The 144,179-nt window shown below is 43.4% G+C and overlaps 1 protein-coding gene across 1 annotated transcript; it reads right to left on the reverse strand.

The window, feature by feature from the left end:
* Window positions 1–82,479: 82,479 nt before the first annotated feature.
* Window positions 82,480–85,324, reverse strand: LOC123426496 (protein XRI1-like). The gene is made up of 9 exons (XM_045110337.1): window positions 85,016–85,324; window positions 84,342–84,394; window positions 84,134–84,250; window positions 83,911–84,047; window positions 83,752–83,821; window positions 83,551–83,653; window positions 83,415–83,467; window positions 83,049–83,129; window positions 82,480–82,968 (listed from the first exon to the last, which is right to left on the reverse strand). The coding sequence occupies exons 1-9, from the start codon at window positions 85,084–85,086 to the stop codon at window positions 82,715–82,717; spliced, it is 939 nt and encodes a 312-aa protein (XP_044966272.1). The 5' UTR covers window positions 85,087–85,324; the 3' UTR covers window positions 82,480–82,714.
* Window positions 85,325–144,179: the final 58,855 nt, after the last annotated feature.

Consider the following 144,179-nt stretch of genomic DNA (forward strand, 5'->3'; position numbering starts at 1 on the left):
CGCTCAACCCTCCACCGCCGTAGATGGGACGCGCTGCCGCCGCCGTGCCAGATTCATGTGTGCGCCCCTTCCCCGCCGTCCCCTGGCCCGCGCTACCTGGTCGTTGTCCCGCCGTCACCGTAGGGCGCCGTCGTGGCATTGACCAGCCTGTGCCGTGCCCCGATGGGATCGTGAGGGATGCGATCGGGTGGGCCAATCTTTGTCTCGGGCCACATCGGCCCTCGCATCCCAGCGGGGCGTGGCCTCCCTCGCCCACCGGCTCAGTTGGATGCAGGGAGCGACGGCCCGATTCCTAGTTCGCCCATCCACCTTGTCCCTCTTGGGCCTCCTACACGGGTCAGCCTGCTCAGGCCCGTGGTGAACACCCTCCTCTAAATCCCGGACATGTGCACATGTTAGTAATGATGTCCATGCACACGTTTGGCCCAACAGCAGATTCGGCCCATAGTCATTTTTTTAGTCGGGCGAATTTGTCTATTTATCCTAGGAATTACATAATTGCATAAAAAACCCTAATATTGCATTGCTCATAATTATTTAACCGTGCACCTTATTAAAATGGTTTATATATGTAAAATGATCAGAATTTTTTGTAGATTAATAACATCTCACTTTCACACATGTTTAAAAATGTTTAACTTGTTGTTTGTAAAAAAATTTGCGTTAATGTATTATTAAAATGGTTTGTCTCATAATTAGTTGACTGTAACTCCGGTTAAAATGATCCACATATGTAACTTGTCTAGAAAATTGTGTACAATAACATGGTGGCAGTTATTTTGCTGCTTAAAAATTCTAAAATTATGTATAGTCAGAAGAGTACCGAAATCTTAATTTGCACATGGGGACTTTCCAGAATTCTTATTCGTTGTTCCTGCCTCATTTAAACTTGCCTAGAATTTAATGTGGTTCCATAATATCTCTTTGCATCCATGCTTTAACATGTTGTGTCTGGCATTTGCCTGCTTTTGCATCCATGTCATATTATCTTGTGATGATCATATCTTTTGGACCGTAACTCCATTTTAGATGATCTATATATGTAAATCGACTAGAATAACGTGTAGAATCACATGGTACACTTTATTTTGCTGTTTAATAAATATAAAATATGTTTAGTTCAGATCTGGACCAATTTCGAAATTCAGATATGGGTCGTTTCGGGAATGTTATATGTTCTTTCCGGCCTCATTTAAAATGCCTAGGAGAAGCTTGTATTTACAAGAAAGTGAGTGGGAGCTTTGTAGCGTTTCTAATATTATATGTGGATGACATATTGCTGATTGGAAAGAGTGTGAAGTTTTTGGAGAGCGTAAAGGATTACTTGAACAAAAGTTTTTCAATGAAAGACCTAGGAGAAGCTGCTTACATATTAGGCATTAAGATCTATAGAAATAGATCGATGCGCCTAATAGGACTTTAACAAAGCACATACCTTGATAAAGTTTTGAAGAAGTTCAAAATGGAACAATCCAAGAAGGGGTTCTTGCCTGTGTTACAAGGTATAAAGTTGAGTAAGACTCAGTGTCCAGTAACTGGAGAAGATAGAGAAAAGATGAGTGTCGTCCCCTATGCTTCAGCCATAGGGTCTATCATGTATGCAATCATGTGCACAAGACCGGATGTCAGCCTGGCCATAACTATGGCAGGCAGGTTTCAAAGTGATCCAGAAGTGGAACACTGGGCGGCGGTCAAGAATATTCCGAAGTACCTGAAAAGGACTAAGGAAATGTTTCTTGTTTACGAGGGTGACAAAGAGCTCGCCGTAAAGTGTTACGTGGATGCAAGCTTTGACACTGATCTGGGTGACTCTAAGTCACAAACCGGATACGTATATGTTCTTAATGAGGGTGCAGTAAGCTGGTCTAGTTCCAAGCAAAGCGTCGTAGCTGATTCTACATGCGAAGCGGAGTACATAGCAGCCTCGGAGGCGACTAAGGAGGGTGTGTGGATGAAGTAGTTCATGACATATCTTGAAGTTGTGTCGAGCGCTCTAAATCCAATAACTCTGTTCTATGACAACACTGGTGCCATTGCTCTGCCCAAGGAACCAAGGTTTCACAAGAGGACCAGACACATCAAACGACTATGTCGAAGGAGAGGACGTAAATATTTGCAAAGTGCACACGGATATGAATGTTGCAGATCCGCTGACTAAACCTCTACCACGAGCGAAGCATGAACAACACCAGAACTGTATGGGTGTTAGATTCATTACATTGTAAATCACATGAAGATGTGAGACTAGATTATTGACTCTAGTGCAAGTGGGAGACTGTTGGAAATATGCCCTAGAGGCAATAATAAAATAGTTATTATTATATTTCATGTTTCAAGATAAACGTTTATTATCCATGCTATAAATGTACTGAATGGAAACATAAATGCATGTGTGGATATATAGACAAAACTATGTCCCTAGTGAGTCTCTAGTTGACAAGCCTGTTGATCAAGGGTGGTTAAGGTTTCCTAGCCATAGACAATTGTTGTCACTTGATGACGGGATCACATCATCAGGAGAATGATGTGATGGACAAGACCCAAACTATGAATGTAGCATATGATCGTGTCATTTTGTTGCTATTGTTTTCTACATGTCAAGTATTCATTCCTATGACCATGAGATCATGTAACTCACTAACACCGGAGGAATGCCTTGTGTGTATCAAACGTCGCAACGTTACTGGGTGACTATAAAGGTTCTCTATGGGTATCTCCGAAGGTGTCTGATGAGTTAGCATGGATCAAGACTGGGATTTGTCACTCCGTGTGACGGAGAGGTATCTCGGGGCCCACTTAGTAATACAACATCACATATAAGCCTTGCAAGCAATATGACTAAAGAGTTAGTCATGGTATCTTGTTTACAAAACGGGTAAAGAGACTTGCTGATAACGAGGTTGAGATAGGTATAGAGATACAAACGATCAAATCTCGGGCAAGTAACATACCGAAGGACAAAGGGAATGGTATACGGGATTATGTGAATCCTTGGCATAGAGGTTCAACCGATGAGATCTTCGTAGAATATGTAGGATCCAATATGGACATCCAGGTCCCGCTATTGGATATTGATCAGGGAGTGTCTCAGGTCATGTCTGCATAGTGCTCGAACCCGCGCGGTCTGCACACTTAAGGTTCGGTGACGTTTCGGTATAGGTGAGTTATAGGTGCTGGTGACCGAAGTTTTTTTTGGAGTCCCGGATGAGATCCCGGACGTCATGAGGGTTTTTGGAATGGTCCGGAAACGAAGATTGATATATAGGAAGTTCGTATTTGGATTTTGGAAGAATTTCGAGCATTGCTGGTAGTGTACCGGGAGTGACTAATGGGGACGGGGGGCCCACCACTCTCCAAGAGGGCCACATGGACTTGATGGTGTCCCAATAGCTCTTAGTGGGCTTTCTAGTCAACCAAAGAAAGCCCATGAGGTAAAAGTGGAAAAAACCAAAAGAGGTGGACAACTTGGGAAGGAGTCCTACTCCAAGTAGGATTGGAGGAGGACTCCTCCTCCCTAGCATCGGCTGATCCCAAGGAGGTTCTACTTGGTGCTCAAGGCTAGTCTCTCCTTCCTCCTATATATACTAGAGGTTATAGGGTTTTTGAGAAATAGTTTCAGCCACGTGCAACCCTCTCCTCTAGTTCGTAGTTCTTCCTCTAGATCGGATTTCTGCGGTGCTTAGGCGAAGCCCTACAGGAATAGATCACCACCACCGACGATGCGCCATCACGCTACCGAAGAACTCATCTTCTTCCCCGTCTCTCTTGCAGGATCAAGAAGGCGGAGATTGTCATCGAGCTGTACGTGTGCTGAACGCGGAGGTGCCGTCCATTCGGTACTAAATCGGGACGGATCGTGGGACGACGGTGATTTGAATCATGAAGACTTTCCACTACATCAACCGCGTTTCTTAATGCTTCCCACTTAGCGATCTACAAGGGTATGTAGATCCGATCTCCCTCTCGTAGATGATCATCACCATGATAGGTCTTCGTGTGCGTAGGAAAATTTTTGTTTCCCATGCAACGTTACCCAACAATGAGGTGGCGGCAAGGGACGGGATTCGTTCGGATCCAGGTCGGGCGAGTGCGGGAGATGAGGGGAGCCAGCCGCTAGGGGAGGGGTGATCGGTGAAGGGTGAGGGAGTGAGGGCAGTGGGGTGGCTGGTTGGGGTTGGGGGCTGGATTTTATACCCCGTGGTGGGGTGGGCCGATTTGGACCAGTTAGGCCGGCTCCTAGTAGGTGGGGAGGCTGGCCGGCCTCTTGGCCACGTGGGGCGAGGCCGAGGGGGAGTTTTTTGCTTTTTATTTTACATTTTATTTACACTGCTTTCCTTTAAAAAAAGAAAAACTATGTTTTGTAATTATTGGGATTAGGAATTCGTTTTATAAAGATATGGAAGCCCGCCCAATATTATTATTGTAATATTAGACAGAGCCACAAAAAGTACATTTAATTAAAGTGGTATGAAACTTGTAATAATTTAAAAGGCATTTAAATTATTAATTGGGCCTCTACTTTAATTAATTTAGGCATTAAAACACTTTATAAAAATGTTGGTTTCTCCACCATAATTATTTGTGGATTATTTGCATCGTGAGGAATATTTTTGTTTTTATGTTTGAAGAATTAATTTATTTGACTTTATTTTAAATTTGAAATTGGCTTTAATTTTATCACATGGGAATTTGGCTTAGTCAACTTGATGACATGGAAAATTAGGGTGAGGTTATTGTAGTATAACTACAGGGATTACTGTAGCATAATCTGTTGATGTCACAATGTGCCACCTCTAATATTCAAACAAACATTTGTTTTGTGCACTCATACCGCTCATGTAGCGACGGGGCGGTCGTTATCTTCCATGCTAAGTGAGTTATTCTTAAGATGGTCATTTATTCGCCATCATGGCACGAGAGACGCTGGAACAAAGGATGCCCAGTCGAGCAAAAATCAAAATAAATTAAACAAAACTCCTTGGGACAGTTGATATGTTGGAGGGCACCATGAATTCAGCTAGCCATGGTTTGTGTATGGAAGGAGGATAGGAGTAAACTTTATAATTCTATTTGGGAACCGTCAATAATGAGTTTAGCATGGAACATATTAAAAAGCTTTGTCATAACATTGACGGGAAAATTGCACCACTCAAAATTACATTTTTCAAGTATGTTCTAAAACTTGAGATCTCACACCTCTACAAAACAATGGTTCCCTCTGCGAAGGGCCTTTCTATTTACTTTTATGTTGTTCCTGAGTCATCATCTTCTTAATAAAAGCACCAAACCTTGGTTCATTGCTTAACTCATATCGACTCCCCCAAGCTTAACTCATAATACCGTATCAACTCCCCCAAGCTCAAATCATTGCATGTCATTTTTATGCATTCATTCCAGTTAATATTTAATGTGAGCATAACTCGATCTCTTCTATCCTGAATTATAACATTTAATCGCTGCTTGAATCTCGGAGGTTCTCTACATTTAGTTTTGCGGTATCAGAAAGGGCTGGCAAAATAGCATATCATCATATTATATCGTGATTGTTTTAACAAATTGTTAGGATATGAGATATCTTATTATTGCTTACTAGTTGGTTATGTATTACCATGAGTGAATATGATGTTTAATTATTATCATGGATATATTTATTTGTTATTTATGCTGAAAACCTGAACACTAGCTAAGCATATATATGGCAACGAGAACAAAATAGTTTGTAAAAGTTTTCTTTATTACTTTCAATTTCTCAACTGAACTTATTAAGGACAAGGAATGATTTAAGCTTCGGGAGTTTATATGTTTCCAATGCATCTACTTTCCGAAACACGTTTGCTCTTGTTTTGGACTCTAACTTGCATGATTTGATGAAACTAACCCAGACTGACACTGTTTTCAGCACAACTACCTTGGTGTTATTTTTGCGCAGAAATGGAAGTTCTTGGAATTGGATGAAACTTTTTGTGAATTTTTCTCAGAATTATAAGGAATTATGAAGCAAAGATCCACCAGAGGGTGTTCCCCTGTGGCCCACGAGGGAACAGGGTACATCCACCCCCTAGGTCACGCCCTGATGTGTTGTGAGGACAACGAGGCTCCTCCAGCCATATTTCTCGTCCTATATATTCACATATTCGGAGAAAAATCAAAGAGAGTTTTCCATTGTGATCTATGAGACAGAGCCGCCGCCACCTCTTGTTCTTCCTCACGAGGGCTGATCTGGAGTCTGTTTTGGGCTCCGGAGAGGGGGACTCATCGCCGTCATTATCACCAACCCTTCTTCATCAACAATTTCATGATGCTCACCACTAGGAGTGAGTAATTCCTTTGTAGGATCTCCGTTCGGTGATGGGGTTTGGATGATGTTGATCATGTATTTGAGTTAACTTGATAGGGCTTGATCCCTAGTATCCATTATGTTCTGAGATTGATGTTGTTATGACTTTGGTATGCTTAATGATTGTCACTAGGGCCCGGATTCCACGATTTCAGACCTAAACTTATTATTTTCTCATTGAATATGAAAAGTTCTTAGATCTTATCTTGCAAGTTGTATGCACCTATTACGTGTCTTGATCCGCATATCCCAAGGTGAGAATAATTGGGATTCTTTTCGGTGATTGTCGTAGTTTGAGGAGTCCATGTATTCACTATAAGTTAATACTTTGTTCTTGTTCTCTATTAAAAGGAGGCCTTAATATCCCTTAGCTTCCAATATAACCCCGCTGCCATGGGAGGGTAGGACAAAATATGCCATGCAATTTCTATCGCAAGCACATATGACTATATACGAAATACATGGGTACATGTAACATCCCAAAATTTTGGAATGTTAATACAATTATTAGATTGATTGTTTGTTTGTTTGAGTGATTGAAACTTGAGTGAAGTTTGAAACTTTTTAAACTTTTGAATGAAAGGGAATAAAATCACTTTCCCCTTTTTCGTGTGAATTCAAATTCCTCCGTTTAAAATCCGTGAGAGGAGATAACATGACTTCTTCAACTATAAAGAATTTGAATCATGGTGGCACTAGAAATTCTTTCGGTAGTTGATTCGAATTTATTTTGGCACAAGATTTCACCCACTAAAATTCTTCCTAACAGTATGCTTGCCAAGCAAGAAAGAGAGGAGGTAACATGACACCCCAAAATAAATAAAAAGTCAGAAGAAAAATAGTGCTAGAAATTTTAAAGACAAAATTTGGATTTTATTGGATTCTCAAAAAAAAATTATGAAGTTTTTATTTTAAAAAAAATAAAATATCCACGTGGTGGGAAATATTTTTCTGAGCAATTTGGTATATAATACCTATTTATTTGAAAAAGGATTAATTTCCTTTTCAGGAATTTCTTTCCTGTTTTTAATAAATATGAAACTAGCTTTTATTGGGAAAATTATCTAGGCCATATTAGGAAAACAGTCTAGCCCATAACTCCACCTTCTTATTCCTCACGTCATTCCTTTCCCTCGCCATGGCAGACACCTTCCAAGAACCTTCCTCTCCGGGATTCATGAGATCCCTTGCCTCCCCGCACTCCCCATTGCCCCTATAAGAACCCCCACACCCTCCTCGTTCCATTCCCCTAGTTAACTCGCCCTCCCCTCACCTCTAGCTCGCCAGCACCATCTGCCTGAGCCCCTGCCAGGACCGAACGAGAGGCCCTGGAGGCAGCCCCCCCCCCATTGCCAGGAAGCCCCCAGTGCCCGTGGAACCCCCGCCGTCACCTCCCCATTCACATGTCGCGCCTCCCCATCGCCGCCTCCTCCTACCTCCTCGCCCCTGCAGGCCCACGCCAGCCCCCGCCATTCCTGGAGGAACCTGACGAACACGCTAGGAGCCCCTCGACGCCAAGCAGACCTCCATCCCCCCTGGAAAAAAATGACCGCGTCAAGGCTCCTCTGCCGGTTCCACCTCTCCCCCATCTGTTTCCCTCGTCGGAGCACCCCCCCCCCCCCACCTCGCCGCCCCATCACCTGCCGTCGCCGGAGCTCCCCGTAGCAGGTAAGCTCTTCCTCTTTCTCTCTATTTTTCTTTCCACCATTAGATCTTATATCAACGGTGTAGATTATATTTAACTTACCCCTTTGGTCTAGTCAGAAAATAGGTTTTTCTGTTAGTTAGATTATAAAAACCGAAAGGGTTTTTCTTATATAGCGGACGACCTTTAGATAAGCCTAAATCGTGCACACCATCACCCCATCAGGATCTGCCACAACACCCCTTTTTTTCTTTTCTGTTTTTAATCCGTGAAACAGATTAGAACCTATTTTTAGATTGATTATTACTTTTAATCTATAACTCCAATTGAGGTGATTCTTTTTCCATTGGATCAAAAATTTCATGTAGTTTCTGTAGATATATAATTTGTCCATGTTTGAAAATATAAAATTTGAATTTAAACAGATTTGATTTAAATCTTGTTTTGCTTATATCTCGAGTTTAAAAATAGATTTTTAATTGATTCTTTTTGCTACTGATTATTTATCAGTAGGTTTAATTTCAAAAAAATTAGGGTATTTTATCTTGGGGTATTCAACAAAACAGATTTTGTTTATTTTTCCTCTCACATGTTATAGCTATTTGTGTTTGTTGTGTTATTTTGATTACTTGTTATTGTGATGCTTATTGTGTGGTTTTTGATTCGTTAGATTATCCGAAGTGCGAAGCTTGTTATCTAGACGCGCTCGAGTTCGACAATCCTCAACAAGGCAAGTCACGTTGAACATGTTTCTACCAATGTTTTATATGCATTGTAGTTCTACCTCCTTCACCCAATTGCATGCAAAGTAGGTACTTGGAAATTTGGATCTTGATTTAGTATCATGTGATAGGCACCCATCACCTTGTTACTTTGGTCGGGAGGTTATTTTACTATAGTCCTAGTAGACGGGGTTTGGCTGAGTGTTTATCATGAGTGTTGTGAGAACTTAATAATCAAGACCTGAAGACTCCAAGACCTGCAAGACCTCAGAACGAATTATACCTCTGGGTGAAGGACGATTCTGATGGGCTCCCTGGGAAAAAATCCAGCGGAGGACCCGGGATGCATGGAGAAGCGCCATGACATCTTGCAGAAAGCTACACCCAGGCACAAAGAGATGGATGGATACTTCAAGACCCAAGGCTTACCTGCACAACCACAAGTCATTATGGGCTCTGGCTTGGTTGGACAACATGGTGACTCTGGACAGGCGGTGCTACGAGATGTAGAAGAATGGTAGGTTTGGATGGGCACCGTCAGAGGCTCAGAGGAACCCGTTGAAAGACCATGTTTTGATCATCCGGTTCTCAAACATCCTGAAGTGCGAGGACTCCAACGGAGGCGATCAAATCTTGTGGGGAACGTGTGCAAAACTCTGCAGAGTACTCAAACCTAATCAATTAGCCATGTCCACGGTCATGGACAACTTGAGCCGAAGGAACTGAAACTATCAGGAATTCTCAACACCATTAAATCTTATTGATGTGGGTAATATTGATAACTTGGGTATGAGAACTGGTTGGTGGAACCATCTCATTAACAACCAACAATGTAGTAAAAAAACTTAAACTACACCCCCACCTGCCATATATGCATATAGTATAGATGATATTTTTACCCTTGTCTTTTGTGACTTGCCGGCATATTCAATATGCTGACCTACACGACTGCAACGTCTTATGTTGCAGATACATTTCTTCGACGAGTAAGAGTACGATTCAGGGTTACGGTCTGCACTCAACTTGTCGTTGGTGTTTATTGGGACTCCACTCCCTTGACTGTTTCCGCTGAGATTTTAACGTATATATAAGTTTTACGTTATTTACATGTGATTGCACTTTGATATATACATTGATGTACTGTGTGTGCCAGCATACTGATCCAGGGATGGCACAGATAGACAGAGGCTTGACTCATTTTGAGTCGGGTCGCTACAGATATGGTATCAGAGCACATGTTGACTGTAGGGCGTGACCCTAGAAACTGGAAATCCCTTAGGAAAGGATCTCTCAAAAAAATTATTTTCAAGAACATCCTTTACTTCTCATCTCTTCCGATTTCATCGAATGTTCTCTCTCACCTCAAATAGTTAGACAATACATTTTCCCCTTTGACCACATGAAGGATCAACTGAGTCCCACTTCAAAGTAAAGAGAATTTCACAATGCATTTGAAGAATTGAAGTTGCACCAATTGAAGACTCTCAAGACTCGAAGAATTCGAAGACCCTGAAGCATTCGAATATTTATATGGCCATTAGAACTCCAGACCCATGTTATATACCCACGTTAGAAACGATAATTTGTGAGCCGTCATTTGTGTGTGTTTTCCGACAGCCACAAATAAAACCTATTCTAAAAACATTGTTTGTATTGTGTGTATCTCCCTCTTTTCCTCTCTCTCTCTTACCCATCTCATCCCCAAAACCTCAACCCTACCAGATGGAGTATGAACCTAGACTTGTAATCTCTGGACCAATGACCCAGCTGGAGGTTGATATACGGATTCTAAACATGGAGAACCCCTTCGGGAGCAATTTGAGTTCAAGGAAATATGAAGTGGCACACGCTCTTCAGTACTTTACCCAAGGTGCTGCTATTTGGTGGAAAATGCATCATGCCATACAACGATTTAGTGGAGCAGAAACTTGGGACAAATTCAAGAAGACTCTGTTAAGATCCCGTCTCATTCAGAAGAGCTATGATAATACGATGAAGAAGCCTTGTGCATGCAAGATTTGTGGAGAAATAGGACACACCCAGGAATAACACAATGATGGATGCCCTCATTGTGAAGAAAAGCACTCATCAGAGGAATGCCCAACTAGTCAGGTGACTTGTTTCTTGTGTGAAGGAACCACCCACTACCAGCCCAGTATTACATTTACCCCAAGGTGCAACAAGTTGTCAAGCAGCAGAAAGAAGCAATGAAGGAAACACTCAAGAAGAAGATTTTAGAAGAACTTGTGATGAAGGAAAACATAGAAGACCCTGATGGACAAGGCCTAACCAGGTTTTTCTCCAATGCATGTTACTCATGCTGAGAAGAAGGACATTTCTCAAAGGATTGCACGAAGGAAAGCCATAAATATCTGGGAAACTTCCCAACAAAAAAAGTAGAGTTTGATCCACATGAAATGGAAGTACTCGCCAGAACGAAGCGGTCCGGAAAGAAGAGAAAGTACCCTCGGAAAAGCCAAATCTCTGCAGATAAAGACCTCAGTCATATCAGATGTTTCAAGTGTATGGAATTTAGCCAGTACAAAAATATGTGCCCAAAAAGGAAGCAGGAAAACCAAGGAGTAATAGCAAACTACAAGAAGCCCCGAGACTTGTCGGAACTCATTTCTTTTCATTGCAAGGAAGCGGGACATTATGCTAGTAATTGTCCATAGGGAAAGAAATTTAAAAGGGAGTATTTAATATTTGACAATGGCAATAAGTGTATCCTGAAGCACTCTTGTTTTTCATGAGATTATGGAGTTGAGTTTTTGTAAAAGAAATCTCTGAGATTGTAATAACTCATGAATCAATAAAATTTATTGGGTCATGATTGCCTATGTTGAACTGTATGCGTTGTTTCTCTATGAACAAAGATCTCTCGACATTTATGAGGATATGTGAAAATATGGTCTATGCAGGCATGAGTATATTTCATTTTAAGTGTGGTAGTAATTGGTAAACCCACATGATCCAATGAGTAGGAATGGACCATGCATACCAAGGAGACACATACATTCCTCTGAGTACCCATTTTCTAACACCTACAGATGACAACCCTCTACGAGTCCTTCCTTAAGGGTCCAGAAACGATCATGACCCTGGCTAGTGATCATGATTACCCAAAAATCCAGAAGGACATGATGAAGCACATTCATCTTGAAGGAGATGCAGTCTACAAGGGCTACCCATTCATGGAAAGTGGAGTGGAACTTTGGTATGTGGAAGTACACCTCCACAATGTGAAAGGAGTTTGTCCAAAGACTATGGGGCAATACTTTTTCATTTCACGTGTACCACGAGCAACCTTCTTTGATTCTCTTCATGAACCTCCCATGGAAGCCATACGTCACATTGGAGAATTACTTGAAGCAAGACTCCGTCATACCCAGGAATACCTGAGTGAAGTGCATGCGGAGATGATGGATATGAAGCTCATGGCCACCATGATAAAGCAAAAGATGGATGATTTCAAGGAGCACCACGAAAAGTTCCAGTTGGACTAAAGTATCTCCAAGGGAGACAAATGATTAAAGTTGGCAGAAATGCTTGACCATACCGAACAATGTGGATGGCAGCATTTGTAATGAAGTACTTTTGAATTGGAGTTTTGAGATAAAATTAAGGATGTAATAAAGGATTGAATATGAAATGGATATGATTTATGGATGAACCAATACTTTTAATGGTAAACACACCAATGGAAAAAAAAGTATCCCACAGAGTGGAGTGTGTACCAAAAATAAGTCTGGGGATTATTATTATATGATGGTTACCCCAAGAGTATGACGGAATGAAACACTATAGGATTTAAAGGCGGAGTAATTCCAAGTATGAGTTAAAGTGGGCCAGCAACCCACAAACCCCGGGACTAATAAGGATCAAGCACTACCTTTATGAAGAAATAAACTTGGAAGAAGCTATGATGGATTGGCAAACGTTTTCTTAGGAGCATGCGTAAAACCTAAGAGTGGTAAAGAATACGATAGATGTTTTGTTCATCTTGCAGAACCAATGGATTCGTACCAACTTTGTTCGTGTACAAGAGAAATTCCGCAATGCTTGTGAGGACGCCCAAGTGTTATAATACGAGATTCACTAAGCCTTATACAAGGTAATGATTTCAGTGCGACATGGCTTCGCCACCATGACGACTTACTATTATCATTCTCTTGCTATTCGGAATGGTAAATCTGAGAGACTTACCCATAGTGAGATACGACGTTCTTTGAAGTTTTTGTTTAAGCCTTAGAATGGTATGATGAAGACCCATGTACATGGCACTTGTTGTCATGCGTAGGAAATTTTACGGTGAGGATGAAACCAAGACTCCTCTCTCTCTGCAGGATAAACACAAATGGTAGACCACCCTAAGAATCATCGATAGGTTATTTAGAATTGATCACGAGACTGTCAGTTAAGGAGACTCAGTGACGGAAGAAGCTTATATCAACAGAAGAACCCTCGATTTTGATGGAAATGTTATGAATGTAATGGAAGAGCATCACCAAAGGAGTTAGTATGAAGAATGTGAGGAGTCATATGCCAAGACCCCAGAGCATTGCTAAAATTTTGAGGGACAGGTAACTCCCATTGTAAGTGTGGTAGTATCCCACTTTGCAGGAGATTGGATTTGTTAGAAGACCCCCAAACCCTAACCTTTCTTTCTAGCCTCTTCAAATCTCGAGGACAAGTTTCATTTTAAGTGTGGTAGGTTTGTAACATCCCAAATTTTGGAATGTTAATACAATTATTAGATTGATTGTTTGTTTGTTTGAGTGATTGAAACTTGAGTGAAGTTTGAAACTTCTTAAACTTTTGAATCAGAGGGAATAAAATGACTTTCCCCTTTTTCCTCTGAATTCAAATTCCTCCGTTTAAAATCCGTGGGAGAAGATAACATGACTTCTTCAACTATAAAGAATTTGAATCATGGTGGCACTAGAAATTATTTCGTTAGTTCATTCAAATTTATTTTGGCACAAGATTTCACCCACTAAAATTCTTCCTAACAGTATGCTATCCAAGCAAGAAAGAGAGGAGGTAACATGACACCCCAAAATAAATAAAAAGTCAGAAGAAAAATAGTGCCAAAAATTTTGAAGACAAAATTTTGATTTTATTGGATTCTCAAAAAATAAATTTTTATGAAGTTTTTATTTTTTGAAAAATAAAATATCCACGTGGTGGGAAATATTTTTCTGAGCATTTTGGTATATAATACCTATTTATTTGAAAAAGGATTAATTTCCTTTTCGGGAATTTCTTTCCTGTTTTTAATAAATAGGAAACCAGCTTTTATTAGGAAAACTATCTGCGCCATATTAGGAAAACTATCTGGCCCATAACTCCACTTTCTTCTTCCTCATGTCATTCCTTTCCCTTGCCATGGCAGACACCTTCCAGGAACCTTCCTCTTCGGGATTCGCGAGATCCCTTGCCTCCCCGCACTCCCCATCGCCCCTATAAGAACCCCCACACCCTCCTCGTTCCATTCCCCTAGTTAACTCGCCCTCCCCTCGCCTCTAGCTCGCCAGCACCATGTCGCCTTAGCCCCTGCCAGGACCGAACCAGAGGGCCTGGAGGCAGCCCCCCCATCGCCAGGAAGCCCCCAGAGCCCCTGGAACCCCCGACGTCCCCTCCCCATTCACCTGCCACGCCTCCCCACCGTCGCCTCCTCCCACCACCTCGCCCCTGCAGGCCCGCGCCATCCCCCGCCGTTCTTGCAGGAACCTGACGAACACGCCAGGAGCCCCTCGACGCCAAGCAGAACTCCGTCGCCCCCTGGAAAAAAACTACCCTGCCGACACTCCTCCGCTGGTTCCACCTGTCCCCCATCAGTTCCCTCGCCGGAGCACCCACCACCTCGTCGCCCCATCACCTGTCGTTGCTGGAGCTCCCTGTAGCAGGTAAGCTCTTCCTCTTTCTCTCTATTTTTCTTTCCACCATTAGATCTTATATCAACAGTGTAGATTAGATTTAACTTACCCCTTTGGTCTAGTCAGAAAACTGGTTTTTTCTGTTAGTTAGATTATAAAAACTAAAAGGGTTTTTCTGATATAGTGACCGACCTTTAGATAAGCCTAAATCGTGCACACCATCACCCAATCAGGATCTGCCACATCACCCCTTTGTTTTTTTCTTTTCTGTTTTTAATTCCTGAAACAGATTCGAACCTATTTTTTGATTGATTATAACTTTCAATCTATAACTCCAATTGAGATGATTCTTTTTTACATTGGATCAAAAATTTCATGTAGTTTCTGTAGATATATAATTTGTCCATGTTTGGAAATATAAAATTTGAATTTAAACAGATTTGGTTTAAATCTTGTTATGCTTATATTTGGAGTTTAAAAATCGATTTTTAATTGGTTCTTTTTGCTACTGATCACTAGTGATCTTATTTATCAGTAGGTTTAATTTCAGAATTTTTAGGGTATTTTTATATAGGGGTTTTCAACAAAACAGATTCTGTTTTGGTTCACGAAAGACAATTTTTCTTCTCACATGTTATACCTATTTGTGTTTTTTGTACTATTTTGATTACTTGTTATTGTGATGCTTATTGTGTGGTTTGAGCTTCGTTACATTATCCTAAGTGCGAAGCTTGTTATCTAGACGCGCTCGAGTTCGACAATCCTCAACAAGGCAAGTCACGTTGAACATGTTTCTACCTATGTTTTATATGCATTGTAGTTCTACCTCCTTCACCCAATTGCATGGAAAGTAGGTACTTGGAAATTTGGATCTTTATGTAGTATCATGTGATAGGCACCCATCACCTTGTTACTTTGGCCGGGAGGTTATTTTGCTATGCTCCTAGTAGACAGGGTTTGGTTGAGAGTTTATCATGAGTGTTGTGAGAACTTAATAATCAAGACTTGAAGACTCCAAGACCTGCAAGACCTCAAAAAGAATTATACCTTTGGGTGAAGGACGGTTCTGATGGGCTCCCTGGGAAAAAATCAGCGGAGGACCCGGGATGCATGGAGAAGCACCATGACATCTTGTGGAAAGCTTCACTCAGGCACAAAGAGATGGATGGATACTTCAAGACCCAAGGCTTACCTGCACAGCCACAAGTCATTATGGGCTATGGCTTGGTTGGACAACGTGGTGACTCTAGACAGGCGGTGCTACGAGATGTGCAAGAAAGGTAGGATTGGATGGGCACCATCAGAGGCTCAGAGGAACCCATTGAAAGACCATGTTTTGATCATCTGGTTCTCAAACATCCTGAAGTGCGAGGACTCCAACGGAGGTGATCAAATCTTGTGGGGGATGTGTGCAAAACTCTGCAGAGTACTCAAACCTAATTGATTAGATGTGTCCACGGTCATGGACAACTTGAGCCGAAGGAACTGAAACTATCAGGGATTCTCAACACCATTAAATCTTATTGATGTGGGTAATATTAATAACTTGGGTATGAGAACTGGTTGCTAGAACCGTCTCATTAACAACCAACAATGTAGTAATATTTTGCTTTTTACCCTCTCTCTTGTTGTAGGAAAAATTTGCTTTATGCAAAAAAAACTTAAACTACAGCCCCACCTGCCATATATGCATATAGTATAGATGATATTTTTACCCCTCTCTTTTGTGACTTGCCAGCATATTCAATATGTTGACCTACACGGCTGCAACGTCTTATGTTGCAGATACATTTCTTCGACGAGTAAGAGTACGATTCAGGATTACGGTCTGCACTCAACTTGTCGTTGGTGTTTATTGGGACTCCACTCCCTTGACTATTTCCGCTGAGATTTTAAGGTATATATCAGTTTTACGTTATTTACATGTGATTGCACTTTGATATATACATTGATGTACTATGTGTGCCAGCATACTAATCCAGGGATGTCACAGATACACAGAGGCTTGACTCATTTTGAGTCGGGTCGCTACAGTACATTATATTGATGAATTGAAGCTAGTTTCATGTCGCTCTAGTGTGTAACTGTTACATGATTGGTGCCATCAATATCTTTCCATCACTCCACCATGGCCTACGCTTTACATATACTGAATATTGCTAGTTACTCTTACCATTGCTGTTGTTACTATCATTATTGTCACAAAGTTGTCGTTGTCACGGTTACTGATACTACTATTATTTGTTGTGGTACTAAACCTTCGCTACAGAGAGTGTCCCAGGTGCGGTTGAATTGACAAGTCAGCTATCAAGGCCGACACATATTCTTTGGCTCCCCTTGTGTCGAATCAATAAATTATGGTGAAATACTACCCGTGAAGACTGTCGCGATCCCCTATACTAGTGGGTTATCAACGTATGGTAGCGGAGAAGCAAACCATGGCTACACGCACGTATGAGGCCGGGATGGCTGCCATGCGTGTCGACCCCTAGATCTTGGAGGAGCACCTCACCATCAAGGACACTGTAGACGCCTCATGCGCGGCACCACCATGCGGTTGGATGCTTTAAACAACAACTCGTGGTGTTTTCTTGAGGGCTCTATTGGTGCCTTCGGCGAAGACTACGAGTTGTTTAGTCAGTATGCCTATGCTTTGCTCAGCTCGAGAGTCGGCAGGTTTGTGCTTGGACAAGCTCAAGACAGTCACCACTACGAGTAGGGCACCCATGATGTGGAGGCATGTCCCTCTTCCAAGCCCATCATTATCGATATCTCCGACCACGAGGAATACCTTATTTTTTCGCTTAATTACTAATGACCTATGTTTAGCTAGCTACGCGTCTTAAGCATGTTTGGTTTACCGGCTGCATGTCCTGCTCGTGCCTTTCCATAAGAAATTCTAGTGAAATATCCAATGTAATGCTACTATGTATGTTCAATTCTGCAATGTAATGCTCAGTGAACTGTTTGGTTCATTTCTTGTGGTGATCATCTGCAATGTGATGTTCGATTACTGTTGGTATAATTTTTTATTTTTTATGCATGTGAGAAGTAAATCAAATGTGGATGTACTAAATACATGTGAAACATACAATTGTTATATTTTATAGTTCTTAGCGCGCTTGGTTTTTCCATGTGGCTCGAATTAATATGTTGGATCTGCAATGCATTTATTTTTCATTAACATATTTTACTGATAGCACGCCGAATATCACTTATAACGTGATCACTATTTATCTTAAATATGTTACATGGGGAAATAATGGGAGACACTCAAGTTTACCATCGAGATTTTCACATTCATGGTGCTTTGCCTAATAGCACATTATTTTGCAATTGCAAAACCATTCTAATATTTAGATTTATAATGATTTGGTCTTGCACATGTAGGTCCTCTTGTAGGAGGTTTAGACCCACTCTTTAAATCATTTTGCATGTGGATGATATGCCTCCAACGTATCAATAATTATTAATTGTTCCATGCTATAATATTATCAATCTGGGATACTTTTTAGGCTTTTATTTGTTGATTCATATTATTTTTAGCACTAACCTATTAATCTAGTGCCAAGTGTCAGTTGTTGTTTTCTACATGTTTTTGGCTTTTCAAGTTTACAATACCATACGGAGTCCAAATACCACGAAACTTTTTGATGTTTTTTTCTAAACCAAAAGAACACCTGGAATCTTCAGGAAAAGATCGAAGGCCTCACGAGGGACCCACAAGCCAACAGAGCACCCCCAGGGGGTGGTCACACTAAGTTAACTTGTGGGCCCCCTCAGATCCCACGGCCTTCTTATCTAGCTTGTAAATTCTCATATATTCCAAAAACCCTAGGGGAACTCCCAAAACACTTTTTCCGTCGCCGCAAGTATCTATTCCGTCGTGTGCCCATCTGGATCCCTATTCAGGTGCCCTTCCGGAGGGGGGATCAATCACGGAGGGCCTCTACATCAACCTTGTTGCCCCGAGAGTGATGTGTGAGTAGTCTACAACAGACCTATGGGTCCATATATAGTATCTAGATGTCTCCCTCTCTCACTCTGTTTTATTTAATACAAAGTTCATCGCATCTTCGCGATGATCTATTCGATGTAATCACTTTCTGTGGTGCGTATGTTGGTATCCGATGAATTGTGGGTTTATGTTTAGATTACTCATCATAAAGATTTGAGTCTTCTGTGATATACTATTTGATTCTTATTTGCATGATTATTATTGCTTCATCAATATCCCTGATCTATTGATTTCGTTTGGCCAACTAGATTGATCTATCCTTAGTGAGAGGGATGCATTGTAGTGGGTTCAATCTTGCGGTGCTCAATCCCAGTGATAGAAAGGGACAATACACGTGTTTGTATTGATTCCACTAAGGATAAAACGATGGGGTTACTTCATATTAATTGGATTTTCTTTGTCTACATCATGTCATTGTTATCCAGGCATTACTCTGTTTTAATTAATACTCTAGATGCATGCTGGATAGCGGTCGATGGGTGGAGTAATAGTAGTAGATGCAGGCAGGAGTCAGACTACTTGCTTATGGATGTGATACCTATATACACATAACCATTGTCGTGCATAAATATTACATAACTATGTGCTTTTCTATCAATTGCCCAACATTAATTTGTTAACCCACCGTATGCCTTCTTCGAGAGAGATGCCACTAGAGAACAATATGGCATGTCGTATCTATTCACATATAAATTTACAAACACTACTATTTCCTTGTTCCCTTTATTTATTTTTCAATTTATATTTGTCCAACTATCGTCTACACTACTTATCCATTTTCAGGTAGCGACTTGAAGGGGATTGACAACCCTCTTGCCCACGTTGGGTGCAATTGTTTGCTCTTTTGTGTGTAGGCACTAAGTACAAGAGTTGTGTGCTCCTCCTATTGGTTCGATAACCGTGATTCTCACTGATGGAAATACTTATCTATATTTTGCTTCATCATCCCCTCCTCTTTGGGAAAAAAAACCCAACGCAGATCACAAGTATCAAGAAGGATTTGTGGCGTCGTTGTTGTGGAGTATCACCAACTTACTATCAAGTACCTTCTTACAAATTGCCATTCACTTGTTCTACTTTTTATTTGTTGTTATATTTTTGTTGATATAAAAATCAAAAATACAAAAATATTTACCTTGGCTAGTTTACTTGTTTGTCTGCTTTAATTGCTAGGTTACTTCTCCTCCTTGTTACTTTGATTGCTCGGTCACCATGTCTCAAGACACCACTAAGTTGTGTGACATCTCGAATACTAGTAACAATGATTTTAGTAATCCTGAACTACCCACCACTAGTGTGGAGTTTTATGATATAAATGATGCATTGCTGAATCTTGTGATGAAAGAATAATTTTTGAAAGTCCTAATGAGGATCCCGCTGCTAATCTCAATGCCTTTGTTGAATTATGTGATATGCAAAAGAAAAAGAGCATGGATAATGATGTGGCCAAATTAAAACTATCTCTTTTTTTCTTTACGAGATAAATCTAAACCTTGGTTCTCATATTTACCGAGTAATAGTATTGGAACATGGGACAAATGAAAAGATGCTTTTATTACCAAGTATTTTCCTCCTGCTAAAAGCATCTCCCTTAGATATAAAATTATGAATTTTAAGCAACATGATAAAGAACATGTCACACAAGCTTGGGAGAGGATGAAATTGATGATTAAAAATTTCCCTACTCATGGTTTGAACTTATGGATGATTATCCAAAATGTCTATGCTAGACTAAATGTTGTGTCTAGAAATCTTCTAGATTCTGCCGCAGGTGGTACCTTCATGGAGGTGACATTAGGAGAGGCCACCAAACTTCTGGACTACATTATGACAAACTATTCTCAATGGAATGCCGAAAGAAATCTAACTGGTAAGAAGGTAAATTATATTGAGGAAATTGCTACTTTGAGTGAGAAAGTGGATCATCTTATTCATTTTGTTGCTAGTAAAAATGCTCATGTTGATCCTAATGACATGCCCTTGTCTACTTTGATTGAGAAAAAATGATAATGCTATTGATGTGAACTTTATCTCGTTAAACAACTTTAATAACAATGTTTATAGATGCAAATTCAACACTAGACCGTACCCGTGTAATTCCTCTAATAATTATGGTAATTCTTATGGGAATTATTCTTCAAATAATAATGGGCTATCCTATGATATTGAGAACACAATTAAGGAATTCATTAGTTCTCAAAAGATTTTTAATACTATGGTAGAAGGAAGTTGCATAAAGTTGATGATTTGCTTAGGACATGCTTATAATTGCTCTTGATGTGGAAACTCTTAAAAACAAGAAAATGGCACCAAAGCATGATATCAATGAGTCCATTAAATACATTCTAATATGTATTAATGAGAGTAAGGAGGGGGCCGCAAGGTTGAGAGGCAAACCAGAATTCTTGGAAAAGGCTCTTCCACCCGGTTTCTATTGTAATCATGATCAAGATCTTAAAATGATTGGTACTTATCACATTGAATTTTTGTTTAGTAATCTGAATATAGATAATGAAGGTATTGGAGATGAGTCAAGTTTAGCTAGAAGGCATCTCAATTGCTTGGAGGGTGATGATTATAATGATAAAATTGAAAAAGTGGGTTTGGAGAGGTCACAACTTTAAATAGTGATGTTCCACTATCTTGGATCACAATGACTGTATTTACGAAAGTTGACCTTTATTAGGATGTATTTCCTTGATGCAATCCATTATTATCTCACCTAAAGCTTATGTAATGACTAAGATGCGGTCCTTTCCGATTTGGGGAACGCGGCCCCGAATTGGAAAGAAGTGCATCTAAGCGTTTCACAAACATGGTAACATAGCACATACATAATATCAATAGAATGACAATAAGGGATTCAATTGCCATCACATAAATATATCAGAGTTACGTCACGCATCCAAACAAGGTAGTTCCGCTACGGACTACAAAACTAGGGAAATAACTATGCTACCCTGCATGCTTGCCCATGATCACGACCACGCCTCAGTCTTCTGGATAGTTCACGTACAAGCGGTCATTCTCCTCATCGTACTGCCACGCCAGCTGCGTGCCGTCGGGATCACCTGTCTCGGGGGTACCTGAACCTGTTGGTGGTGTGAAGGAATCTGTGAGCCACGGGGACTCAGCAATCTATGACCTCGGTGCCAGAACTAGTCAAGTTATTAGGTTGGAACGGTGGAGTGTTTAGGTTGCAGCATGCTAAGCCTTATATGGTGGCTAACTTACGTAGAACATGTATGAAGGTGGTCTATTCTAGCGATCGATGATAGTTGATCACTAAGTGATCCTGAACACCTACCTACGTCAATCATAACCCCACCGTGTTCCCAATCGCAGAGAGATCTTCAAAGGGGACAGTCACGGTTACGCACAGAGTTGGCAATTTTATTATCTTATGTTTAAGTTATCTATTACTGGATGTTAACATTTATTCCAAGTTGCCACATAACCGCGGGCACGGCTTTCCAAAAGATTAAAACCCTGCAGGGGTGCTCCAACTAGTCCATCACAAACGTACATGGGCCGCAAAGTAATCCTCTATCACGAATCTCGTCATCTCGTCGGATTCCTTAGAGGAAAACCTCAACTCTGGGGAGAACCAAAGCTTCACCGGGATTCCTATACGCAAGATATATCGCTAAGGTAAGACAAGACTAGCAGGACCACCCGTCGTGTCGACGACACTAATAAGAGCCGCGTATCTCGGTCTCAGGACACGACGGATGAGCTAGACGTCGGGATGGCTAAACCTCTAGGTGACCAGTGGTGCCCCGGACATCGCTCAGGTGGGACCAACACTCATGAGGAGCACTGGCCTAGGTTGTTGATTAAATTCCTCGGGGTAGCTATTCCCTATGCAGATTATTATTAAGTGATTAGCAGATTAAAACCAATGTTGGGTCCTGCCGGACAAGTCTTAACAGTACAAGATTTATCAAGGGGGTCCCCATAACAACCCCGAACGTGTTAGGAGCGATCAATATGGAATCAAACACAGGTAGCCGGTAACCAAGGCGGCAATAACGGAACAAAGCACCCGGCAAAAAGGCTAGGCCTTCCGTTATTTACCAGGTATATAGGTGCATTAATTAAATAACAGAATTAAGATAATGATATCAAACTCATGTTATCACATGAGACAAAGCACCTGCATCTAGCAACGCTAACATTAGTAGCTGAGCAAAGCCTACTTAGCCATTCAAGATTTGCTAGGAAGGGATAAGTGTTTGGGTTTTATGGCAATTCAGGAGGAAATTATTTCAGTGGTAGGAAGCGAGCATATGACAAGGAAACGTAATCTAGCATAACAAGTCTAGACATGGAATCAAGGTCATATCATCTTGCCCGTGATATCCTCAGCCTGGAACTGCTCTTGTTCGTCCTGCATGTACTCTCCCGAATCCACGTACTCGTTCTCCGATCCCGGTGCTACCCAACATAAGGATAACATACAATGAACAACAGCACCTCAAGATGCAACAAGCACATGATGCATGAGATGAATATGAACATGCATCACTATTTCTATCACTAGTAGAAGCATGAGAAGTAAATACATGTTCCTGGACATAAATGCATTCTAATCTATCTTGACATGCATGAGAATGACATGATCAGATGCGTCTTGTGAAAACGATGCAAAACCATATAAGGAACATTACAAATAGAGCTACGGATCAACGGGAAACAACGAAACAACATATGAAGCCCTACGTGTCAAATTCATCACCACACACTCCAATGGCTCAACTCTGGTATTTCCAGGTAGCCAAGACATAAACCAAACCAACATGGATGGGGTGGAGCAAAGAAGAACACCACACCATCATCTATGCACTCACAAACATCAAAACACCAAAACTACACAATCTGCCATAAACTGCATCATAGCACTTTGTGAGCTACATGCAAAGCACCTACAGCCACCTAAACATGCCAAATAAGATATGTGGATGTAGCTATCCAAGAGTACTACAATCACGAGAAAAACTATCACACCAAGGAGTTAAACACAGAAAGTTACACAGCTATAACTTGCCCAAAAATATCAGATTTCAAGGACTTGGTGAAAATTCCAGATTCTCACTATCTATTTATGCTTTGAAGCATTTTGACAGCAGCCAAAACAATATCTACAGGACTCCAAATGGAATGAAATTTTACAGGGAGATAGAAAAACACATAAGATTCAACTTTCCAGTTGAAAGCTAAGGCTGAATCACAACACATTGACCTGCACAAGCTCATCAACAGGAGAAGAAAATATAAACAGATTCTCAGACTTAGTGAAAATCTCTAATCTGGAATTTCAGCCACATGCCTATTTTGATTGGACACAACTTGCACATATGACTTCCTAAGCATGAAACAAAAGCAACAAGTGGTAGAGGGGGTCACCCTCTAATGCCACAACAAGGAATCAACCTATTGAGGACATCACAACTCATGGAACCAAGCTCTAAACAAAGAACAAATCTGAAATATGTCATCTCCAGAAAATGTTCCAAAGGAAAAAAATGACTTCACCAATGGATTCCTTGGATGATTCTACCCCAAAAGCATATATAATAACTATGCACTTTCTTGGAACAAGTGGGGACAAACTAGGAAAGAAAAACTACATAGAATCATATGTAGTGAATAGTGCTACATCACATGTGCAAAATCACTAGAGCAAAACCTACACAAGCTCTTGCACATGACCACAACATAAATGGGGTACATGTGGGGTAGACCTCATGCCTATGTGCCTTGGCACATCAACACACCATCACTAGCAACAGGCACAACACAACACATCACCTACACATGAAATAGAGGACACCACCTAGTTGACACCATATATACTACCCCTACTATATAAGCAAGATCATGGGAATATCAAGGTTACCATGACTTGGGCATGTGTGTGGCACACACACACATGCACACACACACACACAAGGTATGTGGGGAGGGGGTAAACCCATCCACACACACACCACACTCATGAGATCACAAGCACAAACCACACCCTACAATAAATCTCATAAGATGCACCTACACATGAAATTCTAGTGCATCACACACAACAAATAATATGCTTGCAATCCTACAAGTATACAAAACAACCTACACATGAAATTCTACCAAGTATATCTACACACACATGCAAGTGCACCATCATGGATTCACAAAGCTAGCAAAAGAAATACATCACTCTCTTGCTGGTTTTGACAGGAGGGAAAAAATACACTCTCATGCGCAAAGCACACCACAAAGCTACAATAATCAGGGGCTGCAAGATGTTAAAACAACAAAGGAAAAATAACAGAGACAAAGAAAAATAAAAGGGGTATGTACTGGGTTCGAACCCGAGACCTACTGGTACTGCCCACAGATGCAAACCACTCTGCTAGTGGCCTGATGCTCGTCAAAACAGATCAGCCTAGCAGGGTAAGTTGTACTGCTGCGCTACACTACTGTGCTGAAAGAAATAAAACCAAAAGGGTGCCAAGGGGGGATCAAACACGCGACCTCCTATTGGCAACAACAGCACGCTACCACTACGCTATGATACGGGAGTCTGACAGAGGGGAGGTAACCCTCAAGGTAACCTACTGCAAGCCCCTGTTCTGCCAATAGAGAAACACCGGCGATAGGGAGGCCGCCGTGCTGCCCTGCTGCTACTGCTGCACCACGATGGGATACACCCCTCCTGCTACTGCTCGACTACTACGCCGTGCTAGCCTACACCCTGTCGGGCTACTACACGAGCACACACCCAAGCACACAGCAACACACATCAACACGCGAGATCTACTCCCTGACAGAGAACTCCGGCGAGCCCTAGTCGATCCAGTCAAGGAGAAGGAGGGAGGAAGGAAGGGGGCAAGGCTCCTCACCTATGGAAGGAAGAGGGGAATCCGTACGGTGGAGGAGGCCGGCTGGAGAGGAGGTAGACGCGCTGGAGGAGACCCTGCTGCAGAGCCAACGTAGTGGAAGGATTTCACCAGACCAGAGGCGTTGAAGACGAGCTAGCCGTCGACGTGGATGTTCCCCGGTCTCACCAAGGTCGGGAATGGGGCGCGGGCTGCTCTCCCGAGCCCGTGGACATGGAGGCGACGCCGGACGTCGACGGGAGCGGGGGTAGACACCGGCGATGCTTCTCTCTCTCTCTCTCTCTCTCTCTCTGCTGCAACTACAGAGACTTACCGGGAGGGGAGAAGAGAGATGGGGAATGGAGAGAGGTGGCGGCGCGGATGGGAAGAGAGGCACGGACGCCCAAGTTATAAAGGGGGTCCTCGACATCTGTGCCTCACGGAGGCAGTGCGCTCTCTCTGCTGGTCCTGACGAAAAGGAGGCACAGGGGTGTAGACGGTGTCTGAAGGTGGAGGGAGGTCGTGGAGCTGGGCTTAGCGCGCGCGGAAGGAAGGAGTGGGCCGCCAGGGAGGGAGAGATCCCACCTAAGGCGCCACTTAAGAGAAAAAAAAACCTAGGGCTTTTTCTATTTATAGGAAAAGCTAGAGAAGAAATAAAACAAAGCAAAATCTACTGGGGATAAAATCAAACAAAAATACCCCCTAGTCATGGAAAAATATGACCTATTTGAATAAAGTGGAAAATAAATGTTTGGGGCAAATAAATATTTACAAAACATGAATTGTTGCACTATTTTGTGAATATTTGCACCACTTTCACACCTATTTAAAACATCAATTGCACTTCACAAATTCACCACAAACAAGAGCTAAAATAGGGACACTTTTAAAACAGAGAAGAGGTAAAAAAATATGGGCTTGAGATAAATAGGAGGGAGATAGTTTTCAAACCTTATGCCACCACAAGCACTATTCCTATATCACATGCAAACTACTAGAGTTGCACCACACCACACACAAGATCACACATCACCTCATATGACCACAAGCAACAACACATGACACATGGCATGATATGGAATGCATGCATGCAGGGAAGAATTAGACAAGGTGACACATGAAATCACATGCATTGATAGATCTCAAGACAATGACAAGTTGGACCCACATGGGAAGGTTCCAAAAAGGGACAGTTACACACTTGGGGCATTACAAACTCTCCCACACTACAAAAAAGATCTCGCCCCGAGATCTACGCCTGAAAGAACTCCGGAAATTCAGAACGGAGGTGATCCTCGCGTTCCCAAGTAGCCTCTTTATCGGAATTGTGTGACCGTTGCACTTTGAGAAATTTGACAGACTTGTTGCGGGTCTTACGCTCAGTCGCCTCGAGAACCGCAACTGGATGCTCACGATAACATAGGTCAGGCTGAAGGTCAATGTCTGGAAGATGAACAGTGTGCTCGGGGGTCTTGAAGCACCTCCGGAGCTGAGAAACATGGAACACATCATGCACATTTGCAAAGTTTGATGGGAGCTCAAGCCGGTACGCAAGGTCGCCTCTCTTGCCAACCACTCTGAACAGACCAACGAAACAAGGTGCAAGCTTGCCTTTGATGCCAAAGCGCTGCATACCCTTCATAGGCAACACCTTGAGATAAACGAAGTCATCAAGCTCATAAGACATGTCATGGTGCTTGCTATCATAATAGCTCTTCTGACGGGACTGAGCTGCTATGAGGTTGTCGCGAATGACCCGACACATCTCCTCAGCTTCTTTTATGAAATCATTCCCAAGGATCTGATGCTCGCCGGTCTCGGACGAGTTGAGCGGGGTACGACACTTCCTTTCATAGAGAATTTCAAACGGAGCCTTGCCAGAACTAGCTTGATAACTTTTGTTATACGAGAACTCCGCAAAAGGCAGACAATCCTCACACTTCATGCCAAAAGAGATAACACAAGCTCTCAGCATAGCCTCAAGAACTTGATTGACTCGCTCCACTTGACCACTAGTCTGAGGATGAAAAGTTGTCCTGAAGCGGATCTTCGTACCCATTACACACTGAAAAGAGTCCCAGAACTTGGAAGTGAAGATACTTCCGCGATCCGAAGATATCATCATAGGCACGCCGTGCAAAGACACAATCCTGGAGGTGTACAACTTTGCAAGCTGAGCTGCGGAAATGGATTCCTTGACTGGAAGAAAATGAGCCACTTTACTCAACTTGTCAATGACGACGAAGATGGCATCATTACCCTTCTTGGACTTCGGAAACCCAGTGACGAAATCCATCTCAATGTGATCGAACTTCCACTCGGGAATGGGCAAAGGATGCAAAAGACCTGTTGGACGTTGATGCTCTGCTTTCATCCTTCGACATACATCACATTCATTTACGAACTGAGCAATCTGACGCTTCATACGAGTCCACCAGAAGGTTTGTTTCAAGTCCTGGTACATCTTGGAACTTCCAGGATGAATAGAGAGCATAGAGTTTTGAGCTTCTTCCATGATTATCTTTCTGAGATCACCTTTCGGGACGACAAGCCGATCCTCAAAGAACAACGTGTCTCTGGCATCAACAGTGAAGCACTTATACTTGGGAAGACTCTTTGCCACGCCAATCTTGACTTTCTTCACCATTGCATCAAGAAGCTGTGTTGCTCGGACCTGATCTTCCAAGGTAGGAGAGATCTGAAGGTTTGCAAGAAATCCCTGAGGTACTAACTGAAGGTTGAGCTTCCTGAAAGACTCACAAAGACCAGGCTGGAGAGGTTGCAGAATAAGACTGTTGCAGTACGCCTTCCTGCTCAAGGCATCTGCCACGACAGTAGCTTTGCCTGGCGTGTACTCAACACTCGGATTAAAATCTTGGAGCATTTCCACCCAACGTGTTTGCCGAAGATTCAGGTTAGGCTGAGTTAAGATGTACTTGAGACTTTTGTGATCGGTGAAAACTTCAACCTTTCGTTCCAACAAGAGGTGTCTCCAAGTCATCGGAGCATGTATCACAGCTGCTAGCTCAATATCATGCACAGGATAGTTCTTCTCCGCTGGCTTCAACTGTCTGGAGGTATAAGCAACCACTTTCTTCTCTTGCATCAGAACTGCACCAAGACCCTGGAGAGAAGCGTCGCAGAACACCTGGTAAGACTTGGAATCATCAAGAGGAACCAAGACTGGAGTGGAGGTGAGCTTCTCTTTGAGTGTGTAGAAGGCCAACTCACACTGTGGAGACCAAGCATATTTCACACCTTTCTAAAGAAGACTTGAGAGCGGCTTGGCGATCTTGGAGAAGTTCTCAACGAACCTTCTGCAATAGCCTGCAAGCCCGAGAAAGCTTCGAAGCTGCTTCACATTCTGCAGAGGCTCCCATTCAACAATGGCCTGAACCTTGGACGGATCAACTTTGATGCCCTCGGCAAAGATAATGTGCCCAAGATAGATGACTTCTTTCAGCCAGAACTCACACTTGGAAAACTTGGCATACAACTTGTACTCTCTCAGTTTATCAAGCACCAATCTGAGATGTTCTTCATGTTCTTCCTCAGTTTCAGAAAAGACCAGAATGTCGTCGAGATAGAGCAAGACAAAGTCATTCTTGAACGGAGAGAATATGTAGTTCATCAATCGACAGAATGTCGGAGGAGCATTAGATAGACCAAAAGACATGACCGTATACTCATACGAGCCAAAACTAGTCATGAAGGTAGTCTTCGGAATATCTTCTTCGCGAATGCGAATTTGATAATAGCCCATTCTGAGATTGAGCTTGGAGAAGACCTTAGCACCTTTAAACTGTTCGAACAACTCAGTTATGTTCGGAAGTGGATATTTGTTCCTGATTGTCTTCTTGTTCAATGGGTGGTAATCGACACACAGTCGGTCCGTGCCATCCTTCTTCTTGACAAACAGAACTCCACAGCCCTAGAGAGACGAGCTCGGTTTGATCAGACCCAAACGCTCCTGCTCATCGAGTTGCCTCTTAAGTTCCTTCAACTCTTCTGGACCCAATTTGTACGGCCGTTTGCACACCGGCTCGGTACCTGGCTCAAGCTCAATGACAAATTCAACTTCTCGATGCGGAGGCATGCCTGGCAGCTCTTCTGGAAACACATCTTCATATTCGCAGACCACTGGGACTTGCGAAATAGGATTAATCTCACACTTTTCATTCAAAGAGAACAAACAGATTGTATCATCACGCGCCGCGAATATAATCACGTCCTCCGAAGAGTGTGTAAGCTTCACTTCTTTAGCTTCACAATCAATCGATGCCTTGTTCATGGCCAGCCAGTCCATACCAAGGATCAAGTCAATGTCGGTCTTGCCCAAGACATATGATGAAGCCAGAAAAGACTAACTGCCCAACTTGACAGAAACATCGGGAGCACAAGTACTAGCATGCATGAACTTGCCTGGAGAAACTACTGACAACGGACTAGGAAGCTCTTCAACAGGAACATTATGCTTGGATGCAAATGGAATGGAGAGGAACGAATGCGAAGCACCAGAATCAAATAACACTTTAGCAGGAATATCATTGACGAGGAGGTTACCCATGATCACATCTGACGAGTTTTCTGCCTCAGCCGCATTCACCATGTTGACTCAAGCTGATCTGGTGTTGAAGTTGACAAGAGCATTACTTGGAGGTTTGCCTGGAGGAGGAGGCGGCAGACAGAGCTGAGAAGTACACTTGTTGGCATAATGACCCTTCTGACCACACTTGTGACAAGTAACCTGTGCTGGCTGCCGGTACTGAGTCTGAGGAGGCCCTTGCTTCTGATGCTGGAATCTCTGCTGAAAGACAGGGTTGGGTGGGTGGGAAGAACCACGGCCACCAGAGTGCTTGAGCTGCTGCGAGTGTTGGGGAGGAGGAGGAGACACCCAAAACTTTTGTTGCTTCTGAACAATGTGAGTAGAGGAAGAGCTGGAATCTCTGAAGCGCTTCTTAGAATTTTCCACCCTGAGCAAGGCTGCCTCTGCTCTGAGAGCTAAGTTGTAGAACTTGTCGAACTCCTCAGGATCGTGCAAAGCAAGAGCTAACTGTAAATCTTCTTTCAAGCCACCTCTGAACTAATAAATCTTGCTCTTTTGATCAGGGATATCATGCAAGGTGTAACGGGCTAGCTCATGGAACTCAACGTTGTACTTGTACACGGAATTACCACCCTGCTTCAAACGCCTGAACTTCTCACGCATCTCTTCCACGAAGCTGGAAGGAATGTAGTGGGACTTGAAGTCACGGCAGAACTCATCCCAGGTGATCACTCTAGCGCCTCTGGAATCCTTCAACTATTGCCACCAGATTGAAGCTTGCCCCTTCAACTGGAATGTTGCAAATTTGACAAAATCCTCAAGACGAACATTGGTACACTCGAAATTCTTGTTCATATCACGGATCCAATCCTCAGCATCAAATGGCTGGTCACAGGAAGTGAAAGTCTTTGGCTGATTCAACAGGAACTGACTTAGATTAGCAAACTGATTGCCACCATGCTGGAAATTGCCTTGCTGCTGATTAGCCCTCTCTTGCAACAACTATAGCAGCATCTGAGTATTTGCATTTGTAGTAGCCATCACCGCTTCCCAAGCCTCAGCAGGAGGAGGCGGCGGAGGAGGAGGATTCTCCGGAGGAGGAGGTGGTGGCGGCACATCCTCACGCCATGGGTTCTGACGAGTCGGTGGAGCCATCCTGAAGACGGACAACACATTAGCCCACAGAATATATTGAAGATATAGCTGAATCAAAATGACAGGAATATCTGAACAGGAATAAGCAATTGCACTCGAACAAAATAGTAAGAATGCTTCCTCAAAGTGACGGTCGACAAAATTCTGATTAAGACCACTTCAAACAAGTATGAGCTAGAACTGCTCGGAACAAACATATGATCAAGATTTCATCCGATATCTTCGTGGATAAGATCGCACGGGCTCGAATTTACAGTAGCCATCCTGTGCAAGGTAGTGCACACGACATACGAAGTATCCCCGAGTCGTAGCGAACTACAAGGACTCTTTAAGACACAACGAGAACCGCTGTAAGACGACCCTGAACAAAAACACCCACTGAACATCGAATCCCAACCTTAATCATACATCTGTAGGAACATAGTCCTATAAGATACTACTTGATATCCCACCTATGAATTCCCGAAATAACTGGTCATGCAATCTGGTACACGGATACAAGGAGTAATATCACACAACTCCTATACTAACCCGTCACCTGTATCACATCCGTCAACACACAACCAACATCTCGGACCTTCATCTTCAACAGACCCTCGTGATCACAACGATACCAAGTATGGCAGTACTCCCAAACAATTTGCACCAGTACTCGGGACATCGGGGTTATCTCGGCACTACAAGTATTGAAGCAATTACGAACATCCTTCGTTCTTAGATACTCAGAAATCTGAATGATGGCGATGTGCGCAAGAATCCCCTGGAGCTCAACTCCCCGGAAGAAATCAAGGCAGACAGGAGGCACCAAGACAGAACTCTGTCACATCGAAACCATATAGATTTCACAAATACCCGCGTGATCATAAAGAAAAATTTGAGCGAGAAGGGGAGTAGAATTAAGATTTCCTAAGTCGGGAACCTCACCAGAGCATGGAAGAGGAGAAAAAAGAATCCTACTCTCCGATATAACTAAGACTCAAAACATTTTTACTAGACTCGACTCGGCCAAGTACGATCACACAAAGGCTCCTATGGTCGTAAGGCTCTGATTACCAGCTTGTAACGACTAAGATGCGGTCCTTTCCGATTTGGGGAACGAGGCCCCGAATTGGAAAGAAGCGCATCTAAGCGTTTCGCAAACATGGTAACATAGCACATACATAATATCAACAGAATGACAATAAGGGATTCAATTGCCATCACATAAATTTATCAGAGTTACATCACGCATCCAAACAAGGTAGTTCCGTAGGACTACAAAGCAAGGGAAATAATTATGCTACCCTGAATGCTTGCCCATGATCACGACCACGCCTCAGTCTTCTGGATAGTTCACGTACAGGTGGTCGTTCTCCTCATCGTACTGCCACGCCATCTGCGTGCCGTCGAGATCACCTGTCTTGGTGATACCTGAACTTGTTGGTGTTGTGAAGGAATCTGTGAGCCACGGGGACTCGGCAATCTATGACCTCGGTGCCAGAACTAGTCAAGTTATTAGGTTGGAATGGTGGAGTGTTTAGGTTGCAGCATGCTAAGCCTTATATGGTGGCTAACTTACGTAGAACATGTATGAAGGTGGTCTATTCTAGCGATCGATGATAGTTGATCACTAAGTGATCCTGAACACCTACCTACGTCAATCATAACCCCACCATGTTCCCGATCGCACAGAGATCTTTGAAGGGGAGAGTCACGGTTACGCACACAGTTAGCAATTTTATTAGCTTATGTTTAAGTTATCTATTACCGGATGTTAACAATTATTCCAAGTTGCCACATAACCGCGGGCACGGCTTTCCGAAAGATTAAAACCCTGCAGGGGTGCTCCAACTAGTCCATCACAAACGTACATGGGCCGCAAAGTAAACCTATATCACGAATCTCGTGATCTCGTTGGATTCCTTAGAGGAAAACCTCAACTCTGGGGAGAACCAAAGCTTCACCGGGATTCCTATACGCAAGATATATCGCTAAGGTAAGACAAGACTAGCAGGACCTCCCGTCGTGTCGATGACCCTGATAAGAGCCGCATATCTCAGTCTCACGACACAACGGATGAGCTAGACGTCGGGATGGCTAAACCTCTGGGTGACCAGTGGGGCCCGTACATCGCTCAGGTGGGACCAACACTCATGAGGAGTACTGGCCCGGGTTGTTGATAAAATTCCTCGGGGTAGCTATTCCCTATGCAGATTATTATTAAGTGATTAGCAGATTAAAACCAATGTTGGGTCCTGCCGGACAAGTCTTAATACTACACGATTTATCAAGGGGGTCCCCATAACAACCCAGAACGTGTTAGGAGCGATCAATATGGAATCAAACACCGGTAGCCGGTAATTAAGGCGGCAATAACGGAACAAAGCACCCAGGCAAAAAGGCTAGGCCTTCCGTTATTTACCAAGTATATAGGTGCATTAATTAAATAACAGAATTAAGATAATGATATCAAACTCATGTTATCACATGAGACAAAGCGCGTGCATCTAGCAACGCTAACATTAGTAGCTGAGCAAAGCCTACTTAGCCATTCAAGATTTTCTAGGAAGGGATAAGTGTTTGGGTTTCATGGCAATTCAGGAGACAATTATTTCAGTGGTAGGCAGCGAGCATATTACAAGGAAACGTAATCTAGGATAACAAGTCTAGAGATGGAATCAAGGTCATATCATCTTGCCTATGATATCCTCAGCTTGGAACTGCTCTTGTTCGTCCTGCACGTACTCTCCCCAATCCACGTACTCGTTCTCCGATCCCGGTGCTACCCAGCATAAGAATAACATCCAATGAACAACAGCACCTCAAGATGCAACAAGCACATGATGCAGGAGATGAATATGAACATGCATCACTATTTCTATCACTAGCACAAGCATGAGAAGTAAATACATGTTCCTGGACAGAAATGCATTCTAAGCTATCTTTACATGCATGAGAATGACATGATCAGATGTGTCTCGTGAAAACGATGCAAAACCATATAAGGAACATTACAAACGGAGCTACGGATCAACGGGAAACAACGAAACAAGATATGAAGCCCTACGTGTCAAATTCATCACCACACACTCCAATGGCTCAACTCTGGTATTTCCAGGTAGCCGAGACATAAAACAAACCTACATGGATGGGGTCGAGCAAAGAAGAACACCACACCATCATCTATGCACTCACAAACATCAAAACACCAAAACTACACAATCTGCCATAAACTGCATCATAGCACTTTGTGAGCTACATGCAAAGCACCTACAGCCACCTAAACATGCCAAATAAGATATGTGGCTGTAGCTATCCAATATTACTACAAGCACAAGCAAAAATATCACACAAAGGAGTTAAACACATAAAGTTACACAGCAGTAAACTTGCCCAAAAATATCAGATTTCAGGGACTTAGTGAAAATTCCAGATTCTCACTATTTGTTTATGCTCTGAAGCATTTTGACAGCAGCCAAAACACTATCTACAGGACTCCAAATGCAATGAAATTTTACAGGGAGCTAGAAAACCACATAATTTTCAACTTTCCAGTTGTAAGCTAAGGCTGAATCACAACACATTGACCTGCACAAGCTCATCAAGAGGAGAAGAAAATATAAACAGATTCTCAGACTTGGTGAAAATCTCAGATTTTCACTAATCTGGAATTTCAGCTACATGCCTATTTTGATTGGGCACAACTTGCACATATGACTTCCTAAGCATGAAACAAAAGCAACAAGTGGTAGAGGGGGTCACCCTCTAATGCCACAACAAGGAATCAACCTATTGAGCACACCACAACTCATGGAACCAAGCTCTAAACATAGAAATAATCTGAAATATGTCATCTCCAGAAAATATTCCAAAGGCAAAAATGACTTCACCAATGGATTCCTTGGATGATTCTACCCCAAAAGCATATATAATAACTATGCACTTGCTTGGAACAAGTGGGCAGAAACTAGGAAAGAAAAACTACATAGAATCATATGTAGTGAATAGTGCTACATCACATGTGCAAAATCACTAGAGCAAAACCTACAAAAGCTCTTGCACATGACCACAACATCAATGGGGTACATGAGGGGTAGACCTCATGCATATGTGCCTTGGCACATCACCACACCATCACTAGCAACAAGCACAACACAACACATCACCTACACATGAAATAGAGGACACCACCTAGTTGACACCATAGATACTACCACTACTATATAAGCAAGATCATGGGCATATCAAGGTCAACATGACTTGGGCATGTGTGTGGCACACACACACATGCACACACACACAAGGTATGTGGGGAGGGGGTAAACCCATCCACACACACACCACACTCATGAGATCACAAGCACAAACCACACCCTACACTAATTCTCATATGATGCACCTACACATGAAATTCTAGTGCATCACACACAAAAAATACTATGCTTGCAATCCTACAAGTATACAAAACAACCTACACATGAAATTCTACCAAGTATATCTACACAGACACACAAGTGCACCATCATGGATTCACAAAGCTAGCAAAAGAAATACATCACTCCCTTGCTGGTTTTGAGAGGAGGGGAAAAATACACTCTCATGTGCAAAGCACACCACAAAGCTACAATAATCAGGGGCTACAAGATATTAAAACAGCAAAGGAAAAATAACATAAACAAAGAAAAAGAAAAGGGGTAGGTACTGGGTTCGAACCCCAGACCTATTGGTACTGCCCACAGATGCAAACCACTCTTCTAGTGGCCTGATGCTCGACAGAACAGAGGAGCCTAGCAGGGTAAGCTGTACTGTTGTGCTACACTACTGTGCTGAAAGAAATAAAACCGAACAGAGCAGCCTAGCAGGGTAAGCTGTACTGCTGCGCTACACTACTGTGCTGAAAGAAATAAAACCGAAAGGGTGCCGAGGGGGATCGAACCCGTGACCTCCTACTGGCAACAACAGCACGCTACCACTACGCTACAATACGGGAGTCTGACAAAGTAGAGGTAACCCTCAAGGTAACCTACTGCAAGCCCCTGTTCTGCCTACAGAGAAACGCCGGCGACAGGGAGGCCGCCGTCCTGCCCTGCTGCTACTGCTGCACCACGAGGGGATACAACCCTACTGCTACTGCTCGACTACTACGCCGTGCTAGCCTACACCATGCCGCACTACTACACGAGCACACACCCAAGCACACAGCAACACACATCAACACGCGAGATCTACTTCTGACAGAGAACTCCGGCGAGCCCTAGTCGGTGTAGTCGAGGAGAAGGAGGGAGGAAGGAAGGGGCGAGGCTCCTCACCTAGGGAAGGAATAGGGGAAGCCGTACGGTGGAGGAGGCCGGCTGGAGAGGAGGTAGACGCGCTGGAGGAGACCCTGCTGCAGAGCCGGCATAGTGGAAGGAGTTCACCGGACCCGAGGCATTGAAGACGAGTTGGCCGTCGACGTGGATGTCACTCGGCCTCACCAAGGTTGGGAATGGGGCGCAGGGTGCTCTCGCGAGCCCCTGGACATGGCGGCGACGGCGCACGTCGACGGGAGCGGGGGTAGACGCTGGCGATGCTTCTCTCTCTCTCTCTCTCTCTCTGCTGCAACTACAGAGACTTACCGGGAGGGGAGAAGAAGAGAGATGGGGAATGGAGAGAGGTGGCGGCGCAGATGGGAAGAGAGGGGAACCCTAGGGAAGAGAGGCACGGACGCCCAAGTTATAAAGGGGGTCCTCAACGTCTGTGCCTCACGGTGGCAGCGCGCTCTCTCTCCTGGTCCTGACGGAAAGGAGGCAGAGGGGTGTAGACGGCGTCTGAAGGTGGAGGGAGGTCGTGGACCTGGGCTTAGCACGCGGGGAAGGAAGGAGTGGGCCGCCAGGGAGGGAGAGAGCCCACCTGAGACGCCACTTAAGAGAAAAAATAAACCCTGGGGCGTTTTCTATTTATAGGAAAAGCCAGAGAAGAAATAAAACAAAGCAAAATCTACTGGGGATAAAATCAGACAAAAATACCCCCTGGACATGGAAAAATATGACCTATTTGAATAAAGTGGAAAATAAATGTTTGGGGCAAATAAATATTTACAAAACATGAATTGTTGCACTATTTTGTGAATATTTGCACCACATGCACACCTATTTAAAACATAAATTGCACTTCACAAATTCACCACAAACAAGAGCTAAAACACGGACATTTTTAAAACATAGAAGAGGCAAAAAAATGGGCTTGAGATAAATAGGAGGGAGATAGTTTTGAAACCTTATGCCACCACAAGCACTATTCCTATATCACATGCAAACTCTAGAGTTGCACCACACCACACACAAGATCACACATCACCTCATATGACCACAAGAAACAACACATGACACATGGCATGATATGGAATGCATGCATGCAGGGAAGAATTAGACAAGGTGACACATGAAATCACATGCATTGATAGCTCTCAAGACAATGACAAGTTGGACCCACATGGGAAGGTTCCAAAAAGGGACGGTTACACACTTGGGGCATTACATCTTATGAACAAAACAAATCTTTTACTGTACATATAGTAGAAGCAATGATAAAAGCCTATGATGAGAAACTTGAGCTAGAAGTCTCTATTCGTAGAAAGTTGCATGATGAATGGGAACCTACTATTAAAATTAATCTCAAAGGATATTAATGCTACGATTTGTGTGACCTAGTTGCTAGTGTTTCAACTATACCTAATTATTTATGTGATGTACTTGGTCTGACCGGTATAAATGAGTGTTCCCCTAACTTGCATCTTGTGGACTCTACTATCAAGAAACCTTTGGGACGAATAAATGAAGTTATCATACCTGATAATAAAAATTATGTGCATGTAGATTTCATGGTTCTTTATATTGAATGCAACACTCTTGTCCTATAATACTTGGAACACCTTTTCTACGAACTATAGGCGCAATTATTGATATGAAAGAAGGAAACATTAGGTTCCAATTCCCACTAAAGAAAGGGCTGGAACACTCCCCTCGTAATATAATTAAACTACCTTATGAATATATCCCGAGGGACTTTTACGGGTGGAGTGTCAAAGATGATAAGACTTTAATCAATGCAATATGCCTAGCTAGGGGCGTAAAACAATAGCGCTAGTTGGGAGGTAACCCAATGGTTATCTTATTTTTCTTGTTCTAGTTTCTGTTTGTGCAAGATAATATAATTATTGCTACAATAATCATTGTGTTTTATGTTTAAATTAGTGTTTGTGCCAAGTAAAACCTTTGGGATGATTTGAATGACAAGTAGAATTAATACGGTGCAAAAACAGAAACTTTTGCGACAAGTGCAGAATTTCTTTGATTTTACTAGAACGTCCTTTTGATCTGAATTTTTACACAATATTATTAAATAAATTACTCAGGTTATCCTAATTTTTCAGAATTTTAGGAGTTACAGAAGTAGGTGCTTTGCTAATCACTACAAACTTTGTTTTTGCTTGCATAGTTTGCTTGTTTTAATAATATTATGGAATATATCAGGGGGTATAAGTCATGGAGAAGTTAGGATATAGTACCTTGTGCAATAATATAATATGAAAGAATTTATAATAGTACCTAATGTTCATGGTTCGCCCAGCCTACTAACGGATCTCATGAGTTTTCTGATGAGTTTTGTGTGCTTAAGTTTTCAAGTTTTGGCTGTTATCACGATGGATGAAGGAATAAGGACTAGGAAGAGCCTAATAATGAGGATGCCCAAGGCAACCAAAGTGTCTAAGCTTGGGGATGCCCCAGAAGGCATCCCCTCTTTTGTCTCAATCCATCGATATGTCACTTGGAGCTATATTTGTATTCATCACGTGATATGAGTTTTGCTTGTAGCACAATTTTCTTTAGTTTGCTTTTGTTTTAGTTTTCCACAATCATTGGTTGCTGAACACGCCCACTTGAGAGATACACGTGTTCACCATGATTTGTTAGAATATTGTTTGTGCTTCACTTATATCTTTTGAACTAAGCAGTTGCTCTAGTACTTCATTTATATCTTTTAGAGCACGATGGTGTATAGATTTTATAGAAATAATTGCACTCTCGTTCTTCACTTAAATTTGTCTGGGATTTAATAAATAGTGACAGTAATTTTCATGGGTTATAAACTAGTCAAAAATAATAGGTATTCAAGGAGTGCGTAACCAAAACCATATGTAGCACGTAAAAGAGATATTGTGGGTTAATGATACTGATGTGGTAATATGAAAGGGTATGAGTGCATGATTGTTGGTTATTATAAATATAAATATTTAAATGATGTTCATTTTTTTTCTAAATATTGGTTATATCATGGTGATGATGTATGAGCATTCTTATTCCTCGTTGAAATCATGTGCTACTTAGCTCGGGGGTGTGTGATGGTTAACTCCTACCAACCTCCCCCTAGGGCCATGTGAGTAGTACTTTGGTTCGAGAGAGATAATTAAAACTTTTGATAAGTATGTGAGTTCTTTATGACTCATGTGAATATGTGGATCTAAGCACTCTCACCACCTCATATTTGCTAGCCTCTTCAATGTCGTGCATTGCACGTTCTCACCTCGAGGACCGGTGCGAACTTCAGCGGTGCATCCAAACCCCGCGACATGATACGCTCTATTGCACATACGCAACCTTATATCTTCCTCAAAACAGCCACCAAACCTACCTATCATGGCATTTCCATATCCATTTAGAGATATATTACCATGCAACTTCCACCATCACATCATATGACTAGTACACACATTGTCATATTGCTTGGCATGATCATGACATAGTATTTGTGGCAGAGCCACCGTTCATCATTATCATACATGTTACGCTAGATCATTTCATATCCTGGTACACTGCCATAGGCATTCACATAGAGTCATATTGTTTAGTAGTTTTTCATATCGAGTTGTAAGTAAATAGAATTGTCATGTTATTCATTATTGAGGGCACTCTCTCAGTGAGGAAAGGATGACGGAGACAATGATTCCCCCACAAGTCGAGATGAGACCCGCGACAAAAAGAAAATAAAAAAATAAAAATAAAAAAAGATAGAAGAAAAAAATAAAAAGTAAAAAAAGAACATAAAAAAGGAAAGTAAAAATAAATGAGAGAAAAGAGAGAAGGGATAGTGCTACTACCTCCTTTTCCACACTTGTGCTTCAATGGAGCACCATGCGATTAATATCGAGTTGTAAGTAAATAGAAGTGTGATGCTATTCCTTATTTAGGACACTATCTCAGTGAGGAAAGGATGATGGAGACATTGATTCCCCCACAAGTCGGGATGAGACTCCAAACGAAAAGAAAAAAAGAAAGAGAAAGAGAAAGAGAAAGAAAAAAGAAAAAGGAGAAATAAAAAAATAAAAAATAAAAATAAGTCAATAAATAAGTAAATAAAATGAGTGAAAGGGTAAAAGGGAGAGTCCTACTACCTCTTTTTCCACACTTGTGCCTCAAAGTGGCACCATGATTTTCATATAGAGTCTCATGTTTTGTCACTTTCATATGATAGTGGGATTTTTTTCATTATAGAACTTGACTTGTATATTCTGATGATTGGCTTGCTCACATGCACAAGGTCTTCATGAGCAAGCAAGTTGGATACACACCCACTTAGCTTCAGTCAAGCTTTCATACACTAATACCTATAGTGCATGTATTGCATGGCATTCCCTACTCCTCGTATTGATATCTATTGACGGGCTTCTCCATAGTCCGTTGATACGCCTAGTTGATGCGAGACTTTTTCTCCACTTTTATGTAACAGCCCGGAACCAATGCTTCAAAAGATTTCCTTTTATTCTGTTGTTGTCGTGTTATTTATTTGGTTGTCACATTCATCATCGTATCATGTGCATCATCCACATTGCATCGACAGTCCGCTATCATCATTTAAAAAAAACTTGCGTCCATTTTTTAGAGATAATTGCATCTGTCATCCTGGAAGTTGGCGGCGAGGTCCAATCCAGTCTAGGAAGTTGAGAACTGCTTCGATACGATCCTCATACACGGAAATACGTCATCAATACGGTCCTGGTACTTGGAGTTGCAGTCCCCGCTCTACGCGGCATATACGTATCACGAATACCCCCGTATGACACGTCACCGCGTGGCCCACCCGTCAGTTGAGACCCCACCCGTCAGCTGAGACCCCACCCACTCAGCTTGTTGTCTGTTCTCGATCCCCTTTCCCCGATTCACCGCAAACGACGGCGAGCAGGCACCCCGTCGGATGAACGGTGAGGAGGCATGTCGATGATAGTTCGTGCAGTGGAGAAAGCGACATGGACGGCGCCGCAACCCGTGGGGCGGAGTTCGTCAACGATGGAGGCCCCTCGACGGCGGCCCGACGGCGAGGCGGCTCCAACCTACGGTATGAGGATTTCTGCTAGGGTTTGAGCTTAATGTGCATTGTGTTGATTAGGTCCAATGCACAATGTATGTGATTTGTACATGTCGATTTGTTGCCGTTCGTGAGGATTTGTGCTAGGGTTTGAGCTTTTACTGAATGTTTTGCAGCGAAGGGGAGTGGGTATTTCACTGTCGAAGTGATTCATGGTGGGTTTTTCTTTGGTAGTGGGATGAATAGGTGCTATTTGGATGGCAAGAAGGTTTGTTATGATTACTGTCATGTGGAACTGGCATACTACAGTATGTTTGAAGAAATAGTTGAGCACTTGGGGTATGAAAAGGAAGGAAGAATTAATATCTATTGGCTGCCCCCTGGTTGTCAGATTAATGAAGGTGCTGAAACTTTGTTGTCCAATGATGCTGACTTAGATGCTATGTATCTTCAGATCAATATAGGCCACAATTTCCAAATGATATACCTTGATCATTTGGATAGCCATATTTCTGGTGGAGGTTCTAAATGGGATGATGTTGTGGCTAATCCAGTAGCAGAAATTCCTACTGTTTTTAGTCCCATGAAGAAGCCAAGCAGTGGAAATGAAAGCTACACATCTTGTAGTGTTGTGGATGAAACTCATGAAATTCAGAGTCATGCAGAGATCTCTCAGGACCAATTCATCATGAGACTGAGACCAAGAGCACAGAAGTTGCAAGAGGAGGAAGAACAATATGCAGATTCAGAATCAGGTGACAGTGATTATATTCGTGAGATTATTGACAGTGATCATGACTTGGAGGATGGGGATGAAGATTTGTTGCAGGAGCAGCTGCATCCAGTTCAAGACAAGAAAGGGAAGAAGGTGATTGAAGATTGCAACTCTGAAGAAGAGGAATTGGATGGTCCAGATTCTGATGAAGATGAAATAAAATTCAATTTCAAACCTTTTACATCTGTAGACATGCATGAGCCTAAGTTCCATGCAGGCCAATTGTTCTCTTCAGTGGAGCTTTTGAGGAAAGCAGTCAGAGAGTACAGTTGCAAAGAGAGGGTGAACATCAAATTCCCAAAGAATGACAAAATAAGGCTTTGTGCTAAGTGTGAGAAAGGTTGCCCGTGGTATTTATATGCATCTTGGGACAATAGGACAGATGCAGTGATGGTGAAGACATTCAATGGTTAGCACACTTGTGAGAAGAAGTGGCAAGTGACAGCCTTTACAGCTAGGTACATTGCTTCAAAATATGTGGACAAGATTAGGGCATGTGAGAAGATTTCACTAAAGGCCTTAGCAGGTTTTGTGCAGGAAGATTGGAACATGACAATTAAAAGGGGAAAGCTTGGGAGAGCTAGGAAGATTGCATATGATATTATATATGGAGATGAGATTAAACAATACAACTTGTTGTGGGACTACGCAAATGAGCTGAGGAGATCAAATCCTGGCAGTACTTTCTTTGTTGAGCTTTCAGATGAGGGGCAGTTTCAGAAATGTTACTTCTCATTTGATGCATGCAAGAGGGGGTTCTTATCTGCTTGTAGACCTATTATTTTCCTGGATGGTTGCCACTTGAAGACACAATATGGTGGTGTTCTATTAAGTGCAGTTGGGATGGACCCAAATGATTGCATATTTCCAGTGGCTCATGCAGTAGTGCAAATTGAAGACACAAAATCATGGAGGTGGTTTTTGACTGCACTGAAAGAAGATCTTGGCATAAATAACACAGAACTTTGGACCATCATGTCTGACAAGCAAAAGGTAAAGGAATTGTTCCCTCTTTCACCACACAGTGCTTAGTAAGTTTCTAATGTTTGAAATGTGTTTGCAGGGTTTAATTAAGGCAGTAAAGGAATTGTTCCCTCTTTCACCACACAGATTCTGTGTCAGGCATTTATGGTAGAATTTCAAGAAGAACTTCAAAGGAAAGGCCTTAAAGAACCAGCTTTGGAAATGTGCTAGAAGCACTACAGAGGGGAGGTTTAGGGAAAATATGAACCATATGTTAGTGCTCAGCAAAGAGGCCCATGATTGGCTGGATGAGTTGGATCCAAAAACATGGGTTAGGGCTTACCAAAATGATTTCCCAAAGTGTGATGTCTTACTGAATAACAATTGTGAAGTATTCAATAGGTACATTCTGGAGGCCAGGGAGATGCCAATCATAAGCATGTGCCAGAGGATCAAGGGCCAGAATATGGGAAGGAACTATGGAAAACAACAAGAGAGTTTGAAGTGGCATGGGACTATTTGTCCAAAGATTAAGAAAAAATTGGACAATAATATTGAATTTGCAAGAACTTGCCATGCTGCACCAGCTGGAAAAGGATTGTTTGTGGTAAATGATAGAGGTGTGGAATTTAGTGTGGACACAAAAATGGAGAAGTGTAGCTGCAAAAGATGGGACTTGTCTGGTATCCCATGTTCTCATGGAGTCTCTGCTCTCAGATATGACAAGATACCACCAGAATCAAGGGTGAACTCTTGTTATTCAATTGAAACATATTGCAAGGCATATGAGCACATTATTATGCCTTGCAAAGATGTGAGTGAGTGGGCAAAGATGAATGGCAGAAAAATCATACCACCACCATTTCAGAAAAAGAAAGGAAGAAGGGCAAGGAATAGGAGAAAACAACCTGAAGAGAAACAGGGGAAAAGAGGTGTTCAAATCAGTAAGTCAGGTAGAGTAATCCATTGTGGATACTGTGGTACTGCTGGTCATAACATAAATGGATGCTTGGACTGGAAGTTAGGGCTGAAACCTAAGAAACTATCTAAAAGGCAAAGAGTTAGAGCAGAGCCAGATGTGTCCTCTTCAGATGAAGAAACTGTTGCATCTATGCAGGATATCAATCTTCAAACAACAGGGGTTATTAACCATGAACAACTATTTTATCAGCCAGAGATAGTAACATCTTTACAAATGGAGAGAGAGGCAAGGCAGAGGGATGAGATTGTGCAAGGGCCACTGCCAGAAAATGCTTTCATACAGCAACAACAGGACCTATCACAGCCTGCAATTGAACCTACAACTGCAACAAAAACAGGAGATGTACATAGGAAGAGAGAAGTTGTTGCACTAGCAAGGCTTAGAGCTGCAGCTGAGAGAAGAGAGATAGCAGATCAGGCCAAATTTGATGCAGCCATTGCAAAATTAAAAGAGGAAGAGGAGAAAATCAAGTTGTCTGCTGAGAAGAAGAAACAAGAACTTTTAGCAAAGAAACAAGCTGCAGAGGAGAAGAAGAAAGCTGCATTAGAACAAAAAAGAATTGCTGCAGAAGAGAGGAAGAAAACTAGTGAGGAAAAGAAACTAAAATCCCTACAGGAAAAACTTGCCATGGCAGACAAAAGGAAAGAAGGAATGGAGAGAAGGAGAAAGGAGATGGAAGAGGCAAAACAATTGAAGGCACAAGAGAGAGAAAGAATTGCTGCAGAGAAAAGAAGAGTTTGCAATACTAAATTTGCTGCAGAGGAGGCAATGTTTCTTATACATCAAGCAGATGAGTTTGATAGACAACAAGCTTTTCTACAAATAGATAAGGAGGCACAACAAACTACAGAAGCAATGGTTGAGGAGGAGAGGATGAAACAGAACTGCAGCAAGTTCTAGTCAAAAGAGGAGAGTTTTTAAGAAACCAAGAAAAGTGAACATGTTTGATGAGCTCAGGGGTGGATGAAGAGAGAAGAGAAATCTGTGAACATGTTCTGCTAGCCTCTTGTAATATATAAACTGTTAGATGCACTAAGATTGTCTCTTTTGTGAACATGTTTGATGCACTAAGGTTGTCTCTTTTGTGAACATGTTTGATGCACTAAGTTGTCTCTTGTCTCTCATAACAATCATTTTCATTTTCATAACAATGATCACATTGCAACATACCAGCACATAATCAGTGAATTACATTCCAGGTTCACAAAAGATAGATAGCACTACAGGAACTCCAACATACTAATACATTCCAGATGCACTACATTGATGATAAACTGAACAACATAGATAGCCTACAAAAACTACAACATACATCAATCGACGTTGCCGTCGATTTTGCCAAGCACAATGCTGAATTTGTGTGTGCGAGTCAGGTCCTCCCCTTCGTTTGGCAGCCATTCATCCGGCAGGTCTTCGGCAAGCAGAGGACCACGATCAACAACCTCTTTCAAGTGACAAATGACAGGATAAACTAGCGTCTTCTTCTTCTTCGGCGAGGACGGCCCGTACAACAACGCTTCTTCACGCGTGACAAACTCATCAAGAGATTCTGGAGGAGGATCAGTACACAGTGCAAGCTTAGGCTCCGTTATCTCCACGTCCAGCAACTTGGGCACTTTCGATGGGTCACGGAGCCACGCAGTTACCTCCAGCTCCCGTCGATTCTTTGGCGGTATCATCTCTATCAGGTCACCACCCAAATCCTTCAGAACACCTATAACTGACTGCATCGACCAAGCTTGATCTGGAAGCCCTTCGAAACTTAACTTCGTCTTGTACTCCAGACCAGCCAGAGTGGCTCGAATCTCTCTGACCCAGCGGTGAAATTGGATCCAACGGCGGCAACACTTGAACTTCATTGATGATTGCAGCACCAGCGTACACTTCTCCTCCGTTGAGAAAAACAGCCACAAGTCATGCGGGGGGCACGCTACCTGGATGCTCACCTCCGACGGCAGGACGCCACAGCACGCCTCGATGCTGGCCAGGAGAGCCGCCAGTGTCACAACCTCGCCGTCTCCAAGCGCACTGGCCAGAAGAACGAACTGGCGGTAGCGAGCCTCCAGCGCATCCATCGATGGCGTCCGTGCCAGCAGGACACGACTCCTCTCTGGACGGAGACATGGCTCACCACGACGCCAAACCTCCTGTGGGTAAGCCCTATCCAGCAAGTTGCGGCTGGATCCATCACCGCCGACGACCACCGCCGCCGTACTTCGCCCGTCTTCGCTCTCCACACTCGAGATACTCATCACCGGAGGGGGTTGCGGGTTGGATTTGGGGATTTTTTCCCCTCGAACTGGCTCACCTAGTCTTATCCAGTCTGCACTTACAGGTGGGGTCTCAGCTGACGGGTGGGGTCTCAACTGACGGGTGGGCCACGCGGTGACGTGTCATATGGGGGTATTCGTGATACGTATATGCCGCGTAGAGCGGGGACTGCAACTCCAAGTACCAGGACCGTATTGATGACGTATTTCCGTGTATGAGGATCGTATCGAAGCAGTTCTCAACTTCCTGGACTGGATTGGACCTCGCCGCCAACTTCCAGGATGACAGATGCAATTATCTCCCATTTTTTATTACCGGTTCTCTCCGTTCTCGTCCATGACCATTTCCTGACCAACCACACATGCATGAGCCCGCGACATCATAAAATATTGTTTAGTGCATAAAAATATATTCTCTGAATGGGTCGAAAGTTGGCGTGTGGTCTTTATTTACTATAGGTAGATCGCCTTCCAAATTTCATCGCATTTTGAGTTCGTTTGATACCCCAACCATCGAACATATGTGACACTATAGCTACTTAAGTTGTCGGACAATTTTTGTAGATAAAAACATATCGCTGGTGCACTACTCAGTTCACAACCATTTTTCTCTTTCTTCCATATGCGTTTGACCCACCTAAAGATTTAGCACAATAGCCAAAAGTATCATCTCCTATTTATATCGGAAGAATCCTATACCAAATCCGGCCCAATATTCATCCTACCTATTTAAATTAGATGAAACCCTAACCCTTATGTCCCATGCTACCCTAGTACATATGAGCTACCGCACCTCAACCGCCAAGGGAAACATGCCGCCCCCATCTGCCCGTCGTCGCGCTCGAGGCACCTCTCAGGGGCGTAGGTGCTCCCCACCGCGGCTCCTGCCGGCCCGAGCAGCCATGGGAGGGGCTATGTTCGTGGGCGCGGGCATGGTGGACGTGGCGGCCATGGATGGGGCTAGCGGTATGATGCAGACTCCAGGCCTCCAAAGTCGCGAAGTCACTCCGCCGACGCTGCCCGCAAGTTTATCGTACGGATGGAGGGCAGGCCTCGCACCTGGCTCCCTCTCTCGGACTCTTTCGCGTAGGAGATGGAGGAGCCTGTGGCTGCAGCGAGACGGCTGCTATAACGGGCCTACCTGGGTGGCGACGAAGTTCAACTCCCTCGGCTTCATGTTCTTGAGGCGTGGGTGGTTATAGTTTTCCCTTGCACAGGGCTTGCAGGAAGGGCACGTCCTCCACTTCAAGTTTGATAGGGCCCTCACGCTCTTCATGAAGGCCTTCGGGAACACCGGCGGTCGCTTGGACTGCTGCATGGAAGGTGATAGCAGCGGCAGCAACAGCCCTTCTAGCACCGATGGCAGCGGCAACTGCTCCTTCCACCGGGGGGAGCAGGGGCGACAGCGACTCCGATGGCTCCACGGGCGCCCATGTCAAAGAGGAGGGCTCTGACTAAGCGTGCACGACACCAGAGTTGGGGTCCTTGGTGGTGGTGCTTTGAGAGCCTGATCTTCCTTCTTTTGTGTTGTCTTCTCTTTCCTGTAATGCAACATGTTGTCCCCGTGGGGGCGTGTAAAAAGGGGGTTATGTCCTTCACGCCTCAAATCGAATGCTATATTGGGATGAAAATAAGCTTCTTCCTGGTACTCTTTATTGAGCTCGCACCCTCTCCGAGGTCGTCCCAACGCTTCGTGTCGCTAAGGCCCAGCCCCTGAGCGTGGGTACGTGGGCTCCTAAGGCACGTCGCTCATGGGCTCACCTTCAGCACGCGAGCGGCTCGCGCAAGGGGTTGCTTCTTGCGGGGCCTACCTCGTGAGGCCCTTTGAGGGGAGTCCTATAGGGAAAATGCCTTGTCCTGAATGGTATGCGCTTGCCCGCTCGCATTTGGGCGTTACGCGAGAAGTATAGGCCCTAAGGGCCTTGGTGAGGTAACGTGCGTGTGGGCGTGCCCGCGAGCCAGAACCTAGTTCTATCGGTTCCCAGCACCATCGGGGCAGACCCAGGCACAGGCATTGTGCCCAACCCCCGCGAGTGTGAGGCCCAAGGTAAAGACAGCGGGCGCGTGCCGCGAGGGGAGACCTACGGCTGCCGAACCGAGGGCCTTCCACCCTAAGATGGCGCGACCCCCAGGGGCATTCTTAATCGTCTTCTCCTTGACGTGATGCATGGGGCTTCCACTAGGCATGGGCATGGCAAGAAAAGAGAAAACCAAAGAAACCCCGTGAAAACCAGAAGATGAAGACCTTCATTAAAGCGTGAGATGAACTTGTTTACAAGCCCAAAAAGGCGAGATGCGGATGTTGTATCTAGCACGGACCAGCCTAGTGAGCTTGTTTGCAAGTCAAAAAGGAGGGAAGAAAAGCGGTTGTCATATCCAGCACAGTCGGCCTAGAAAGAAATGCGATTGCCGTGTCCATCACGGGTCAACCTAAAAGAAGTGTGATTGCCGTTTCCAGCACGGGTCAGCTTGGGGTTAATTGCGGTTCGCGGGACGTTTTCTTTGACCCTTCCCTAAGCGCGGTGCAAGGGGCTTTCACTTGGGCATGGGCATAGTCGTGGTTCGACAGTCATTCCGCCAGCGGAGAGCATAGGGACTTCCACTTGGGCGTGGGTGGGATCCCTCCACCGTGGCCACGATACGGCTCATCGTGGGCTTCCACTGATGAGGCTCCGGGCGTATACATCCCACTCATTCTTATCTGAGAGTGTCACGGGCAGCGATAATTGGGCGGACACCCCACACACGAGGCTCAAACTTACCTAACCCGGTCTTCAGGTGCTCCCGTGTGATTTGGTGCGGGAGTGCCATGTCAGCTCAATGCTCCTGTGGCCCAAACATGACCGCCATAGCGCCCCGTGCGGCCACAAGAGTGCATCATCAGGAGAGTCGTGATGGGACACAACAAGGCACCTGCCCAATGATAGGCGAGCCAAGCGGCATCCCCTCCATCTGCCCGCGATGGTTCTCCGGGAGGGCGTGACACTAAGAACCTGGCGAGATGACTAGCGTGGGTGGCCCGACCGTGAGCCAGAGCTCGGGCACTTAGATTTCTCGTTGCTGCGAGGACAAGTCCTAACACGGACGTTATGTCTAACCCCCACCATGGAACAATCACATGGCGGTTGTGGGGGTGCGCGAGCCCCCGGCAGCAGCGAGACACCAAAGCTTAAGATTTAGACAAATGAAACCATCTCAACTGAAGGTTAATCAAGTTCGTTACATATCCAGGAAACACCCACTCGGGGTGATGCAAAATACAAGGAATTGCTTGATTCGAACAACCCAAAAAGTCACCTCACGACCAGGCTGCCAGGGGGGCATCAGGCCGCTTGACGACACAGGTCGCGGGAGTCTACCCCTCTGGTGGGGGGCAGCTCGCTCCTGAGGCTTCAAGGGCCCGTAGGGTCCCAACTCTTCGAGAGGCATGCAAGGCCCACACCTCGTGAGCGGCGAACTCGTGTGCCCTTGGGCGCTTGGCGCCACACTCCCGGCTCGTGGGGGCGCGTGCCAAGGCATGCCTCCAGAGGGCCCCTAGGCGCCCCCTCGTCACACCGACTAAGCCAAGCGATTCCAGGCGGGAGCCCCCGAGCCCGGCTGACGTGGGTGCTCGGCGCGACCTCCTATGCCGGAGGGAGGCGAGCGCCGGCTGATGACCCACAAGTATAGGGGATCAATCGTAGTCCTTTAGATAAGTAAGAGTGTCGAACACAACAAGGAGAAGAAAGCTCTGATAAACGGTTTTCAGCAAGGTAATAACTGCAAGCACTGAAAGTAGCGGTAACAAGTGATGGTGTAGTGAGGTGAAACGTAGCAAGAGAAAAGTAACAAGTAACAAGTAGTAGCAATGGTGCATCAAGTGGCCCAATCCCTTTTGTAGAAAGGGACAAGCCTGAACAAAGTCTTATAAGAGGAAAAACGCTCCCGAGGACACACGGGAATTTCTGTCATGCTAGTTTCATCATGTTCATATGATTCGCGTTCGTTACTTTGATAGTTTGATATGTGGGTGGACCGGCGCTTGGATACTGCCCTTACTTGGACAAGCATCCCACTTATGATTAACCCCTCTCGCAACCATCCGCAACTACGAAAGAAGAATTAAGACAACGTCTAACCATAGCATTAAACTAGTGGATCCAAATCAGCCCCTTACGAAGCAACGCATAGACTGGGGTTTAAGCTTCTGTCACTCTAGCAACCCATCATCTACTTACTACTCCCCAATTCCTTCCTCTAGGCCCAAATATGGTGAAGTGTTATGTAGTCGACGTTCACATAACACCACTAGAGGAAAAATAACATACACCATATCAAAATACCGAACGAATACCAAATTCACATGACTATTATCAGCATGACTTATCCCATGTCCTCAGGAACAAAAGTAACTACTCACAAAACATAATCGTAATCATGATCAGAGGTGTAATGAATAGCATCAAGGATCTGAACATAAACTCTTCCACCAAGTAATCCAACTAGCATCAACTACAAAGAGTAATCAACACTACTAGCAACCTTACAAGTACCAATCGGAGTCGCGAGACGGAGATTGGTCACAAGAAATGAACTAGGGATTGGAGAGGAGATGGTGCTGATGAACATGTTGATGGAGATGACCCCCCTCCAATGAGAGGAGTGTTGGTGATGACGATGGCGACGATTTCCCCCTCCAGGAGGGAAGTTTCCCCGGCAGGATCGTCTTGCCGGAGCTCTAGATTGGATCTGCTCAAGTTCCGCCTCGTGGCGGCGGAGAATCCACGAAAAAGCTCCACCTTGATTTTTTTTCCGGACGAACCCCTTCATATAGCAAAAGAGGGGGCAAGTGGGCAACAAGGGTGCCCACAAGCCGTATTGCCGCGGCCAGGGGGTAGGCCGCGACAACCAGGCTTGTGGGCCCCTGGTTGCTCCCCTCTGACACTTCTTTCGCCCAGTATTTTTTATATATTCCCAAAAAAATCACCGTTGATTTTCAGGGCATTTGGAGTTGCGCAGAATAGAGGACTCAGACTTGCTCCTTTTCCAGTCCAGAATTCCAGCTGCCGGTATTCTCCCTCTTCAAATAAACCTTGCAAAATGAGAGAGAAAAGGCATAAGTATGGTTCCACGAAGTATAATAACAGTCCAAAAAGCGGTAAATATGAACATGAAGGCATGATGCAAAATGGACGTATCAACTCCCCCAAGGTTAGACCTCGCTTGTCCTGAAGCGAAAACCAAGACCCAAAACATGTCCACATGTTTAGGGATGAAGGTGTCGATAACACATAATACGGACTTGAGGGCATCATGATCACACATAGAACAGCAATACATCATAGAGATTCTTATGGGAAAGTAACAATTCCTTCACAAAGCAAAGTATGAAACAAAAACCTTACCAGAAGTAGCCAACAACAGTCCATAGTCATTGAAGCAATTGCAATTTATCATAACAACAGAAAGTGTCAAATAAGAGCTAGTAAGGCAAATCCACATACTCAATCATATCTTTTGTTTTCCACAATTGTTACAACTCACGTGGGACTCATCATATCAAAGTTTCAGCTTGACACAGAGAAAGATAGGGGCTTATACTTTTGCCTCCCAACCATTTACCTCAAGGGTAAAGTCAACAATAATAAAGCATAAGTACTCAGCTCCAAGTTGATATAAGAATATAGATCTTTCCCAAGCATATGACGTTTACCAAGAAAAAGGCTAAATAAGGAATTGGTGAAGATCACCATGACTCTTACAAGGGAAAAAAGTAAAGGTACAAGATAGGCCCTTCGCAGAGGGAAGCAGAGGTTTTCATCCGCTTTTGAGGTTTGGATGCGTGTCCTCTTAGTGCGGAGGAACGTCACTTTATATTGCCTCCTGTGATAAAGAACTTTATTATACAGTCTGTCACTTTTATGTCTTCCTCATCACAGGTTCGTACAAAGCTTATTTTCCACACACTAATAGATCATACATATTAGAGAGCAATTTTTATTGCTTGCACCGATGACAACTTACTTGAGGGATCTTATTCAATCCATAGGTAGATATGGTGGACACTCATGGAAAAACTGGGTTGAAGGTTTAAGGATGCACAAGTAGTATCTCTACTTGGTGCAAGTGTTTTGGCTAATATGAGGTGGAAGCAATCATCACATGCTAAGGGATCTCTAATCATATAACATTGTTTGGAACCAAGCAAACACAATTCATTATGTTGTCTTCCTTGTCCAACATCTACTTCTAAGCATGTAATAGTTTGGTGAGTGCTCACAATTATAGAAAGTGTGTAAGATGATATATTTATATGTGAACCTCTCTTTCCTTATTACTTCTTATTAAGTGCAACAATGACTGGGGTCTATGTTGGTCTATTCTCAACAAGTTTCAATCATCATAGTTGTTAAATGTGAAGCTATCACTTCCCATAAGATCATCTCATGATCTTTCATGCTATCGTTCTTTTCATACTTTTGATCACGGCACAAAGCAAAGCTCTTGACTAAGATACTCTTTATTATATAGCTCGTAAGCTCGAATACATCGGGGGAGACACAAAGCAAAAGACTCAAACCAAACACTAAAGACTTATTCCACTAAGAGAAGAAATAAAAACTGAAAAGGAATGAACTAAAACAAAGGTAAAATCAAAAGATATAAAGGTGATACGATACCAAGGCAACTCCCCCAAGCTTGGCAAAAGCCAAGGGGATTGCCCATACCAATGCTTAGTTGTCTTCCTTTGGTGGTGAAGGTGGTGGTGTTGGTGAACTAGTCTGATCCTCCGTCTTCCAAGGCATAGGTGCTCCATCATGGCAGGATGAACGAGTCGCCGGAATCCTCAAATCTGCAGCCAACCGTATTGATTTAAATCTATACTCATACTCACAATTTTGGTTCTGCAGGTCATAGATCTGGCCTTGGAGTTGATTAACCCTGTCATAGAGCCTGGAGAGGTGCTTCCCAATGTCAATGGCATCCATCTTGTGATTGCTGGTGAACTCCATGATCATCATGTGGTTGGCGTTGAGTCCATGCTCCACCATCCCTTGGCACTTGAAGACTTGTTGCTCCATTGCTTCGAGCCTCGTCTCCACGCTTCCGGTCTTCTTAGGCCCCTCAACATCACGGATGTGCAACATCCCCTCACTCATCTTAATAGATTGAGGGTGTTCCAGCACTTCCGTGAGGTAGGGATTGATGACCTTCTCGAAGATCTTGTCCTTAGGAGCTTTTGGGGAAGTCATGATGGTCTAGATCTGCGACAGAAACAAGCTCGAAACGAAAACAGAGGAAAACTGTGCGATACAGAGATCAAAACCCTCGGGCGTATATATAATGATTTTTTTCTGGACCAGAAGGAGTACTCCACAAGAAAACGGAGTCCGGGGGGCACACGAGGTGCCCACATGCCCTGTTGTCGCGGCCAGGGGGGAGGCCGCGGAAACCAAGCTTGTGGCCGCCTCGTGCGCTCTCCGGACTGCTTTTTATTTTTCTAATTTTCCAAAAATTCCAAAACGGAGAAAAATTCCTATTGGAAAAATTTCGGAGTCCAAATACTTACCGAAACAGATACCTCTTCATTTTCAGGGTCTGAAACAGGCTGATAAACATCCCTTATGTACTCCTCTGGAGTTATGATATTGATGATATTGGTCTCAACATTTATGGGAGTACCAGAGATGTAATGCTTGATTCTTTTCCCATTTACCACTCTAGGAAAATTTCCTTCCGTGTTATTGATTTTGATGGCACCGGAACGATATACTTCCTCGACAACATAGGGACCTTCCCATTTAGAGAGAAGCTTGCCTGCGAAGAATCTTAAACGAGAGTTGTAAAGCAGGACATAATCACCTACATTGAACTCTCGTTTTTGTATTATTTTATCGTGCCATCTCTTAACCTTTTCCTTCAACAACTTGGCATTCTCATATGCCTCGGCCCTCCATTCACCTAATGAGCTGATATCAGACAACCGCTTCTCACCGGCAAGTTTGAAATCGAAGTTGAGCTCTTTGATTGCCCAATAAGCTTTGTGTTCAAGATCAAGAGGTAAATGATAGGCCTTACCGTAAATCATTTTATACGGTGACAAGCCCATGGGATTCTTATAAGCAGTCCTATAAGCCCATAGTGCATCATCAAGTTTGCTAGACCAATTCTTTCGAGATCTATTGACGGTCTTTTGCAAGATCAATTTGATCTCCCTATTACTCAATCCACTTGACCACTAGACTCAGGGTGATAAGGAGATGCAACTCTATGGTTGACATCATACTTAGCGAGCTTCTTGCGGAAAACACCATGAATGAAGTGTGAACCGCCATCAGTCATCAGATATCCAGGGACTCCAAATCTTGGGAAGATGACTCCTTTAAGCATCTTAATAGAGGTGTGGTGATCAGCATTTTTAGTAGGGATAGCCTCTACCCACTTAGTGACATAATCCACAGCAACTAAGATGTGACTATACCCATTGGAACTCGGGAAAGGTCCCATATAATCAAAGCAACAGACATCAAATGGTTCAATGACAAGTGAATAGTTCACAGGCATTTCCTGACGCTTACTGATATTCCCTATTCTTTGGCATTCGTCACAAGACAAGACAAACTTACGGGCATCCTTGAAGAGAGTGGGCCAACAGAAACCTGATTGCAATAGCTTATGAGCAGTTCTGTCTCCGGCATGGTGTCCTCCGTAGGCCTCGGAATGACGCTTCTGCAGGATCTGTCCCTGCTCATGTTCAGGCACACAACGTCTAATAACACCATCTACTCCTTCCTTATAAAGGTGAGGATCATCCCAAAAGTAGTGTCTCAAATCAAAGAAGAATTTCTTCTTTTGCTGGTAGGTGAAACTGGGTGGTATGTATTTGGCTACGATATATTTTGCGTAATCAGCATACCACGGTGCACTATGTGAAGTGCGGATGACATTCAGTTGCTCATCACGAAAGTTGTCATCAATAGGTTGTGGGTCATCAAGGACATTCTCTAGCCTAGACAAGTTATCTTCTACAGGGTTATTTGTTGGAATTATGCCCTAGAGGCAATAATAAATGTATAGTTATTATTATAATTCCTGTATCAAGATAATGGTTTATTATCCATGCTATAATTGTATTGAATGAAGACTCATTTACATGTGTGGATACATAGACAAAACACCGTCCCTAGCATGCCTCTAGTTGGCTAGCCAGTTGATCGATGATAGTCAGTGTCTTCTGATTATGAACAAGGTGTTGTTGCTTGATAACTGGATCACGTCATTGGGAGAATCACGTGATGGACTGGACCCAAACTAATAGACGTAGCATGTTGATCGTGTCATTTTGTTGCTACTGTTTTCTGCGTGTCAAGTATTTATTCCTATGACCATGAGATCATATAACTCACTGACATCGGAGGAATGCTTTGTGTGTATCAAACGTCGCAACGTAACTGGGTGACTATAAAGATGCTCTACAGGTATCTCCGAAGGTGTTAGTTGAGTTAGTATGGATCAAGACTGGGATTTGTCACTCCGTGTGACGGAGAGGTATCTCGGGGCCCACTCGGTAATACAACATCACACACAAGCCTTGCAAGCAATGTAACTTAGTGTAAGCTGCGGGATCTTGTATTACGGAACGAGTAAAGAGACTTGCCGGTAAACGATATTGAAATAGGTATGCGGATACTGACGATCGAATCTCGGGCAAGTAACATACCGAAGGACAAAGGGAATGAGATACGGGATTATACGAATCCTTGGCACTGAGGTTCAAACGATAAGATCTTCGTAGAATATGTGGGATCCAATATGGGCATCCAGGTCCCGCTGTTGGATATTGACCGAGGAGTCTCTCGGGTCATGTCTACATAGTTCTCGAACCCGCAGGGTCTGCACACTTAAGGTTCGACGTTGTTTTATGCGTATTTGAGTTATATGGTTGGTTACCGAATGTTGTTCGGAGTCCCGGATGAGATCACGGACGTCACGAGGGTTTCCGGAATGGTCCGGAAACGAAGATTGATATATAGGATGACCTCATTTGATTACCGGAAGGTTTTTCGGAGTTACCAGGAATGTACCGGGAATGACGAATGGGTTCCGGGAGTTCACCGGAGGGGGGCAACCCACTCCGGGGAAGCCCATAGGCATTTGGGGGGGTCACACCAGCCCTTAGTGGGCTGGTGGGACAGCCCACCAATCCCCTATGCGCCAAGAGAGAAAAAATCAAAGGAAAGGAAAAAAAAGGAAGAAGTGGGAAGGGGGAAGGACTCCCTCCCACCAAACCAAGTAGGACTCGGTTTGGGGGGGGAGAGTCCTCCCCCTGGCTCGGCCGACCCCTTGGGGATCCCTTGGACCCCAAGGCAAGGTCCCCCTCCCTCCTCCTATATATATGGGGCTTTTAGGGCAGATGTGAGACGACTTTCTCACGGCTGCCCGACCACATACCTCCATAGTTTTTCCTCTAGATCACGTTTCTGCGGAGCTCGGGCGGAGCTCTGCTGAGACGAGATCATCACCAACCTCCGGAGCGCCGTCACGCTGCCGGAGAACTCTTCTACCTCTCCGTCTCTCTTGCTGGATCAAGAAGGCCGAGATCATCGTCGAGCTGTACGTGTGCTGAACGCGGAGGTGCCGTCCGTTCGGTACTAGATCGTGGGACTGATCGCGGGATTGTTCGCGGGGCGGATCGAGGGACGTGAGGACGTTCCACTACATCAACCGCGTTCTCTAACGCTTCTGCTGTATGATCTACAAGGGTACGTAGATCACTCATCCCCTCTCATAGATGGACATCACCATGATAGGTCTTCGTGCGCGTAGGAAAATTTTTGTTTCCCATGCGACGTTCCCCAACAGTGGCATCATGAGCTAGGTTCATGCGTAGATGTCTTCTCGAGTAGAACACAAAAGGTTTTGTGGGCGGTGATGTACGTTTTTCTGCCCTCCTTAGTCTTTTCTTGATTCCGCGGTATTGTTGGATTGAAGCGGCTTGGACCGACATTACTCGTACGCTTACGAGAGACTGGTTTCATCGTTACGAGTAACCCCCTTTGCTCAAAGATGACTGGCAAGTGACGGTTTCTCCAACTTTAGTTGAATCGGATTTGACCGAGGAGGTCCTTGGATGAGGTTAAATAGCAACTCATATATCTCCATTGTGGTGTTTGCGTAAGTAAGATGCGATCCTACTAGATACCCTTGGTCACCACGTAAAACTTGCAACAACAAAATTAGAGGACGTCTAACTTGTTTTTGCAGGGTATGATTGTGATGTGATATGGCCAATGATGTGATGTGATATATTGGATGTATGAGATGATCATGTTGTAATAGAAATATCGACTTGCACGTCGATGGTACGGCAACCGGCAGGAGCCATAGGGTTGTCTTTGTACTAACATATTTGTGCTTGCAGATGCGTTTACTATTTTGCTAGGGTGTAGCTTTAGTAGTAATAGCATAAGTAGCACGACAACCCCGATGGCGACACGTTGATGGATGATCATGGTGTGGCGCCGGTGACAAGAAGATCGTGTCGGTGCTTTGGTGATGGAGATCAAGAAGCACGTGATGATGGCCATATCATGTCACTTATGAATTGCATGTGATGTTAATCCTTTTATGCACCTTATTTTGCTTAGATCGACGGTAGCATTATGAGGTGATCTCTCACTAAAATTTCAAGACGAAATTGTGTTCTCCCCGACTGTGCACCGTTGCTACAGTTCGTCGTTTCGAGACACCACGTGATGATCGGGTGTGATAGACTCAACGTTCACATACAACGGGTGCAAAACAGTTGCGCAAGCGGAACACTCGGGTTAAGCTTGACGAGCCTAGCATGTGCAGACATGGCCTCGGAACACATGAGACCGAAAGGTCGATCATGAATCATATAGTTGATATGATTAGCATAGGGATGGTTACCACTGAAACTACTCTCGACTCACGTGATGATCGGACTTGGGATAGTGTAAGTGGATCATGAACCACTCAAATGACTAGAGAGATGTACTTTTTGAGTGGGAGTTTAGCGTATAATTTGATTAAGTTGAACTCTAATTATCTTGAACATAGTCTAAGTCCACTTTGAATATATTTGTGTTGTAGATCATGGCTCACGCAAGTGTCATCCTGAATTTTAATACGTTCCTAGAGAAAGCTAAGTTGAAAGATGATGGAAGCAACTTTGTAGACTGGGCTTGTAATCTTAAGCTAATCTTACAAGCTGGAAAGAAGGATTATGTCCTTAATGCTGCGCTAGGAGATGAACCACCCGCTACGGCTGATCAGGATGTTAAGAACGCTTGGTTAGCACGTAAGGAGGACTATTCAATAGTTCAATGTGCAGTCTTGTATGGCTTGGGGCCGGGACTTCAACGTCGCTTTGAGCGTCATGGAGCATTTGAGATGTTCCAGGAGTTGAAGTTTATCTTTCAGAAGAACGCCCGGATCGAGAGGTATGAGACCTCCGATAAATTCTATGCTTGCAAGATGGAGGAAAACTCGTCTGTCAGTGAACATGTGCTCAAAATGTCTGGGTACTCAAACCGTCTAGCTGAACTGGGGATTGAACTCCCGCAAGAAGCTATCACTGACAGAATCCTTCAATCACTGCCGCCAAGCTATAAAGGCTTTGTGTTGAACTACAACATGCAAGGGATGAACAAGTCTCCCGGCGAGTTGTTTGCGATGCTGAAAGTCGCAGAGTCTGAACTCCGTAAAGAGCATCAAGTGTTGATGGTGAGCAAGACCACTAGTTTCAAGAGAAACGGCAAAGGCAAGAAGGGAAATTCGAAGAAGAGCGGCAAGCCTGTTGCCAATCCGCCGAAGAAACCCAAGGCTGGACCTAAGCCTGAAACAGAGTGCTTCTATTGCAAGGGTATGGGTCACTGGAAGCGCAATTGCCCCAAGTATCTGGCAGATAAGAAGGCGGGCAAAGAAAAATCAGGTATATTTGATATACATGTTATTGATGTGTACTTAACCGGCTCTCGTAGTAGTGCCTGGGTATTCGATACCGGTTCTGTTGCTCACATTTGCAACTCGAAGCAGGAACTGCGGAATAGACGAAGGCTGGCGAAAGACAAAGTGACGATGCGCGTAGGAAACGGTTCCAAGGTTGATGCAATCGCCGTCGGCACAGTGTCACTTCAACTACCATCGGGATTAGTGATGAACTTAAATCATTGTTATTTAGTGCCTGCGTTGAGCATGAACATTATATCTGGATCTTGTTTATTGCGAGACGGTTACTCTTTTAAGTCTGAGAATAATGGTTGTTCTATTTCTATGAGTAACATCTTTTATGGTCATGCGCCGAATGTGAGAGGATTGTTCATATTGAATCTTGATAAAGATACGCATATACATAACATAGAGACCAAAAGAGTTAGAGTAAACAATGATAGCTCCATATTTTTGTGGCACTGCCGCTTGGGTCATATTGGTGTAAAGCGCATGAAGAAACTCCATGCTGATGGACTTTTGGAGTCACTTGACTTCGATTCACTTGACACGTGCGAACCATGCCTCATGGGCAACATGACTAAGACTCCGTTCTCCGGAACAATGGAGCGTGCAAGTGACTTGTTGGAAATCATACATAACGATGTGTGTGGTCCAATGAGCGTGGAGGCACGCGGCGGATATCGTTATTTTCTCACCTTCACTGACGATTTAAGTAGATATGGTTATGTCTACTTGATGAAGCACAAGTCTGAAACATTTGAAAAGTTCAAGCAATTTCAGAGTGAAGTGGAAAATCATCGTAACAAGAAGATCAAGTTCTTACGGTCTGATCGTGGGGGTGAGTATCTGAGTTTCGAGTTTGGTACTCACTTAAGACAATGTGGAATTGTTTCGCAGTTAACACCGCCTGGAACACCACACCGTAATGGTGTGTCCGAACGTCGTAATCGTACTTTGTTAGAAATGGTGCGATCTATGATGTCTCTTACTGATTTGTTGTTATCGTTTTGGGGTTATGCATTAGAAACAGCTGCATTCACTTTAAATAGGGCACCATCGAAATCCGTTGAGACGACACCATACGAACTGTGGTATGGCAAAAGGCCAAAGTTGTCGTTTCTTAAAGTTTGGGGATGTGATGCTTATGTCAAAAAGCTTCAGCCTGAAAAGCTGGAACCCAAAGCGGAAAAGTGCGTCTTCATAGGTTACCCAAAAGAGACAGTTGGGTACACCTTCTATCTCAAATCCGAGGGCAAAGTGTTTGTTGCTAAGAACGGAACTTTTCTCGAGAAGGAGTTTCTCTCGAGAGAATTGGGTGGGAGGAAGATAGAACTTGACGAGGTTGTCGAACCTCTCATCCCTCTGGATGGTGGCGCAGGGCAAGGGGAAACCTCTGTCATTGCGACGCCGGTTGAGGAGGAAGTTAATGACGATGATCATGAAACTCCAGTTCAAGTTTCTGTTGAACCACGCAGGTCAACGAGATCACGCGCCGCTCCAGAGTGGTACGGTAATCCCGTCTTATCAATCATGTTGTTAGACAACAATGAACCTGCAAATTATGAAGAAGCAATGGTGGGCCCAGATTCCAACAAATGGCTAGAAGCCATGAAATCCGAGATAGGATCCATGTATGAGAACAAAGTGTGGACTTTGGAGATGCTGCCTGAGGGCCGCAAGGCTATTCAGAACAAATGGATTTTTAAGAAGAAGACGGACGCTGACGGTAATGTGACCGTTTATAAAGCTCGACTTGTGGCAAAGGGTTTTTCACAAGTTCCAGGAATTGACTACGATGAGACTTTCTCTCCCGTAGCGATGCTTAAGTCCGTCAGAATCATGTTAGCAATAGCTGCATTTTTCGGTTATGAAATCTGGCAGATGGATGTCAAAACGGCGTTCCTTAACGGTTTCCTTAAGGAAGAGTTGTATATGATGCAACCCGAAGGTTTTGTCGATCCTAAAAATGCTGACAAGGTGTGCAAGCTCCAGCGATCCATTTATGGACTGGTGCAAGCATCTCGCAGTTGGAACAAACGCTTTGATGAGGTGATCAAAGCATTTGGGTTTATACAAGTGGTTGGAGAATCTTGTATTTACAAGAAAGAGTGGGAGCTTTGTGGTGTTTCTAATATTATATGTGGATGACATATTACTGATTGGAAACAACGTAGAGCTTTTGGAGAGCATAAAAGGTTACTTGAATAAAAGTTTCTCTATGAAGGACCTAGGAGAAGCTGCTTACATTCTAGGCATTATGATCTATAGGGATAGATCAAAACGCCTGATAGGACTTTCACAAAGCACATACCTTGATAAAGTTTTGAAGAGGTTCAAAATTGAACAGTCCAAGAAAGGGTTCTTGCCAGTGTTACAAGGTACGAGATTGAGTAAGACTCAGTGCCCAGCAACTGATGAAGATAGAGAGCATATGCGCTCCGTCCCCTATGCTTCAGCCATAGGCTCTATCATGTATGCAATGTTGTGCACTAGACCGGATGTTAGCCTGGCCATAAGTATGGCAGGTAGGTTCCAGAGTAATCCAGGAGTGGATCACTGGACGGCGGTCAAGAATATCCTGAAGTACCTGAAAAGGACTAAGGAGATGTTTCTCATGTATGGAGGTGACGAAGAGCTCGCCGTAAAAGGTTACGTTGATGCAAGCTTTGACACAGATCCGGAGGACTCTAAATCGCAAACCGGATACGTATTTATTCTTAATGGGGGTGCAGTAAGCTGGTGCAGTTCCAAGCAAAGCGTCGTAGCAGATTCTACATGTGAAGCGGAGTACATTGCTGCCTCGGAGGCGGCTAAGGAAGGTGTCTGGATGAAGCAGTTCATGACGGATCTTGGAGTGGTGCCAAGTGCACTGGATCCAATAACCTTGTTCTGTGACAACACTGGTGCCATTGCCTTAGCAAAGGAACCAAGGTTTCACAAGAAGACCAGACACATCAAACGACGCTTCAACCTCATTCGCGACTACGTCGAGGAGGAGGACGTAAATATATGCAAAATGCACACGGATCTGAATGTAGCAGACCCGCTGACTAAACCTCTTCCACGGCCAAAACATGATTGACACCAGAACTGTATGGGTGTTAGATTTATTACAATGTAATTCACATGGTGATGTGAGGGCTAGATTATTGACTCTAGTGCAAGTGGGAGACTGTTGGAATTATGCCCTAGAGGCAATAATAAATGTATAGTTATTATTATAATTCCTGTATCAAGATAATGGTTTATTATCCATGCTATAATTGTATTGAATGAAGACTCATTTACATGTGTGGATACATAGACAAAACACCGTCCCTAGCATGCCTCTAGTTGGCTAGCCAGTTGATCGATGATAGTCAGTGTCTTCTGATTATGAACAAGGTGTTGTTGCTTGATAACTGGATCACGTCATTGGGAGAATCACGTGATGGACTGGACCCAAACTAATAGACGTAGCATGTTGATCGTGTCATTTTGTTGCTACTGTTTTCTGCGTGTCAAGTATTTATTCCTATGACCATGAGATCATATAACTCACTGACATCGGAGGAATGCTTTGTGTGTATCAAACGTCGCAACGTAACTGGGTGACTATAAAGATGCTCTACAGGTATCTCCGAAGGTGTTAGTTGAGTTAGTATGGATCAAGACTGGGATTTGTCACTCCGTGTGACGGAGAGGTATCTCGGGGCCCACTCGGTAATACAACATCACACACAAGCCTTGCAAGCAATGTAACTTAGTGTAAGCTGCGGGATCTTGTATTACGGAACGAGTAAAGAGACTTGCCGGTAAACGAGATTGAAATAGGTATGCGGATACTGACGATCGAATCTCGGGCAAGTAACATACCGAAGGACAAAGGGAATGAGATACGGGATTATACGAATCCTTGGCACTGAGGTTCAAACGATAAGATCTTCGTAGAATATGTGGGATCCAATATGGGCATCCAGGTCCCGCTGTTGGATATTGACCGAGGAGTCTCTCGGGTCATGTCTACATAGTTCTCGAACCCGCAGGGTCTGCACACTTAAGGTTCGACGTTGTTTTATGCGTATTTGAGTTATATGGTTGGTTACCGAATGTTGTTCGGAGTCCCGGATGAGATCACGGACGTCACGAGGGTTTCCGGAATGGTCCGGAAACGAAGATTGATATATAGGATGACCTCATTTGATTACCGGAAGGTTTTTCGGAGTTACCAGGAATGTACCGGGAATGACGAATGGGTTCCGGGAGTTCACCGGAGGGGGGCAACCCACTCCGGGGAAGCCCATAGGCATTTGGGGGGGTCACACCAGCCCTTAGTGGGCTGGTGGGACAGCCCACCAATCCCCTATGCGCCAAGAGAGAAAAAATCAAAGGAAAGGAAAAAAAAGGAAGAAGTGGGAAGGGGGAAGGACTCCCTCCCACCAAACCAAGTAGGACTCGGTTTGGGGGGGGGGGGAGAGTCCTCCCCCTGGCTCGGCCGACCCCTTGGGGATCCCTTGGACCCCAAGGCAAGGTCCCCCTCCCTCCTCCTATATATATGGGGCTTTTAGGGCAGATGTGAGACGACTTTCTCACGGCTGCCCGACCACATACCTCCATAGTTTTTCCTCTAGATCGCGTTTCTACGGAGCTCGGGCGGAGCTCTGCTGAGACGAGATCATCACCAACCTCCGGAGCGTCGTCACGCTGCCGGAGAACTCTTCTACCTCTCCGTCTCTCTTGCTGGATCAAGAAGGCCGAGATCATCGTCGAGATGTACGTGTGCTGAACGCGGAGGTGCCGTCCGTTCGGTACTAGATCGTGGGACTGATCGTGGGATTGTTCGCGGGGCGGATAGAGGGACGTGAGGACGTTCCACTACATCAACCGCGTTCTCTAACGCTTCTGTTGTACGATCTACAAGGGTACGTAGATCACTCATCCCCTCTCGTAGATGGACATCACCATGATAGGTCTTCGTGCGCGTAGGAAAAAAAAAATTCCCATGCGACGTTCCCCAACATAATTAGCACCCTTTCGGTGAACGACGTGCAAATTAAATTCCTATAGCACGAGAACCCATCTAATTAGTCTAGGCTTAGCGTCCTTCTTCTCCATAAGGTACTTAATAGCAGCATGATCGAAGTGAATAGTGACTCTAGAGTCGACTATATAAGATCTGAACTTTTCGCATGCAAACACGACAGCTAAAAACTCCTTCTCCGTAGTGGCGTAGTTTCTTTGGGCACTGTCTAGAGTTTTACTAGCATAGTGAATGACATTCAACTTCTTGTCAACTCTTTGTCCTAGAACAGCACCAACAGCATAATCACTAGCATCGCACATGATTTCAAAGGGCAAGTTCCAATCAGGTGGTTGAACAATAGGTGCGGTTATCAAGGCCTTCTTAAGTATTTCGAAAGCTTCCTCGCAATCCTCATCAAAAACAAAAGGAACATCCTTCTACAAGAGCTTAGTAAGAGGCCTAGAAATCTTAGGGAAGTCTTTAATGAACCTTCTATAGAAACCAGCATGACCTAGGAAACTTCGTATACCTCTGATATCTGTGGGGCAAGGCATTTTCTCAATTGCATCAACCTTAGCATTATCAACTTCAATGCCTTTCTCAGAGATTTTGTGTCCTAAGACGATGCCTTTATTAACCATGAAGTGGCACTTCTCCCAGTTCAAGACGAGGTTGGTATCTTTGCATCTCTGTAAGACTCGGTCAAGGTTGCTGAGGCAATCATCAAAGGAAGAACCGTAAACGGTGAAATCATCCATGAAAACCTCAACAATCTTTTCACAAAAGTCAGAGAATATAGCCATCATACATCTTTGAAAGGTGGCACGTGCATTGCACAAGCCAAAAGGCATGTGTCTATAAGAAAAGGTACCGAAGGGGCATGTGAAGGTGGTTTTCTCTTGATCAGATTGTGCAACAGGTATTTGCAGGAAACCTGAATAACCGTCTAGAAAGCAGAAGTGTGTGTGTTTAGATAGCCTTTCTAGCATCTGGTCGATAAACGGCAAAGCATAATGGTCTTTCCTGGTTGCCTTGTTCAGTTTCCAGAAGTCTATCACCATCCAATAGCCCGTAATAATCCTCTGTGGGATTAGTTCATTCTTATCATTAGGAACGACGGTGATACCTCCCTTCTTAGGTACGCAATGTACTGGACTTACCCAATCACTATGAGCAACAGGATAGATGATTCCTACTTCCAGAAGCTTTATTTCTTTTCTCACGACCTCTTTCATCCTCGGATTTAATCTACGTTGATGATCAGCAACTGGCTTAGAATCAGGATCGGTTTTAATCTTGTGCTGACATAGAGTGGGGCTAATACCCTTAAGATCATCAAGAGTATATCCAATATCAGCACGGTGCTTCCTCAAAGTTTTTAATAACTTCTTCTCTTCATGATTTGAGAGGTGAGTGATACGTCCATTTTGCATCATGCTTTCATGTTGATATTTATTGCTTTTTGGGCTGTTATATTACTTGTGGTACCATATTTATGCCTTTTCTCTCTTATTTTGCAAGGTTTATTTGAAGAGGGAGAATTTAGGCAGCTGGAATTCTGGACTGGAAAAGGAGCAAATCCTAGTCCACTATTCTGCACATCTCCAAATACCCTGAAAAGTTACGTGGATTTTTTCTGGATTATATAAAAAATATTGGGTGAAAGAACTACCGGAAGAGGGCTGTCAGGGCGCCACAAGCCGTGACACCGCCACCCCCCTGGTGGCGGAGTGGGGGCTTGTGGGCTCCCTGACGGCCCACTAGCCCCCCTCTTTTGCTATATGAAGCGTCCTAGTCCAGAAAAAATCAAGAGGGAGCTTTTTCGTGGTTGCACCGCCGCCACGAGGCGGAACTTGAGCAGATCCAATCTAGAGCTCCGGCCGGACGATCCTGCCGGAGAAACTTCCCTCCCGGAGGGGGGAATCGTCGCCATCGTCATCACCAACACTCCTCTCATCGGAGGGGAGGCATCTTCATCAACATCTTCATCAGCACCATCTCCTCTCCAATCCCTAGTTCATCTCTTGTAACCAATCTTCGTCTCGCAACTCCGATTGGTACTTGTAAGGTTGCTAGTAGTGTTGATTACTCTTTGTAGTTGATGCTAGTTGGATTACTTGGTGGAAGAGTTTATGTTCAGATCCTTGATGCTATTCATTACACCTCTGATCATGATTATGATTATGTTTTGTGAGTAGTTACTTTTGTTCCTGAGGACATGGGATAAGTCATGTTAATAATAGTCATGTGAATTTGATATTCGTTCGGTATTTTGATATGTTGTATGTTGTCTTTTCCTCTAGTGGTGTTATGTGAACGTCGACTACATAACACTTCACCATATTTGGGCCTAGAGGAAGGCATTGGGAAGTAGTAAGTAGATGATGGGTTGCTGGAGTGACAGAAGCTTAAACCCCAATCTATGCGTTGCTTCGTGAGGGGCTGATTTGGATCCACTAGTTTAATGCTATGGTTAGACTTTGTCTTAATTCTTATTTTGTAGTTGCGAATGCTTGCGAGAGAAGTTAATCATTAGTGGGATACTTGTCCAAGTAAGGGCAGTACCCAAGCGCCGGTCCACCCACATATCAAACTATCAAAGTAACGAACGCGAATCATATGAACATGATGAAACTAGCATGACAGAAATTCCCGTGTGTCCTCGGGAGCGTTTTTCCTCCTATAAGACTTTGTTCAGGATTGTCCCTTGCTAAAAAAGGGATTGGGCCACTTGCTGCACCGTTGCTACTACTTGTTACTTGTTACTTTTTGCTCGCTACATTTCACCTCGCTACACAATCACTTGTTACCGCTACTTTCAGTGCTTGCAGTTATTACCTTGCTGAAATCAGTTTATCAGAGCCTTCTGCTCCTTGTTGAGTTCGACACTCTTACTTATCGAAAGTACTACGATTGATCCCCTATACTTGTGGGTCATCAAGACTCTTTTCTGGCGCCGTTGCCGGAGAGTGAAGCGCCTTTGGTAAGTGGAAATTGGTAAGGAAACATTTATATACTGTGCTGAAATTTATTGTCACTAGTCACTATGGAAACTGTTCCTTTGAGGAGTTTGTTTGGGGCATCTTCACCATGAACGGAAGCACGAGGAGTTGCCCCTCAACCTGAGGTACCTACTGAAAATATCTTTTATGAAATTCCTTCGGGTATGCTTGAGAAACTGCTGGCTAATCCTTTCATAGGAGATGGATCTTCACATCCACACTTGCATCTAATCTATGTAGATGAAGTTTGCGGTTTATTTAAGCTTGCAGGTTTGCCCGAGGATGAGGTAAAGAAGAAAGTCTTTCCTTTATCTTTCAAGGATAAGGTGTTGACATGGTATAGGCTATGTGATGATACTGGATCATGGGGCTACAATCAGTTGAAATTGGAATTTCATCAAAAGTTCTATCCTATGTATTTAGTACATCGTGAATGGAACTTTATTTATAACTTTTGGCCACGTGACAGGGAAAGCATAGCTCAATCTTGGGGGGGCTTAAATCAATGCTATATTCATGCCCCAATCATGAGTTCTCGAGAGAAATCATCACTCAAAACTTTTATGCTCGGCTTTCTCATGAAGATCGTACCATGCTTGACACTTCTTGTACCGGTTCTTTTATGAAGAAGGATATTGATCACAAATGGAATTTATTGGAGAGAATAAAACGCAACTCTGAAGATTGGGAGCTGGAGGAAGGTAAGGAGTCAGGTATGAATTTCCAGTTTGATTGCGTTAAATCTTTTGTTGAGACAAACACTTCTAGAGATTTTAGCGCTAATTATGGACTTGACTCTGAGATAGTAGCTTCTCTATGTGAATCTTTTGCTACTCATGTTGATCTTCCCAAAGAGAAGTGGTTTAAATATCATCCTCCTGTAGAAAGCAACATAGCCAAAACAAATCTAGTTGAGGAGAAACTCATTGCTTTTAGTGATCCTATTGTTCCTTGTGCTTACACTGAGAAACCACCATACCCTGCTAGGATAAAGGATTATTCTAAAGCTCCAACTGTGATATGTAGGGGTTACATTAGACCACTTGCACCCCTTGAGGAGATTAGAGTTGAACCTAATGTTGCTATTATCAAAGATCTCTGAGCCGAAGACATAGATGGGCATGTTATCAAATTCTGTGGGGACTCCGCTAGAATTGCTAAACCTCACGCGAAAGACAAACACAGACCTGTAGTTGGCCTGCCCGTTGTTTCTGTTAAGATAGGAGATCACTGTTACCATGGTTTATGTGATATGGGAGCTAGTGTTAGTGCAATACCCCGTTCTCTATATGATGAAATCAAAGATGAGATTGTACCTGCTGAGTTAGAACCTACTGATGTCACTATTACGCTAGCTAATAGAGACACTATCTGCCCTCTGGGAATTGTGAGAGACGTAGAAGTCCTGTGTGGTAAGACGAAGTATCCTACTGATTTCCTCGCCCTTGGTATTGCACAAGATAGCTTTTGTCCTATCATATTTGGTAGACCCTTTCTCAACACTGTCAATGCTCACATTGATTGAATTAAGCAAACTGTCAGAGTAAGTTTCGAGGGTGTGTCTCATGAATTTAACTTCTCCAAGTTTGGAAGACAATCCCATGAAAGAGAGTCGTCTGGTAGGGATGAAATCATTGCTCTTGCCTCTATTGTCATACCTCCTACGGATCCTTTAGAGAAATTTTTGCTTGAGCATGAAAATGATATGCATATGGAGGAGAGAGATGAGATAGATAAAATTGTCTTAGAACAATATCCTATTCTCAAGAATAATCTGCCTGTTGAACTGCTTGGGGATCCTCCCCCACCAAAGGGTGATCCTGTGTTCGAGCTTAAACAGTTGCCTGATACTCTTAAGTATGCCTATCTTGATGAGAAGGAGATATATCCTATCATTATTAGTGCTCTCCTCTCAGAGCGCGAAGAGACGAAGTTACTAAAAACTCTGAGGAAGCACCGCGCTGCTATTGGATATACTCTTGATGATCTTAAGGGTATTAGTCCTACTCTATGTCAGCACAAGATTAAAACCGATCCTGACTTTAAACCAGTTGCTGATCATCAAAGGAGATAAATTCCTAAGATGAAAGAGGTCGTTAGAAAAGAAATATTAAAGCTTCTGGAAGGAGGAATCATTTATCTTGTTGCTCATAGTGATTGGGTAAGTCCAGTACATTGCGTACCTAAGAAGGGAGGTATCACCGTCATTCCTAATGATAAGGATGAACTAATCCCACAAAAGATTATTACCGGCTATAGAATGGTGATAGACTTCCGGAAACTAAACAAGGCAACCAGGAAAGATCATTATCCTTTGCCGTTCATCGACCAAATGCTAGAAAGGCTATCAAAACACACACACTTCTGCTTTCTAGACGGTTATTCAGGTTTCTTGCAAATACCTGTTGCACAATCTGATCAAGAGAAAACCACTTTCACCTGCCCTTTCGGTACCTTTGCCTATAGACGTATGCCTTTTGGCTTATGTAATGCACCTGCCACCTTCCAAACATGTATGATGGCTATATTCTCTGACTTTTGTGAAAAGATCGTCGAGGTTTTCATGGATGACTTCTCCGTTTACGGGTCTTCCTTTGATGATTGCCTTAGCAACCTTGATCGAGTCTTACAGAGATGCGAAGAAACCAACCTCGTCTTGAATTGGGAGAAGTGCCACTTTATGGTTAATGAAGGTATCGTCTTAGGACACAAAATTTCTGAGAGAGGCATTGAAGTTGATAAGGCTAAGGTTGATGCAATTGAGAAAATGCCTTGCCCCACAGATATCAGAGGTATACGAAGTTTCTTAGGTCATGTTGGTTTCTATAGAAGGTTCATTAAAGACTTCTCTAAGATTTCTAGGCCTCTTACCAACCTCTTGCAGAAGGATGTTCCTTTTGTTTTTGATGAGGATTGTGAGGAAGCTTTCGAAATACTTAAGAAGGCTTTGATAACCGCACCTATTGTTCAACCACCTGACTGGAACTTGCCCTTTGAAATCATGTGTGAAGCTAGTGATTATATTGTTGGTGTTGTTCTAGGACAAAGAGTTGACAAGTAGTTGAATGTCATTCACTACGCTAGTAAAACTCTAGACAGTGCCCAAAGAAACTATGCCACTACGGAGAAGGAATTTTTAGCAGTCGTGTTTGCATGTGAAAAGTTCAGATCTTACATAGTTGACTCCAAAGTCACTATTCACTGTAATCATGCTGCTATTAAGTACCTCATGGAGAAGAAGGACGCTAAGCCTAGGCTGATCAGATGGGTTCTCCTGCTACAGGAATTTGATTTGCACGTCGTTCACCGAAAGGGTGCTGATAACCCTGTAGCAGATAACTTGTCTAGGCTAGAGAATGTCCTTGATGACCCACTACTTATTGATGACAGCTTTCCTGATGAGCAACTAAATGTCATCTGCACTTCACATAGTGCACCGTGGTATGCCGATTATGCAAACTATATCGTAGCCAAATACATACCACCCAGTTTCACCTATCAGCAAAAGAAGAAATTCTTCTTTGATTTGAGACACTACTTTTGGGATGATCCTCACCTTTATAAGGAAGGAGTAGATGGTGTTATTAGACGTTGTGTGCCTGAACATGAACAGGGACAGATCCTGCAGAAGTGTCATTCCGAAGCCTACGGAGGACACCATGCTGGAGATAGAACTGCCCATAAGGTATTGCAATCAGGTTTCTATTGGCCCACTCTCTTCAAGGATGCTCGTAAGTTTGTCTTGTCTTGTGACGAATGCCAAAGAATAGGGAACATCAGTAAGCGTCAGGAAATGCCTATGAACTATTCACTTGTCATTGAACCACTTGATGTCTGGGGCTTTGATTATATGGGACCCTTCCCGAGTTCCAATGGGTACACTCACATCTTAGTTGTTGTGGATTACGTTACTAAGTGGGTAGAAGCTATCCCCACTAAAAATGTTGATCACCACACCTCTATTAAGATGCTTAAAGATGTCATATTCCCAAGATTTGGAGTCCCTAGATACTTGATGACTGATGGCGGTTCACACTTCATTCATGGTGTTTTCCGCAAGATGCTAGCTAAGTATGATGTCAACAATAGAGTTGCATCTCCTTATCATCCTCAGTCTAGTGGTCAAGTTGAGTTGAGTAATAGGGAGATCAAGTTGATCTTACAAAAGACCGTCAATAGATGTCGAAAGAACTGGTCTAGCAAACTTGACGATGCACTATGGGCTTATAGGACTTCTTATAAGAATCCCATGGGCATGTCACCGTATAAAATGGTTTACGGTAAGGCATGTCATTTACCTCTTGAGCTGGAACACAAAGCTTATTGGGCAATCAAAGAGCTCAACTTTGATTTCAAACTTGCCGGTGAGAAGCCGTTGTTTGATATTAGCTCGTTAGATGAATGGAGAGCCCAGGCATATGAGAATGCCAAGTTGTTCAAGGAAAAGGTTAAGAGATGGCACGACAAACGAATACAGAAACGAGAGTTCAATGTAGGTGATTATGTCTTGCTATACAATTCTCATTTGAGATTCTTTGCAGGCAAGCTTCTCTCTAAATGGGAAGGTCCCTGTGTTGTCGAGGAAGTATATCGTTCCGGTGCCATCAAAATCAATAACACGGAAGGAAATTTTCCTAGAGTGGCAAATGGGCAAAGAATCAAGCATTACATCTCTGGTACTCCCATAAATGTTGAGACCAATATCATCAATGTCATAACTCCAGAGGAGTACATAAGGGATGTTTATCAGCCTGTTTCACACCTTGAAAACGAAGAGGTATCTGTTTCGGTAAGAAATTGGACTCCGATGCTTTTCCAATAGGAAATTTTCTCCGTTTTGGAATTTTTGGAAAATTAAAAAAATAAAAAGCAGTCCGGAGAACGAACGAGGCGGCCACAAGCCCTGCCACAGCCCCCTACCCCCTGGTGGCGGAGGACAAGCTTGTGGGCACCTCGTGTGCCTCCCGGACTCCGTTTTCTTGCGGAGGACTCCTTCTGGCCGAGAAAAAATCAACATATAGTCGCCCGAAGGTTTTGATCTCCATATCGTGCAGTTTTCCTCTGTTTTCGTTTCGAGCTTGTTGTCTGCCGCAGATTTAGAGCAAAGATGTCTTAGGAATTTGTTGGGGAGAATGATCTTCACCAAGTTCATGAGGAAGTATATGCTGATCTGAAAAGAGTAGAAGTCACGGAAGCCAGGGACCAAGCTAAGGAGAGAACCCAAGTTAGGGAGGAAGTTCAACCTGTGTTCAACTTTGAAGACGTTGAAGGGGTAGACTTTCTCCAACCCTTCCTCCACGTGCTGTCTCCATCCTTGATTGAACTCTTGAGGTTTTGTGAAACAACTCGTGCTCGCAATGTTTCTATTTCTCGTGAAGTTGTTTTGCTGGAAAACCATGTCACAGATCTCAAAGGTATAAATCGAAGATTGATAGCTCTCTTGGAATCAAAGGCAACAACAACACCACCATCACCACCAAAGTAAGACAACTAAGCATTGGTATGGGCAAACCCCTTGGCTTCTGCCAAGCTTGGGGGAGTTGCCCTGGTATCGTATCACCTTTATATCTTTTGTTTTTACCTTTGTTTTAGTTCTTTCCTTTTCAGTTTTTATTTCTTCTCTTAGAGGAATAAGTCTTTAGTTTTTAGTTTGAGTCTTTTGCTTTTGTCTCTCCCCGATGTATTCGAGCTTACGAGCTATATAATAAAGAGTTTCTTAGTTAAGGGCTTTGCTTTGTGCCATGATCAAAAGTATGAAAAGAACGATAGCATGAAAGATCATGAGATAATCTTATGGAAAGTGATAACTTCACTTATGACACGTATGATGATTGAAACTTGTTGAGAATAAATCAGCATAGACCTCAGTCATTGTTGCAATTAATAAGAAGTAATAAGGAAAGAGAGGTCCACATATAAATATATCATCTTAGACACTTTTTACAATTGTGAGCACTCACCAAACTATTACATGCTTAGGAGTAGATGTTGGACAAGGAAGACAACATAATGAATTGTATTTGCTTGGTTCCAAACAATGTTATATGATTAGAGATCCCTTAGCATGTGACGATTTCTTCCACCTCATATTAGCCAAAACTCCTGCACCAAGTAGAGATACTACTTGTGCATCCATAAACCTCCAACCAGTTTTGCCATGAGAGTCCACCATACCTACCTATGGATTGAATATGATCCTTCAAGTAAGTTGTCATCGGTGCAAGCAATAAAAATTGCTCTCTAGTATGTATGATCTATTAGTGTGTGGAAAATAAGCTTTGTACGAACCTGTGATGAGGAAGACATAAAAGCGACAGACTGCATAATAAAGTTCTTTATCACAGGAGGCAATATAAAGTGGCGTTCCTCCGCACTAAGAGGACACGCATTCAAACCTCAAAAGAGCATGACAACCTCTGCTTCCCTCTGCGAAGGGCCTATCTTGTACCTTTATTTTTGCCCTTGTAAGAGTCATGGTGATCTTCACCAATTCCCTTTTTGCCTTTGTCTTGGCTACCGTCACATGCTTGGGAAAGATCTATATTCATATATCAACTTGGAGTTGAGTACTTATGCTTTATTGTTGTTGACTTTACCCTTGAGGTAAATGGTTGGGAGGCAAAACTATAAGCCCCTATCTTCCTCTGTGTCCAGCTGAAACTTTGACACCATGAGTACCACGTGAGTTGTAACAATTCTGGAAAACAAAAGAGATGATTGAGTATGTGGGTTTGCCTTACAAGCTCTTATTTGACTCTTTCTGATGTTGTGATAAATTGCAATTGCTTCAATGACTATGGACTATTGTTGGTTACTTCTCGGTAAGGTTTTTGCTTCATACTTTGCTTTATGAAGGAATTGTTACTTTCCCATAAGAATCTTTATGATGTATTGTTGTTCTTTGTGTGATCATGATGCCCTCATGTCCGTATTATGTTTTATCGACACCTTCATCCCTCAACATGTGGACATGTTTATGGAACTTGGTTTTCGCTTGAGGACAAGCGAGGTCTAAGCTTGGGGGAGTTGATACGTCCATTTTGCATCATGCTTTCATGTTGATATTTATTGCTTTTTGGGCTGTTATATTACTTGTGGTACCATATTTATGCCTTTTCTCTCTTTTTTTGCAAGGTTTATTTGAAGAGGGAGAATTCAGGCAGCTGGAATTCTGGACTGGAAAAGGAGCAAATCCTAGTCCACTATTCTGCACATCTCCAAATGCCCTGAAAAATTACGTGGATTTTTTCTGGATTATATAAAAAATACTGGGCGAAAGAACTACCGGAGGGGGGCTGCGAGGGTGCCACAAGCCCTGACACCGCCACCCCCCTAGTGGCGGAGTGCGGGCTTGTGGGATCTCTAAAGGCCCACTAGCCCCCATCTTTTGCTATATGAAGCGTCTTGGTCCAGAAAAAAATCAAGAGGGAGCTTTTTCGTGGTTTCGCCGCCGCCACGAGGCGGAACTTGAGCAGATCCAATCTAGAGCTCCGGCAGGACGATCCTGCCGGGGAAACTTCCCTCCCGGAGGGGAGAATCGTCGCCATCGTCATCACCAACACTCCTCTCATCGGAGGGGAGGCATCTTCATCAACATCTTCATGAGCACCATCTCCTCTCCAATCCCTAGTTCATCTCTTGTAACCAATCTTCGTCTCGCAACTCCGATTGGTACTTGTAAGGTTGCTAGTGGTGTTGATTACTCTTTGTAGTTGATGCTAGTTGGATTACTTGGTGGAAGAGTTTATGTTCAGATCCTTGATGCTATTCATTACACCTCTGATCATGATTATGATTATGTTTTGTGAGTAGTTACTTTTGTTCCTGAGGACATGGGATAAGTCATGTTAATCATAGTCATGTAAATTTGATATTCGTTCGGTATTTTGATATGATGTATGTTGTCTTTTCCTCTAGTGGTGTCATGTGAATGACGACTACATAACACTTCACCATATTTCGTCCTAGAGGAAGGCATTGGGAAGTAGTAAGTAGATGATGGGTTGCTGGAGTGACAGAAGCTTAAACCCCAGTCTATGCGTTGCTTCGTGAGGGGCTGATTTGGATCCACTAGTTTAATGCTATGGTTAGACTTTGTCTTAATTCTTCTTTTGTAGTTGCATATGATTGCGAGAGTAGTTAATCATAAGTGGGATACTTGTCCAAGTAAGGGCAGTACCCAAGCGCCGGTCCACCCACATATCAAACTATCAAAGTAACGAACGCGAATCATATGAACATGATGAAACTAGCATGACAGAAATTCCCGTGTGTCCTCGGGAGCGTTTTTCCTCCTATAAGACTTTGTTTAGTCTTGTCCCTTGCTACAAAAGGGATTGGGCCACTTGCTGCACCGTTGCTACTACTTGTTACTTGTTACTTTTTGCTCGCTACGTTTCACCTCGCTACACAATCACTTGTTACCGCTACTTTTAGTGTTTGGAGTTATTACCTTGCTGAAATCCGTTTATCAGAGCCTTCTGCTCCTCGTTGAGTTCGACACTCTTACTTATCGAAAGGACTACGATTGATCCCCTATACTTGTGGGTCATCAGTGAGCACTAATAATAACAGGATATATCTCCTTCTCATCAAGATAGGCATACTTAAGAGTATCTGGTAACTGTTTCAGCTCGAACACAGGATCACCCTTTGGTGGGGGAGGATCCCCAAGCAGTTCAACGGGTAGATTATTCTTGAGAATAGGATATTGTTCTAAGACAATTTTATCTATCTCATCTCTTTCATCCATATGCATATCATTTTCATGCTCTAGCAGATATTGCTCTAAAGGACCGTAGGAGGTACAGCAATAGAGGCAAGAGCAATGATATCATCCCTACCAGACGACTCTTTTTCATGGGGTTGTCTTCCAAACTTGGAGAAGTTAAATTCATGAGACACACCCTCGAAACTAACAGTGACAGTCTGTTTAATGCAATCGATGTGAGCATTGACAGTGTTGAGAAAGGGTCTACCAAATATGATGGGACAAAAGCTATCTTGTGCAGTAGCAAGGACGAGGTAATCAGTAGGATACTTCGTCTTACCACACAGGACTTCTACGTCTCTCACAATTCCCAGGGGACAGATAGTGTCTCTATTAGATATCGTAATAGCGACATCAATGGGTTGTAACTCAGCAGGTGCAATCTCATCTTTGATTTCATCATATAGGGACCGGGGTATTGCACTAACACTAGCACCCATATCACATAAACCATGATAACAGTGATCTCCTATCTTGACAGAAACAACGAACAGGCCAACTACAGGTCCGTATTTGTCTTTCGCGTGAGGTTTAGCTATTCTAGCGGAGTCCTCACAGAATTTGATAACATGCCCATATATGTCTTCGGCTAAGAGATCTTTGATAATAGCAACACTAGGTTCAACTCTAATTTCCTCAGGGGGTGCAAGTTGTCTAATGTAACCCCTACGTATCATAGTTGGAGCTTTAGAATAATCCTTTTTCCTAGCAGGGTAAGGTGGTTTCTCAGCGTAGGCGCAAGGAACAATAGGATCACTAAAGGCAATGACTTTCTCTTCAACTAGATTGGGTTTAACTATGTTGATTTCTATAGGAGGATGATACTTAAACCACTTATCCTTGGGAAGATCAACATGAGCAGCAAAAGATTCACATAGAGAAGCTACTATCTCAGAGTCAAGTCCATACTTAGCGCTAAAATCTCTATAAGTGTTTGTTTCAACAAAAGATTTAACGCAATCAAACTGGAAATTCATACCTCACTCCTTACCTTCTTCAAGCTCCCAATCTTCAAAGTTACGTTTGATTCTTTCCAATAAATTCCACTTGTGATCAATATCCTTCTTCATAAAAGAACCGGTACAAGAAGTGTCAAGCATGGTACGATCTTCATGAGAAAGCCGAGCATAAAAGTTTTGAGTGATGATTTCTCTCGAGAGCTCATGATTGGGGCATGAATATAGCATTGATTTAAGCCTCCCCCAAGCTTGAGCTATGCTTTCCCTATCACGAGGCCAAAAGTTATAAATATAATTCCGATCACGATGTACTAAATGCATAGGATAAAACTTTTGATGAAATTCCAATTTCAACCGATTGTAGTCCCATGATCCAGTATCATCACATAGCCTATACCATGTCAACGCCTTATCCTTCAAAGATAAAGGAAAGACTTTCTTATTTACCTCATCCTCGGGCAAACCTGCAAGCTTAAATAAACCACAAACTTCATCTACATAGATTAGATGCAAGTCTGGATGTGATGATCCATCTCCTGTAAAAGGATTAGCCAGCAGTTTCTCAAGCATGCCTAAAGGAATTTCATAAAAGATATTTTGAGTAGGTACCTCAGGTTGAGGAACAACTCCTCGTGCTTCCGTTCGTGGTGAAGATACCCCGAACAAACTCCTCAAAGGAACAGTTTCCATAGTGACAAGTGACAATAAATTTCAGCACAGTATAAATGTTTCCTTACCAAATTCCACTTACGAAAGGCGCTTTCCTCCCCGGCAACGGCGCCAGAAAAGAGTCTTGATGACCCACAAGTATAGGGGATCAATCGTAGTCCTTTTTATAAGTAAGAGTGTCGAACCCAACGAGGAGAAGAAGGCTCTGATAAACGGTTTTCGGCAAGGTAATAACTGCAAGCACCGAAAGTAGCGGTAACAAGTGATGGTGTAGTGAGGTGAAACATAGCAAGCGAAAAGTAACAAGTAACAAGTAGTAGCAACGGTGCAGCAAGTGGCCGAATCCCTTTTGTAGCAAGGGACAAGCCTGAAGAAAGTCTTATAAGAGGAAAAACGCTCCCGAGGACACACGGGGATTTCTGTCATGCTAGTTTCATCATGTTCATATGATTCGCGTTTGTTACTTTGATAGTTTGATATGTGGGTGGACCGGCCCTTGGGTACTGCACTTACTTGGACAAGCATCCTACTTATGATTAACCCCTCTCGCAAGCATCCGCAACTACGAAATAAGAATTAAGACAACGTCTAACCATAGCATTAAACTAGTGGATCCAAATCATCCCCTTACGAAGCAACGCATAGACTGTGGTTTAAGCTTATGTCACTCTAGCAACCCATCATCTACTTACTACTCCCCAATGCCTTCCTCTAGGCCCAAATATGGTGAAGTGTTATGTAGTCGACATTCACATAACACCACTAGAGGAAAAACAACATACACCATATCAAAATACCGAACGAATACCAAATTCACATGACTATTATCGGCATGACTTATCCCATGTCCTCAGGAACAAAAGTAACTACTCACAAAACATAATCATAATCATGATCAGAGGTGTAATGAATAGCATCAAGGATCTGAACATAAACTCTTCCACCAAGTAATCCAACTAGCATCAACTACAAAGAGTAATCAACACTACTAGCAACCTTACAAGTACCAATCGGAGTCGCGAGACGGAGATTGGTTACAAGAGATGAACTAGGGATTGGAGAGGAGATGGTGCTGATGAAGATGTTGATGGAGATGACTCCCTTGCGACGAGAGGAGTGTTGGTGATGACGATGGCGGCGATTTTCCCCTCCGGGAGGGATGTTTCCCCGGCAGGATCGTCATGCCAGAGCTCTAGATTGGATCTGCTCAAGTTCCGCCTCGTGGCGGTGGATAATCCACGAAAAAGCTCCACCTTGATTTTTTTTCCGGATGAAACCCTTTATATAGCAAAATAGGGGGCAAGTGGGCCACCAAGGTGCCCACAAGCCCTGTTTCGCGGCCAGGGGGGTAGGCCGCGGCAACCAGGCTTGTGGGCCCCTGGTTGCTCCCTTCTCACACTTCTTTCGCCCAGTATTTTTTATATATTCCCAAAAAAAATCACCGTTGATTTTCAGGGCATTTGGAGTTGCGCAGAATAGAAGACTCAGACTTGCTCCTTTTCCAGTCCAGAATTCCAGCTGCCGGTATTCTCCCTCTTCAAATAAACCTTGCAAAATTGAGAGAGAAAAGGCATAAGTATGATTCCACAAAGTATAATAACAGTCTAAAAAGCGGTAAATATCAACATGAAAGCATGATGCAAAATGGACGTATCACCGGCTGGGGGCGCGAGGCCCGTGATACCGGCGTCTATTACGCCACCCTTCCCCCCGGAGGGTCGTGGTCGTGGCGGCAGGAAGGCGCCGTCCTGCGGGCACGCACCGCGAGGCCACCCACGCAAAGCGTCTTCTTGAGGCAGATTGCTTCCGACATTGCCGCGAGGTTGGTCATGCCCACCCTGGTGAGGGTTGTCCCCGAGGTCATCCCCTCCGTTGCTACCGCGGTAACCTTCGCACCCGGCAACGCGGGAGACGTGGTTCCTGTGTCGGATGGCGCACTCTCTGCGTGAAGACCCAATTGCCCGACAGTCCTCCGTGTTGTGGGTGCGCGCGTTGTGGTGAGTGCTGAACATCCCGCCGACTCTTTCAGGCACGCCGCCATAGGAGCACGGCAGCGGCCCAAAGCCGGTCAACGGGACTTAGAGGAGCAGGAGTATGACGCGAGGTGGACCCTTCTCGGGCCCCTCGGACTGGGGACCGAGCGAGTCGCCATGCAGTGGCAGAGACAGTTCACTGGTCGAGCCCCCCGCTTTTGGCCTTAGGGGCCGAAGAGGGACGTAGGGTGCCAGGGCCCTCTTGGATTTGGTGACGAGCTCGGCGATCTGGTCCGCCCACGCGTCATAACCCGCATCTGTCGGGTGGTGGCGGAGCAGTACGCTTGCCATGAGCAGCGCGTCCTGTGCGTTCAGGTCTCCCATGTGGACGCAGGTTGAGGAAGATGTTGGTGGGGGGACGCGGCGAAGCGGCCGCCTAGCCGCACCGGGGGCCGCGAGGAGCCCTATTGCTCGCGAGCGGCGCGGGCGACGACGGTGGTGGCCGCGTCGCTCGTGGGCCGGTGACGGCCATCCGGCACCGAGCGCTTGGGGCGTGCGAGACGAGCGTCGACCATGGAGTCGGTGAAGCTGGAGACAAAACTAGAGCTCGAAGACGACTGCGCACCCCTACCTGGCGCGCCAGATGTCGGAATCGAGGCTCCGCGGGCCCAGATTGGTTCAAACACTAGGGTGCGCTCGCTCTCCTACCCTGTTCTGCTCCACAACCTCACGACGACTCTCCAATGGCCCAAGCTATGGAAGACGAACAAGAACACACACGTAGTTTACCCAGGTTCAGGCCACCTTGCGGTGTAAAACCCTACTGCTGCTTGTCTGGATTGCTTGTGGGAGAGAGAGAATGAGTACAAGGTGGGTTTTTGCCCTAATGGAGTCGATCCCCCACTATAGAGGCCGGACCTCCCGTTTATACAGGCACTGGTCCTCTTCCCCCGAAAACACTCAACGGAAAGGGTTGCCACAACGACCATTTCGAAAGGGGACAAGACCGTAGTCTACCCTGACAAAGGTGGTCTTCGCCTTCCAAAGCTCTTTGCCATGACACACTGGCGAGATCTGGGGTGACCTCCGTCCGGCCGAGCCCCCAGCCTTGGACCTCTTGCACCAAATGGGAAGCCTTTGGGGGTTGCTTTGGGAGCCCGCCAGCTGGCCCCGCTCCCTTAGCACGAAAGCGGAAAGCCTCCCTGTCTGTGCCCGCTGGCATCGCTCCTGCGCCGCCCACGTGAAGATGCAGGCTCACGAGACCCTGCCAGGTTGCCCTTGATGAGCCCGCCCCACGAGGGCCTTAGGGGTGGCCTCGGGACGCGTCCTTGTAGCCAGCGACCTCACACGGTCCTTAACAACGATCCTCCAACACTTGCCTCGCGAAGCGAGGGCCCTCGCGAGTATCTTGCTTGTTGGTCCCGCCACCAGGCCGAATCAGGCCTGTGTAACGCGTTGCGCCTGGGGTCGCAGGCCGGCGGGCATGGGTAGCGCGTTGAGCCTGGGGCTGCAGGCCTGGGTACCCCCGGTTCTAGGGGCCCGATAGTGTTTATCTTGGGCTTGCATTTGTTGTTGTTGTGCATGTCATATAGGTCGCCCACCTACTTGCATATCTAGACAATCTATTTTATTGTTGAGCCTTAATTTATTAAAAGAGAATAAATTTGGTAGTCACCTATTCACCCCCCTCTAGTCAACCATACCTATCCTTTTAACTTGCGTGTATGATATTAGTTACATGTTGGGGAGTCTTCAATGTGCGCTTCTATCCTTAGCGAGACTTGCAAGTCTTTGTTCGGGTTAGGACCCATGTTGGGTGTTACATAATCCCTCACTGAATGATCATGAGCCTGCACCCTATCTCGATGAATCCGAATGTGACCAATCTGTGAACCAACCATTGATCTCCTAAAACCCTCCTCTTGAATGATACCGGCCACTGACAACTCGAAACCATCATCTTCTTCCTCCACTGTGAAGAATCATCGAAGTATATCTCCCATAACCTCTTCATCTACACATTGGAGTGTTCCATGATAAATTTGAGACTGTAACTAATAAATAAATGGAGAAAAGGAGGAAAATACCATTGGGGCAATTGTTGAAACACATTGCATGCGGAGGGGGTCAGAGCCACGACGGAACTCCGACTAGGACTAGACGTGGGGGAGGCCGACGATGGTCCCCAGCAACCTGCGTCAGCGGTAGGCTCGCGCAACACAAGGCTTATAATCCCTCCGTCCGAAAATACTTGTCCTAGAAATGCATGTATCCAGACTTAGTTTACTTATAGATGCATTCATTTTATTCATTTGTAGGACAAGTATTTCCGGACGAAGGGAGTACTTACTTGAGCTCAGGCGGCCCCATTACCGACCAAATTGGGGCTTGGCGGCGAAGGCAATGGGATGAGATCATGAGAAGGTAGGGGAGAGGGCGGTGAGGCTTGGGGACGGGTGATGCTCGCGCTAGAAGACTTCATGTTTTCTCAAAGCATAAATGGTCTAGAGCGATCAGTTTTTTCATGACTGGAAATAAACTTTATTTAAAAGTAGTTCCCCAGGGCCACTAAAATTTAAGATCTGATAGTGATCAAGCCGATACCATAATTTGAACGTTGAACTATCAAACAATTTTCAGGAGACCATAAGAACATGAAAGAGAAGTGAAAGTCGAAGCAGCTAATTCTGTACTCAAATTTCCATATATATCATTAGCCGCATGCCACTAAAATACACCAGATGAATGCTGAATCTTTGAATAAAGAGTTGGCCATCCACAGTAACCCTGAACACATGGCACACATATTGTGACCAAGTAAAATCGAAATAGGCCTGCACAAGAAGACCGAATTCTTGAAAGCAATTGAGGGAATGGCTCTTAAATAAGCTGTAATCATTCTCAGCCCTTCGTCCTTAGTATTGTGATGCTGCCTTTCCCACCTTCTGTTCTGATTCTTGTCTTGCCAATGACTGGCTTCCCAGAGAAAGCTGAAGTTTCCAGGATTTCTGGAGGCTTCTTTGGAGGAGCATGGATGCGCTGATTTATATCCTTGAGAGTGACATCTCCTTCTTCCCAAGATGGTTTAATAAGGGTAAAAGGGTATGCTATAGATGTAGTTACATTTTGCTTCACCTTGGCCATCGAGCTTCCTCCTAATAGGGAAGCAAAGCCAAATGATCAACATATATAGAACTAGAGATTCAAGTACGCAAGCTAAGTTAATGAATAATACCTTTAGATACTTTGAGCGTAGACAGTTTCCTAGTCTCCTGCATTATGAGACTTTCTGTCACCGGAGCAATCTCACTTGTTCCTGTGATAGATAGAAAGAACAAGTAAATAGCTGGAGAAAGCTACAGAAATTATGTTTTAGCAAGTCACTATGATTGCCAAACAACAGCAAGTTGCACCACTTGCAAGTACACCGCAATGCAATTGCAAAGAAGATACAAAACAGAATACTCTTCACAAACATTTCCGGGACAAATACTGACAATATGGTGAATATATGCATACAGACTGGAAATTCTGACAGAAACATTGGATGAAACTTTTTAAAAATCTCAAAAATGACATAGAAAATGCGCTTTGTACCGACCTGGCACATCGGTTTGACAACCAATGTATGTAACGCTCTCCTGGCTAGAAGGCCTACAAACAAAATATGAACTTGTCATGATTGAAAAAGAAGACTAAAAGCAAATTGGCTTTAACGGAACCAGATAGGAACTAACATTTGATCAGGCGTGTAGTAGATAGTAGCTCCTTCAGAATAATTTTCCAATTGATTATCTGATGGCTCGTAGGATGCTCCATTAGACAAGGAACTGAAGTTATCTGATACAAAAATATCCATTTAACAAACAGAAAAGGCATGGCAGTAGGCAGCTGCCGGACAATAAGCCATATGTGGTAAAAGGATGAACCTAAATCACCTGGATTGAGCTGCATATTCCAGTTTAAACTCTGTGGTTCATCAGTGCAAAGCAATGAGGACTCTGCTACCTGAGATATTGATCAGCAAATGAAGCAATAGTGTAAGCAATAGCAAAAAAGAGACGAACTTAGAGCATAGCCAGCTACTAGTGAACCACCTCAGATGTGACAAAACTAGAACCCATTTTATGATCACCAACTTCTGGCTGATTAACCTCAGAAGGGTACTCCAGCACGCGTCGCCGCTTTGATTCCCGAGACTCCTCCAGGTCTAGTGTCTCCTTGCAGGTGATATCTGGCACAAGTAACCTTATTCCGTTAAGCAAAACATTCACGAGTAATATAGTACCCGATAATTCTCCAAGAAAACAAGTTTCCTACCCCCAATATCAAAGAAGGCCGGGCAGTCTCGCAGAGGAGTTTGATTTCCCAGTAATCCAAGTAGCTCATCATCATCATCATCTCGGTTGAGGCAATCCCACACGAACTTAGCAACATCTTTTGAGAAAATAACAATAATGGGACAGTAAGTCCAAAAAACAATCCACAGTTCTGACATTGACGTCGGTTATGGGTTTGAGCGATGTACCATGATTTCCCTCACTAGGTTCGCCATGCTCTTTCTCTTGCCAATCCCACAGACTGCAGCAAGCAATATGAGATCAGGCATATGTTCAACTAATGTAATACATTGAAATAGTTGTGAAATTTCTGAGTACTCAGTTCTGTGCACAGTGAGACATGGTTTAGTTTCAGTTGCACAAATGAAAAACACGCCACGAAGTATGACCAGTCCAGCATCGGTATGCTCCCATTTCGACCCCTAGAGCCAAGAAATATCTGGATCCAGTTTTAATCAAACACACAAACTTTACAAAATCCTCACATTATCTCATTTGCATCATAAGCAACAAACAGCGGGAGCGTGCATCAGGGCAGGAGGACACCCCAATCAAACAAACTAAATCAAGTTCGGCACTCCATACGCACAAACGGGGCACCTAAGAATCTTCTAATCTAGCAAATCGATGGCAAGATCCCTCTATTTTCGGATCCGCGGAACGAGCATCCACGGAACTCCCGAAATCTCCATTACGCCCAGCAGATTCTAGTCCCTGATGCACATGCTAGTCTCAAGACCCTACCAAACCCCAGTCGATCCCCTCCATCCAACAAATCCTCGAAACCGCCCGAGAAATCAGAGCGCGAGAACCGGCGCGACAGCAGCTGACAACAGGAACCCGCACCCCCCGCAGCACGCACATTTGGTTGTTGCCGTCGCCATCGCCGGAGGCGCCGCCTCCGCCTCTGCCCCCGCCGCGGCACGGGTCCATCGGCCCCGGAAGGCCTGCCACGACTAGCCGTTGCGACGGGCCTCCCCTTCCCCTCCCCTCCCTCTCCTTTGACTCTAGTGGACACGGGGAGACAGACAAAAACACTGCTCCTCCGCTGTCTACTCGATTCCGCAGCGGCTCGGGGAGCGCCGCATTTGTAGTCCGAGAGACCGAGGTGGGAGAGAGAGAGAAAGGGGAGAAAGAAAATAGAAAGAAATGCGGAATGGAAAATTCGGTGGGCACGAGCGGGGCCAGGTGGGCTGCCTGCCGAAGAGGCCGTTAGCCCTAGATGTTCGCGCCGCTTTGCCACCTTTGCGTTTGTTGTCGCACGGCTAGCAAAACAGTAATGGCATTGCCAAAGTGCCAAGCCCGGGCCAGGGATTTCGCAAGGTCCAACTAGCTACAATGTTATTGTTATTTCTCCAAGATTTTCGCCAGCTCGTCTCCATTGGTTGTATACTTTAAGGGGGCTGCTACGCATCCGCCGGTAGATGAATTGAAAACATCATCCACCTTCTTCATCGTCGGATTGTGACACAAACAGCCGTCAGATCTCTCCTAAGGTGCACGTCGCAAAATGCAACAAGATAGATGTTGCGTAGCTCGTTATGCAACAACAGCTTTGTTGCGAAACCATTGAAGTGTTGGACTCTGTTGTGTTTGCAACAAACATCTTGTTGCAGAAACATTTACAAAACGGAGACGGTGTTGCAGAATTTTTTGTTCTCGTCTTTACTATTTTTGCAACATAGATGACGTTGCGGGAGGATTTTTGCAACAAAGGTGGTGTTGCATTTTTTTTTCCGTCTAAACTTTTTTTTGCAACGTAGATGATGTTGCGGGAAGATTTTTGCAACAAAAGTGGTGTTGCAGAAAAAAAAATCCGTCTAATCTTTTGCAACAACATAGATGATGTTGCTAGAGGATTTTCGCAACATGAACGATGTTACAGAATTCAAGCAACCTCTCCATAAGCACGTTGCTGGCTACCCGTGACCAGAACGAGAGACGGCGGAGAGAGATCAGAGAGAAGACAGGGTCAGTTTTGAATAAAAAACGAGTGACTCAGGTCAAATAAGGTAGAAAGATCTAGTGCGGTGCATGGATCCAGAAGGGACACGCGTTGCGCGCCAGAGGCGACGGATGCCTCGAACTGAATCCGCCGACCGACCAGGATGTTTTCCCATACTGGGGACTGCTGCGCATCCGTCGGTAGATGAATTGAAAACATCATCCACCTCCTTCATCGTTGGATTGTGACACAAACAGCCGTCAGATCTCTCCTAAGGTGCATGTCGCAAAATGCAACAAGATAGATGTTGCTTAGCTCGCTATGCAACAACAGCTTTGTTGCGAAACCATTGAAGTGTTGTACTCTGTTGTGTTTGCAACAAACATCTTGTTGCGGAAACATTTACAAAATGGAGACGGTGTTGCAGAATTTTTTGTTCTCGTCTTTACTATTTTTGCAACATAGATGACGTTGCGGGAGGATTTTTGCAACAAAGGTGGTGTTGCAGATTGTTTTTTCGTCTAAACTTTTTTTAGGAAACGTAGATGATGTTGCGGGAAGATTTTTGCAACAAAAGTGGTGTTGCAGAAAAAAAAATCCGTCTAATCGTTTTTTACAACATAGATGATGTTGCTAGAGGATTTTCGCAACATGAACGATGTTGCAGAATTCAAGCAACCTCTCCATAAGCACGTTGTTGGCTACCCATGACCGGAACGAGAGACGGCGGAGAGAGATCAGAGAGAAGACAGGGTCAGTTTTGAATAAAAAACGAGTGACTCAGGTCAGATAAGGTAGAAAGATGTAGTGCGGTGCATGGGTCCAGAAGGGACACGCGTTGCGCGCCAGAGGCGACGGATGCCTCGGACTGAATTCGCCGGCTGACCAGGATGTTTTCCCATACTGGGGGCTACTACGCATCCGCCGGTAGATGAATTGAAAACATCATCCACCTCCTTCATCGTTGGATTGTGACACAAACAGCCGTCAGATCTCTCCTAAGGTGCATGTCGCAAAATGCAACAAGATAGATGTTGCGTAGCTCGCTATGCAACAACAGCTTTGTTGCGAAACCATTGAAGTGTTGGACTCTGTTGTGTTTGCAACAAACATCTTGTTGCAGAAACATTTACAAAACGGAGACGGTGTTGCAGAATTTTTTGTTCTCGTCTTTACTATATTTGCAACATAGATGACGTTGCGGGAGGATTTTTGCAACAAAGGTTGTGTTGCAGATTGTTTTTTTCATCTAAACTTTTTTTTGCAACGTAGATGATGTTGCGGGAAGATTTTTGCAACAAAAGCGGTGTTGTAGAAAAAAATCCGTCTAATCCTTTTTTACAACATAGATTATGTTGCTAGAGGATTTTCGCAACATGAACGATGTTGCAGAATTCAAGCAACATCTCCATAAGCACGTTGCTGGCTACCCGTGACCGGAACAAGAGACGACAGAGAGAGATCAGAGAGAAGACAGGGTCATTTTTGAATAAAAAACGAGCGACTCACGTCAGATAAGGTAGAAAGATGTAGTGCGGTGCATGGGTCCAGAAGGGACACGCATTGCGCACCAGAGGCGACGGATGCCTCGAACTGAATCCGCCGGCTGACCAGGATGTTTTCCCATACTTTAATACTTACCCTTTTGTTTGTTAGAAATGACGACACACCCTTCGTTTGCTAGCGCATCTCAAACTCACATTTGTAAAGTTCAATTTATCATCCATCATTTGTTGATGGTAACGAGATCATCAACAACCAACTACACGACTGTTTGGCCATGTGACCGAACCGTCTGCTAAATTACACCAGATGCCCTAAAAAGTTACGCCAAACGCACACCTAGTGCTTGACGGACATGGACCAAGCAAATGTTAGTGCAAGCCTAAAATGCAGGTTAATTAATGGCAGAAAAAAGGGTTGTGAATCGGATCATTTGGTAAATTATACTACTTTGAAATATTATTGTTGAGGAAAACATTAATAGCAAACACTTGGTTCCTGTCCATACGGCACAACGCATCTGGAAGAGAAATAAGGATCGGAGAGGCAAGCGAATGAAATAAGGAAAAATGAGAGGGAGGAGGGAAGGAAGCTTACGTGCGTGGCAAGGCCAACGATGATGGTAATCACCGAGAGCAACCCACGAGGTAGTTGCACACCAATAACAACAAGAAAGTGGTAATGCATCATGGCCAGATAGAACATAGGCTTCAAGTCGGGGTAAGGAGATGTCTGACCAAGGCATGGCAGTGGACTGCTGATGTCACCTTTCATCGGATCTAAGGGGTGGATGCATACACGGTGAGGAGGGGGCAAAGTGTTGCGCATGTGGAAAAGAGGAATATACCTACTATCCTTTGTTATGTGAGGATGATTAAGTGTATGGGAGTACAAACTGCTATTGCAACAGTGTGTTTTTCTTGTACAAATAGTGGATATGGAGGTTCGTTGCAAATGGGGACAGAGATAATGTCGCAATGTCATGCAAACTTGACCAGAATAAACCTTCAGCCTGCACTTAGGGGGAATGGAAAGAATATGAAGGAAAATATTTAGTACTAGAGCGGGAGTTGATTGGGGTGTTCTGCACAACAAGTATGTGGTGCTAAATTGATAACTATCCTTCTATGTTAAATCTATTTTTGGTGATTTCCATTGTTGTTGGTGACTGGTACCAACTTTGAAAAATTCTTGCCCTAATTTTTGGAATTGAGACTTGCACGAGTTTCAAAATCTTGAACTTTCCAAAATTCAAGATTTCGAATCTAAAATTTTAGAGATATTCAAAAATAAGAATTATGAACTCTCAAAAGGAAATAATTTTGAACTCCAAAAAATTAAAATTCAAAAAATAAACTTCCACATTTTGGAACTATTTTGTGGGGAAAAGGTGAAAAGAAATACAACCATATGTGTGGGCCCCACCCCTTGTCGTATTATGCATGCAGCCAAACCAAGTACACACAACTCACACCCCCATGTGCCCTTACATCGCCGCGTGAGTAGTGACAAGGCCCGACAGCGCGCTGCTTCCGGCCGCCAAGGAGTTGGTTAGCCTATATTGATCAAATGCTAGAAAGATTGTCTAAGCACACACACTTTGGCTTTCTAGATGGCTATTCTAGCTTTCCTCAAATACATGTATCACAAGAAGATCAAGAGAAAACTATCTTATGTATCCCTTTGGAACTTGTGCTTATAGACTTATGCCTTTTGGTTTATGTAATGCACCTTCTACCTGTGAAAGATGTATGTTGTCCTATTCTTTGATTTGTGTGAGAAAATTGTTGAGGTATTCATGGATGCTTTTTCTATTTACGAAATTTCTTTTGATGATTGCTTGAGAAACATTGACCGATTTTTGCATAGATGTGAAAAGACCAATCTTGTCTTGAACTGGGAGAAGTGCTACTTTATGGTGAATGAAGGTATAGTTCTTGGTCATCAAATTTCCGAAAGAGGAAATGAGGTAGATAAATCTAACGTTGATGCAATTGAGAAAATGTCATGTTTTAAAGATATCAAAGGTATAAGAAGTTTCCTTGGTCATGCTGGTTTTTATAGGAGGTTCATCAAAGACTTCTCTAAAATATCTAGGCCTCTCACTAATCTCCTATAAAAAGATGTTCCATTTATTTTTTATGATGTTTGTGTATAAGCTTTTGAAATACTTAAGAAAGCCTTAATTTCTGAACCTGTAGTTCAACCACCTGACTGGAACCTACCTTTTGTAATTATGTCTGATGATAGTGATTATATTATTTTGTTGTTCTAGGATAAAGAGTTGATAAGAAACTAAATGTTATTCATTATGCTAGTAAGTCCTCGGATAGTGCTCAAAGAAATTATGCTACTACTGAAAAAGAATTTTTAGAAGTAGTGGTTGCGTGTGATGACACCTTTCGATATTTGGGGTCAATGTTGCAGGAGGATGGGGATACCGATGAAAATGTGGACCATCAAATTAAAGCTGGATGGATGAAGTGGCGCAAAGATTCTGGCATTCTCTCTGACAAGAGAGTGCCACAAAAGCTAAAAGACAAGTTATATAGGACGGCGGTTCGACCTACAATGTTGTATGGCGTTGAGTGTTGGCCGACTAAAAGGTGACATGTGCAACAGTTAGGTATGGGAGAGATGCGTGTGTTGAGATGGATGTGTGACCACACAAGGAAGGACCAAATTCGGAATAATGATATACGAGATAGAGTTTGGGTAGCGCCGATTGAAGGGAAGCTTGTCCAACATGGTTTGAGATGGTTTGGGCATATTCATCGCAGGCCTCGTGAAGCCCCGGTGCATAGAGGTCGGCTAAAGCATGCTGATAATGTCAAAATAGGTCAGGGTAGACCAAACTTGACATGGGAAGAGTCCATAAAAAGAGATCTGGAGGATTGGAGCATCACCAAAGAACTAGCCATGGATAGGGGTGCGTGGAAGCTTAGTATCCATGTGCCAGAACCATGAGTTGCTCGCAAGATCTTATGGGTTTCACCTCTAGCCTACCCCAACTTGTTTGGGACTAAAGGCTTTGTTGTTATTGTTCTAGTGTTTGCCTATGATAAATTCAAACCTTATATTGTTGATTCTAAAGTTACAATTCACACATATCATGTTGCTATTAAATATCTTATGGAAAATAAAGACGCTAAACATAGATTGATTAGGTGGGTTCTTTTGATACAAGAATTTTACTTGCATATTGTTGATAGGAAAGGAGCTGAAAACCCTGTAGCGGATAATTTTTCTAGAATGGAAAACATCCTTGATGACCCACAACCTATTAATGGTAGTTTTCATGATGAAAAGTTAGTTGTTATAGATGCTTCTACTTCTCTCAGTAATCATTGGTATGCATACTATGCTAATTTCATTGTTGCAAAATATATACCACCTAGTTACACTTATCAACAAAAGAAAAAAGTTGTTGTTTGATTTAAAACTTTACTTTTGGGATGACCCATATTTATATAAAGAAGGAGTAGATGGTGTTATTAGGTGTTGTGTACCTGAGCATGAGTAGGAACAAATCCTAAGGAAGTGTTCTTCTGAGGCATACGAACAACACCATGTATGAGATAGAACTACACAGAAGGTATTACAATCTGGTTTTTACTGGCCTACGCTCCTCAAATATGCACATAAGTTTGTTCTCTCTTTTGATGAATGTCAAGGAAATGGAAATGTTGATAGACATCAGGAAATGCCTATAAATTATTCACTTGTTATTGAACTATTTGATGTTCGAGGTTTTTGATTATATGAGGCATTTTTTCCTTCCTCCAACGGGTACACTCATATTCTAGTTGTTGTTGATTAAAAGTGGATCACCACACATCTATTAAAACGCTTAAAGAAGTTATCATTTTGGGGTTTGGAGTCCCTAGATATTTAATGACTAATGGTGCTTCACATTTATTTATGGAGCATTTCATAAGATCTTAGTTAAATAAGATGTTAACCATAGAATTGCATCACCCTATCAGCCTTAGTCTAGTGGGAAAGTTGAATTGAGAAATAGAGAAATAAAATTAATCTTGGAAAATACTATTAACAAATCTAGGAATAATTGGTCTAAGAAACTTGATTATGTATTGTGAGCATATATAACTGCTTATAAAAACCCTATGGTATGTCCCCATATAAAATGGTCTATGGAAATGCATGTCATTTACCTCTTGAATTAGAACATAAATCTTATTGGGAAATTAAAGAACTTAATTATGATTCCAAACTTGCGAGTGAAAAGAGGTTGTTTGACATTTGTTCTCTAGGAATGGAGGATGCAAGCTTATGAGAACGCCAAGTTATTTAAAGACGATTTAAAAGATGGCATGATAAAAAAAAAATCAAAAAACGAGAATTTCAAACTGGTGATCAAGTGTAACAGTCCGGAGCCGACGCTCCAGAAGATTCCCCTTCTATTCCGTTGTCACTGTGTCATTATTTTGTTTGTAGCATTCATCATCGCATCATGCGCATCATCCGCATTGCATCGACACTCCATTGTCGTCGTTTTTTTTCAAAACTTGCATCCGTTGTTAGTTCTCGGTTCTCTCTGTCTTGTCGTTGTCCGTTTCGATACCAACCACACGCACGCGCATGCGCCATTGATGTCTACTACGCAACCTTCTTCTTGTAGATGTTGTTCGGCCTCCAAGTGCAGAGGTTTGTAGGACAGTAGCAATTTTCCCTCAAGTGGGTGACCTAAGGTTTATCAATCCGCGGGAGGCGTAGGATGAAGATGGTCTCTCTCAAGCAACCCTCCAACCAAATAACAAAGAGTCTCTTGTGTCCCCAACACACCCAATACAATGGTAAGTTGTATAGGTGCACTAGTTCGGCGTAGAGATGGTGAAACAAGTGCAATATGGATGGTAGATGTAGGTTCTTGTAATCTGAAATTACAAAAACAGCAAGGTAACCAGTAACAAAAGTGAGCACGAACGGTATTGCAATGCGTGGAAACAAGGTCTAGGGTTCATACTTTAACTAGTGAAGTTCTCTCAACGAAGATAACATAATTGGATCATATAACTAGCCCTCAACATGCAACAAAGAGTCACTCCAAAGTCACTAATAGCGGAGAACAAACGAAGAGATTATTGTCGGGTACGAAACCACCACAAAGTTATTCTTTCTGATTGATCCATCATAGAGTTCATACTAGAATAACACCTTAAGGTACATATCAACCAAGACCCTAATGTCACCTAGATACTCCATTGTCACCTCAAGTATCCGTGGGCATGATTATACGATATGCATCACACAATCTCAGAATCATCTATTCAACCAACACATAGAACTTCAAAGAGTGCCCCAAAGTGTCTACCGGAGAGTCAAAACATGTGCCAACCCCTATGCATAGGTTCCCAATGTCACGAACCCGCAAGTTGGTCACCAAAAAATACATCGAGTACTCACATGAAACCACGTGTGCCAACCCATATGCATAGGTTCCAAATTGTCACAAACCCGCAAGTTGATCAGAGGAGATAGACACGTGCAAGACATACATCAAGTGTTCTCAAAGATTCAATCCGATAAGATAACTTCAAAGGGGAAACTCAATTCATTACAAGAAGGGAGAGGGGGAAGAACATCATAAGATCCAACTATAGTAGCAAAGCCCACGGTACATCGAGATCAAGACATCTCAAGAACACGAGAGAGAGAGAGAGATCAAACACATAGCTGCTAGTACATACCCTCAGCCCCGAGGGAGAACTACTCCCTCCTCGTCATGGAGATCACGAGGATGATGAAGATGGCCACCGGAGATGGATTCCCCCTCCGGCAGGGTGCCGGAACGGGCTCCAGATTGGATTTTAGTGGCTACAGAGGCTTGTGGTGGCGGAACTCCCGATCTAGGTTTCTTTTCTGGGGGTTTCTGAATTTATAGGAATTTATGGCGGTGGAATTGCGTCAGTTGGGTCCACGAGGAGGTCACAAGCCTGCACGGTGCGACCAGGGGGTAGGCCGCGTCCCATGGGCTTGTGACTCCCTCGTGGCTCTTCTGGCCTTCTTCCAAAGCTTCGGGGGTCTCTTTTGGTCCAAAAAAATCATCGTAAAGTTCCATTCCATTTGGACTTCTTCTGAAAAAGGGTCAATAACACGGAAAAAACAGAAACTGGCACTTGGCACTGAGTTAATAGGTTAGTCCCAAAAAGATATAAAATAGCATATTGATGCATATAAAACATCCAAAGTTGATAAGATAATAGCATGGAACCATAAAAAATTATAGATACGTTGGAGACGTATCAAGCATCCCCAAGCTTAACTCCTGCTCGTCCTCGAGTAGGGAAGTGATAAAGAATGAATTTTTGATGTGGAATGCTACCTAGCATAGTTGCCCTTTGCAACTTATTTCATGAGGCATGAATGTTCAGATCCGTAAGATTCAAAACAATAGTTTGCTATTTACATGAAAATAGTAATACTTCAAGCAAACTAGCAAAGTAATCATGAACTTTCAAAATAACAAGGCCAATGAAAGTTATCCCTAGAAAATCATATAGTCTGGCTATGCTCCATCATCCCCACACAACTAATTTAAATCATGCACAACCCCGGAATTGGCCAAGTAATAATTTTTGCACTCTTACTTTCTCAAACTTTTTATAACTATCACACAATACATGAGCGCGAGCCATGGATATAACTCTATAGGTGGAATAGAATGTGGTGGTGGTTGTGAGACAAAAAGGAGGAGATGGTCACATTGACTCGGCGTATCAAAAGGCTATGGAGATGCCCATTAATAGATATCAATGTGAATGAGTAGGGATTGCCATACAAAGGATGCACTAGAGCTATAAGTATGTGAAAAGCTCAAAAGGAAAACTAGTGGGTGTGCATCCAACTTGCTTGCTCACGAAGACCTAGGGCAATTTTGAGGAAACCCATCATTGGAATATACAAGCCAAGTTATATAATGAAGATTCCCACTAGTGTATATGGTGGTGACAAAACAAGAGGCTCTCAATCATGAAGAACATGGTGCTATCATGAAGACAAAGTGTGGAAAAGATAGTAGCATTGTCCCTTCTCTCTTTTTCTCTCTCTTTTTTTCATTTGGGCTCTTAGGCCTCTTTTTTCTTTTCTTTTCTTTTCTTTTTTGTTTTGTTTTTGGGCTCTTTGGCCTCTTTTTTTCCTCACATGGGACAATGCTCTAATAATGATGGTCATCACACTTTTTATTTACTCAAAGCTCAAAGCTTAGAACAAGGATGACTCCATAGGAAACGCCTCGCGCAATGATCTAGCGTAGCAATGACATCAAAAAATGGACAAGCCATGAAAACATCATGCTAGCTATCTTATGATCATGCAAAGCAATATGACAATGATGGCACAAGTCATGAGACGGAACGGTGAAGGTTGCATGGCAATATATCTCGGAATGGCTATGAAAATGCCATAATAGGTAGGTATGGTGGCTGTTTTGAGGGAGGCATATGGTGGTTTTGTGCACCGGCGAGAGTTGCGCAGTACTAGAGTAGCTAGCAATGGTGGAAGGGTGAAAGTGTGTATAATCCATGGACTCAACATTAGTCATAAAGAACTCACATACTTGTTGCGAATTTTTTATTAGTAATCGAAACAAAGTGCTAAACGCATACTCCGAGGGGAAGGGTTGGTAGGTGTTAACCATCGCGCGATCCCGACCTCAACACAAAGGATGACAATCAATAGATCAATTATGCTCCGACTTCCTAACATAGCAGTTCACCATACGTGCATGCTACGGGAATCACGAACTTCAACACAAGTATTTCTAGATTCACAACACCCTACTAACATAACTCTTAATATTACCGAATCCACGTCTGAAAACTAATTGAGAGGAATTGAAACTTCTCTTTCTACTCAATGCACATGAAGATGGAGGTTTTTGCATCCTCTTTAGGTACCTAATGCATTTGGGACTACTTTCATAGCATAAGCCAACTACCAAATGACGCACCGCCGTGCTCTAAAGATATAAGTGAAGCACAAGAGCAAAAGTATCTAGCTCAAAAGATATAAGTGAAGCACAAGAGCAAAAGTATCTAGCTCAAAAGATATAAGTGAAGCACAATGAGCATTCTAGCAAAATCACGATGAGTGCATGTCTCTCTCTCTCAAAAAGGTGTGCAGCAAGGATTATTGTGACAAAATAAAAGGAAAAGACTCCTACGATACAAGACGCTCCAAGTAAAACACATATCATGTGGTGAATAAAAATATAGTCCCAAGTAATGTTACCGATGGATTGAAGACGAAAGAGGGGATGGCTTCCCGGGGCATCCCCAAGCTTAGGCTTTTTGGTGTCCTTGAATTTGTCTTGGGATGCCTTGGGCATCCCCAAGCTTGAGCTCTTTCCACTCCTCATCTCTTTGTCCATGAGAACATCACCCAAAACTTGAAAACTTCACAACACAAAACTTAAACAGAAACTCGTGATAACATTAGTACAAGAAAACAAACTACCACTTCTTTTGGTACTGTAGAAAACTTGAATTCTATCTATATTGATGATGGGCTACTGTATTCTCACTTTTCCATGGCTATTACCCCCCGATACTAACCATAGTTTCATCAAAACAAGCAACCAACTCAACAAAAAACAGAATCTGTCAAAAACAGACCAGTATGTAGCAATCTGTATACTTCGTATACTTCTGTTACCTCAAAAAATCTGAAACATTACGACGGCCTGGGAAAAAAGCATATCAATCAGCAGAAAAAAGAATCAACTCAAAATCTCTTTCTGAATAAAAATTAAAAATCCTCTTGTGAGCAGAAAGTTTCTGTCTTTTTCCAGCACGATCAAACAACTATGACCCAAGCTATCATAAAGGCTTTACTTGGCACAAACGCTAAAAGAAACACAAAAAACACAATCATAACAGAATTATGATGGTGTGGAAAAATAAAAACAGAAAGAAAAAATCAAAAATAAATTCATTGGGTTGCCTCCCAACAAGCGCTATCGTTTAACGCCCTTAGCTAGGACTTGATTTCAATGATGCTCACATAAAAGGTAAGGATTGAAACACAACGAGAGCATCATGGAGAATATGGCTAGCACATTTAAGTATAACGCACTTCCTATGCATATGTATTTTGTGATCAAACAATTTATTGGAGCAAGAATCAACTAGCATAGGAAGGCAAAACAAGCATAGCTTCAAAAATTTCAACACATGGAGAGGAAGCTTGATACTATTGCAATAAGTAGAAGCATATGATACTCTCTCATTGTAATTTTCAGTAGCATCATGAATGAATTCAACAATATAACCAGCACCTAAGGCTTTCTTTTCATGATCTACAAGCATAGGAATTTTACTACTCTCCACATAAGGAAATATATTCTCAAGAATAGTAGTGGGAGTATCATGAAAGACTTGAGCACTACAAATTGTGTCCACAATAAAAAAAACAAGGTTTAGCAAAGGGGTTTTCGAAAGTACGCCAAGATTTATCATCCCTCTTCTTCAAAGCATAAGTATCCTCACAATAATAATCATAGATAGGGGGCCTGCTTTCATCAAAAAGATTTTGATCATTCAAAGTGGGAGAACTAAAAAGATCATCTTGATCAAATATAGCATCCCCAAGCTTGTGGCTTTGCATATCATTAGCATCATGGGTATTCAAAGAATTCGTGCTAAAAACATTGCAATCATGCTCATCATTCACATATTCTATGCCAAGCATTCTATGTAATTCTTCTTTTAGCACTTGAGCACAATTTTCCTTCCCATCATGCTCACGAAAGACATTGAAAAGATGGAGCATATGAGGCGTCCTCAATTCCATTTTTTGTAGTTTTCTAGCGAAAGAACAAGAAACAAAAATGTTCGAATGCAAGATCTAAAGATATACCTTCAAGCGCTAACCTCCCAAAAAAATGCTTCGTTGACGGGATGTTAGTGCCGCTTACCTAGCCTCCCCGGAAACGGCGCCAGAAAAATGCTTCGTTGACGGGAGGTGAGCGCCGCTTACCTAGCCTCCCCGGCAACGGCGCCAGAAAAATGCTTGATGTCTACTACGCAACCTTCTTCTTGTAGACATTTTTGGGCCTCCAAGTGCAGAGGTTTGTAGGACACTAGCAATTTTCCCTCAAGTGGGTGACCTAAGGTTTATCAATCCACGGGAGGCGTAGGATGAAGATGGTCTCTCTCAAGCAACACTGGAACCAAATAACAAAGAGTCTCTTGTGTCCCCAACACACCCAATACAATGGTAGGTTGTATAGGTGCACTAGTTCGGCAAAGAGATGGTGAAACAAGTGCAATATGGATGGTAGATATAGGTTCTTGTAATCTGAAATTACAAAAACAGCAAGGTAACTAGTAACGAAAGTGAGCACGAACGATATTTCAATGCGTGGAAACAAGGCCTAGGGTTCATACTTTCACTAGTAAAGTTCTCTCAACAAAGATAACATAATTGGATCATATAACTAGCCCTCAACATGCAACAAAGAGTCACTCCAAAGTCACTAATAGCGGAGAACAAACGAAGAGATTATTGTCAGGTACGAAACCACCAGAAAGTTATTCTTTCTGATTGATCAATCATAGAGTTCATACTAGAATAACACCTTAAGATACATATCAACAAGACCCTAATGTCACCTAGATACTCCATTGTCACCTCAAGTATCCCTGGGCATGATTATACGATATGCATCACACAATCTCAGAATCATCTATTCAACCAACACATAGAACTTCAAAGAGTGCCCTAAAGTGTCTACCGGAGAGTCAAAACGTGTGCCAACCCCTATGCATAGGTTCCCAATGTCACGAACCCGCAAGTTGATCACCAAAACATACATCGAGTACTCACATGAATCCACGGTGCCAACCCATATGCATAGGTTCCCAATTGTCACAAACCCGCAAGTTGACCACAACAGATAGACACGTGCAAGACATACATCAAGTGTTCTAAGAGACTTAATCCGATAAGATAACTTCAAAGGGGAAACTCAATTCATTACAAGAAGGGAGAGGGGGAAGAGCATCATAAGATCCAACTATAGTAGCAAAGCCCATGGTACATCGAGATCAAGACATCTCAAGAACACGAGAGAGAGAGAGAGAGATCAAACACATAGCTACTGGTACATACCCTCAGCCCCGAGGGAGAACTACTCCCTCATCAACATGGAGATCGCCGGGATGATGAAGATGGCCACCGGAGATGGATTCCCCCTCCGGCAGGGTGCCGAAACGGGCTCCATATTGGTTTTTGGTGGCTACAGAGGCTTGCGGCGGCGGAACTCCCGATCTAGGTTTCTTTATGGGGGTTTCTGAATTTATAGGAATTTATGGCGGTGGAATTGCGTCAGTTGGGCCCACGAGGAGGTCACAAGCCTGCACGGTGCGGCCAGGGGGTAGGCCGCACCCCATGGGCTTGTGACTCCCTTGTGGCTCTTCTGGCCTTCTTCCAAAGCTTCGGGGGTCTCTTTTGGTCCAAAAAAATCATCGTAAAGTTTCATTCCATTTGGACTCCGTGTGAATAAGGGTCAAAAACACGGAAAAAGAGAAACTGGCACTTGGCACTGAGTTAATAGGTTAGTCCCAAAAAGATATAAAATAGCATATTCATGCATATAAAACATCCAAAGGTGACAAGATAATAGCATGGAACCATCAAAAATTATAGATACGTTGGAGACGTATCAGCCGCCATAAGAAATATTGTTTTAAAAGTGTGTATAAAACTTTCTCGGATTGGGTTGAAAGTTGGCGTGCGGTCTTAATATAGTGTAGGTAGACCTCGTGCCAAATTTCGTCGCAATCGGAGTCTGTTTGATAACCAAACCGTTAAATATATAGCCACATTGTAGCTAGTGAAATTGTCGGACGTTTCGATATGTAAAAACTTTTTCACGAGCCACAACCTTCCCTCTGTTCCCCACCTAGCCCATCTACACATCCCACTAGACCCACCTAGCCCCTCCCTCCATTCGTGGCCACCGGATCGTGGCCGGACGGACGAAGTCCATCCCACCATAGACCAATCTCTATATATAAACCCACCTTGTGAAGAGAGTCTCTCACTCCACTAGGGTTCCCCCTTGTCAAAATTGCAGCCACCCCCTCAAAAGCCCCACCTCCTAGCTCCACCTCCCTCAAATCCCGTAGCTCTAGCCCCCAGCCAAATCTGGACCTCAGATATGAAATCTGGGGCTCAGATTCGCACACAAACCCTCAGCGGTACATTGTCCGTCACCTCTCGGACATGTCCGGAGACCACACCCAAACCACCATGCCCGAGAGACCCCCGAGATAGTGCCCCGTTGTCGCCAGCCCGAGGTCTCCTCGCGCCTCCGCCCCATCGTCTACTCCGGCTGGCCACCGGGGGCCTTCGCCGCCATCCCCGCCCGTCGGCCCCTCGCCGGAGCCGTCGGAGCTCCGACCCCAGTGAGCCGCTACGTCGGACCCGCACCCCCATCTCCTTCTCCTTCCCTTCTCCTTATCCTCCTCTAACCTTGAGCTCTCTCCCTCTCCCCAACGCAGGAGGATGACATGGCAGCCGCCCTCCCGAAGTCGTCGTCGAGCGCCGCCATCACCTGGAATGGGGAGATCCGGGAGTCCCCATCGCAGATCACGCCACCGATGTCCGTCCTGGGCACCCCCTTGCCGCCAGCCACTTCAACATCCGCCGTTGCAACCTCTAGGGTGCCCGTGCATCTGCTCCAGATCGAGCGAGACGTGGAGCATCGACCCGTGCCTCCGTGTGGGCCATGCCGACCCAGCCTGTGCCGAAGCCACACATCGTCGTGGCCCAGCTAGCTGGCATGCCGGCCCAAGCCCAACTGCAGCCTCTCCTCTTTCCCAACTAACCCGAAGGTCCTTGTTGAGCGCCCCTACCCTATCTAGCGCGTGTGCACTATATTGCTATCTGACGCCCATACCTGTTGGCCCATTAGGTGTAGATTCGGCCGGTTTCACCTTTTGTTTTCTCATGCAGTTTTAATCAATATTTCCAGGACATTTAAATTATAGAAAAAGGCATTTTTAAAAATACCTATAACTAATTAACCGTGCATCGCATGCAAAAACTTCACACATGAAAAATGCTTAGAATTTTGTGTAGTTCACATTATCCAACTCTCAACCATGCTAAAAATATTTAACTTGTTGTTTTTGTGTAATTTGCCTAATGCCATGTTAAAATGGTTTGTCTGATAACTAATTAACCGTACCTCTGAATAAAATGATCAACATATGTAACTTTACTAGAAAATGCGTAGAATAACATGGTGAAATTTATTGTGCTGTTTAACAACAATAAAATTGTCAATAGGCAGAACAGTACCAAAATCTTAATTTGCATATGAGGACATTCCGGAATTGTTTTTCGTTGTTCCAGCCTCATTTAAACTTGCCTAGAATCTCATGTAGTTTCATAGTATCATGTGCATTCTTGTTTTAACTTGCTTGTGGCTGTCATTTGCATACATTTTGCATTCATGCCATATCATCTTGTGTTGCTCACATCTTGTAAACCGTAGCTCTGTTTTAAATGATCTATATATGTAAATCAACCAGAATGACGTGTAGGATCACATGGTCCACTTTATTTTGCTGTTTAATAAATATAAAACTTGTTTAGTTCATATCTGGACCAATTTCGAAATTAACTTATGGGGTCATTTCGGAAATACTATAAGTTGTTTTCGGCCTCATTTAAAATGCCTAGAAGATGTAGTTGTTCATGCTTCACCTCTTGACATGTTTAACAACATTTAATATTGTCGTGTACCTAAACGGGAGTGAACTAAGTAATTCAAATATGGAGTTTCGTCAATGTGCAACTCGTTGCACATTGAGCTTCATTTAATGTGTAGGAGTTAATTGTTGTGATTTGTCATGCCTTGCATAATTAAGTCGGACATGCATCATATGTGTTTGTGCATCATGTCATGTATATGTTGTGCTGTTTATTGTGTGTTGATTGTTGTTTTCGAATTGCTTCTGCTCAATAGAGTTCTGCAAGTATGTCGGAGTGTGAGGATTCGTTCGACTACGTCGGTTCGTCTACTTCAGGGATTCATTCTTCTTCCAAGCGGGATCACATGCAAGATGACAATTTCCCTAGATACCACACTATCATTGCCATGCTAGTTGTTTAGTTTCTATGTCTATGTCTCGCTTCCTACCACCTGTTATGTCAAGCCTCCCAACATTGCCATGAAAAGCCTCTAACCCCTCCACAACCAAGTAACCCCTTATTTGGCTATGTTACTGCTTGCTCATCATTCTTATAGTGTTGCTAGTTGCATGTGCAGTTGCTTCCAGGTGGAAAACGTGGGTTCCTTGTTATATCACCATATTATTGCTATTTAATTTGAGGGACAATTAATTTTATGCCCTAGTCTGTTTTACCCCTAGTTTGAGAAAGTTACCGATTCTGTCCACACCACTTTGGAATTCTTTCGTTTTTTCCCTTCTGTCACGGCTCCGCTTGGTCAGCACCATTTGACCACATACGACGCTTTGTTTTGGAAATTTTTGCCCTTGTGTCCACTGCCCCCTTACCCCTTCGTCCTCCTCGAGGTCACTTGCAGAAACAAACAGAGAGTGAGAGAGCTTGTGAAGAACAGATCAATTGCCGCCATGGGAGAGGCCTTAGCAGGAGGAGAAGATGCGGACGCCGAGCTTCCTGTCATTGAACTCGTCGACGGCGGTTGCCGTAGAGGTAAGTGAAGCACTCCATTCGCATTTCACCCCCTCATTTTAGGGTTTCTGTGATTTAGGGATTTTTTTTTGCTTTTCTGCTGATTTAGATTGATGGGATGGGGATAGTGGAGCTCTTCTCGGAGTACCATCACCCAGACGAATCATTTTCCGGCTTGGAGCCTAGATCTAAGCATCGTTGCCCTGAACATGGCCTAGTTCCTGCTCGTCACATGGCTTGGGGAGGGGCTAGCACTGGCCGGCGATTTTTGGGATGCCCTCTTGATGTAGTGAGTTGCTTGTCAATTTGGGAGGTTGTTGTTATTTTGAAATTTCTATTTTTTCATCTAATTAGTTGCCAGATGAGTGCAAGTGGGTGGTTTGGGTTGACCCTCCTCCTCCACTACGTGTGGTCCTTTCATTTGAAGATCTACATGCAGAGATTGAACGCGGCTGGATCAAGTCTCACAAATTGCGGAGGGAAAATATGGAGCTGGCAAAGAAGAACCGTGCTTTGAAGAAGAAACTGAAGGAGAGAGATGAGATGCTCAATGTTTGGGCAGTGTTATTTATTGGAATTTTTGTATGTGTTGTAATTGTGCCCTTCTTAGTGTTTTAACAGAATCAAGCCACTAAGTGAAGCAAGTATATTTGTTGTTGTTGTAGTGCATGAGATGAACTTTGTAATGTACCAATCTTAATGTAATGCTATTTGGTGTTCTAAATTTCTGGAGTTTGGTTCACATTGGTACATGACTAGGGAGATGACCAAATATTTGGTTCATATTGATAGATGACATAACAGGTTAAAATTCAAAAAATTCAAATTAAAGCATGACATAGCAAGCATCACATATGATCAAACAAGTTCAACAACTTCAAACTAGTTCATCACCCACAGTAGTTCAATAGTAGTTCATCAAGTCACCTACTAGCTCAACATGAATACACCTCAAACAGTAGTTCAACAACAAGTGAAAATAGTAGTTCAACATAAAGTCATCTCAAACAGTCACCAACAAGTGCAAATGAACAACTAAAAGTTTAGTTTTTTGCTCCTGGTGTTCTTAGCTGGATTGGGGGCTAGCCTTGATTTGATGCTGGTGTTCTTTACTGGGTTGGGGGCTAGCACACCAGGAACTTCACTTGTTGTTGTCTTCTTCTTAGCTGGAGAAGCTCCTCTACCTGCTGCCTTCTTATAATTCTTCCTTGGGCTGTGAAAAGTGCAAGCATGTCACATTTTAGATGACAGTGCATGAAAATAAACATAAATACACAAAGATACACAAACATCACCTAAGTACACTAGCTTGTGGTGGCTCTTGTGGTGGATCTTCTGCATCTGTTCCATCATCTTCTTCCACTGCTGCCACTTGCAATGCTGGCTCTTCTCCATTCTCTGCTCCCTAGTGTTCATCTTCACCAAAGGCTGCATCAACTGAATTTTTGCATTTGTTTGCATGGTGTCCTAGTCCTGCACACCTGCCACTTTTTTTCTTCCTAGGCCTAGTCCTTTTCCTTCACTACTGGACCTAATTTTAGTTTTCCTAGGCCTGCCAGGTGCTCTGTTTTGAGGTGGAGCACAAACTTTAAATCCTGGATTCACAATTTCCCACTGTTGCTTGCCTTCCAGGGATGGAAGGTTGTCAGCATAAGTAGCTCTGAATTTCTCAACAGAATAAAACTTGTACACATACTGATCAATTCCACTAGCTTCACCCCTAAGAGAAGTGATAAAGAATAGAGCATGAATACATGGCTTACCAGTTACTTGCCATTGTCTGCAACTGTAAGACCACTTCTTTAAGTCAACAAGGTACCTCCATTCTCTTTTTTCTCTGTCAATAGCAGTAACTTCAGCCTCTGTTGGGCTTCTCCTAATCAAACTCATCTCTAAACCTTTTGTTTTTTCCATTAAGGCCTTCATCACAGATGGAACCACGAGATGACCCTCAAACTAATCAATGACACTCATGTTCCTTATATCAAATTTCTGCATAATGTACTGCTTGATCTTGTCACACAAGTCTACTATGTGAAGCCCCTTGTATTTCTTGATCCTTGAGTTGAAAGCTTCAGCAAGGTTGTTGTTCACATAGTCTACCTTGCAAGTGTTATTGATGTGTGCTCTAGCCCATATTTTTATGTGGTGCTCCTCTAAATATTCTTTAACTTTGGGCTTGGTGTGCAACTGATCCAGATGATAGTTGTGCTTCTTAATGTTGTATGTAAGTGAGCATGGCCACAAATTCTCATCATAGAACTTACCTTTAAATTTCTCGCTGAAGTTTTGAGCCATATGCCTCATACACTCCCTGGGCTCCACTCCAGCATATACATCATCAACAGCTGTCTCCAATCTTTTGCATGCATCTCTTTGTATGACTAAACCTTCAGGATGTCTTATTTGTTTCTTTAGTTGATGGAAGAACCAAGTCCAGCTCTCAATTGACTCTGCTTCTATGACACCATATGCAACTGGGAATAACCAGTTGTGTGCATCAAGGGCACAAGCAGAAACAAGCTGGCCCGTGTACCTACCATTCAGTGCAGTTGCATCCAAAGCAAGGTAAGGCCTGCACCCCTCCAAGAAACATGTCTAACGTACCTTGAAGCACACAAACAATCTTCTGAAACACTCCTTGTGTAGTTTATTTCCTCTAAATGAGTATTCCACACTGTGCTTGTCAATTTCAACTAAGCTACCTGGTGATGTTCTCTCAACTTCATCCTTGAATGAATAAAGAAGATTGAAACTGTCACTGTAGTTGCCAAACATCTTGCCTTGTGCCATTTCTTTACCAAAATAACACCTACTATATGGCACCTCCACTCCATACTTCTTTGTCAAGCTGTGCTGAATTTCTTTTGGACCTATGCCTGGGTTATTTCTAACCAAGCCATAGAAGCATCTGCTATCCATCTTCTCTTTGCAGCCCTCAATCTCTGAGATCTGTTAACACTTGGGCAGTTGTGAGGGTAAGGGTTGACTTTAATCTGATAAAAAAAGAATAAACAGTTAGTAAATGCAACATAAATTTTGAATAATAATTCACTACAGGAATCATAGACTTTGTCGTCTGCCATGGTAGACGGCAGGAGCACCCTAGACGGCAAAGCCTTTGCCGTTTGTCAGCAGACGACAAACTAGACGACAAAGAAATATCCGATGAAGGGGTTCTTTGCCGTCTGCCTTGGGCCTGCGGCTGACAAAGAACCTTTGCCGTGGGGGGGGGGGGGAGACGGCAAAGAACATGGGACGGCAGCTCCGCGGGGCACCTCCGTCAAGTGTTAACGGGAGCCTGCTGGGCCCACCGACCCTTTGCCGTCTGCCCTGGCTCCCTTTGCCGTCTGCCATGCTTGTGGGAAGACGGCAAAGGGGGCACCCAGTGTGCTTCAGCCCAGGGCTTTGGGCCCTTTGCCATCTGCCGTGGGGCGGCCCTTTGCCATCTGCTCGCTGATGGCAAAGGGCTTTGGCATCTGCTGGCACATGGCAAAGAGCCCGTATTGCTCCTTTTTTGTCTGTTTTCTATTATTTTCCTACATTTTCATAGTATATATATATAGTTTCAGACATCTTCAACACATATATTTCACAACATATATATTTCCAACATCATCATGAAATATTTAACAAGCTAGAGAGCACATAGGCTAGAACAATACGTAGTTTCACATAGTTCATCCATATATATACATACATAAGTTTTACATTGTTCGTCAATAGAAATGAAAAAAACTAAACACTAACAGTCCATCAATGCAAGCTTCCATGAAATGAATCAAATCTGCAAAAACGAGAGTAATTGAGAAAGTTAGAAGAAGTAGAAGAAGAAAAAAGACTAAACGAATATGAAGTAAAAGAAGAAGAAGTAGAAGGTGCATATATGTGGGAATGTTCATTGCATATATGCAGACAACTTGTTAAGGCCTGACAAAAAAATACTAACGTTACAAGAGGCATCTAATGTGAAGATCAATGAGATTACATCTGCTTTCAACATACAATCAATGAAATAGGACTACCCAACAGATCATGAAATCGATGCAAACTAAACGTAGTGTTGTATCTCTGTTATGACAAGTGAACCTACTACTCAAGATACATATGCATTGATCCAAAATCAAGTTGAAGAAATAGATGACCTTAACAATCTTATCAGGAAACTTCTCGGCAAGATCTTCAATGCTCGTTCCTCCCTCGGCACAAGCTATAATGAGCTGGAAAAAAAGAACCTTAGCAATCAGCCCTAAAAAAAACCCTCTCAAAGCAGGAGTCTGTGCAATTGAAACAGGGGAGAATGGACATTATGTAGCTACATGTTTGATTGATAATGTACATTTTTAAGCCAGATAGAGTACATTATAGGATTTAGAAAAAGCAAAACGGCCAAAACAACTAAGAACACTCGAGGACTAGGTCGCATCACCCCAAATGTTCAGTTCATACCTATATCAAAACAAATACAAAAGTAGAAAGACTGTGATATGTTCATATTTTAGATAACTATTGAGATGAAAATATCTTCCCACGTGTTCTCTTCAAAACGATCCCTTATTTTAGAAGCTCGAGTAATTAGCTTTGTTTTATATGGCTGACAAGGTATCATTTTCTTCTCCTGCAGCTATAATCAGGATTCATGGTGTGAACGATGGCTCATCTTTGTGCAGCTATATTGCTTCCAAAGCCAACCTAGAGCATGAAAGTATATTATGTAGTATAATCCTGGAGCCCGTTCAAACTATAGGTTCTGTTGTGGAACATTTTAAGTCTGTTTGTAAATTTTTTCTCCTTTTTGCTTTTCATTCTCAGCTAATGTTGTGTTAAAAAGTAAAATAAAAATATAACAACTTGATTTGGCTCTTATAAAACTATAAAATAAAAATGTGCATATTGTTGATCCTCTTTTGCAATAAAAATGTGAACATGAGTCTATATGTTAATCCGTATAGTCATTTGATAGAGTAGTAGAAAAAAAGATGGAGTCATTCTCCCTGTGCGAAAACCATGCATAATTGTAGGATAAATTCGTCCTATACTTCTACTTGATTCACTATGTGATCATGTTGATAGTCTTCAGACTTTTTACTGATAAGGAGCTTATTTAGACTTTAATATGGTTGGTTGTCAAAAAAACGGCTAGAATTCAAAGACAAATCATATGTCATTTATTTGCTAATTTAATCAGCCAGATCTAGAGATCCTCACCCATCAAACTTACAAATTGGAAGGGGATTCACCTTAGAAATTGAGGTTGTTGGAGGGAGATGCTACACCAGGATGCCCCTCTCCCCGACGTCAAAGATTGATGTGGTGGCGGTGGTCGATGGCGTTGCGGTTGGAAGTGGCTGCTGCTTCTCAGCAGCGATGGCGGGAAGTTGCTGCTGCTCCTCTCCAGCGGTGACGGGAACAACAACAGGGGAGAGTGACTCATCCGTGGGCGTGGGGAGATCCGGCCCCGGCGGCTCCCTGGCTTGGTTCATCGGTCCGTGCCGCGCCGCCGGCCTCGGCGGAGACGTTGTCGAAGGCCATGGACTTGAGGCGCTCCAGGTCCGCGCGCGCGGCCTCCACCAAAACCATGTCAACTTAAGCAGGTCAGCTCGCATATTATTAGACAAATAGGACCTTCAGATCAGATTGATACTACCACAACACTGCGTATATTACAACAAATAGTGGCCGGAAGAAACAGTAAACAAATATGCAAGATTCAGCCAATGTTGTTTGAAAAGCGAAGGTTACTGTTTGCCAATTTCCGAGTTCAGAAAATAGCATCTGAAAATAGGAAAGCATGGTCTTCTAAAAAAGTAATCCTGCTAGCTGGCAATACTACAAATGATTCTAACTCAGGCAGAGTAATTTAGTTTTGTACATATCTGTTTCTTGTACAAAAAAAGAGAAAACCCTCCCCACAATCAATCGGATCATAAATTCTAAGGGAAAAGATGGAGGAGATATGGTCTGAGGCCTCACCGATGAAGGGGAGGATGAGGAGGAAGACGTAGAGCCCGAGGCCGGCGTAGGAGGAGACGAAGAAGTGGGGGATGACGCGGACCTGGACAACGACAACCACGACAATGGTGGTGAGGAGAAGGTATAGACAGAGGACGATGTAGACCTTTCGGATGAGCACCCAACATAGCTCCGGGCTCCGCCCCCTTCGGTGCCGTGCAGGATGGCGCACCGCAGGCTGCCGCCATCGTCCACTAACAGCACCCTGCCCTGGCCCTTCTCCTCCAGGAACTCGATCTCGAACAGAACAAATGAGGCGTTTCCATCAAACAAGAAACATGAGGGATTTGTTTTTTCCTTTTCAGGTGATCTCAAACAATTAGGCAAGGAGCTTTGGTATTTCAGACTATCACTGAGCCCAACAGAACAAAAAGTGGAGCAAAATAATAAGAGCTTTGGTATTTCAGAAAACAGATGGTAGGAGGTGGAACCTGACTAAACATAGAGGCACTCACATGTTTGTTTTCTAATTTAAGGGAACAAAATGGTAAGTCAGCAAGAAGTTTAAATAAGGTAATACAGTAAAGATGTTGTTACAGCCTGAAGCTCTGAAACTGTCGAGTCATAAGATTCAGTAAAGAAACATTAGAGCCACCACCACCCATAGGTTGACGCGTTCTCCTCACTCTATCTGAAATGGCCCTCGCTCAGATGATCTGATCGCTGAGCTCACTCTCTCAGCCAAGGTAGGAGAAAATGGATCCGTGTCCCCTCCTCTCCGATGATCAACGCCCTTCATCCTATACCAAATCCGCATATATCCGACGACCTATGTTTGAAAAAGCTCACTAACAAGGCGACTAGAGCAGAGGAAGGGGAAAGGGAACGACGATTACCTCGCCGCGCGTCACCGGTGGGTGTCGCCGCCGTGGGGATAGAGGCAGCGGAGGGAGGAGGGAGGGGCGCATGCCGGCCCGTCTGATTCAATCAGGGGGAGATGAGATCAAGAAATGAGAGAGAGACAGAGCAGAGGAAACCCAAGAGGCAATTCGAATTCGTTACCAAGATCTTCACTCCACCGTCACCTCGCCTACAAATGGAATCCGGTCTAGCCTTTGCAGGAACGCATTCGTCGCCGAACCTACGAGGGAACACGCGCACATGTCTTCCGTGAGCAGGAAGGAAGGAAGGAAGCGCCACTTGACGAAACCCTAGCGGGGGAGGGGTGGGGGTCAGATGTGGTTACCGACGGGGATGACACAACCGGAGAGGGCATCAAAGAGCCCGCGGGAGGAGTCGTCGGCGTGAGTAAGCACCTCGGAGATGGAGTCGTGGGGAGGGGGCGGCGCGGAGGTGGTGGTGCGGGCGGCGTGGGAGAGACAGAAAGGTGGGGAGTGGGGGAGAGAGGTAGAGGTCGGGAGTGGGGGATAGAGAGAGAGGTGGGAGATGGGGTGGGAGGGACCAAGCGCTGCCGTTATGTGGGATGGAGAGGCAGACGACAAAGATGGAGCTGACGACAACCATCTTTACCGTCTGCCTGCCGCATCTTTGCCGTTAGCTGGTAGACGGCAAAGAACACATTGATGTCAAACAATATCTTTGCCATCAGTGCGTTCTTTGCCGTTCGTTTTTTAGAAGATGACGACAAAGAGTTTCTTTGCCATCTGCCGGCAGACGGCAAAGATGAGGGAGATGGTAAATTCTTTGGTTCCTGTAGTGATTATAGAAAACGGAAAATGCATTAGTACCTGAAATAACGTGCTTCTCCTCATTAAAAAGGCATGCAGCCTCCACTTACATCTATCAGAGGCACATTTCACAGTAAACTTTCTTTGGTCACTTTTCAAAGTGATGTACTCTGTTTCAATGCTAATTGAGAAAGTTGCAACTGCATTTCTGCAGTCAACTGCTGAAGGAAAAACTACACCTTCCCCAATAGAGGGATTATCTATGTCATACATCATGACAGGTTTGTCCTCATCTTCAGTTTCAAATACTCTATTGTCTAGGTCCTCCCTCTTTCAGCAGGGATATACTCCTTATCTACACGACCTTCCTCATTGTTGTGATGAGCATAGCCTGGATAAAGTTTCTCATCTTCTTCATCAAACAAAAGTGCTTCATCATGCTCTGCTTCCTCCACAACAGGATCAACTGGTATGCTAGGCTTAGCTTTGATTTTACAGCAAGAATGCTTAGACTGAGCATTTGCACTTGGAGTTGTAGGTGGCCTGCAACTGCTACTTGTTTCCCTTGCATTAGTCCTAGCTTTTGTAGATGCTTTGGAACCAGAGGGCCTTGAACCAGTGGGATTTGAATTATTTTGTGATCCATGCCTCTGAATAACACTGATTTCCATGTTGCATGACATGGTTTCTGCATTATTTGCAAACATGACACCTAACCCATTATCAGACTGTACAGGCACCCAAGCAACTTTAGACACATCCGAGTACCTTAGCTCAACAACATAATATAATCCCCATGGATATTTGGCAAAGGTTGTTGCCCTAAACTGCTCAAATGTGCTACTGTTGTCCATAACTATTGGAAATGTGAAGCCAGTTTCTTTTCCTTTTGTACCAGCAACAGTTAAAATGCATGTATCCATTCTAACACTGATATTAAATGCTCTAGCCGGATCAATCCTATGCAAACAGGGCACAATATCAACATACAACAACATACAACAACATACTAGACAAAATAGTCCAAGAAACACAATAACCTAAATCCTACAAAAGCCTAAATCCTACAACAAACAACCCTAGTGTGGACAAATCTAGGGGGAGGAAGAAACATCAGATCTGGGATGGGGGAACTTACCCTAATGTTGTCTGTGACCGTTTCCTTGCCTTGCGGCCGCGGGCGTTGCCGGTGAAACCGCTACCGTCGTCTTCGTCCACCATCTCCAGGACCAACAGATCTGGTCGCCGCCGTCTCCTCCTAGCTTGGGATCGGTTGGTGCTGATTTGGTCTCCGTCGTCGCCTCCTAGATAGGGTTCGTGAGAGAGTGTATAAGGGGAGAGAGTGGGGATGAGAGTGAGATGGGCCCGAGTGGGTTCTCTCCTAGCGGGGGGCAAGCAGGGTCCAAAACAGAGCGCCGTATGTGGTCAAACGACGCTGACCAAGCGGAGCCATGACAGAAGGGCCAAATCGAAAGAATTCCAAAGTGGCGTGGACAGAACCGGTGACTTTCTCAAACTAGGGGTAAAACAGACGAGGGGGACACAACTAGGGGCACAAAGATAATTGCCCCTTAATTTAACGCACCTATATACTTGGTAAAAGGTGGAAGGCTTGGCATTCTATCCTGGTGTTTTGTTCCATATTTGTCACCCTAGTTACTTGTGTACCGGTGTTATGTTCCATAATTGAGTGCTCTTAACATGCTTGGGGTTGTTATAGGGACCCCCTTGATTTTCGTTTTGGGATAAACTCTTGCGGCAAGGCCCAACATTGGTACTATATTTTCTCAACATAATAATACTGAACACTGTTAGTAACGCATAGGGAGTTAGCGCTACCCGTGGATTAATTCAACATAATACAGGGGGCCAGTGCTGATGGTGTTGGTCCAAAATGGGCTGCCTACGGGGCCACCGCGAGGAAACTCGAGGTTTGGTTTTACTTGTAGCTAGACCCATCTGGTTGTGCCCTGAGAACGAGATACACGACTCCTATCAGGATTGTTAGCACGTTGGGTGGCCTTGCTGGATTTGTTTTACCCTTATTGAAGGTCTGGTGCGAGGGATTCCGAGGATAATTTGGGCTTTCTCGAGGTTGAGGTTTTTCATCAGTAATCCAAGGAGATCATGGGGTTTCCATGGTTGAGATTTCCGACGCAGCGTGTGGTAGTTTGTGATGGACTAGTTGGAGCACCCGTGCAGGGGTATATCTTTCGGAAAGCCATGCCCGCGGTTATGTGGAAACTTGGAAACTTTGTTTAACACCCGGTCATAGCAAACTTGAAGTAAACTTAATTAAAACTTGCCAACTGTGTGCGTTACCGTGACTGTCTCTTCTCGTAAGTTATGCATCCGAGAGAGGACATAGTGGTGTTATGTTTGACGTAAGTAGATGTTCACGATCACTTTGCAATTATTATTAGTCCACGTCCATTTATGCGTAGATCACCCCTTTTTATTCTTGTAGTCGTAAGTTAGCCACTCAAATAAATACTTAGTTGCTTGTTGCAGCCTCACCACTTAACCATACCTCACACATTAAGCTTTGCTAGTCTTGATACCTTTGGACATGAGATTGCCGAGTCCTTGTGGCTCACACATTACTACAATAGTTGCAGGTATACGTAAAGCGGTACTTTGACGTGAGCGCAATGATTGTGCTATTTGGAGTTTCTTCTTCTTCTTCATCATCGATCTAGGATGGGTTCCAGGCCGGCAGCCTAGGACAGCAAGGATGGGCGTTGTTCTTTTATCATTTGATTTCGTCCGTAGTCAAACCTTGCTCTTCTCTTATCATCGATCTAAGATTGAATATATTGTTGTATTATGTTGTTCATGTTGTAGCTTGTAGCGAGTGTAAGCCATTTCCATATACTCATCTCTTATGTACATGTACTTGTAACATTGTGTCACATCTCAATTGGGTCTACGGGATGAGCTGGCTCTCTTCTCCTTCTATGGGGTCGTTTGGAAGGGTCTGTAGCTTCTCCAGTTGTCCTGCCCCATCCTCGAGGGGGGTGGTCTGGTTGGTCGTCTTGAGCAAATCTGGGCGGTGCGGGCTCCAAGGCGTCGTCTTCAAACTCTGGCACCAGCCGGCGGCATGGGTAACTTTTATTTTGTCCCCACCATTCCTGGTCGTACCCTTCTTCGACAGCTAGGGCTTTCGTCCATCTTTCATTGATGGAGTCATGTTCGGCTTTAATATGTGTCTGTTTTAACTTAAGGCTCCGCGTGGTGGCTATGAGCTGCCGCTTGAATACTTCTTGATCCAGAGGGTCTTCACGGAGGATGAAATCCTTGTCTCTAAGGCTATCCTCGTCTTCGGCGGGAGGGAGGTAGTTTCTATCTTCGAAATCATCGAGGTCTTCAGATTTTACCGAAAATGTGTGGCCCTGCAGATCATTGGGGTTGTTTTTGGGAGCCGCCGGTTCGACGGGATTTTTTATATCATCGGTGGTGTGGTTATCTTCGGTTCATGTGTTACATTCCTTGCCCTTACGCGCCTTAGGCTTTTGCGTTGACGTCGGCACCTGACGGGTTCATCGCCACTGTTTTTGACCGGTGTGTCATCATTGCTCTTCCCTGTGACACCATCGTCTTTAGGGGTGTCCACCTTGTACACGCCGTTTGTGGAACTGGTAGTCTAGCGTCCAGACACGGGTGGAACAGGTGTATTCACAGCCATATCCATGTATTTGGTCTCGTGTGAGGATAAGTCTAATAGATCGGTTAGATCTCTGATAGTGGCTATCAAGTGGGTGGTGGGTTGGAAATAAAGTTTCCTGCATCTCGACACAAAGCCGAATGGATCATAGATTAGGGCCGAGCCATCTGAACTATCCGTGGCTCGTATCCAGACCAACATCTCATTTGGCACCGAGAGATTGGTCGGACAAGTCTTTAGAACTTTGGTGAAGTTGATCTCCAGTGTGTTAGCACGGGGAGCATGTTTGGATGAGGTTACCCCCAGCCTTTTGAACGCGAAGGTCGGATATATGCTCAAGGACGGATCTGGAGTAGGCAATATCCCGAGCTCAAGGCCGGTGAGGGGACCTGAAGTCAAGGCTTCGGAGTTTTCAGGATCTTCGGTCGAAGCCAAGATCCCAGCGGGGATCAGATTTCCTTGGGCGTTGGCAACATAATCTAAGTCGCCAAGCTTGAATCCCTGGCCCGGGGCGAACCCGTCGATCTGGTCATGGTGATGAATCGCTTTGACATGCGGGACAATATTTCCGAACACAGAAAGTTTTTCGGGGAGAAAGATATCCCCAATCTTAATGTCTTCGCTGGTGACCAAGCGAGCCATTGATCCTTCTGACGACCCTTCAGCGGAACTCTCAATGAAAGCACCAATGTCGGTGTCGAAACCGGCGGATCTCGGGTAGGGGGTCCGAACTATGGGTATTGGACCGATGAGTAACAGGAGACAAGGGAGACAATATTTAACCAGGTTCGGGCCCTCTTGATGGAGGTAAAACCGTACATCCTGCTCTTGTTTATATTGATGGTGGAATACCGATTATAGAGTTGATCTACCTCAAGACTAGATGTTGTGGACTAAACCCTAGGAATAATGAGCTTAATCTGTCCTATGAACTAAAGCCCTTCGGTTTATATAGATAGCAAGGGCGCCACGGTTACACAATGTCGGTTATACATTAAGGAGGGAATATGTCGATCAACCATGGAGTACACACCAAATCTTTAGAAGAGTCCATCTTGAATATAGCATCACTTTATTTATCCATAGTCCAATAATGATGATAGAACGGCCTGGGAGTCTGGCCCATGGAAATAGGCATAAACGACCCGAGGATCCCTTAGTCCCAGACTCCCTCAGTGGGTGTGGCTAGGAGAACTATATAGAAGATTAACTAAGTTTTATCCTAGAACATAGGGAAACACGGCCTATCCTAGAGAGTGAAGATAAACCCTAGACTAAGAGAGCATGCATAGAGAGAGAAATGGAGGGAAAGCAAGCAGGATGGGCATAGTGGAGGACGACCCCATCACAAACGATCTCCACGGGGAGGAGGAGCTCCACGATGCGATGAGACATCAAATAGAATAGAGGAGACAACAGTGGCTCCCTAAGGCATCCTCATCGTGGGGGCAAATGGGTGGGAATGAACCCTAACCCCCACCCCTACGCCCGCCTCATAGGGGACAGTGACCGCTTACACCGTGCACACGGGGCTAACTTAGCCCATGTGCACGGGGGTCTCATGCACACGGCAGAGAGCCCATGGGTACCGGGGGGCATGCACAAAGTACATGCCAGTTGGCATGAGGTACCCAGGGAATTTTTGATAGAAAATGCACCTTGAAGTATGGCTGGATCCAAATCCTTATCATCACTCCACGGTGCATTTCTGCCTCACTGCTAAATACGGCACGAGAAATCCAACACTACTAGAAAGGGGTATGTGAGGCACTCGCACACAATGATAATCAACACACACAAAATAATAATAAATCGAACACAAGGTCTAAAATACCCAAATAAGAGTCAAATGAAGATCCAACCTCCAAGAGAGTGCGGCGGATGTAGCCACCATGTTTGAGTGTATTTGGTATGGCACCATGAAGATATGAACCTTGGGCCCAAAACTAATACTCATCTTTGAAGCACAAGTGACATCTAAACACGAAGAATGTGAAATATTTTGTTCAATTTATGAACTAGTGGGATAACATAGCTCATGAGTTGAGATATCTCCCCCTACACACATGCCTACATCTAAAACAGGATACTAGTTGAGTATGAGTGTGTTTATGCAAGAGCCTCAAGCCAAGTTACTAAAATCCGCGATATTTAGCTCATGCCTTAAATCTTCGAATCTTACTTCATCAAGTGGCTTGATGAAAATATTGGCAAGTTGAATCTCGGTGTTAACATGAAATAACTCAATGTGTTCTCTTCCCACATGATCCCTATTAAAATGATGATGAATATTAATCTGCTTGGTTCGGCTATGTTGCACAGGATTGTCAGTGGTCTTGATTGCACTTTCATTGTCACACAAGAGAGGCACATTGTCACATTTGACACCATAACCCGTCAAAGTTTGCCTCATCCATAATAATTGTGCACAACAACTCTCAGTGGTAATGTACTCGCCTTCGGTGGTTGAGAGAGACACACAATTTTGCTTCTTTGATGACCAACTTACCAAGGACCTTCGAAGAAACTAATAAGAGACGAATGTGGATTTGCGATGTCCCTTGTCTGTGGCCCAATTCGAATCGGAATATTCCATTAACTTGAATGATGACCCTTCGCGATAGCATAGGCCCAAGTTTGGGGTATGAACCAAATATCAAAGGATTCTTTTCACTGCCATATAATGTCTCTCCTTGGGAGCGGATTGAAATCTTACACACATACATACACTCAACATAATATCCGTTTTAGATGCACAAAGGTAAAGCAAAGAACCGATCATGGTGCGGTATACCTTTTGTTCTACATATTTACCATTGGAATCAAGATTAAGTTAAATATTGGTTGGCATGGGCGTCTTCTTGGGCTGGACATCTAACATTTTGAATTTCTTGAGCATATCTTGGATGTAAAATGATTGGTTGATAAAGATTCCTCCTATCAATTGCTTCACCTGAAATCCGAGGAAGAACTTCAACTCTTCCATCTTGCTTATAACAAATTCCTTAGTCATGAGATCCTCAAAATCAATGGTAATAGCATGGTTAGTGGAACCAAAGATAATGTCATCAACATAAATTTGGCACACAAACAATTCTTCTTTTACCATCTTTGTGAAGAGAGTGGAATCTATCAACCCGATCTGAAACCCCTTCTCACCTAGGAAAATTGTAACGTGGTCATACAAAGCACGAGATACTTGTTTACATCCGTAGAGCTCCTTATGGAGTTCATATACGTGAGTGGGTTGATCGGGGTCTTCGAAACTGGAAGGTTGCTTGACGTACACTAACTCTTTAAGAGGACCATTAAGAAATGCACTCTCCACATCCATTTGATATAACTTGAAGTTATGACGAGAAGCATATGAAAGAAAAATATGAATGGACTCAAGACGGATAATTGGGGCAAAAGTTTCACCAAAGTCCAAACCTTCAACTTGAGTTAAACCTTGTTCCACTAACCTTGCCTTATTCCTTGTGAGTAGTCCATGTTCTTCTTTCTTGTTCTAAGATCCACTTGGTTCTAATGACATTATGATGTTCTTGGGGCCTCTTCACTAGAGTTCATACTTTCTTGTGGGTGAATTTGTTGAGTTCTTCATGCATAGCATTTTCCCAATCCAGATCATGAGGAGCATCTTCTATGTTAAGAGGTTCAATATAAGACACAAACAAGTGATGTTCACAAAAGTTTGTAACACGTCCATGAGTAGTGGCCCCCTTTTTAATGCTTATATAAATGTTCTTGGTGAGATGTTGAAGATGCTTTAACATGGCAGCCACTTTTTACTCTTTTAGAGCAAAATATTCATATTTTTGTGTTGTACTTGTAGAATATGCTTTACCTTGAGCACGTTTGACTCTTAAGGACACTCTTCTTTTCACAACCTCAAGTTCTTGTACACAATATTGTGGATCGATGGAAGACACTTGAGGTTGGCCTTGATCTTGATATTTGTCTTGAACTTGAGCTTCATCTTGGACCTCAATATTTGGTTCATCACCACTTGATTGAGATTGTCCTATATCTTGCTCGGGAACATGAGGGACTTGATCTTGTTCTTGGATAGGTTTATGATCTCCCAAAGCATCTTGCATTTATGGTGGTGGTGATGACTTCCCTTGTGGGGGTTCCACAATAGGGGCTCTTACTCCATCTTCCCCTACTTGGACTTGGGGTGTTTCTTGTGGAAGAATGTTCACTATCCCCATGGTCCTTATAGCGTGAGAAGGAGCCTCATCACCTACAACACCATGAACAATTTGCACCGCACACGAGCCGGTATCTTCATCAAACTATACATTCACCGTTTCCTTGATGCATTAGATGGATTTACCAGGAACATGATAAGCATGAGAGTTTGAAGCATATGCAACAAGTATGCCCTCATCAGTTTTAGGCTCAAATTTAGCTAAGCGAGTTTTATTGTTTAGAAGAAACACTTATGACCGAATACCCAAAAGTACTTCTCATTGGGCTTCCACCCAATGAGAAGTTCATATGGGGTCTTGTTCTTGAGCTACAGAGATAAAGCTAGTTTGAAGCATGACACACGGTGTTGATGACTTCGGACCAAACCTTGCACGTAGACTTGTAGTCATCAAGCATGGTCCTAGCCATCTCAATAAGAGTTTGGTTCTTCATTTCTGCAACACCATCCTTTTGTTGAGGAGTATATGTCACGACATATTGGTGATTGATCCCATCATCACTCAAGAACTCATCCGTAGTGTAATTCTTGAAAGATCTCACAATTATATTAACGTTGAGCTTCTTTGGCAAAGTTGATGAATGTTTCTTGGATTTATATTTTGTCTTGAGAAAGAATACCCAGCTGTATCTTGTATAATCATAAATAATGACAAGACAATACCTCCTTCCTCCATGCTATCATAAGATGGAGGTCCAAAGAGATCCAAGTGAAGGAGCTCAAGGGGCCTTGAGATGGAAGTGATAGTAGTCTCTTTATGAGCTTTTTCATGTAGTTTTTGGCAATCAAAGAACTACAAGGAAAATCTTTGAAAAAATACACACTGATTAGTCTAAGGAAGTTCTCCCCCTTTAAGAGAGGTTGCAAATTTCTCATGCCCTCATGGGCTAGCCGTCGGTGCCAGAGCCACCCCACGTCGGCCTTGGCCATTTGGTATTTGAAAGATGAGTTCTCTCTTTTCAAAAATCAACCACATAAAGGTTGCCCTCCAACATTCACAATAAAGACCACTTTGATATTTCTGCTCTTAAATACGGTCACATGATATTCAATGAAATGAGAATCATAACCAACACGTGCCAATTGAATCATTGCGATTAAATTGTAGCGAATGGATTGAACAAGCACGCCATTTGAGAGTGATAAATCACTAGAGAGTACCACTTTCCTCAATAGTATTACCTTGCCCTTGCTATTGTCACCAAAATAAATGTTTTAGGAAGCCTTGAGAGTGTCAACTAACTCCACACACATTTCTCTATCTTCGGTCATATGATTGGTGCATCCGCTATCGATCACCCTTTGTGTTCCACCGCAGATATAGTCCTACATTTATCAAGCTTTGAGCTTGGGTCCCCATTTTGAAATGGATCCTAGATAGTTAGCAATAGCGGTCTTAGGAACGCAAATAGTACATGAATAATCATCATAGTTAGTGCCAACAAATTTTGCAAATGTGTATCCATCCTTTCCTCTGCGAGGACATATTGTTGGTCCAGTGGATACCAGGGTACCATGGCCCATCTGCTGACGGCTGATGTCTACTACACAAGTTTATTCTTGTAGACTCTATTGGGCCTCCAAGCTCACAGTTTTTAGGACATTAGCAATTTTCCCTCAAGTGGGTGACCTAAGGTTTATCAATTCGCGGGAGGTGTAGTGTGAAGATGGTATCTCTCAAACAACCCTGCAATCAAATACAAGAAATATCTTGTGTCCCCAACACACCCAATACAATGGCAAATTGCATAGGTGAACTAGTTCGGCGGAGAAATGATGATACAAGTGCAATATGGATAATAGATATAGGTTTTGTAATCTGAAAATATAAAAACAGCAAGGTAAAAAGTAGTAAATAGCGAGCAAAATGTTATATAAATTTTGGAAACAAGGCCTAAGGTTCATACTTCCACTAGTGCAATCTCTCAAAATGCTAACATAAAAGAATCATATGATCATCCCTCAACGTGCTAAAAATAATCACTCCAAAGTTCATATCTAGCAGAGAACATAAGATGGAATTGTTGTAGGTAGGAAAACCACCTCAAAGTTATTCTTTCTGATCAAACTATTGAGCCATTCCTAAAAGTGTCACAAACATCCCTAGAGTTCATACTAGAATGAGACCTATGATACATATCAATCAACCCTAATGTCACCTAGATACTATAATGTCACCTCAAGTATCCGTGGATTAATTATTCAACGTGCATCAAACAATTTAGATTCATCATATTCAGTCCAAAACAGAGAAATTCAAAGAGTAACCCAAGATTTCTATCGAAGATAGTAGGACAAGAACATGTATTGACCCATATGCATAGATTACCCCATTGTCACCGCATGAAGCCGAAAGTTGAGTACCAAAACATATATCAAGTTAACCAATAGAACACCCCATTGTCACCAGGGCATCCACATGCAAGACAAGCATCAAGGGATCTCAAATCCAATATTCAATCCGAGAGAAGAAAACCTCAAAGGGGAATATTTAATTCATCACAACAAGATATCAAGCGAAGAACACCATATGATCCAACTGTTGGGAACGTTGCATGGGAAACAAAAAAAATTCCTACTAACACCCAAGATCTATCTATGGAGTGGCATATCAAAGAGAGGGGAGAGTGTGTCTACGTACCCTTGTAGACCGTTAAGCAAAAGCGTATATAAAGCGGTTGATGTAGTCATACTCTTCGCAATCTAATCGTGATCCGATCAGATCTAGCGTCGAACGAACGTCACCTCCGCGTTCAGCACACATGCGGCTTGATGACGTCTCCTCCTTCTTGACCCAGCAAGCGAGGGAGAAGAACTAGATGGGATCTTAAACACCACGTAGCATGGTGGAGATGGTGGTGGAGCAATCCCGATAGGTCATCGTAAGCGCTACCGTAGATGCGACCATAGGAGAAAACAGAGTAATGGGAGGGAGAGCTCTGCCACTTGGGAATGTTGATTGTTGTATGCACCCCTCCACTTGTACTCTACTATATATAGGAGGAAAGGGGCAGGTTTGGGCGCATCCTTATCCCCTCCTCCAAGGAGGGTCAACGGCTAGGGAGGAGTCCTCCCTCCACAAGCAAGGGAGGAGTCCCCATCCTCCAAGGCACCTCCGGGGTGCTTTGTCCCTTTGGGACTCTTGCCCCCAAGCCCCATGCACCTCTAGGGGATGGTTCCCCTGACCTAGGTTGGCGAGGGTGCCAGCCATACATCCCATGTGGGCTCACGGGGCAGGTGGATACCCCGGTGGACCCTCGAAACCCTTTCGGCACTCCCGTATGTTACAGGTAATGCGCAAATTTTTTTTAGCAACCAATATAGGATTTCCTATATATGAATATTTACCTATAGACTATTACGGAACTCCCCGTCATGTCCGGGATCTCATATGGGACTCTGAGCAACATTCGGGCACCAACATGAATAACCCAATACTATTCTAGTGCCGCCGAACGTTAAGCGTGCGGACCCTACGGGTTTGAGAATCATGTAGACTTGACCAAGAGACCTCTCCGGTCAATGACCAATAGCGGGAGCTGGACGTCCATATTGGTTCCTATGTATTCCACGAAGATCTTTATCGATTCAACCATGATGTCAAGGATCTAGTCAATCTCGTATGTAGTTGCCTTTGTCTACCACTATGTTACTTGCTCGAGATTCGATCGTCCATATCTCCATACCTAGTTCAATCTCGTTACCGGCAAGCTCTTTACTCGTTCCATAATATAAGATCCCATAAATAACTCCTTAGTCACATTGCTTGCAAGTTTCTTGTGTTTGTGTTACCGAGAGGGGCCAGAGATACCTCTCCGTCATACGGAGTGACAAATCCTAGTCTTGATCCATGCCAACCCAACAAACACCCTTGAAGATACCTATAGTGCACCTTTATGATCAACCAAATATGAAGTGATGTTTTATGCACACAAGGAATTTCTCGAGTGTAAATAAGTTTCATGATCCCATGGTCTTAAGTATAGATACTTCACATGAAGAAATAAGCAGCAAGAAACTAAGTGATACGATTATATGCTATTCTTATTGTTGGGTATTTTCCATCACATCATTCTCCTAATGATATGATCTCGGTATCAAATGACAACTCATGACTATGGTTAGGAAACCTTAACCATCTTTGATCAATGAGCTAGAATAGTAGAGGCTCACTAGGGCCATAGTGTTGTTAATGTATCCACACATGTATTTAAGTTTTTGGTCAATACAATTCTAGCATGGATAATAAACATTTATCAACAAGGAAATATGTTAATGACAAAATTATTATTGCCTCTAGGGCATATTTCCAATAGTCTCCCACTTGCACTAGAGTCAATAATCTAGTTGAAATCACCACGTGATTCACAACCAATGAGTTCTGGGGTTTGATCATGTTTTGCTTGTGAGAGAGGTTTTCGTCAACGAGTCTGCAACATTCAGATATGTGTGTACTTTGTAAACATCTATGTTCTATTGTAGATGCTGCTACCATGCTCCACTTGGAGCTATTCCAAATAGTTGCTCTACTATACATATCCGGTTTGCTACTCAGAGTCATCCCGATTGTTGTCAAAGCTTGCATCCACGTAACCTTTTAAGACAAACTCTTTATCAACTCTACAACCGATAAAGATTTCCTTAGTCCTATTTAGGTACCTAAGAATAATTATGACCGCTCTCTAGTGAACCGCTCCTGGATCACTCTTGTAACCCCTTGCCACACACATGGCAAGGCACACATCACGTGCGATACACAACATGGCATACAATATGGAGCCTATGGCTAAGGCATAGGGTATGACCTTCGTCCTTTCTCTTTCTTTTTCCATGGTCGATCTTTGAGTCTTACACAACTTCAAACCTTACAATACAGACAAGAACTCCTTATTTCACTGGTCCATTTTTAACTCCTTCGAAATCTTGTTATGGTATGTGCTCTATGGAAGTCTTATGACACGTCTTGATCTATCTCTATAGATCTTGATGCCCAATATATAAGCAACTTTATCTAGGTCTTCCTCTAAAAAATCCCTTTAAAATGACCCTTTATGCTTTCCATAAGTTCTACATCATTTCCAATCAACAATATGTCACCCACATATACTTATCAGAAATGTTATAGTGCTCCCACTCACTTTCTCGTAAATACAGGTTTCTTCATGAACTTTGTATAAACCCAAAAAATTTGAACATCTCATCAAAGGGTATATTCCAACTCCGAGAGGCTTGCACTAGTCCATAGAAGGATCATTGGAGCTTGCATACATTTTAGCATCCTTAGAATCGATAAAACCTTCCGATTGTATCACATAGAACCTTTCCTCATGGAAACCATGAAGGAAATGCTGTTTTGATATCCATCTACCAGATTTCATAATCTGAAAATGTTACAACTGCTAACATAATCCCAACAGGCTTTTGCATCGCTATGAGTGAGAAAGTCTCATTGTAGTCAACTCCTTGAACTTGTTGGAAACCTCTCTACGACAAGTCGAGGTATATAAATGGTGACATTACCATTAGCATTTGTCTTACTTTTAAATATCTATTTGTACTTAATGGCCTACCGACCATCAGGTATTTCCTTCAAAGTCCACAGTTTTTTATACATGGTTCCTATCTCGGATTTCATGGCCTCTAGCCATTTGTCGGAATCCGGGCCCACCATTATTACGTCCATTGTGCATCATGAGTTATTATTGATATTTGTGTTATTCCTGTACATCATTCCTCATTATGATACAATTCTTATGTATTTTCTCTAAATGTGCAAGGTACACCACGAAGGGGGGAACTGTTGGAAACTGGAATTTTGGACCTAAAAACCAAGAAAAAGGGTGAAAAATCACTAGACTCCAAATGATCTGACATTTCACGGAGAAGTTTTATGGAATATATAAGAATTATTGGGCCAAAAATATACCAAAGGGGGCCACCTACTGACCATGAGCCAACAGGGCACGACCACCCCCCTGGTCACGCCCTCTTACCTCGTGGGTGCCGAGCAGGTCTCCCAACTCACTTCTTCTCCTATATGGCGTGTTTTGACTTTTGACCTTGAAAAACATAAGCATACTTTCAGAACAGAGCCCCTTCGTCTCGAGGCGGAAATCGTGGGAGAGGCCCTTTTCCTCTTCGGCAGAGAGATTCCGTCGGGGGAATTCCTCTCTAGGAGGGGGAGATCGAAGCCATCGTCATCACCAACGCTTCCTACTTTGTGGTACGATCAATCTTCATCAACATATTCACCATCACCATATCATCTTCAACCCTACTTCATATCTTGTGTTCAATCTTTGTCTCAAAACCTCAGACTGGTATCTGTGGGTTACTAGTAGTGTTGATTACATCTCATAGTTGATGCTTATTGGATTACGTGGTGGAAGATATTATGTTCAGATCCTTGATCACCATTATTATACCTCTGATCTTGAACATGTTGATGAGGTGTGATGAGTTAATATTGTTCCTGGGGACATGGTAGAAGTATTGTTATATGTAATCATGTGAAGTTGGTATTTGTTCGATATTTTGATGATGTGTATGTTGTTGCTTCTCTTAGTGGTGTGGTGTGAACATCGACTACATGACACTTCACCATGTTATGGGCCTAAGGTAAGGCATTTTGGAGTAACAAGTAGATGATGGGTTGAGAGAGTGACAAAAGCTTAAATCCCAGTTTATGCGTAGCTTCATAAGGGGATGATTTGGATCCACATGTTTCATGATATGGTTAGATTTATTGTAATTATTCTTTCGTAGTAGCGTTGATTGCGAGAGGGGGTAATCATAAGTGGGTTTCTTGTTCAAGTAATAACAACACCTTAGCACTGGTACACCTACATATCCAATTACAAAGTAACGAACGTGAATCAACTTAACATGATGAACATGACTAGACATTAATTCCCATGTGTCCACGAGAGCGTTTCCTTTATATAAGAGTACTTTCAGGCATGACCTTTGCTATAAAAAGGATTGGGCTACCTTTTTGCACACTTGCTACTATTGATACTTGTCACTTGTATGGACTATCTTGCTACAAAACTATCTATCATTGTTACTTACAACACTTGTAGAGAATGCCTTGTTGAAATCTGCTTGTGATTTCCTTCTGCTCCTCGTTGGGTTCATCACTATTATTTATTGAAAGTACTATAATTGATCCCCTATACATGTGGGTCATCAAGACTCTTTTCTGGTGCCATTTCCGGGGAGTGAAGTGCCTTTGGTAAGGAAAAATTTTCAGTATGTGCTGAAATTTATTGTTGCTTGTTACTATGGACGGTCACCCTTTGAGTGGATTGTTCATGGCATCTTTGCCTCGAATAGAATTTGAAAAGGTTGCGCCTCAACCAATAGAACCCACTAAAAATTTGTATTATGATATTCTATTGGGTATGCTAGAGAAACTGATAGCTAATTCTTATGATGGCACAACTCATCCTGATTACCACTTGATATATGTCGATGAGGTTTGTGGATTATTTAAGCTTGCAGGTTTGCATGGAGACAAAGTTAATAAGAAAGTTTTCCCTTTATCTTTGGAGTGAAAAGCATTGATGTGCTACATGCTATTGGATGATATTGGATCATGGGACTCTAATCGCTTGAAGCTGGAATTTCATCAGAAGTTTTATCCTATGCATCTAGTTCATCATGATCGGAATTTTATTTATAATTGCTGGCCTCGTGAAGGATAATGAGTCACTCAAGCTTGGGTGAGGCTTAATCTATGATGCACACCTGGCCCAATCATGAGCTCTTAAGAGAAATGATTATACAAAAATTTTATGCTCAGCTTTCTCATAATGATCAAGTACACCCGATTCTTCTTCTACTAGTTCTAATATGAAGAAGACTATTGAATTCAAATGAGATATTTCGGAAAGAATTAAATGCAACTTTGAAGACTGGGAATTCGATAAAGGTAAATATATAGGTATAAAGCTTAAGTTCGATTGTGCTAACACTTTTATGGAAACCGATACTTTTACTAAATTTAGTAATAAATACGGGCTTGACTTCGAGATAGTAGCTACTTTTTGTGAATCATTTGCTCCTCGTGTTGATATCCTAAGGAGAAGTGGTTTAAATATCATCCACCTATTAAAAAATTATTATAGTAACCCATTAAAGTTAATTAGGATGCAATTATTTATCATGTTCGATTGTACCTAGTGATTATGTCGAGTAACAACCTTTTCCTTTTAGGATTAGGGAACATGCTAAAGCTACAACTATGGTTAATAAAAGTTATGTTAGAACATCCAAACCTTCTGAAAAATAAATGTGGAGCCTAATATTGTTGTAGTTAAATATCTCTCGGTTGATAATATTGACGGGCATGTTATTTACTTACGTACTGAAGCTGCTAGAATCGCAAATCCTATTAGAAGTGAGCAGGACAAGCTAGATAAAAAGAAACCAGTTGTTGGCTTGCCTGTTGTTTCTGTTAAGATTGGAGATCATTGCTATCATGGTTTATGTGACATGTGTGCTAGTATTATTGCTATACCTTCTACCTTATAAGAAATTATGAATGATAGAGGACCTGTAACAACTAAGATGCGGCTCTTTCCTTATTTGGGGGCGAGGCCTCAAAAGGGGAAATAGGCGCATCTAAGTGTTTTGTAAGCATGATAAACGTCACAATACGTAATGGATGGAAGAGTAATGAGATTTGGCTTACACTCGCCACAAGCTAGATTACAGAGTCACACGGTCATACATTATTCAAATGGAAAGCAGGGTCCGACTACGGACAAGATAAACGACAAAAGCCAATGCTACCCCGCCTTGCTAGGCCCTTGTTAACGACCAAGTGCCTCTAATCCTCGGGATACGTCACATACAGACTGCCACTGTCTTCGTCGAACTCCCACCTCAGCTGGGTATCCTCGGGGACGTTTGCATCTGGGGTACTTGTACCTTTGGGTGGTTGTAGGAAACTATGAGCCACAAGGACTCAGCAATCTCATGACCTTGGTATCGAGTCTAACTAAGTTGATAGGTGAGGTTGGGGTAAGTGTTTGAGTTTGGAGCATCCTAAGCATATATGGTGGCTAACTTACGAAGAACAGAAAATAAGTTATGTGGTCTACGCAAGACGGTCGAGGTCAAAGAATGATCACTAAGTGATCCTGAACACCTACTTACGTCATTCATAACCCCACCGTGCTCTCGATTAGAGAAGGGACTCTAAAAGAAACAGTCACGGTTACGCACAAAGTTGGAAGATTTTACTTAAGTTACTGTAGCGACCCGACTCAAAACGAGTCAAGCCTCTGTGTATCTCTGCCATCCCTGGATCAGTATGCTGGCACACACAGTACATCAATGTATATATCAAAGTGCAATCACATGTAAATAGCGTAAAACTGATATATACCTTAAATATCTCAGCGGAAGCAGTCAAGGGAGTGGAGTCCCAATAAACACCAACGGCAAGTTGATTGTAGACCGTAACCCTGAATCGTACTCTTACTCGTTGAAGAAAAATATCTGCAACATAAGACATTGCAGCCGTGTAGGTCAGCATATTGAATATGCCGGCAAGTCACAAAAGAGAGGGGTGTAAAGTAATCATCTATACTATATGCATATATGGCAGGTAGTGTTGTAAGTTTTAGCGTAAAGCAAATTTTCTCCTACAACAAGAGAGGGGCTAAAAGCAAAATATTACTACGTAGTTGGTTGTTAATGAGATGGTTCCGCCAACCAGTTGTCATACCCGAGTTACCATTATTACCCTCATCAAATATATATAATGGTGTTGAGAAATCCAGATAACTTCAGTTCCTTTGGCTCAAGTTGTCCATGACCGTGGACACGGCTAATCGATTAGGTTTGAGTACTCTGCAGAGTTTTGCACACGTTCCCCACAAGATTTGATCGCCTCCGTGTATGTCCTCGCACTTCAAGGTGTTTGAAGACCGGATTATCAAAACATGGTCTTTCAACGGGTCCCTCTGAATCCCTGTCGGTGCCCATCCATTCCTACCATTCTTCTACATCTGCTAGCACCGCCTGTCTAGAGTCGTCGCGTTGTCCAACCAAGCCAGAGCCCATAATGACTTGTGGCTGTGCAGGTAAGCCTTGGGTCTTGAAAATATCCGTCCGTCTCTTTGAGCCTGGGTGAAGCTTTCCGCAAGATGTCATGGCCGTCTCCAGCATCCCGGGTCATCCACTGGTTTCTCCAGGGAGCCGATCAACCGCCCTTCACCCAGAGTTGCATTGCATCACGAGGTCTTGAAAAGTCTTGACTTAACCGGTCTTGGTTATTAAAGTAGTCTCGCATCACTCGTGATAAACTCTCAACCAGAATCCCGTCTACTCAAGCATAGCAATATGAAATTTGTCGTCCCGGGCCAAGTAACGGGGTTGTTGGGTGCCTACCACATGATACTACAATATGTAACCATAATTTCCAAGTACCTACTCAGCATGCAATTGGGCATAGGATGGTAGAACTACGATGCATAAAACATAGGTGATACATGATCAAATGACTTGCCTGGCGATGTTGACGAAGAAGAATTTCTCGAGAAATAACTTGATAGACTACTCGTCACTCTCCGATGAACTCTATATAACAAACATATCATTCACATAAGCACTCATACTAGCAATCATTCTAGCAATAAATAAAAAGAGGGAGCGAATAAGAATCCGAAGGAAACTTCAAATAAGACTAGGGAGTCTTCTACTACATCAAACACTAAATAGTTTTTGTCCAACGGAAATAATAACAGGGAACTAAGATATAAATTTAACTAAGATAAAATAGAGTATTTTTTTCACAAAACTCTTTGAAAGTATTTCCAAACGGGATTTGAAACAGTGGAGAAACCAATTGCAAGTTACTAGGGAACTAGAATTGATTTCATGGTAACATATACAAATGAAAATCAAAACTTGTTGCAAACCTACTGTTAACTAACAGAAACAAAACATAATCTTTCTGAAATAATAAAGAAAATAATTTAAAAACAATTATAGAAAAGGAAATAGCCATAATCCTAAAAGAGTTGAAACAGAAATTGTTTCACAAGAAACAATGAGCTAAAATACTCAAATAACTCTGAAATTTTTACCACTGATAACTAAGATCACTAGTGATCAGTAGCAAAAAGAATCAAATTAAAAGCTATTTTTAAACTCCTGGAATAAGCAAAACAAGGTTTAACTTAAATCTGGTCTAATTCAAATTTGAAACTTTCAAACATAGACATATTATATGTTTTTCAAAACTACAGAAAAATTGTGATCTACTGGAAAAAGAATCAACCTCATTGAATCTCTAGATCAACAGTTATGGTCAAAACAATATTGGAACCTGTTTTGGAATTAAAACAGAAAAAAACTGATTTGTGAACAGGAGGTCCACGTGGCATGCTCTGGTTGGCTAAGGTGGTGTGTGCTGCGGTGATAACTAGCAAACGGTCGATATTTAGATAAAACCCGTCGGCTAAAAAGTAAGTGAAGTTAAAAACCAAAGGGGTACCTAGTTTCTAATCTATACCGTGTTTTACAGATCGGACGGCTAAGGCAGAGATGGGGTTAGCTCACCGTGGGGAGGGTCTGCAGGGGCTTCTCCGGCGAGGCAGAGAAGTGGCGGTGGTCCGGGGGCGTCGCTCCGGCGAAGTTTCGACGTGGGAAGGGCACCAGTCGACGGCGGCGGTTCTCCTCCGTCGGATAGCGGCGACGGCGAGGCTTCTCGTGTGTGGGGATGAGCTCGGGGAGCTTCGGGGGTTCCTGTACCGGCCGAACTCCGGCGAGTGGAGGGCAGAGGCGTAGGGCGGCGAGGGGGCGACTTGAGGGAAAAAATGGGGCGCGGCGGATGTGGGGAGGCCGCTGGTGGTCTCAGGTGGTGCGGGGGGAAGGCGAGGGGTGGTCGAGGCGGTGAGGGGGCGTTCCCTGGAGCTCGGCTCCGGCGAGGCTGCAGGGGCAGGGGCGGTTGGGGTGAGGGGCTCGGGCGGGGGAAGGGGAAGGGGGTGCTGTGGGGAGGGGCAAGCTTTATAGGGGGAGAGGAGGGCTCGGGATGGAAGGAGATCGCAGGATCCGAGGGGTCCGGTGGTGGCCGGCGATGGTACGGAATGGGATCGGCTGGGGAGGAAAGAGATGACCGAGGGAGGGAGGAGAGCGCGCGAGAGGTGGGATCGGTCGGTGGGGCCTCGCGGCAGAGAGAGGGAGCGAGAGAGAAACATATCGGGTGGCCGATCTGATCGGTTTCGGATTTGGCGAGGGAAGGGACTTGGGCCAGACCTTCCTAACGGGCCCCTGGCGATTTCCTAATAAAGGAATTTTTTTCTTTCAATTAAAAACAGGAAGGTAAAAGGAAGATTTAGGCGATCAAAACAATTCCAAATATGGGCATATTATATACCAAAATTATCAGCAGAAAATATAGAATTTGATTAACATTTTTCCACGGCCAAAATAAAAACTTTATAAAAAAATATTTTCACAAAATTGCCTAAAAGATTTATCTTCTTTTGCAAAAAATAAATTCAAATGTCCCTCTAAGTTTTAGGGTTCAAATAACCTTCAAAAAGGCCCCTGCTTCGGAGGGTCATGTTCCTCCTCTCATATTTTTAATATATGACTCCAGTTAAGCTTTGAAATAGCAATAAGACCAAATATGAAAATAAAATCCATATGGAAAATCTTTTATTAGTTTTCAAATCCACCCTTCAAAATCCTTATGGTAGAAGAAGTCATGTTATCTTCTCTCTTTGATTTTTTTTAATAGATGAAATTGAGTTCACAGAAAAAGGGGAAGTCATTTTATTCCCTCTCATTCAAAAGTTTTTAAAAGTTTCAAATTTCACTCAAGTTTCAATCACTCAAGCAAACAAACAAACAATCTAATAATTATTCTAACATTCCAAAATTTGGGATGTTACAATTACTTTAAGTTATCTAGAACCGGATGTTAACAAAATATCCGTGATTGCCACATAACTGCGGGCACGTCTTTCCGAAAGATTTAACCCTAGAGGGGTGCTCCAACTAATCCATCACAAATTACTACAGGACGCATAGTAATCTTCGACCACGAAACTCGCGATCTCGTCGGATTCCTTAGAGGAAAATCTCAACTCTGAGAAGACCCAAAGTCTCACCGGAATCCCAATGCACAAGATATATTGCTAAGGCCAGACAAGTCCAGCAAGACCTCCTGTCGTGTCGACGAACCCGATAGGAGCCGCGTATCTTGTTCTCAAGACACGACCGAATGAGCGCAACGTACATTGGTCTGACAGAGATCTCCCGAGTTGCTTCGGGTTGGCCCTGCACGCGACTCTAGTTTGGACCAACACTCATGAGGAGCACTAGCCCAGGGGGTTGATTAGATTCCTTGGGGTAGCTATTCCCTATGCCTTATTATTAAGTTGTTACCAAATTAACACCAAATTTGGGTCTTGCGAGACAAGCCTTAACACTAAACGATGTACCAAGGGGGTCCCCATAACAACCCAAAACGTGTTAGGAGCACTGAGTTATGGAATAAAACACCGGTAGCCCAAACTAAGGCGACAACAGCGGAAAAATCACCCGACAAAAGGCTAGGCCTTTCGCTATTTACTAAGTATATAGGGGCATTAATTAAATAGCATTTAAATAAGACGATATAAAATTGCCTATGTTAGCACATGGACCAGCTTGCACCTGCAACTAGCAACGCTGATAATAATGGTTGAGGAAGCCTAACTTAGCCAAACAATATTTGCTAGGAGGTGAGGTGTTTGAGGTTTCATGGCAATGTTTGATGGCCTATATATCATGTGGTAGGCAGCAGAGATATAACGAAGGAAACGAATCAACAAAGCATAACAAAGCTAGAAATGGTGTCAAGGTCACGACCATCTTGCCTGTGATATCTTCAGAGTGGAACTGTTCCTGATCTTCCTGCACAAACTCACCGGACTCCTCGAACTCGTTTCCGAACCCAGTAGATACCCAAAAGAAACAATCATCCAATATACACCGGCAAGATATTATGCAACAATCAAAATGATGCATGCATGCATAAACTCCAGATATGCACAAAATCAATCCTACACACATAGCCAAGTGCCACCTCATCAGAAAGTGACACTTCTGCAGAACTGCTCAAATCTGGAATCGAGTGCCAACATTGGATTCCTCAGATTTTTCTACCCCAAAACAATATATTATACTGCTATATATGCATACGGAAAAACATCACAAAACAGAAAAGAAATTCTACACATGATCAAACTCTAGTAATGTCAAGAACAGGAATTGTTCTTGAACCTGCCAAATTTGGTATATACCAGATTAGGCAATTCCATTTCTAGACTATTCCAAAAATGGAATAAACACATCAAACAGAAAAGTAATAAGAAAAATAAGCACACTAATATGGTAGGGGCCCCCACTGGTCATAGGGAGCCCTTAGTACATGACATGTGGCTGTGTGGCCCACCTCTCACACACACCACACACACACAACTAAAATGGAAAAGGGGGAAATGGGGCTTGGTGGGGGTCAAACCCACCACCTCACCCACACACACACAACACCCTGCCACTAGGCTAAGCCTGTGTAGCTGCCCTATCACGGGTAGCACACCACCTATACCATCTACACCTCCTAGCGCAACAGAGGAAACCCAAGAAAAAATAAAAGGGGAGTCGTCAGGGCTCGAACCCTGCACCTGTTGCACTCCCTGTGGCTCTGTTGCCACTTCGCTGCTGCAGTGCATCTTCTAGTTCAAAGGCATCAAATCGGATAAACGGCTCCTCCACGAGCATCACATAAGAAGAAAAATGCAGAATATAAAAGGTGGGGCGCTGGGAATCGAACCCACAACCTCGTGGTCGTTGCGCAAGGCTTGAACCAGTCGAGCTACATAGGGGGATCTGCTCTAAGAGGGGATCTACCCAAGCTAACATCAAACAAGTCGCTACCTTCCTGATCAACAGCGAGGCGACGACGGAGTCTCTGCTCGCCGGAGCAACCGCACGTTCATGCACGTACTCTACGCGAGGGCTACGCACCAAACTATTCTACGAAGCAGAGGGGCCTATGCTTGATACGTCTTCGTCATATCTATAATTTTTGATTGTTTCATGCCAATATTCTACAACTTTCATATACTTTTGGCAACTTTTTATACTATTTTTGGGACTAACATATTGATCCAGTGCCCAATGCCAGTTCCTGTTTGTTGCATGTTTTTTTGTTTCGCAGAATATGCATACCAAACGAAGTCCAAACGCAATAATAACCTACGTGTATTTTTTTGGAGTATTTATGATTTTTGGGAAGAAGAATCAACGCGAAACGACGCCCGAGGGGGTCACGAGCCCAGGAGGCGCGCCCTACCCCCCAGGCGCGCCTGACAGGCTCATGACTAACCCCTAAGGTGGTTGTGGCCCTTCTTTCGCTGCAAGAAAGCTAATATCCGGATGAAATTGAAGCTCTGTTTAAAGGGTGTGATAATGATGCTGCTGCTTACCGATCTGAAAATTTGGTTATGCTTCGTTATTGTTATACTAATTATGAATATAATGCCCATATTTATCGATTTATGGAGAAATTCTCTGCTGCCCAAGAAGAGACTAATATTTTGGAGGAAACTATGGTAGAAGAAAATGCTAAAACTGTGAGCTCATTAGATGAAAAAGATGATGAGGAGAGCGAAGAACAAAAGGAGGAAGAGCGGACTAGCTACCCGTGCCCACCTCCTAATGAGAGTAACTCTTCAACTCATACATTGTTTAATTTCCCTTCGTTCTTACCGATGGATGAATGCTATGTTGATTGCTATGATCCCTTGGATTCGTTTGAAATATCCCTTTTTGATGAACTTGATGCTTGCTATGCTTGTGGCCATGATGCCTATATGAATGATGCTTATGAAGATGAACTTGCTAAAGTTCGTTATGTTAAACATGAAATTGTTGCTATCGCACCCACTTATGATAGTCCTATTATCTTTTTGAACTCTCCCAACTACACTATATCGGAGAAGTTTGCTCTTATTAGGGATTACATACATGGGTTGCCTTCTACTATTACACGTGATGATTTTGATGAATATAATATGCATGTGATTGCTGATCCTACTTGCAATTATTATGAGAGAGGATCTACATCTCCACCTCTCTATGTTTCCAATACGATGAAATTGCAAGAAAGTGCTTATGCTATGTATTGGCCTTTACTTGATGTGCATGAATTGTTCTTTTATGACATGCTAATGCATATGAAGAGAGTTAGACTTCGTCATTGCATGATATATGTTACCTTGTGCTCACTACTAAATTACAAATCATTGTTAATTAAAATTGGCTTTGATATACCTTGGGATCCGGGTGGATCCATTACTTTAGCACTTTATGCCTAGCTTAATGGCTTTAAAGAAAGCTCTGCCTGGGAGACAACCCGGAAGTTTTAGAGAGTCATTTATTTCTGTTGAGTGCTTTTATATAGTTTAAAAACAAAAAAATATAGAGGGGAACTTAAAACTTTTTCAAAAAGAGAAGCGATTGAAAGGTGATGCATTGCGGAAGTGAGGGTCGACCTTGAACACTTGTGTTCATGCTCATGGAAGCAATGTAGAATTTTTCATGGATGTTTCTCGCAAAAATAATTATCCCCTTGTACAATACCATTGTATTATAAAAATAATGTGCCAAGTAAAGCCTTTATGATTAGTTTGGGTGATAGTTGTTTGATCATGCTGAAAAAGAAAGAAACTTTGCACTCACGAAATCATTTTTTATTTCTATACAGAGAGCGTTATTGAGTTAATTATTTTTTCTGCTGATTGATATACAAATTGCCTTAATTATCATAATTGTTTCAGAATTTTTGGAGTATCGGAAGTATGGTATGTGTTCAGATTACTAGAGACTCTTCTGTTTTTGACAAATTCTATTTTCTATGCATTGTTCTCTTATTTTGATGAATCTATGGGTAGTATCGGGGGGGTATGAACCATGGTGAAGTTGGACTACAGTAGATATAGTGATAATATGAATTTGGAATGAGTTCACAATAGTACTTAAAGTGGTGATTAACTTTATTATACTAACAGATCTCATGAAGGTTTTGTTGAGTTTTGTGTGATTGAAGTTTTCAAGTTTTGGGTGAGACCATGATGGATGAAGGAATAAGGAGAGGCAAGAGCCTAAGATTGGGGATTCCCAAGGCACCCCGAGGTAATATTCAAGGAAGACTTAAGCGTCTAAGCTTGGGGATGCCCCGGAAGGCATCCCCTCTTTCGTCTACAATCTATCGGTAATTTTACTCGGAGCTATATTTTTATTCGTCACATGATATGTGCAAATGCTTGGAGCATCTTTTTCGTTTATTTTTCCTTTTTCTTTTATGCACCATGCTGGTATGAGATAGTCCTTGGTTGATTTATAGAATGTTCTTTGCACTTCACTTATATCTTTTGAGTATGGCTTTATAGAATGCTTCATGTGCTTCACTTATATCATTTGAAATTTGGATTGCCTGTTTCCCTACACATAGAAAACCGCCATTTGTAGAATGCTCTTTTTCTTCACTCATATTTGTTAGAGCGGGGCATATCTTTTGTAGAAAGAATTAAACTCTCATGCTTCACTTATACCTATTTAGAGAGTTAACAGGAGTTGGTCATTCACATGGTTAGTCATAAAATCCTACATAAAACTTGTAGATCACTGAATATGATATGTTTCATTCCTTGCAATAGTTTTGTGACATGAAGATGTGATATTAGAGTCATGCTATTGAGTAATTGCGTATTCGTAGAAATACTTGTGTTAAGGTTTGTGATTCCCGTAGCGTGCACGTATGGTGAACCGTTATGTCACGAAGTCGGAGGATGATTTATTTATAGATTGTCATCCTTTGTGTGGAAGTCGGGATCGCGCGATGGTTAACTCCTACCGACCCTTCACTTAGGAGCATGCGTGTAGTACCTTGTTTCGATGACTAATAGACTTTTGCAATAAGTATGTGAGTTCTTAATGACTAATGTTGAGTCCATGGATTATACGCACTCTCACCCTTCCACCATTGCTAGCCTCTCTAGTACCGCGCAACTTTCGCTGGTGCATTACACCCACCATATACCTTCCTCAAAATAGCCACCATACCTACCTAATATGGCATTTCCATAGCCATTCTGAGATATATTGCCATGCAACTTCCATCGTTCCGTTTATTATGACACGCACCATTATTGTCATATTGCTTTGCATGATCGTAAGATAGCTAGCATGATGTTTTCATGGCTTGTCCGTTTTTTTATGTCATTGCTACGCTAGATCATTGCACATCCCGGGACACGTCGAAGGCATTCATATAGAGTCATATTTTGTTCTAAATATCGAGTTGTAAGTAAATAAAAGTGTGACGATTATCATTATTAGAGCATTGTCCCATGTGAGGAAGTAATAAAAGAGGCCAATGAATCCCAAATAAAAAAAGAGGCCAAATAAGCCCACCAAAAAAGGAAAAAATAAATAAAAAAATAAAAAAATGAGAGAAAAGAGAGAAGGGACAATGCTACTATCCTTTACCACACTTGTGCTTCAAAGTAGCACCATGATCTTCATGATAGAGAGTCTCCTATGTTGTCACTTTCATATACTAGTGGGAAATTTTCATTATAGAACTTGGCTTGTATATTCCAATGATGGGCTTCCTCAAATTGCCTTAGGTATTCATGAGCAAACGAGTTGGATGCACACCCACTAGTTTCTTTTTGAACTTTCATACACTTATAGCTCTTGTGCATCTGTTGCATGGCAATCCCTACTCACTCACATTGGTATCTATTGATGGGCATCTCCATAGCCCGTTGATACGCCTAGTTGATGTGAGACTATCTCCTCCTTTTTGTCTTCTCCACAACCACCATATTCTATTCCACCTATAGTGCTATGTCCATGGCTCACGCTCATGTATTGCGTGAAAGTTGAAAAAGTTTGAGAACACTAAAGTATGAAACAATTGCTTGGCTAAAACTAGGGTTGTGCATGATTTAAACACGTTGTGTGGGGAAGATGGAGCATAGCCAGACTATATGATTTTGTAGGGATAACTTTCTTTGGCCATGATAATTTGAGAAGACATGATTGCTTTGTTAGTATGCTTGAAATATTATTGTCTTTATGTCAAATGATAGACTATTGCTTCGAATCACTCGTGTTTTAGTATTCATGCCATGATTAGATTATATGATCAAGATTATGCTAGGTAGCATTCCACATCAAAAATTATCTTTTTTATCATTTACCTACTCGAGGACGAGCATGAATTAAGCTTGGGGATGCTGATACGTCTTCGTCGTATCTATAATTTTTGATTGTTTCATGCCAATATTCTACAATTTTCATATACTTTTGGCAACTTTTTATACTATTTTTGGGACTAACATATTGATGCAGTGCCCAGTGCCAGTTCCTGTTTGTTGCATGTTTTTGTTCCGCAGAATATCCATACCAAACAAAGTCCAAACATAATAAAAACTTACGGGGATTTTTTTTGGAATATTTATTATTTTGGGAAGAAGAATCAACGTGAGGCGATGCACGGAGTGCCCACAAGCCCTGTCGCCGCGGCCAGGGAGTGGGCCCGCGGCAAGCAGGCTTGTGGCCACTCCTTAAGACGGTTGGAGCCTGTCTTTCGCCGCAAGAAAGATAATATGCGGAAGAAAATCGTGTTAAAATTTCAGCCCATCGGATTTACGAATTTCCGGGAATTTAAGAAATGGTGAAACGCCGAATCTGGGAGCGCAGAAACAGAAGGACACAGAGAGAGATCCAATCTCGGAGGGGCTCTCGCCCCTCCGCCACCATGGAGACCATGGACCAGAGGGGAAACCCTTCTCCCATCTAGGGAGGAGGTCAAGGAAGAAGAAGAAGGAGGGGGGCTCTCTCCCCCTCTCTCCCGGCGGCGCCAGAACGACGCCCGGGACATCATCGTGTGACGGCGATCTACACCAACAACTCCGTCATCTTCACCAACATCTCCATCATCTTCCCCCATCTATATTCAGCGGTTCACTCTCCCGCAACCAGGTGTACCCTCTACTTGAACATGGTGCTTTATGCTATATATTCTAATCCAATGATGTGTTGCTATCCTATGATGTCTGAGTAGATTATCGTTGTCCTATCGGTGATTGATGAATTGCTATGATTGGTTTAATTTGCTTGTGGTTATGTTGTTGTCCTTTGGTTCCCATCATATGATCGCGTGCGTGGATCACACCATAGGGTTAGTTGTATGTTGATAGGACTATGTATTGGCAGGCTAGAGTGACAGAAGCTTCAAACCTAGCATAGAAATTGATGCATATGGGAATGAAGGGGGACCAATATATCTTATTGCTATGGTTGGGATTTACCTTAATGAACGTTAGTAGTTGCGGACGCTTGCTAATAGTTCCAATCATAAGTGCATAGAATTCCAAGTAAGGGATGACATGCTAGTAGAGGCCTCTCCCACATGGTACTTGCTATCGATCTAGTAACGTAGTCAATTGCTTAGGGACAATTCCGCAACTCCTACCACCACTTTTCCACACTCGTTAGACACTCGTAGTTGTTTCTTTATCTAACCAGCCCCTAGTTTTATTTATGTGTTCTTTACTTTCTTGCAAGCCTATCCTTTCACTCCTACAAAGTACTTCTAGTTTCATACTTGTTCTAGGTAAAGCGAACGTAAAGTGTGCGTAGAGTTGTATCGGTGCTCGATAGAACTTGTGGGAATATTTGTCCTACCTTTAGCTTCTCGTTGGGTTTGACACTCTTACTCATCGAGAAAGGCTACAATTGATCCCCTATACTTGTGGGTTATCAATGCTACGCGAGCAGAGGGGATCCACGAGGCCATGCACGCATGCATGCGCAAGCACTAGAGCTGTTGCGGTGATGCACACCAGTGCAAGTCTGGCGATGCGTCACACTAGTGCAGCAACGGCTACGAACAGATAGGGGAAGCGGAGATGCGAAGCTGAATGAGGGTTTGGAGGACAAAGGGCCTGGCGACAAAGAGGACGACGTGTCGATCTGCTGTAGGAGGAGCTCGCCGGAGGTGAAGAAGCCCCGATCGTTGTGGACATCGAGGTGGTCGACCTTGGTGTCCTCTCTTCGCGAAAATGGGTCCTACCTGGCATCCGCGTCCTCCGAGTACAGCTAGGCAAGACGGGGGGCGATGATCAGCGACGGCGTCGAGCTCGCATCAGGCCGATTGTGGCGACAACCACTCTAAAGCCCTTCCGACGGCGCAAGGGGAAGAGGAGGAGGGGATCTGGCGAGGGTTAGGGTTGGAGAGGCGCGACTGGGCTGCATATAGCGTCGGGGCTCGCGCTGCTCGTCGCCCGATCTATGGAGATAGGGATCGGTGGCTGTCCCCGTCGCCGTACACAGTGACGGCAGGAGGAGGAAGAGGAACGCGTCCTGGGCTCTGGGCTGAAGCAATCACGCATGGGCTTGGCTCTCTCCCTCTCTGAGGTTTAAAATCCTTAACACAAAAAAATAAAAGCTGACTTAGAAATAAAAGCGAGAGGCAAAAGAAAAAGAATTAAACAAAAGTAAATATATTTTTGGGCTCCTAAAAACATGCTCCAATTTATAAAAATAAATTGGGCATTTTTGAAGAGTAAAATTTAAATGCCTTTTATTTGAATAAGACTCTGTTTTAAAACAAAACCAAAAAGGAAACTAATCATATAACCAGAGGGGTTGCCTCCACAATTACAAGAAGTATTTTTAGAAAAGGAGGAACTTTTTATTGGGGCAAAACAGAAACTTAGAGATCTGCCCCAAAGAAAAGTAAGAGAGGAGAGAAGGGGGTTTTGATCCTATGGTGCAACTAGTGGTTTTGCAGGAACTCTTGTTGCACCCACTTACATAGCACAAGCCCAAACACAACCACACATTGCACTCACACATCACATCAAGGCGCACCCACATCCACACAAGAAAAAACCACAAGGGAAAAGATGCAATGCATGATGCCATGATGCACATGAAATGATGTCACCAAAACTCATACCACTTAACATAACATCACAAGGTTGCCTTAAAAGGAAAGATTACAAGGTTCTGGGGGAGAATTGCATTGGGGCTATCATAACTCTTCCACACTACAAGAGGATCTCGACCCGAGATCTAGGACTGGAAGAACTCTAGGAATTCGGAACGAAGGTGGTCCTCGCGCTCCCAAGTGACTTCTTTGTCTCAATGATGTGACCATTGCACTTTCAAGAACTTGATTGACTTATTGCGGTTCTTGCGCTTAGTATCTTCAAGAATTGCTATAGGATGCTCATGGTAGGATAAGTCGGGCTGGATATCGATATCTTGGAGATAAAATGTGTGCTCGGGAGTCTTGAAGCATCACTGGAGCCGAGAGACATGAAACACATCATGCACATTGGAAAAGTTGGATGGAAGCTCTAACTAATATGCAAGGTCACCTCTCTTGCCAACAACTTTGAAAGGACTAATAAAACGAGGAGCGAGCTTTCCTTTGATGCCGAAGCAGTGAGTGCCCTTCATCGGAGACACTTTGAGATACATAAAATCATTGAGATGAAAAGTCATGTCACGATGTTTGCTATCATAGTAGCTCTTGTGACGGGGCTGAACTGCTTTGAGATTATCCCGAATGACATGACATATTTTGTCTGCTTTAGCAATCATGTCATTCCCAAGAATCTGACGCTCACCAGTCTGAGACCAATTGAGCAGGGTACGACACTTCCTGCCATATAGAATCTTGAATGGAGCCTTGCCTGAGCTTGCTTGAAAGTTGTTGTTGTATGAGAACTCGGCAAACGGTAGGCAATCTTCCCACTTAATGCCAAACGAAATTACACAAGCACTGAGCATATCTTCAAGGATCTGATTGTCTCTCTCAACTTGGCCACTTGTCTAAGGATGGAAAGCTGTACTAAAACGGATCTTAGTACCCATCGCAGTCTGAAAGGAATCCCAGAACTTGGAAGGAAAGATGCTTCCATGATCTGAAGAAATGAGCATAGAAATACCGTGCAAAGAAACTATCCTTCACGCATACAACTCTACAAGTTGAGCTGCCGAGATAGATTCTTTGACCGGAAGGAAATGAGCAACTTTTGTCAACTTGTCGATGACTACGAAGATGGCATCGTTGCCTCTCTTGGACTTCGGAAAACCAGTGAAAAAATCCATTTCCACATGATCGAATTTCCACTAGGGTATAGGCAAGGGATGAAGAAGGCCTACTGGATGTTGATGCTCCGCCTTCACTCTGCGACACACATCACACTTGTTCACGAACTGAGCAATTTCACGTTTCATGCGAGTCCACCAGAAGGTCTGCTTCAGATCCTAATACATTTTTGAGCTTCTTGGATGTATCGAGAGGAGGGAATTATGGGCTTCATCCATGATAACTTTTCTGAGCTCTCCTTTCAGAATGACAAGGCGGTCCTCGCAGAACAAGGTATCTCTGTCATCAACATGGAAGCACTTATATTTTGAAATGCTCTTTGCCAAGCCACTCTTCACTTTCTTCACCATCGCATCAAGAAGTTGAGCTTGACGGAGAGAAATCTGGAGATTAGCAAGAAATATCTAAGGTACTATATGAAGGTTGAGCTTCCTGAAAGATTCACAAAGATCAGGCCGGAGAGGCTTCATAATGAGACTGTTGCAGTAAGCCTTTCTGCTCAAAGCATCTACAATGACATTTGCTTTGCTCGGTGTAAAGTCAATGCTCGGATTATAATCTTGGATCATTTCCACCCAATGAGTTTGACGAAGATTGAGACTAGGTTGGGTGACAATGTATTTGAGACTCTTGTGATTTGTGTAGACATCAACTTGTGTGCCCAAAAAAAGTTGTCTCCAAGTCATCAAAGCATGGACCACTACCGCCAACTCAAGATCATGAGTGGGGTAGTTCTTCTCACTTGGGTTCAACTGCCTTGAGGTATAAGCTACCACTTTATTATCTTGCATCAGGACTGCAGCAAGACCTTGGAGAGGGGCATCACAGAACACTTGATAAGGCTTGGAATCATCAAGAGGAGTTAAGACTAGAGTTGAAGTGAGCTTCTCTTTGAGTGTGTCGAAAGCCAACAGACATCTGGAGACCAGACACACTTCAAACTCTTCTAAAGAAGGTTGGACAGAGGCTTAGAAATCTTGGAGAAGTTCACAACAAAACTTCTGCAATAGCTTGCAAATCCAAGAAAGCTTTGAAGCTGCTTCACATTCTAAGGAGGTTCTCACTCAACAATGGCTTCACCTTTGTAGGATCAACTTTGATGCCCTCGGCCGAGATGATGTGCACAAGGTACACAACTTCCTTCAACCAGAAATCACATTTGGAAAACTTAGCATAGAACTTATTCTCTCATAGCTTATCAATCGCAAGCGAGAGATGTTCTTCATGCTCTTCCTCAGTTTCAGAAAAGACCAGAATGTCATCAAGATACACCAAGAAAAATTCATTTTTGAATGGGGAGAAGATATAATTCATCATCCGAGAGAAGGTCGAAGGAGCATTGGCGAGACCAAAAGACATCACTGTGTACTCATATGAGCCAAAGCTTGTCGTGAAAGCAGTCTTTGGAATATCTTCTTCATGAATGTGGATCTGATGATAGCCCCTCCAGAGATCAAGCTTAGAGAAAATCTTGGCCCCTTTCAATTGCTCGAACAATTCATTGATGTTGGGAAGTGGATACTTGTTTATGATTGTCTTCTTATTCAATGGGCAGTAATCGATTCACAGTCGGTCCGTGCCATCTGACAAACAGAACACCACAACCAAAAGGAGATGAACTTGGTATGATCAGACCCAAATGTTTTTTCTCATCAAGCTACTTCTTCAACTCTTTCAGCTCTTCGGGACCAAGTTTATACGGCCGCTTGCAGACCGGTTCAATTCCAGGTTCAAGCTCAGTTACGAACTCAAATGGCCAGTGCAAAGGCATTCCTGGCAATTCTTCATGAAAGACATCTTCATCCACACAAACCACTGGAACTTGAGAAATGGGAGAGATTTCACGCTTCTCATTGAGGGAAAACAGACGGATCGTGTCATCACGAGCAGCGAAAACGATCACGTCCTCCGAAGGATGAGTCAACTTGACTTCTTTTGCTTCCCAATCAATATACGCCTTGTTCATTGCTAGAAAATCCATGCCAAGGATCACATCAATATCTGAATTGCCAAGGACAATTGGAGAAGCCGGAAAAGAATAGCTGCCCATCTTGATAGAGACATCCGAAACGATGTGAGTAGAATTCATCATCAAACCAGGAGAGGCCACCGACATAGGCTTTGGAAAATGTTGATAATCAAACTCATGCTTGACCAAAAATGGGCGAGACATAAAACAATGCGATGCACCAGACTCAAACAAAACCTTTGCAGGAATAGAGTTAACCAGGAGATTACCCATGATCACATCTAAGGAGTTCTCTGCTTCAGCTGCATTCACCATATTCACCCTTGCACAGTTGGGTTGAACTTCATCTTTGCATTGCGTGGAGGCTTGACTGGAGGAGGAGGTGGAAGACGCTGTTGGTTGGTGCACTTGTTAGAGTAATGACCCTTCTGACCACACCTGTGACAAGTCACCTCCCACAGCGGACTAAATTGCACTTGAGGATTTCCTTGCTTCTGCTGCTGAAATCTCTGCTGGAAAGCTGGGTTGGGTGGGTGGGAAGAACCATGATGACCAGACTTCTTGAAGTGCTGAGGCTGCCGAGGAGGAGGAGACACCCAATATTTATGTTGCTTCTGAACCACCTGAGTTGAGGACGAGGAACTGGAATCTCTGAAATGCTTCCTTGAGTTCTCCACTTTGAGCAAAGCCGCCTCACCCGTGAGAGTCAAATTGTAAAACTGGTCGAAGTCAATAGGATCGTGCAAGGCAAGGGCCAGCTGCAAGTCTTCCTTCAGAATACCTCAGAACTGATAAATCTTGCTCTTCTGATCTGGAATGTCCTGTTTAGCATAACGACCCAACTCCTGGAACTCCACATTGTACTTGTACATAGAGAAACCTCCTTGCTTAAAGCACCTGAATTTCTCACGCATCTCTTCCACAAAACTTGCTAGAATATAGCGAGCCCTAAGCTCCCTGCAGAAATCATCCCAGTTGATCACTCTGTCGCCTCTTGAATCCTTCAATTGCTGCCACCATTGTGTCGCGTGCCCCTTGAGCTGAAATATTGCAAACATGACAAAGTCCTTTGGTCGCACATTACTACACTCGAAATGCTTGTTCATGTCATGAATCCAGTCATCCCCATTGAATGGCTAGTCACAGGAGGTGAAGGACTTTGGCTGGTTCGCCAGGAATTGATTCAGAGTTGCAAACT

The sequence above is a fragment of the Hordeum vulgare genome, chromosome 2H (assembly GCF_904849725.1).
Source record: "Hordeum vulgare subsp. vulgare chromosome 2H, MorexV3_pseudomolecules_assembly, whole genome shotgun sequence".
In the NCBI taxonomy this organism is placed as follows: domain Eukaryota; kingdom Viridiplantae; phylum Streptophyta; class Magnoliopsida; order Poales; family Poaceae; genus Hordeum; species Hordeum vulgare.

Bases quoted from the DNA above. Each gene is read 5' to 3' on its own strand.
- LOC123426496 (XM_045110337.1), bottom strand. From the start codon at position 85,086: ATGGACCCGTGCCGCGGCGGGGGCAGAGGCGGAGGCGGCGCCTCCGGC. The intron at 84,395-85,015 runs GTGCGTGCTGCG...TGCTTGCTGCAG, and splicing joins GGCGACGGCAACAACCAAAT to TCTGTGGGATTGGCAAGAGA. The intron at 83,822-83,910 runs GTGGTTCACTAG...TCAATATCTCAG, and splicing joins CTAGTTTTGTCACATCTGAG to GTAGCAGAGTCCTCATTGCT.